Here is a 121,011-nt window from a genome sequence, read left to right as displayed (position 1 = left end):
CTGTTTGGTCATCAAGCACTTTGGGATAAAACTATATGCCGACAAAATGTCAATAGGACATTATTGTGTTCAGTTGGTGTCTCTGAACACTATTTAAGCTTTCACCCCAAATATATGAAAATGTTCAAGAAGCTATATTTGTTTTACTGAGGCTCATTTTTAATGTTCATGTGATTTTAATGGCAGCTTTACTGCGAAAAAGGGGTTGAAGAAAAAAACGTGTCTATCAGCACCAGAAGTGCTATTATCAAAAAAAATATAGACAACCTGCAAAGCCATCAAAATTACTATTTCAAACATTTTCGATATTTTCAAAAAGTTTTATAGTCATTAAACTGTTATGATGTTTCTCGGGTGTGGCAACAGGAAGAAACACAATGAAGAGAGGTCTGTGAAGGTTGGTGCACATTGTGGAAAAAAAAAACTAAAACGAAAGAAAGACATCTGATGGGCTTCAGACTGAACAGAAACAAGTTGGAGTTGTGGTTTCACCGTTTTAAACTTTCCACCAATGAGTCTTGACCTATATTTAACTGACAATCTGAAGTGAGATGAAATCAACCATTGCACGAAAAGGACTCCTGCTCACTTAAAAGAGCTTGAACACAGAGCTTGACATGTCGAAATGTTCGTGAATGATGCCAATAACAATTATACTTGGACAGAAGTGAGGGGAACACACGTGTTTGCCAAATTATCTGACGTATATCTTTAAATAATCTTCTTTAAACAAGAAGGAGTGTTAAAAAGTTTTCCTTAGTGGAGATATTGATTTGTCAGTAGTCTGAGAGTGAGTATGTCTTTCTGCCTATGACTAAGCAATGAGTGGATAAAGCCACATGATTCTGCACTTTCAATTTAAGCTACACTAAACCTGTCACACTGATGTTTCTCATGATTTTAGTAATAGATGAGATATTGTTCACTTCCCTCTCAGTTGGACAAAAATACATAAAAAATCTTGAAATGAAAGTCTGTAGCTTGAGCAATGAAACCTGGTTTTTGAGTCTCGATTGAGACCTTGAAACTGTTATGTTTCCAGGCACAAATGCTTCAGTTAGTTTGGGTAGTTTAGCATGAAACAACTAAACAACTGTTCCCTGCCATGAAGTCGTTTGCCACATTATCCAAACAAAAGTCAATTCTGTTGTGTTCCACTGATAGACTTCCCCCAATTTAACAACGATTAATAATCAGCACATTAACGGTGACTAAACTAAAGAGTGTCTTCAGTCAGATGTTTCTTCAAATCCTCTGTAATAAGGACCGGTTCAGGAGTTTATTCCTGCCTACAGTGACAACTTTAAATGACCTTTTTATAAAGACTATTTGTTCTCCTTACCATTATCTGTTTATCATTTATAAAACTATGAATGATAAACATGTGACCACACTATATTAAGTATAGTTGAATTGAATTGAATTGGGGCAATCGCTAAGTACATTTACATGATGTTCAAAAACATCTGATTAAAACCTTTTTAATTCCATGGACACCCAGTAGTCTGTCGGCAAACTAAATCAAATTTCTCAACGTTGGATTACCCCAACCTGATGCGGTTATGCTTAATCAGACTCAAGCTGGCACTTTGGACCAAACATAGGTTAATTTAGGCACTTATGGCCCAGCTGTGGGATTCACAATTGCTATGTGGGCGAGATGGGACCCAAGACTCATGATCTGGGCATGGTTTATGTCCTGTTTTGAATTGGTCAGATGTGAACCAAGTGTAGTGAGATATGAGAAAAGAAAAGAAGTACACATAAGCAGAAGCAGAAGAAGAAGAAGAAGAAAAAGAGTGAGCAATAACAAAATTACCACAAAGGATATATTGTCCATATTGTACACACAGCTACAAAAAAGACTCCTATCAGCTCATTTAAGTACAGCATACGTTTTGGCCTGTCACAGTAGAAAAGACATAATTCATAATAATTATGGCTCAGTTCTCCTTATTACAGTACCACCCATTAAACAGTGACAGTAAATCGGCATTCTCAACAACGTGACCTTTCTTAAGATGAATGCAGACGGCATTGGTTCATCTATGTATTTCCTATTTTGACATGTCGAAATGTTGAAATGTCTGCAGCCAAAAAAGTCATGTCTGATCTTGGCGGTATCGTTTGTGGTATCGTTTTGCATAACAGAATACAGCAGAGGGAATACACATATAATACTGTGTCTGAGGATCATATCCTACAATGCTAACTTCTTTTCAGTCCTCTAAAATGTCAAGTTTCTCCACATGATTTGATCAAATTGAGAAGTCACTCATTGCATAACAAAGGAAATGTGACTACAGTTGTTACTGTTGACTAATGTTCGTGAAGGATATGGTACTTCATCCAAACACATCAAAACAGTCTTTCTCTTTCTGTCTCTCTGTCTCTTGTTAACTTTCGGTTTACTACCATGCATTATATGACTGATATATTGTACCTTTTTTTGTTTGTGATATTTTTCTTTTAATTATTCAAATACATCAGACCGTGCTCATGGTGGACAATAAAATCAAATGAAATCTGATCATGTCATGCTTTTGTCGAGACTTCAATAAACAAATGATAAAAAATCTACAATGGGAAAGTCACTGTGTCATCTCCTCAGGTTTGCGTAAAGCTTTTTGATGCTCTAGTATGACGTACTATTCTGACACATGTGAAACTGCATTGTACCTCAGTTATCTGAAATCTGAATAAATGCTTGGTAATATTTGATATATTGCTCGTCGCACTTCAACAGTGCAGATCCTCGTTGATTCAGGAGCGAAAATGCAAAGATCCACAGACTCAAGTGCATACTTTTCAGATTGCTTGGATTTTTAGGCACCCTGTGACCCTGAGTCGGACTCGGCGGGTGTAGTGAATGGATGGATGGAAGGATATCGTCAAGCAAAGCAATCAAGCTGTTATTCTTGCATGTTATTTAAAAAAAAAGACTCAATGAACTCAATGCTACAATGAGCTAATATGCTACTATTCTGTAAGTGTTTCATTCACTGCAGTCTTAGCTTAGCATGCTAATGTTTGCAAAACTAAGAATCTCACTAGATGTGCATTTAGACTGCAGATTTCTGTTTTCTCTCCATTGCTCTTCACCTCAAACTTAGGGCTAAAAGAAGGAATAAAAACCTTATATTTGAGCTGTTATGACATTGAAGTTGAAGATATAAGGCATACTGGGGTAACACCAAGTACCTTTTTTTTTTAATTCGAAGTACCTGAGGAGTTTTGTAAATTCATCTATGCTGCTCACATTTTCAGCTGAATAAAAGTAATGCAAATTTCCAGATTTTAGATCAACAATTTGATGGTTATCAAATTTCTTGAAAAATTCTGACAGCTAGTGCATCCTAAAGCGTCATTACCAAGGAACCCAGGATGTACTACGATGGAGATGTTTGTTTCTCATGTAATGGGAGACTGAGCAGAAATGCTGTATGTAGCTTCCTTCCTGTCTTGTTGTGAGGAACCACAATAAAAACCTGATTTGTCATCCTGTTGTCATCTTCTTCAAAGAGAGCAAAGAGGGACAAATGAAACTGTATAGATGCAGGCAGCAAAGCCAAAACAATAAGCTGTGATAGGCTAAAGCGGCCACTGTAATCATCATATTTACGTACTGCTCTCTGAGGGACTTGTTTCACATTGCACAAATCTACTTGTCATATGTCAGATTATTGTAGCATTAATGTTTTTTTGTTTTTTTTTTAGCATGGGTTGAATAAAATGTGTGAAAACACAAAAAGCAGTGAAATCACTATTATTTTCTTGCCATTTTTCGAGTTTAATCCGTTCAGGAAATGCTGGTAATGCCTTTGTCACAACATCGACCCTTTGACCAAACACTGATATCAAGACATCTAAAACCAGTGTGTGTAACTTTTTTTATTGATATTTGAAGAGATTAAATTAGATTTGACCCTGTGTTTAGTTGAGTCTGGGGAAAAAAACAACCTATTTGAATGAACTTATTGATCCAAAGTTGATACACAGACGAGAACACCTCTCACACTGAACTGTGTTCCTCTAGCAAAGTGTTTCAACATCATCTCCGGGTGAATGGTTGAGTACTAAGAGGACAAAATGTCCAGTCAGAAATATTTCATCAGGATATTTCACAAAGAGCAGCATTTGTCTGAAGTCTTTGCAGAAAGTTCTCGCAACACAAACAATGCTCGACTCTATAGGCGCATGTGCATATGGGGTTTGTGTTACGTCTGTGTGACTCAGTTAAAGGCGCTCCCTGCAGTGTATCTCATTTAATATTTCCTACCCATGTTCTGGAAAAGGCTAGCTCAACCTGTGTAGCCACCTATTTCCAGTAATGCCCCTCCTCTGCTGCTCTGTTTCCTCCCTCTTCTCTCACCCCCCCCCCCTCCTTTTGCAAACTGCACACGCTTGCTGACAACACCAGCATACTGTCACCCTCCACCTGAGCAAACGGCTATTATCTAAAGAAATCAATGAGATGTTACAACACGGCAGGACTGTTGTCAGTATGAGGTGCAGCTTATGACTGTAAATAGAGAAAGATTATTATATTCATCCTCTATTTCACCCTATTTGAGTGATTACATTATGTTTGAATAATGTTTTTACCGATGATTCATCAGAACGTCGCACATATTTGACTTTTATTCAGATATGAAATATTCAAGTCTATGATTTATGGTGCTGTACAATCAACAAATTTGCTGTATACCGTATATGATATTGAGGAAATATCAAAACCCAGTAATGTTCAAATCCATTTTTTGATTTACTGAAAAAAAATTGATCACACATCAGGTCTGAAGTTCATTCGCTCTGAAAATGATTTCTTTTGGAAGCAGCTGAATGACGCCAAAACACTGTAAAAACCACATACAGTACAGTTCTCTTTATCGTCAAGCCAAGACTCCTCTGTGAAAGACGAAGAATGCTTATTACTTTCATGCTCTGCTCCTACAATTTGCAAACTTCCTGCAGCACATTTTAATTATAGGTATTATTCCTTATGCATTGCTAAAAAGGTTCCTCATGCAAGACTTAACTCATGTTTGGGAGCAGGGAAAATCCCACCAAGCTCTTGCTGTGAATATTTGACCAGTCACAGCGTCTTTTTCCTGCGTGTTACGGGGTATTAATAGTTATCCGTGAGCTCATTGTTAGTAAATAACCCGTCTCCCGCTTCACGGGTACCGATTTAAGAAGAAGCAGAAGTAGAACAGCCCACAGTAGCAGTAACTACATATTTGGTCAAAACAATAATCCCCTTTTGACTTTTGGGTGACAGAATGCAAATAATGGTGACATCCAAAAGTGAGAAACTTTAACGTTCCAGTGTGCAATATAGAATTGCATGAAAATAAGCAAAATTTTCCTTTTATTGCCTCAGAACGAGCCATTTATGTTAAAAAACAAAGCTGGTTGCCAAAGTAGGATAGTTATAGATAGCTATCTGTAAGGACTGCTTTAAGGATTTCCCAACTTGTTTGCTGTGAATGAAATCGCTTTCATGCAGTACTGTTTAAAAAATGTGTAAAAGTGATTGTTTATCACTTTACAGAACTACTTAGTACTTTCAAACTTCAGATCTATGTTCTCACAATCCTTGTCTCTTCAAGTGACCTCCTGTGAAAGAAGTTGATGATACAGCCTGAACTACAAAAAGTTTCAAATGTGTAACGTTTCTGGTTGCATCAGGCATGGCTTTTTTTAAAAAGCTTTTTTTGATCATATCCTCTTTTTTTGAGTGACAGCCACGCAACGGTGTCAACGTACTGTGGCGCTAAATGCACCCAAGTTCTGTACGTTCCGCCAATATTTTGCTTTTGACACTTCCACTTTTGTAAAAGCTTCCATCTTCCCCCTTTGTACAATGCTCACATAAATATACCCAGAAAAGAAGAGGGAACCTGTGTGTGCAAAAAAAAAAAGTACCCACATCACTTTCAGGCCAATCCAGCGTGCTACCCAGCAAATATACAAGAGGAAGGCTGGAACTTCAAAGCTCTCTGTTGCTTTGGAGTGCCATGTTAGAGTGAAGCCATACGGCTGGTTGTATCAGGAGGCTAAATCTGTGTGGGCATTGGGGAAAGTCTATGGAAGCTTTGAATGATTTACAATCTTCTCTGATAATCACATATTCTATTCTTTTAACACAATATATATATATATATATACAGTGTAGGTTTGTGGCTGCCTCAGATTTTTTTTTTTTTTGCCATCCAAACGTGTTTAAATGTGGTCATCAGTATTTGCACAATGAAACATCAAACTGCCCTCAGAGAGAGTACAGAGCGATAAAGAGTTTCTTTTAGTTTTTTTCCTTTGTTTTCAGTCTTGACGAGAAGCTATCTCCATTTAAAGACAGAAGTGATTCATGTAACATCAGAAATAACTCCTCTGTTGATCCCTTTGTGACCCCTCGGATTTAAATTTTACTCCTCCAAGGTGCAATACGGCCATGAAACGAACCGCCTTTTTTTTTTTAAATCCAACCCGGTTGCACTGTCGTTTTCCAACATGGAAGTGACTCCATGCAGGTCCTAAATCTGATCCGTACATTAAAAACTTTTACCAATATGGTGTTGATGAATCACAAACACAAACCTCAAACCTGAACCCCATTACATGCTTCTGGGATTGATTGGCAGAGCAACTGTGACGTTAATAAATCCAGCAATTGCACATGGGTGTCCTGCTTGTGTGTCCACATATTTGATAAATATTTACCTAATCTCTGAACTTAGATATGATGAACTTTCACCATGTTTTCTTCATCCTATAGTCTAATGACATTGCTAAAGGTTACAGTTACATAGCACAAAACCTAAATACCAGAGCAATCATCATTTTGCGCCTCCTCTTTGGGGAACCACCGGGGACATTATTAAGAATTGGCTTACATAGAAATATATGAAATCAAACTTTCACATATACGGGAGGCGTGTCAGTTAAAGAGAAAGGCGTTTCAAGTTTCAATGCAATCTGTTGGTTTCCTTAGCTAGGAAATTGTTTTTGAATTGGCTCTATATGAATGAATTTGATTATTTTGTAAATAATTATGATTACAATGAATTGAATTCCAATTGGCTTGAATTGGACTTTATTATTTAAGTGCCTTGAGATGACATTTGTTGTATTTGGCACTATATAAATAAAACTGAATTGAATTGAATAGAATTTCAAGGGAAATCACCTGAAAATATTTCACTAGTATATGTCAAAGTAATTTCGCCAGTGTGTACGAACGTTTTTTTCCACACACAAGTATGTATTAATAGCTTTTCTCCAATTTATGAAAGCTTTTCATTGGTTTATATGAGAGCTTTTCAACTAGTTTATATGAGAGCTTTTCACTGGTTTATATGAGAGCTTTTCACTAGTTTATATGAGAGCTTTTCACTAGTTTATATAAGAGCTTTTCACTAGTTTATATAAGAGCTTTTCACTAGTTTATATGAGAGCTTTTCACTGGTTTATATGAGAGCTTTTCACTAATTTATATGAGATCTTTTCACTAGTTTATATGAGAGCTTTTCACTGGTTTATATGAGAGCTTTTCACTGGTTTATATCAGAGCTTTTCTCCAATTTATGAGAGCTTTTCACTAGTTTATATGCGAGCATTTCACTAGTTTATATGAGAGCTTTTCACTGGTTTATATGCGAGCATTTCACTAGTTTATATGAGAGCTTTTCACTAGTTTATATGAGAGCTTTTCGCTGGTTTATATGAGAGCTTTTCACTAGTTTATATGAGAGCTTTTCGCTGGTTTATATGAGAGCTTTTCACTGGTTTATATGAGAGCTTTTCACTAGTTTATATGAGAGCTTTTCACTGGTTTATATGAGAGCTTTTCACTGGTTTATATGAGAGCTTTTCACTAGTTTATATGAGAGCTTTTCACTAGTTTATATGAGAGCTTTTCACTAGTTTATATGAGAGCTTTTCACTGGTTTATATGAGAGCTTTTCACTGGTTTATATGAGAGCTTTTACCTAGTTTATATACGAGCATTTCACTAGTTTATATGAGATCTTTTCACTAGTTTATATGAGAGCTTTTCACTGGTTTATATGATAGCTTTTCACTAGTTTATATGAGAGCTTTTCACTAGTTTATATACGAGCTTTTCACTAGTTTATATGAGAGCTTTTCACTGGTTTATATGAGAGCTTTTCACTAGTTTATATGAGAGCTTTTCACTGGTTTATATGAGAGCTTTTCACTAGTTTATATGAGAGCTTTTCACTAGTTTATATACGAGCTTTTCACTAGTTTATATAAGAGCTTTTCACTAGTTTATATGAGATCTTTTCATTAGTTTATATGAGAGCTTTTCACTAGTTTATATCAGAGCTTTTCACTAGTTTATATGAGATCTTTTCACTAGTTTATATGAGAGCTTTTCACTAGTTTATATGAGAGCTTTTCACTGGTTTATATGAGAGCTTTTCACTAGTTTATATAAGAGCTTTTCACTAGTTTATATGAGATCTTTTCACTAGTTTATATGAGAGCTTTTCACTAGTTTATATGAGATCTTTTCACTAGTTTATATGAGAGCTTTTCACTGGTTTATATGAGAGCATTTCACTAGTTTATATGAGAGCTTTTCACTAGTTTATATGAGAGCTTTTCACTAGTTTATATGAGAGCTTTTCACTGGTTTATATGAGAGCTTTTCACTGGTTTATATGAGAGCTTTTCACTAGTTTATATGAGAGCTTTTAACTAGTTTATATAAGAGCTTTTCACTAGTTTATATGAGATCTTTTCACTAGTTTATATGAGAGCTTTTCACTGGTTTATATGAGAGCTTTTCACTAGTTTATATGAGAGCTTTTCACTAGTTTATATGAGAGCTTTTCACTAGTTTATATACGAGCTTTTCACTAGTTTATATGAGATCTTTTCACTAGTTTATATAAGAGCTTTTCACTAGTTTATATGAGATCTTTTCACTAGTTTATATGAGAGCTTTTCACTGGTTTATATGAGAGCTTTTCACTGGTTTATATGAGAGCTTTTCACTGGTTTATATGAGAGCTTTTCACTAGTTTATATAAGAGCTTTTCACTAGTTTATATGAGATCTTTTCACTAGTTTATATGAGGGCTTTTCACTGGTTTATATGAGAGCTTTTCACTAGTTTATATGAGGGCTTTTCACTGGTTTATATGAGAGCTTTTCACTAGTTTATATGAGAGCTTTTCACCGGTTTATATGAGAGCTTTTCACTAGTTTATATGAGGGCTTTTCACTGGTTTATATGAGAGCTTTTCACTAGTTTATATAAGAGCTTTTCACTAGTTTATATGAGAGCTTTTCACTGGTTTATATGAGAGCTTTTCACTGGTTTATATGAGAGCTTTTCACTGGTTTATATGAGAGCTTTTCACTAGTTTATATAAGAGCTTTTCACTAGTTTATATGAGATCTTTTCACTAGTTTATATGAGGGCTTTTCACTGGTTTATATGAGAGCTTTTCACTAGTTTATATGAGGGCTTTTCACTGGTTTATATGAGAGCTTTTCACTAGTTTATATGAGAGCTTTTCACCGGTTTATATGAGAGCTTTTCACTAGTTTATATGAGGGCTTTTCACTGGTTTATATGAGAGCTTTTCACTAGTTTATATAAGAGCTTTTCACTAGTTTATATGAGAGCTTTTCACTGGTTTATATGAGAGCTTTTCACTGGTTTATATGAGAGCTTTTCACTGGTTTATATGAGAGCTTTTCACTAGTTTATATAAGAGCTTTTCACTAGTTTATATGAGATCTTTTCACTAGTTTATATGAGATCTTTTCACTAGTTTATATGAGAGCTTTTCACTAGTTTATATGAGAGCTTTTCACTGGTTTATATGAGAGCTTTTCACTAGTTTATATAAGAGCTTTTCACTAGTTTATATGAGATCTTTTCACTAGTTTATATGAGAGCTTTTCACTAGTTTATATGAGAGCTTTTCACTAGTTTATATGAGATCTTTTCACTAGTTTATATGAGAGCTTTTCACTGGTTTATATGAGAGCATTTCACTAGTTTATATGAGAGCTTTTCACTAGTTTATATGAGAGCTTTTCACTAGTTTATATGAGAGCTTTTCACTAGTTTATATGAGAGCTTTTCACTGGTTTATATGAGAGCTTTTCACTGGTTTATATGAGAGCTTTTCACTAGTTTATATGAGAGCTTTTAACTAGTTTATATAAGAGCTTTTCACTAGTTTATATGAGATCTTTTCACTAGTTTATATGAGAGCTTTTCACTGGTTTATATGAGAGCTTTTCACTAGTTTATATGAGAGCTTTTCACTAGTTTATATGAGAGCTTTTCACTAGTTTATATACGAGCTTTTCACTAGTTTATATGAGATCTTTTCACTAGTTTATATGAGAGCTTTTCACTAGTTTATATAAGAGCTTTTTACTAGTTTATATGAGATCTTTTCACTAGTTTATATGAGAGCTTTTCACTGGTTTATATGAGAGCTTTTCACTGGTTTATATGAGAGCTTTTCACTGGTTTATATGAGAGCTTTTCACTGGTTTATATAAGAGCTTTTCACTAGTTTATATGAGATCTTTTCACTAGTTTATATGAGGGCTTTTCACTGGTTTATATGAGAGCTTTTCACTAGTTTATATGAGGGCTTTTCACTGGTTTATATGAGAGCTTTTCACTAGTTTATATGAGAGCTTTTCACCGGTTTATATGAGAGCTTTTCACTAGTTTATATGAGGGCTTTTTACTGGTTTATATGAGAGCTTTTCACTAGTTTATATAAGAGCTTTTCACTAGTTTATATGAGAGCTTTTCACTGGTTTATATGAGAGCTTTTCACTGGTTTATATGAGAGCTTTTCACTGGTTTATATGAGAGCTTTTCACTAGTTTATATAAGAGCTTTTCACTAGTTTATATGAGATCTTTTCACTAGTTTATATGAGGGCTTTTCACTGGTTTATATGAGAGCTTTTCACTAGTTTATATGAGGGCTTTTCACTGGTTTATATGAGAGCTTTTCACTAGTTTATATGAGAGCTTTTCACCGGTTTATATGAGAGCTTTTCACTAGTTTATATGAGGGCTTTTCACTGGTTTATATGAGAGCTTTTCACTAGTTTATATAAGAGCTTTTCACTAGTTTATATGAGAGCTTTTCACTGGTTTATATGAGAGCTTTTCACTGGTTTATATGAGAGCTTTTCACTAGTTTATATAAGAGCTTTTCACTAGTTTATATGAGATCTTTTCACTAGTTTATATGAGGGCTTTTCACTGGTTTATATGAGAGCTTTTCACTAGTTTATATGAGGGCTTTTCACCGGTTTATATGAGAGCTTTTCACTAGTTTATATGAGAGCTTTTCACCGGTTTATATGAGAGCTTTTCACTGGTTTATATAAGAGCTTTTCACTGGTTTATATGAAAGCTTTTCACTAGTTTATATGAGATCTTTTCACTAGTTTATATGAGAGCTTTTCACTGGTTTATATGAGAGCTTTTCACTAGTTTATATGAGAGCTTTTCACTAGTTTATATGAGAGCTTTTCACTAGTTTATATGAGAGCTTTTCACTAGTTCATATGAGAGCTTTTCACTAGTTTATATGAGAGCATTTCACTAGTTTATATGAGAGCTTTTCACTAGTTTATATGAGAGCTTTTCACTGGTTTATATGAGAGCTTTTCACTGGTTTATATGAGAGCTTTTCACTGGTTTATATGAGAGCTTTTCACTAGTTTATATGAGAGCTTTTCACTAGTTTATATGAGAGCTTTTCGCTGGTTTATATGAAAGCTTTTCACTAGTTTATATGAGAGCTTTTCACTAGTTTATATGAGAGCTTTTCACTAGTTTATATGAGAGCTTTTCACTGGTTTATATGAGAGCTTTTCACTAGTTTATATGAGAGCTTTTCACTAGTTTATATGAGAGCTTTTCACTAGTTTATATGAGAGCTTTTCACTAGTTTATATGAGAGCTTTTCACTAGTTTATATGAGAGCTTTTCACCAGTTTATATGAGAGCTTTTTACTGATTTATATGAGAGCTTTTCACTAGTTTATATGAGCTTTTCACTGGTTTATATGAGAGCTTTTCACTAGTTTATATGAGAGCTTTTCACCGTTTTATATGAAAGCTTTTCACTGTTTTATATGAGAGCTTTTCTCTTGCGTGTGTGAGTGCACGATTTTTCAGTTATGTGCATGAGAGCATTTCATTAGTATGATGCAGGAATTTCAATACAGTGTGAGAGTTTGACTTCAGAAGTGTGTATGAGAATATTTTATATGAGATTATTTCATTTGTATATGAATAAGGTTTTTAGCATATTATGTGAGAGAGTTTGATTTTATATGCTTTTATGTGAGCCAATTCTGAACACTGTCCCTGGTGGCTCCCCATACTCTGCCACCTACACTAGACCACTTGACATCATAGGACTCCCTCCTAAAACCACACTCCCCCTCTCTGCACTAACTGTTTGTAGTCAAGAACAGCTTCCTTCACGCTTGCGGTAGTGTAATCACATGCCACCCCCTCATTAACCTTACTACAGGGTTTACTGACGTTTGTGAGAGCTAGCAAGGTAGTTCAGAGGTATGTCCCCACAAATCAAAGTCACGTATGTCAATGTAAGTCAAATCCCAGAGCTGCTCTGTCAGCAGTCAGGAACCTGACACGAGAAAAAGTGACGCGGCTCATTGTCACTAATTTATATTCTCAGAAGCATTCTGCTCTTCAAGCAAGTTCTCTGTCTGTGTCAGTTATAGGATGTTAACTGTTAGGTGTGAATTCAAAGTATTTATTTCTAAGAACAGAGTTTCAGAAAATAATAGACAGCTGCTGGTGTTATCAGATCTTTGCGCCTTTACTGTAAAAAGTGAACAGAGGAACCCATGTCATGTTGCTATCTTTTCCCAAGAAGGCATTATATATGCATGGTTTCGCTTAATAGCTGAATTATCCACAGTGACATTTCACATTCCAACTTCATCGTTCAAGGCTTTAAAAAAGATGTTATGTGTTCAAATCCAAACCTCTTTTCTGTCTGGACACTTTTAGTGTTTCTCTAAAATTCAAAAAGCCGAGATGGAGAGAATGGATTTAAGTCAAGTCAAGTTAACAAAGAACCAGGGATTTCTATTTTCTGACAAGTTAGCACCCTCTCTTGGACAAAACTGAAATATCAATGTACTGCTCGCTGTTTTAGGAACTAGGCCGTAGTAATCAAATCGTTAGATAGATAGATAGATAGATAGATAGATAGATAGATAGATAGATAGATAGATAGATAGATAGATAGATAGATAGATAGATAGATACTTTATTCATCCCAATTTGGGAAATTGTTTTGTTGCAGCAGCATACAGTAAAAGATATGAAAACAATTAAAGTAAAAACAAGCAAATAGAATAGAATAAAATAAATATAAAAGAAAATAAAAGAAAATATAAGAAAATAAAATAAAAATAGTGAATAAACATTCGCTATATACAAATCTACAGTATTATTAAAAAAAAATTTTTTTTTTAATAGATAATAGATTTAATAGATTTAGAAAGCGTGTGCGTGCGCGTGTGTGTGCATGTTCAATAGCGCCTAGGTGTTTACTAAAATAACCATAGCTGTTAACAGATTTAGATGGATTTGGTTGCATAAAGACAGTTTCAGTTATTTTGGTCTGATCACAACTTGCTGAAGGTGGTGCCTTTCTGGGACGTTGGGATCTTTTTTTATTAAGAATATTAGGTTATGTCTGTGCAGAGAATTAGTATCTCAAAGGTAGAGCCTATGTGTGATATTTGTCACTTTAGAAATTTAATATAACCAAAGTAATTTATAGTTCCCAACAATAATGTTTAAACATGTATCTTGACTCAATCTCGAATTCAATAAACAAAAAGGCTATTAAACAATAAGTTTTTGGAAAGACTATAACTTATTTTACGCATTTACTTGTGTAATTTTTTCTTTTTTTTTCTTTTTCTTTTTTCCTTTTTTCTCTCTCTTCTGTTCTAACTGTTTTCTATCGTTGTATTTTTTAACTATGTTCTTCTTTCATTTTATGTCCTTTGTCCATTACTGTACACTATTTCTTTCATGACGGCTGTTACTGTGATATTGTGAAGATAAATAAAGTTTATCAAAAAAAAAAAAAAAAAAAAAAACAGTTAGGGGGCGGAGATAAGTCTCACATTAGTTTTACTTAAAGGACAAATATTTTACGATGGATTCGCACCCTCCGCCAAAACCATGGGAAAGGCGAATTCCGGGGGCTATGGGTGTACCTCTGAATTTCAGGCAAGCGAGGATTAACTTTGTTGCCGACAGCTTCGGGCCAGTTAGCCAACAACTGGCCCGAAGCTGTTAGCTAACTGGCTAATGCTAAAGCTGTTGCTAACTAGCTAATGCTAAAGTTGTTGTGCAAAACGAGAGGGGACAACCGAAACATTTGTAAATCCTGTTCTGAAAATGTTGTCATGTTGTTTTTACGTCTAATACCGAATCCATTAACTGTCTTTGCGTATTTCAGAATGAGCTGTCAATGACAGACATTTTACAAGAATTCATTCACTTGTTGTACGTTTGACAGACTAGCTAGCAAGCTAAGTTTAGCGAGGCCCTGATATGATATTTACCTTTTTCTACTTTTTCTAAACCAGATTGTTCCATTTTTTTTTAAATGAATGAGCAGACCACACCTAAAATAAAGAAAAGTCCTCATTTTATTATTGATAATTTACAAGTTTCAGTGCAATATGTTGGTTTCCTTAGCTTGGAAATTGTTTTTGAATTGGCTCTATATGAACGAATTGGATTATTTAATGAATAATTATGATTACAATTAATTGAATTCCAATTGGCTTGAATTGGACTTTATTATCTAAGTGCCTTGAGATGACATTTGTTGTATTTGGCGCTATATAAATAAAAATGAATTGAATTGAATAATTGGTTTACCTTTTAACACCACAACCTGCAAAACTTTTGATTCTCGAGTTTTAAATTGGAGCAGTTTTAAACTATTAATATTTCACCATATTTGACAACCAAATATCAAATCAAATCAAATTTATTTATATAGCACATTTCATGTACAAACAATTCAAAGTGCTTCAAATAAAATAAAAGCATTGCAGCAGGGAGTGTACGAAGCATTAAAATTACATAAAAGAATATAAAGAGAAACAAATCAAATAATTTAAATGAATTTAAAAACAAGCAAGTTAAAAGATATTTCATGCATAGACACATGAGAACAGAAATGTCTTTAACCTGGATTTAAAAATGTCTACATTTGGTGAAAGTTTAATCTCCTGTATTATGACGTATATATCTCGCCAAACAGATCGACAGATTTTGGACCATCTGCAGCCCCCTCAATTCCTATTGGGCCTCCTGTCATGACCAGGATGGTTCCTCCAGTGCCTCCTCGGCCCGTCCAACAGTCCTACCGTCCTTCCTACAGCTCTTTCAACTCGTCTTACAGCCCCTATGGGAGCTCCATGTATGGTGGCTACAGCCCTTACAGCTATGGTGGTGGTGGTCCAGGTTATGGCATGGGAGGGTACGGCCGTTTACCCCACACAGAAGACGTTGCTCCCAGCCGGTTTGTGCAGCAGGCAGAGGAGAGCAGCCGTGGTGCCTTTCAGTCCATTGAGAGCATCGTCCAAGCCTTTGCATCTGTTAGCATGATGCTGGACGCCACCTTTTCAGCCGTGTATAACAGTTTCCGTGCCGTGCTGGACGTAGCCAACCACCTGACAAGGCTCCGCACTCATCTCACCAGAGTTTTATCAGCGTTTGCCCTTGTGCGCACACTGCGCTACTTCTACCGACGGTTGCAGAGGCTCCTGGGGAGGGCGTCGGATGCTGATGTTGAAGACTTGTGGGCTGACAGCACGAGTGATGCTCTGGCTACAAGCTCATCCAGAGGGTATGGAGCAGGCATGGAGGATCAGAGTGTGAAGTCCTGGCCAATCTTCCTGTTTTTTGCTGTAGTCCTGGGCGGACCCTACCTCATATGGAAACTTCTAAGCTCCAGCCCTGACTCTGAAGAAAATGGTGAGACCAACATTTAGTATCTGGATCCATCTCTGACCTGCTTCTCTATAAATTAACGGCAAAAACATGTAACTTTTCTTTTTTTTTTAAGGCTCCCTTTGCACCTTAGTTCTCAACATTTAACATTAAGGTGTTGTTCAAGACAATTACAAAACTTCTGAGTTGACAGTTGGTTGCAATTGTAAGGTGTTGTTGTGATCTGTGCAGTCTGTATTTAACTACGAGCTACAGTCCGTAAAAAATGTTCTGTCTTTGTGTAGCCACGAACTGGGCCAGCGGGGAAGATGACCACGTTGTGGCCAGAGCAGAGTACGATTTTTCTGCTGCTTCTGAGCAGGAGATTCCTTTACGGGCTGGAGATATGCTTAACCTCGCTCCTAAAGGTGAGATCTTTTTAATGATTCCCTGACATCATTTCTGTCCACCCTTTTTCTCAAGAAAATCAGTATCTACTGTTCAAAAATACATGATATAAAAAAAACAATATGCGTGTGTGTTTGTATATATAATATCTTTTATATTATTTAATATTTTCTTTTATTTTTGGTTGAATTGGCTTCAATCCTGGCTGTTTTCATCCTCAAACTGTTTCAGAGTTAATTAACGACTTGATAAAAGCTATACAGTGGAAACCGCTTATAGTGATCACGTTGGTCCAGAGTTAATTTGAACACTATAAGCGGTTGATTACTAAAACCGAATTTGTATTACAGTACAGGTATTTCACTTATTTTTTTATGCAGAATATCATCTAAATGTCATTTGTATCGTTTTTCAATGAGAAAAATTAAATGAAACAGATAGCTTCAGCATTTACTGAATTTTATTATCATGCAAGTTTAATTACAGTACTGCGCAGTGCGCAGACATACTGCAGGCTAACTCAAATACAGTACGTAACTTATTCTCTGCTGTGCCGCCGGTGCATTTTTTTTTTTACAAGTCTGAAAATAAAGTTTGAAACAAACTGTTTCATAGAACAACAACATAGAAGATAACTGCATCAAGAAAATTACAGCTACCTCTGTTTTGTGTTGCGGCTCTCCTGCACCGCATTAAGAAATCTGTTCACATATTTATCCATATGCTTCGCCGCAGCATCTCGTTGGCTCGTTTTTGGTAATTTGTCACACGCCTCGAGGAGACTACGTTTTTCATTCAGAGAAAATGACTTCCTTTTTCCAGCCATGATTCGCGCGCTTGCTGCCCGGTGTCAACTCGTTACGTTGGCTAGCGAGGCAGAAGCAGACGTCCAGAAAGGAATCAAGGGAGTAAAAAATAAAATAGCTACACGTAGTTTTAAAATTATTTTTGCACATGTTTACATTCATAAAATGGCCAAAAATGAACATTAGAAGCGGATTTCTTGATTACTATAAATGAATTATTTAAACAGCATTTGTATAGAAATGATTCTGTCCCAAGCCTTTTAATTATATAAGCGGTTGATTACTATATCCGTGACCACTATAAGCGGTTTCCACTGTACAACTTTTTGAAATCTTCAGTATCGATCGCTCAGATTGTCACATATTATTCTCCCCCTTGTTTAGAGCAACAGCCCCGCATGCGCGGCTGGCTGCTGGCCAGCGTGGACGGTCAAACTACGGGACTCGTCCCGGCCAACTATGTCAAGGTCCTCGGCAAGCGAAAAGGTCGTAAGCAGGCGGAGATGGAAAGGCTTGCTCAGGCCGAACAAGAGACCACGGAGGCCTCCCAAACAACCTCGGCGGCACCACCACAGTCAATTTCAGTCCAAGGTTTTACCCCAGACCTCCCCACAGCCTCCACCTCGGGCTCTGCAGAGCAGCTGCTGGAGTCGGTGTACAGAGAAACACCAGCTTCCTACAGTCTGGGAACATCCATCTCCAGCATGCCCTCCAGTACAGTGCTAAACATCTGTGAGAAGACTGACCTGTGATGATTGTGCCTATATGCATTGCTGCTAATCTAAATCAATGGTTAGCTCATTCTGTACTTGTTTGCAGTCTTTAACTATGGAGCTTGACTAAAAATCACCTGATAGTAGGCGTTTGGGCTTTAACACAATGGACCTCATCAAGAATTGCTTAGAGTAGTTCCTGATTTTGATCATCCGTGCGGTCGGAACCTTCTGTTAAGGTGAAAAATGTATTTTTTCAACCACAGATTCCCTGTAACATTTCTTTAGTCAGAGCTTGTACGAGAAAGTGTTGTGTTCTTTAAATGTCATTTTAATGAGGTGCCCTTGCGCGTTGCCTGTTCAGTGACAGTGTAAGAACAGAGGTGTGCGATCGTGTAACCCTGTGCGGTTTAGGCCCTCACTTGAAAGATGCTCGACAGTGTGTGTCGCTTTCCATGTGAAGCAAATAGGATTTGGGTTCAGTCGGAATTACAGGGGGTTAAACTTTGCACTTTTTTCAGCAGTTTATTGGTCATATAAGGTCATTTTGTAAATATTAAATATAATTTTGAAAATAAATCTTTTCAAAATGGTACTTTGTCTATTGTGTTGTACAGAGTGCTGGTGAGAGAAAGCTGAAAGGAAATGTGGATCCTTTAAAAAGATCCACATTAGATCCAAGGACTCAGGTCAGCTGGTCCAGTCCAGAGTCCAGACTAAACATGGAGAAGCAGCATTTAGCTGTTATGCTGCAAATAAGTGGAACAAACTGCCAGTGGAGATTAAACTTTCACCAAATGGAGACATTTTTAAATCCAGGTTAAAAACATTTCTGTTCTCATGTGTATGAAATCTTCACGATATCTTTTAACTTATCCAGACTGTTGCTTGTTTTTAAATTCATTTAAATTATTTTATTTGTTTCTCTTTATATTCTTTTATGTATCTGTAATGCTTCTTCCACTCCCTGCTGCAGTGCTTTTATTTCATGTAAAGCACTTTGGATTGTTTTGTACATGAAATGTGCTATACAAATAAATTTGATTTGATAAAACTGCGCAATAACAGGGTTATAATAATAATAATAATAATAATACATTTTATTTATAACGCACTTTTTCAGACAACAGTATCGTTGGAATACCTAAAAATGAAACCGGAACGCTAAGAATCGTAGTGTATTTAAAAAAAATTCACGACCAAACTTCTGACTTCGTACAATTGTTTTAAAAAAAAAAAAATAAAGTAAAAGGTCGAAGAAGAATTTATGGCAGAAACGCTGGTTTTACGGCCACCGTTTCTTGGCAACAGGACGCCTAAACCTGCTGCAGTGCGGCAACCGGGACGAATCAGCGCTGCACATAGAGAAGGAACCAACGAGCTTTTATAGGTGTCAATCTTTTTTGGGAAAAAGTGGCATAGTTTGTGCTTTAACAGTTAGGCTTGTCAATATTATTTCCCTTTACTACCAGGCGGAAAAATACACAAGAGTCCATGCTAAATACCACTTATAGGCTAAGCTAAGAGTTTTGCTAGCTATTGAGGCTACTGCTGCCTTCCCGGATTTTCGGAAATATTTCACTCATGAAGGGAAGTCATCTTGAACCGTTATTCTCGACCTTGTAATTTAGTTTAACAGAAAAGTCTCATGTTCAAGTCCGCTTTTTTTTAAAAAAACGGCTGGTGAAATTCAGAACTTAGCCACTTAATTATGTGCCAAATTTATTACAATTATGTGCTCATACAGTGCTCGTAAATCGCTGTATGGAGCTTTTGATGTTGGAATTTACTAGAAGTACTTAAAAGCAGCAGCTACTGTCCCGTCCCGTAAAGTTAGCTTTAGCTTTAGCAATAGATGCAGTTAGCCGGCAGAAGAAGACCGCAGCATCAGCGTCATCCCCACACACAATGACATAAAATATTTGCACACTTCTTTGACTGTGCTAGACCACGATAGAGACTACCCCTTTGCTCCAGTTAAGTATGCAACCATCTCGCCGTTTAAATGTGTATTGTTATGAAGAAGCAGGTGATTGATTTAATGACTTAAAAGCGTCTTGATGTTGATGCAGAAGGACTCGGCCTTTGATAGCATCACAAATCACAGTGAGTTCCTCTGTTGTCAATAATATATTTATACCGCAGACCTTTGCCAGCTAATCTACGTAAATACATGCGGCATGCATGTATTTATGCATAAACCTTCAACCATACATCTGGATGCTTGTTGATATTATCTCACTGTAAAGCACTGCATAGCTTTCAGGATGTCATTACCTGCGTGGTATTGGGTGATTAAAAACGATTATGATAACTTAAATGACTCCAAATCAAATCAAATTTATTTATATAGCACATTTTATGTACAAACAATTCAAAGTGCTTTACATAAAATAAAAGCATTGCAGCGGGGAGTGGAAGAAGCATTAAAATACATAAAAGAGTATAAAGATTAAGATCAAGATTAAGATCCGATTTATTGGTCATGCATACATGCATACACACGAAATTTGTCCTCCGCTTTTAACCCATCCAGGTTGGCACCTGTTGACACACACATACACATGCACAGGGTCACACACTCAGAGACAGATGCCAACCTGGAGCGGTGGGCAGCCATGAAGCGCCCGGGGAGCATGGGGGGGTACGGTGCCTTGCTCAAGGGCACCTCAGCCGTGACAAGGAGGTGGACTGACACCCCTCCAGCTATCAGTACCACCAATCTTTTTTGAGTGGCAAATCGAACCGCCAACCTTCCGGTTATTGGACGACCGACTCAAATAAAATAATTTAAATTAATTTAAAAACAAGCAACAGTCTAGATAAGTTAGTGAGATCAGTCACTTCACAGCATCCTTCACAGTCCGTTTCATAGCGAATTTAGTTCAATTTGGATCGACGAAAGCGACACATGTCAAAATGATTCGAGTGTGCAATTTGACACCTAACGTATAACTTGGCTAAAGCAAGTACTCTTCTCTAGCTGCATGCTTAATAAGGACTGTGACTATTGCAAGAAATACAACTGTAAAAAATGGTTTCTCTGAATATCATAACTGTTTTTCGAAGATTTAGAAATATTCCATGTTCAGTTATAAGTGGAGACTAAATGCTTTTGGTTGTTTGTCCCTGACTTTGTAGAGATGAGTCGCTTCTGTTCAGACAACAACAACTTTCCATACGACAACAATGTCCTGGTTTTGGACATGGTGTTGGGCTCTCTGTGGGGAGTGCCCCAGCCCATAAATTGGGACAACGTAGCCAAGCTTGTACCTGGCTTTACTCCCAAGGAGGTAACTGCAATGCTGGGTAACTATGAATGCTTCCATCATCCGTCCACCTTTCCATGTGTTCCATTTTGTCCATCTTCCGCTTCACCCTTTGGAGACACTAATTGTTAAGAAGAAACGATTGACTGGCACTGATGTGATCTTCTAGTGTGCCCGTCGGTTTGAAGAGCTTAAGAGCACAGGTGGGTTTCCTCACGTGGACCATCAGTGTAACGCTCTGACAGAAGGAGGCACCTCACCTTCAGATGGCCCGTCCACGCTGCTGGACACCGGAGATGAGGTTATAAATGACGGGAGCAGCCTGAGATGCAGCAAAGTTGCAGGTGAGTTAATGCCGTCCGAGTATGCACTGATAAAACCTTCAACCTCAAAACAATAATTGTAAAACCTTGTATCATATCCGGCGTTAAGAGTTGATATGAAAGTTTTTGCCATGCCCGTTGCTTTGCTTGATAAAGTGAGCTCAAGCATGGCTAACTCGTCTGTTAGAAACTTTGTGAGCCTATAGAACACTGACGGGGCAGCACAACAGCTGGAGGTGTAGTTGTAGCATTGAGGATACTAAGCAAGGAAACATGTCGGTTGTTATTTTGTTCCATTCTTCCATGTCTTTAAGATGTTCAGTTCAGTTCAGTTGACTTTATTAGTACCCGTAGGTAGATTTGTTCTGCAGAGAATAGGAGAAGGCATCTCCCACACCTTATTAACAGACATTAATTTGACAGAGGACAGGTCAAGACAGTACAAAGACAGACATGGCAGGTACTCACAATGCTCACTGAACCGGATAAAAGTAGATATTGCCCAGAAGGCAAGGAACAATAAATAAAGGTTGAAACCAGGCTCAGTGTTTCTATAAATAGAGTTAAGTAATAAATAAATTGTAAAATAGATCTCCGCAGTAAAGTGCGTTAGGTTTTATTTAAAAGAGCGACAGCAGCAGGGGCACAGCTGTTCCTACAGCGTGTGGTCCTAGTTCTCGGGACTATAAATCTGCGTCCTGACGGCAGCAGCTGGAACTCACTGGCTAAGGGACGGGAGGCATCATTCAAGATGGAGCTGGCGAGCCGCTGCATCTGCTTCATGTACAGCGACTCCAAGCCCTGCTGTGTTTCCCCGATCAACCGACCTGACCATTTAATAATCTGCCTGAGTGAACTCCTTTCTTTTAGGGACAAGTTTCCGAACCACGATGCAAGTGAAAAGGTTAAAATAGATTCGATAAAAGCATGATAAAACAGTTTTATCGTGGTCCTATCAATGTGGAAATGGGACAACTTCCTCAGACAGAACAGCCGCTGGCGTCCCTTCCTGCTCACAGCTTTGCAGTTCTCTTTAAAGTTTAGGGTCGAGTCAATGATTGTCCCCAGATATTTATAGGACTGGACTTGTTCAATGACTTGTCCCTTGATCCTAACAGGTTCAGGTGTTTTGATATTCTTCCTAAAATCAAAAGCCATGTCTTTGGTCTTTGTTAAATTAAGATGTAGGTAAGATGTGCAACACCATGGAGTTGTTGTTGTCGTCGCATTTTTCCTTTCAAAATTCTCCACAACACACTCTATTGGGGACAGGCCAGTCCACGACATGTACCCTCTTCTTCCTCAGCCATGCCTTTGTAATGCTTTCAGAATGTTGTTTTTGAGGAAAAATACATGGATGTTTCTGGAAAAGAATCTTCTTGTTCTTCTGAAAAAAAGATCTAGAATTCTGATTGGTGTGACCACAATAAACATTTCCACCGCGTGATGCCAGGCGCAAACAGAAGTCTGGAGAGGACTTTCATTGGACTGCTTTTTTTCCGCTTTTCTCCTGTGCCCTTCCTTTATGCAGTGACATTTCTCCAGATTGCTTAAATGTTTAGGGATATTGTGCCCTGTAGAGGGAGAAAAATGGATATCCCTTCTAGACCTTATTCAAGGAAACATTTTAATGATTTTCCCAGATGTTTAATGACAAACTGCTTGCCAAAGGTTTTTTAGACTTCACCTGTTTGAACAGCAGTAATATCATATCATGATTTATTTCTACCTCTTTGCCTGTCCTAAATCGTCCCAAAATGCAGAAGTTGATGTAAATTAACAAGACAAAACCCGTCGGAATCACTGCTTTTTAAATTTTTAGTATTTGCAGAGTCTCATCTCATCTCATGTCTGCAGGCTCCTTGCCGTCGGGAAGGGGTGGTGCTGTGGAGAAGAAAGAGAAACGAGTCTCAGCAGAGGAGGATGACAAACCTCAGAAGCCGCTGGAGTAAGCTGAGAGATGTTTACTGTGCTGTTAACACTGAAACCACTTAAGAGAATGCACATTGAAACCTCACACAGGACACTCCACTTTATAAGAAATGTTTTTTGGTATTCTTTTGCTTGATAACGCGTATTAACCTTGCTCTGCAGTCCCAACATGGTGATCCATGTGTGTGATGAGACCAAGAACCTGAAGCAGGACTTCACATGTCCCAGAGATCTTCTGGTCAAAGAGATGCGTTACTTTGCTGAGTATCTGTCAGTGGACCCACAGAGGTGGGAAGAGGTGGACATCTCAGTCCACTGCGACGTGCAGATCTTCGACTGGCTCATGAACTACGTCAGGAGGAACTCCGCGGGGGAGGGGAACAAAGAAAAACCCCGACTGGGTAAATTTCTGGGGGGGGGGGGAGAAAGAAAGATGCAAAGCCACGTGATTACACATGGAAATGCCTGAGCTGTTGACCTTCTCCACCTGTTTGTGTCTGTGGGTGGCGCCTGATTTAGTGATCACTGAACGTGGTGTGTGTGTCTGGTGGGTCACTGGCTGCGTGTTCTGTGTTGTTTGTGGAGTTTGCTCGGTTGGTCATGTGGTGTTTGTCGGTTACAGAGCCCAGCAATGTGATCTCAATCCTGATCTCCTCCGAGTTCTTGAAGATGGATACGTTAGTAAGTGTTGTGACCTGTGATGCAAAGTGTGGGGGTGTGTTCAGGCCCTTTGTTTTTCAGATGTAGAGAAATAACCCTAACCCAAAAAGAACTTTTCTCGACACATTCATTCTGAGCCGATTGTTGAAAATCAGAAAATCAAGAGGTCTGCACAGAGAGCTTCTCCTAAGTTACTGCTGCATGAATGTGGAGAGTGTAGGTGTTCTTTAGCCTGGATGAGTTGCTTTTAAACAGTTTGCTGTAAAAGTTTCTTTCCACTAGTGTACTCTAGAAAAAGTTAAAATCGCACCACTGATAAAAGTAGTGTTTGGAAAGCATTTGTAGGATCGCTGACCTTTCTGTTCCGCTGAAATGTCTTAAGAACGAGTATGTGTTTGTCCGTGCTCAGGTGGAGGAGTGCATTCATTACTGTCACAAACACATGAGCGCCATTGTGGCTACTCCCTGCAACATGAACTGCATCAACAGCAACCTGGCCACGCGGATTGCTGAGCTCTTCAACCACAATGAAGCCGATGACATCCGGGACAAAAAAGACAAATTTAAGAGGTATGCGAATGTTGCAGTGTTTATACAACTTAACTTGGTCGCCAGAGTATCAGGCCAGCGATAGAATGTGTAAATCGACAAGAGCCTGATTGGATAGTTTCTGCCGGGATACATCAGCACAGTATTCCCTGTGTGCATGGAATGTGAATCGTTGCGGAGAAAAAAACGGACAACGCCAGAGAAAGGGAAAAGTGAGGCTTAAAGGAGAAAAAGTCTTGTTGATTACAGCTCAACGACACACTGATCAGCCAGAACATTTCAAACACAGCTGAAGTGTCTAAATCTCCCTTTCACAATTCAATTCAATTCAGTTTTATTTTATATAGCACCAAATACAACAAATGTCATCTCAAGGCACTAAAATAATAAAGTCCAATTCAAGCCAATTGGAATTCAATTCATTGTAATCATAATTATTTATAAAAATAATCCAATTCATTCATATGGAGCCAATTCAAAAACAATTTCCCAGCTAAGGAAACCAACAGATTGCACTGAAACTTGTCTTCAGTCCAATCTCCCGTCCTGAGCGTGCCTGAGGTGACTGTGGAGAGAAACGACTCCCTTTGAACAGGAAGAAACCTCTGGCAGAACCAGAACCAGGAAGGGTGGCCATCAGAACCAGAACCAGGAAGGGTGGCCATCAGAACCAGAACCAGGAAGGGTGGACATCAGAACCAGAACCAGGAAGGGTGGCCATCAGAACCAGACTCAGGAAGGGTGGCCATCCGCCTCCACCAGCTGGGGTTTGAGAAGACAGAAAAGAGGGAAAAACCCTGTAACTCCATTCAAAGGATACCTGTTGGAACAGGGAAACACGAGTTAATGACCACAATAATGTCAAATATACATAATATCATTTGAGAAATTAAACAGGGGAAAAAGAGAGTAAAGTGAGGAAAGGTGTGACAGATGAGGCCCCCCAGCAGTTTAGGCCTATAGCAGCTTAGCTATGGGATGTTTCAGGATCACCTGAGCCATCCCTAACTATAAGCTTTATCAAAAAGGAAAGTTTTAAGCCTGGTCTTAAAAGTGGAAAGGGTGTCTGCTTCCCGGACATTTCCTGGCAGCTTATTCCACAAGAGAGGGGCCTGATAACTGAAGGCTCTGCCTCCCATTCTACTTTTAGAAACTCTCAAGCAAACCTGCAGTTTGGGAGTGCTCTGTTAGGAAAATATCTTGTAATGAGATCTTTAAGATATGATGGAGCTCGGTCATTAAGAGCTTTAAATGCGAGGAGAAGTCTAAAAGCCTCATAGCAACTGCTAACACCTGACTTCTGAGAGCGGAGGGAAGGGTTTTTTTTTTCAGTCCCGCGTCGAATGACTCCGCATTAGTTGCAGGTATTAATTAGCTTCATATCTAATCGGCATTAATGGGATACAAGGCCTGCGTGCGAATGCTAATCTTTGTCGCTGCAGGAATGGGTCCGGCTCACTTTTTCATTACAGAAAAAAAACTTGCAGACAAAAGGAGACGAAAAAGATTGATCTGACCTGTCTGCATTGCAGCTGGCAGCTCACTCTCAGTCCTGCCATGTGGGACTGACTCTTACAATCCAGACAAAGATCATTTCCCAGTCTGGTCAACTACTCCCAATATATATTATTTACTACGTCGTAGCAGATGTACACATGGTTAACCTTGTAGCACCCAAGCATATGAATAATCATTGAAAAAAATCAGTTTTGCTCTTCTTGCATCTTTCTGGGTGGGAATAAACCAATATTTTTGGAATTTTTGGAATTGGGCTATTTTCGATCATTTTAGGCAATGTTGCATATTTGCATCTGTGGGCTTTCCTGATTAATTTTGTTCACTAAACCAAGTCATTCTCTGCAGATCGTTGGGCAAAAAAGGTATAGTGAAAGTTCACCAGTAACTGCTGCTACCACAATAAAATGTATATAATAAACCTTTATTGAACATTCTTAATACAAAGTGCGGAACGCAACCATCATAAACTTTCCATTCAACAACAAATCAAACAGATTTCACAGATCTTTGTTGTGAAAAAGTGAAGCACATATAAAATGTAATGTAAATAAAAAATGTGCACATGAAGCTAATAAAAAAATGCAAAAAAATAATCATAATAATACAATTTGGAGAGCTGACCTCCCATTAGCGCTGTGAAAGGTGGACAAAGCAGACCACACCAAACGAGAGCAGAACCAACTAGAACAGACCACCGCAGAGCAGAGTGTAATTCACTGAGCCAAGAAAATGATGCTGTGACAACTGTCGGCACATAAAATGTCATGTAAAAAAATATTACACATGAATGTAAATAATGTATGTAAATTTAAAAAATCAAATAATGTAATGTAAATAAAAATATAAATAAAAATATAATGTAAATAAATAATGTAAATAAATAAAAAGCTTGTTGCATATCTGCAACTGTGGGTGCTACAAGGTTAAAGGGGTATAACATTGGTTCTCATTACCAGGCAGTGTCCTGCAGTTACACCCTGCGTCCTCAAATAAGACATTGCGCAATCTATCTACTTTGTCGCTATAGCGTGAACAATCTGAAAAAGCTCAGTAATTCTACAATAATAAGGTCAGGGCTCATTCTGTTAAAGGGGTGCGACACAGTTTTGTTTCTCTAAAAACAGACATGGAGTTGGGTCAGAGCCTTAAAGGGATAGTTCGCCTCTTTTGACATGAAGCTTGTATGACATCCCATACTAGCAATATTATTTCTGAACATTTTCTTACCCCCCGCTGCGTACTGTGAGCCGAGTTACAGCCTCGTTTTGGCGTTGACGAAAGTCAGGTAGAGAGAAAATAGCGCCAAGCGATTGTGAGGTCTGACTTTTTCTTGGACAACGATTTTGTGATGCAAATGTATTACTCTTTTGTACGCATACTGTTTTGAAAAGCAAAACGCTTCATTTTTTTAAACAACAGCATACTAGCCAGACTACAGCTTCATGTCAAAAGAGGCGAACTATCCCTTTAAAGAACCACAGTCCAGTGCTCCTTGTGAATCCCGGCTGCTGAGCCAAGCTTCTTTTTCACAATTTACACTGGAAAAAATGCCCCTCCAAAAATAAGTTAAAAAAACAAACAAATACAAGACGTTTTTGTTTGAAATAAGCAAAAAAAATCTGCCAATGGAACTAGTGAAAATCAGCTTGTCAAGATTTCTTGAAATAAGATGTGATATTTAGGACTTTTGAGATAAAAGTGATCTTGAAATTAGCTTAAAAACCTCTTCAAATGAAAAAAAAAGCTTGTTTCATATGATATGTGACTCAAAACCATTTGTTTTCAAGACTTTTTCATTTAACAAGATATTCAAGATGTATTGTATTAAAACAAGTCCCTATATCTGGCTGAAATGGTACTTGTTAGGCAGTTGTGTCTGATATTAAGTGTAATGAGATATTTTGACGAGAAATGAGACAAATATACTTGGTAAGACTTTGATTTTTTCCAGTGTACAGTGTAAGTGGAGAATGTGTGTCGGACATTTGAACACAAAATGTACATCAGGTATTCTAATGGTTGTGGAGTTAAAGGTCCCATGTGACTGGTGTTACCAGTGTGGTTGTTACTTACTCCACTGTAAATGTACTTAGTTGCAGAGTGTGAGGTTTCGCCATGAGTCAGCCTTACATGTCGACGGCATATTGGATTTTTCTGTTTTTCTTTTTGTGACGGCATGATTTTCTTTTAAATCTTTTTTTAAACTCCCTCCTTTATTTGCTTTCGCCCTTAAAAGCAAACTGTTCCAAAAGAAAATCGAGCATTTGTTCGATCCGAACCACCAGAGCAGAGATTCACCAGGAAACGCCTCGACTCTCTACAGGTCGGTACAAACTACTTCGGGTTGTTTTTTTAAGCGTCCATTACTCTCTTTGTCTGCGTGCTTTCGTGTTGGAGAGTTCTGAGAAGAAAAACAAAAAAGTGCTGCTTTTCTTTTTTTCTTATTCTTCACTATACAGGTGTGGCCTGTGCTTTAAGCTGCTGACCAAAGACACAGAGAGGAAGATTTCCTGCGTTCCGGGGAAAATCAATATCGATGCTCGAGGAGAAATCGTCTACTCACACACTCGGTATTACGGCCGTGCTGCAGTGTGACAAACTGCTCATCCACTCACTCTTGATAAAGAATGTCATTTGCCATAAAAAGGGGAAAAGACTTTCAGTGTTTTTTATGTTTTTTTTGTGTGCATTTGCAGACAGAAGAGCTGGGATGTGCACGACTACATCCCAGGCCTTTATGAGGAGCTCAAGTCCTGGGTCCTTGCTTACTGGAGAATCTGGGGTACCATCAACTACCTCACCTGCTCCCGATGCCAGCAGGTTAGAGAAAGGAAACTGTGACAAGAAAGTTAATATAATCTGATAGGGCTGCACAATATATCGAATTTTAACCACGATAACGATATTGGCTTCCCGCGATCAAATTCGCGTGATCGAGCGATATTTAAAATGCGTCATTCCGTCCATAGAACGCTCCATATTAAAGGTGTTTTCAAAGATCCTCCGCTTTAACCCTCTCTGGTGCTTTTTTAAAGCCACTCTAGCGCTCCGTAAACCACTGTCTGATCACATGCCTCCATGAGCCAATCAGAGTTGCTCCCTGTACCGCGCAGTTTAGTTTCTAGATGTAGACACTAGTTACAGAGGACAACACTCTAGACAAACGCTACGTGATCCCCTCTCGCAATTATTTTTTCCAAGGTGGCACTACCTGCAATGTACAAAAAACGCAGAGGGGAAATGGAAAGAGATCTTGGCAATGTAAAGTACTTTGCAACTACAACCGATCTGTGGTCAAGTAGGACAATGGATCCGTACATGAGTTTGACAATTCATTACATCGACGAGGATTTTGCAATGCAGAGTCGATGCTTGCAAACTTTTTTTTTTCCGCAAGAACACACGGGAGAGTCAATTGCCCGGGGTATTTTGTTGCACATATTTGTACATTACCAGGAATGTAGCACAATATGGATGTGAAAGCAGTTATAATAAGCCTATGTGACGATAACATTTGTTTTGGTTAAAATCAACAAATAATCGTGATAATTAATCGTGATATCAATATTGCTCAAAATAATCGTGATAATCATTTTGGCCATTATCGTGCAGCCCTATAATCTGATAGAATAATCTCACTGGCTGAAATACAACGAGACGATGGGAGACTTGATTCTGTGAGCCTGGTGATGAACCCAACGTGCATTTGTGTGCACGTGTAGGTGTTTGTATGTGCAGAGCTGACCCATTGCAAATACCACCCAGACGGCGTGCTGTACCCCGGCGTGGGTACAGAGAGAGGCTGGCACGGTGCGGGAATGTATCCCTGCTGCAACCAGAGGGTTCTCCGCTTCGATCCCACCGGCATACCAAAGGTACGCTCTGAACAATAATTACTGCTTTTCTGAACAACAATTGTAATGGCTATTCGTCCTCTTGTGTCGATAATCAAAACAGAAAAAATGTCAAAACCATAATAAATTAAATCAAACGGCCACTGAGACACCTTGGGAGTGAATTTACACAGGTAATTGAGTCCATTGTCCAGGCAAAAAATTACGTTTCTTTCGGTTTATTTCTCCAACCACAAGCAAACAAACAAAGAACAATGGCCTTTGCCGCCTCTCTTGCCCTGGTTAAAACCTATTTGCCCTCCCAGGTGCCTGCTCATCTAAATAAACTCTCCCAGTGCCCCAGCTAACCCGTGCTTTCAAAATAAAAGCATAATTAAATACCAAAAATTAACTCAAACAATACTAAATATCATAAACAACCAAAAAAGGTGTATTCCCCAAACTAAACCCCCAAAAGATAACTAAATAATAAGTGAGCCAAATATACAAAATAACAAATAGCTCCAACAACAATCTCAACCTTAAAGGGATGGAGCTTAGCGAAGGTGCCACTTTCAAATCTTGCTAGCTCTCTTGCTAGCTCTCCAGGATTACCAACCATGCCTTTAAGGGAACCTTAAACCCAGTTTTCATATGAAAATTCTGTGAATTGGATTTGGGGGACTAGAAAGTCCACAAGATTTAGATTTTGTAAAGATTTCCACACAACGAGACTACAGACACATGTTTATCCCTTATGAGTGGTAATGTCATAGAGTATGATCAGTATGTCCCATCTTGCCTGACCCTTCCAGTCCATGTGAAAACTTTGAAAAACTCACTCTCGGAGCAAATTTAATCATTTTAGCTATTCTTTTTTTAAACATTTGAGCTCAACATTTGTTGCTGAATGTTTGACAATGATTTAGATTAATAAGAAATAGGACTCTTTTTGACTCTCCCATGTCTCATATGGTTCTGTTATGTCTCAGAGTTATTGGGTCCTGCTTAAAAAAACTGACAGCCACAAATGCTGCTAAATCATAGCTTTATAGCTGAAAAGCCTGCTGTTTGGGGTATTTTTTCCCCAAGAAGAATTCGTTTTTAAATTCTTTGAAACGTTTGTGTCACAAATCGTATCCAAATACAAACAAAATTGGATAATGCTGATCTAATTGTTTAATAATAGTTTGAAAGTAGCAAAGTCATTAATGCTTTTCACCGGCTGTGATGGTACATTCAGTGGTTTTGAACAAGCATCTATGCAATTAGTACAACGGCATTAGGGCACAATGTGCCCGAAGAACCACATGAAAACATCATCATTAAGTTTGTGGAAGATACAATAAAGTTGGTGAAGCTCTCAGAAAAACATGCTGTATAATAAGTAATACTGTATAAACGCACGAATGTGGATTCTTCTCAAACTGATGAAGTTCATTTACTTACTTTGGTTATTAAAATGTCATGTAAAGCTTGTGCATATACGATCATATTATTAATAAAAGGGGCATCTGTAACGTGAGTTTAACTTTTGTTTTGACCTTGGCACAGACTGCTATGGTGGTTGGTGGTGATTGGTCTATTGAATCGGCTACCAGCTTTTTCCTGAAGTAATAATATTCATATTCTCCGTTAAGATTTCCCTACTGGTCAACCTGCTGTTCTTTGAAATCCCATCGCACCCCTCATCCTCCAGTGTCAGGTTCACATCCATCTCCTGTGTCTTCTCCAGAGTTGACAAATCCCTATTAACCAAGCTCTGAATCATCATGGAATAATACAGAGACGCCTCATGACCTTTTTCAAAGCTCATTAGTGCTGTATCTAATGATCCTGCGGCTTCGGAAATGACCGCACTACATCCAGCAGATATCTGAACCTATAATAAAGTACAAAGTATTACGAAATGACTTCTTTTGGTTTACACTGCGGCCTCTGAAAGGTGTCAAGTAGCAGAATCCACTTCCAAGGGTCTGCCAAATCCAGACACTTCTAGTGCTGAATATATATATATATATATATATATATATATATATATATATCTCTCTGGTAGGTACACGGAGCTCGAGAAATCAAACGTTAAGTCGGATTATTATTATCGGCATCATCTCACTACAGCTCACTGTTTGCTGTGAAAGAGGGACAACTTGCACAGAAATGTCTTAACATCATCTGACAAAATCAGAGTAAGGATGTGGATGTGTGTGTGTGTGTGTGTGTGTGTGTGTGTGTGTGTGTGTGTGTGTGTGTGTGTGTGTGTGTGTGTGTGTGTGTGTGTGTGTGTGTGTGTGTGTGTGTGTGTGTGTGTGTGTGTGTTCAGGGCTGTAAGATGCGAGACCACATAGTGAACGTACTGGATGAGGACAACTGTGACGAGGCGATGGCAGCCCAGACCAGAGTGCTCAATGACCTGCTGCTGCACAGAGACGCCGTGTGTTTGCCCAACACGCCGCCGGCAGACGGGTGCGTATGGCGGGATCGTTTGATGATTTCTTTTGTTCACTTTGCGTTTATGCGTTGATTTGCCAACATTTTTATGGGATCACTTCTTCTAAGGCTACATTTACACTGCAAGTCTTGATGCCCAGATCTGATTTTTTTTGCCTAAATCCGATTGTTTTTAACATGTGGTTACACGTACTTTAATAATGTGACTCATATCGGATTCACGCGATAACACTTGCCTATCACCTGAAACATCACGCGTGCCTACTTAAGTGTTCACCAAACTCTACTGCTGAGGCAAATGGACGACATAGGTTGACATAGGTGTGATGCTAGTGTTGCGGTACATGAGAAGTTCGCCCAACATTGGCAGGATTTTGAGGCAGAGGAGGAGGAAAAGGGCCATTATTGCATCCTGTGCACTCGCTGCAATTATTGCCTCCTCAGCTGTTCAGAGGAGTGTCTGGGTGCGAGACCGATCCCAGGACATATATTTAATGGCGTGTGGAACGCAATGTGTAAGAATATCCGATCTGCCTGTTTACACGGCGGTCGCATTGTCACATATCCGATTCGTATCTGATAAATTTCCACATATGAAGGAGGCCTGTATCCGATCTCAAAATATCCGAATGCATGCGTCCTTGTCCTATTTACATGGTCAAAAAACATATCCGATCTGTGTCACATGAGAGCAAAAAAAAATCGGAATTGGGTAACATTTAACTGACAGTGTAAATGTAGCCTAAGTGTCCCACGGATGCACCGTGTGTGTGTTGGTATGTGTGTGTCAGCAGTGAGGAGAGTCCGTCCAGCGCCGAAAAGATCCAGGACTGCGACTTTCTCCTGGAGCCAACACTCCTCGGATCTCTGAGAGGGGACGGCACCACTGTGAGTCATTTACTGTGTCTGTGTTTCTGTGTCTCTCAATCTGCCTTTTTTTTTTTTTCTCCATTTGTGGGTCTTACTTCTTCTACTTTGTCTTTTCCATCAGTTTTCCCTTTTGAAAAACTGGAGTCTACAGCTGGTAGGATTTCCATCTCGTTTCCTTTAATACGTCTGTCGTATTCAGTGTTGCAAAGGAAGTTTGGATGTTCTTAAACTGTGGGACCTTTGCTGTTGCAGAGGCAGCAGGCTCTCCCGTCGGAGGATGAGGAGTACACCACAGGGTCAGAGGTCACTGAAGACGAGGTTGGGGACGAAGAGGAGCTGTCCAAGAAACAAGGTAGAAAATCTTTCTAGCTCGCGGTCACAAAGTGGTTGAATCGTGTTCCTGCCGTCTTTCATGCTCATGCACTTTGTTACTTGAAGCCAAACGCTGACATTGGTTTTTTTTAAGGGCTGGGCAAGTTAACTCGTTAATTATTTAACGCCGATAAATATTTTATCGCGTATTAACGCAGGTTTTATTATTTATTTTATCATTGTAAAAGTCTGCTGCTCACAGGCTTTTATTCTGTAAAAGTCTGTTGCTCACAGGCTTTTATTTTGTAAAAGTCTGCTGCTGTCTGCTGTGGAACAGGAAAAGAAAGTAATCGGCGGATCCACCAAACATGGAGAAGGGTAAGGAACTTTTACTCGGCCGTTTTCATTTTAAAGTTCTTCCAGACGGCGGAGTCGACAGAACCAAAGTCATCTGTAAACACTGCCAAGTTGAATTGTCTTCTCAGCGTAGTAGTTCCAGTCTAAAATATCACTTAAAGGCAAAACACACAACTGATAGCAGCAAGTCATTCAAGGAAACAGACAGTGGAGCGAGGCTTCTACATAAAAACTACAGAAAGATGCTGATGTTAAAAGTGTGTTTGCACAACAAATGTTATGGCACTTTCATTCATATGGCAGCACATTTAAAGGATAAGACCGGTTTTTTGACATTGGGCCCTTGATTTCACATTATAACATGATGTTCTACTCACCCCTGCTTGTTGTTGGTCATTTGGAGCTGTTCCGAAGATATTCGCGAGGCGTCTGGCTGCTCTCTTTAGATATTCGGCCATGAAACGGTTTCCTATGGGCAAGCTTATACAGGCACAAACTATGCTGTTTATAATTTATTAATTACTCTACACCAGCACTGATAACGTGGAGGTGCGTCGCTTACTTAAAAAAATCCGGGTTACTAATTTTGAATTTTAGCCGAATGAATAAATAGGCAGCAGGTCTGTGGGCTGTCTGTGGTAGTAGCACGACGACGTCAGTAACACCCACTTTACGACAAAAAAAATCAAAATTACAATAACCCGGATTTTTTTAAGTAAGCGACGCACCTCCACGTTATCAGTGCTAGTGTAGAGTAATTAATAAATTATAAACAGCATAGTTTGTACCTGTATAAGCTTGCCCATAGGAAATCGTTTCATGGCCGAATATCTAAAGAGAGCAGCCAGACGCCTCGCGAATATCTTCGGAACAGCTCCAAATGACCAACAACAAGCAGGGGTGAGTAGAACATCGTGTTATAATGTGAAATCAAGGGCCCAATGTCAAAAAACCGGTCTTATCCTTTAAAATAAAACTAAATGCTAAAAGCTATACACTACTTTTGGATTCATTTTTGGATTTTGCGTACAAATGCGATTAATCGTGATTAATCAGGGAAATCATGTGATTAATTAGATTAACATTTTTGATTAAATGAAACAATTTAATCGTTGCCCAGCCCTATTTTTTTTTTAGATGCTACTAAATTAATAAGCACATCATTTGATCCCATATCCCGTCGATGAAAAATGCCAAAGACACCACAGTCTGACAGACGTAGAGTAGTATCATTGCACCTTTAGGCACTTTGTTACTAACAGTCTGTTGTAACACATGTTCCCATCCCTGCTTGCATCTATGAAAAAAATCCCAAAGACAGCACAGTGTGACAGGCATCAAATAGTATTTTTTTTTAAAGAAAAATATGATTCCCAAAGAAAATTTCTTATACCTCGGTATGATTTGACAGAGAACGGAACAAAAGGCAGCCGACATCCAAAGAAGAGCTTTGAGATGTCCTTCGGGACGCCTGGAGAACTATTCCTGAAGACTGCTTACAAGAAAGCTTGTCTAAATCCTTAAACCTTCAACAGTGTAACACTATCTGCTCAATGAGGCTCAACATGAGAGAAAGTCACGTACTCAGCTTCCTCCATCCACCGATGCCGTCTCACACAACCACAGTGTGCTTGGCATCCTGTTATGAACTGTTATAAATCAAATCAAATTTATTTATATAGCACATTTCATGTACAAACAATTTAAAGTGCTTTACATAAAATAAAAGCATTGCAGCAGGGAGTGGAAGAAGCATTAAAATACATAAAAGAATATAAAGAGAAACAAATAAAATCATTTAAATGAATTTTAAAAACAAGCAACAGTCCAGATAAGTTAAAAGATATCGTGCAGATTTCATGCATAGACACATGAGAACATTTAAAAATGTCTACATTTGGTAAAAGTTATAGTGATATAACAGGTTGCAGTTCCAAAACTGACTCTACAAGGTTTTATTTTATTACTATTTTATCACTCGAGTATGGAGCGTGCTCGTGCCAAACGTAGACTTTCAAACTTGTTTGAACTTTACAAGCTCTGTGTTTGCCTTTTATTTATTGTTAAACATGTCTCAATACATGGCTGCACTTATTTTTTTAAATCTCCTGACAATACATAAAGAAGGTTTTAAGACATTGGCACCTCTCCCACGTCAGTGCGTGAAGTACAGAGTTAGTCAGGACATGGATCAGATGGTAGGAAAGCTGCGCCGTCCAAAGTCTAAAGGATTAGCCCATTTTTTACTGAACTAAACAAGTTAACAGACGGGCTTCTTTCCACTTTATCAGCTCCAGGCACATCCTGTAGGTGAAACGCTTAACAGTCTATTAAATAGTGTCATAATGTCTTCACATGTCTTCACATGCTAGATAAGATCAAATAAATAACCACAGCAGTGACTGATAACGCATTGCACTTTAATCACTGGGTCAGGGAGGCTCTTACTGCTTTCTGTGCCAGGAATGTTTGGTGAGAATGAGTGCGCCTCACTCGCTCTTCAGACCACAACCTTTGAAGCGGTGTGACCCTGATATGAGCTGGAAACGGAAAAAGAGGCCACGTCATTGACCATAAAACAAATCTGTATAACGGGGATTTCATTTTCTGATTCTGTTTTCTCGTGATCGTTTGATATATTCTTATTTACAGTTTAGTTGCGTTCCCATAAACGCCTGCAGCTGGAAGACGGATATTTAGAGGATTTTTCTGATTTTTCTGTTACAAACTGTCAGGGAGGCCTCCTGTTTGCATCCGTGTCGCTTGACGCCAGATCGTTTACTGTACAGGCTGCTCGTTCATCCCCCTGTAAGGTGAAACGGGAGCTGTGGGTCCTCCCTCGCTGCTCTGATGTGAGGCCCGACCCGCTGAGGCAGGAATTTGGTTCCCACGTAGACGTAGAACTTCTTTTCAAAGGTCGTTCAAATGCGCAAATACTTTAAAGAAGTGCACCCACAGTTGCAGATATGCAACAAGCTTTTTATTTATTTACATTGTATTTTTATTTACATTACATTATTTGATTTTTTTTAAATTTACACACATTATTTACATTCATGTGTAATATTTTTTTACATTACATTTTATGTTGTCACAGCATCATTTTCTTGGCTCAGTGAATTACACTCTGCTTTGCGGGGGTCTGTTCTAGTTGGTTCTGGTCTCGTTTGGTGTGGTCTGCTTTGTCCACCTTTCACAGCGGTAATGGGAGCTCAGCTCTCCAAATTGTATTATTACAAAATTAATCAGGAAAGCCCACAGTTGCAAATATGCAACATTGCCTAAAATAATCAAAAATAGCCCAATTCCAAAAATATTGGTTTATTCCCACCCAAAAAGATGCAAGAAGAGCCAAAATGATTTTTTTCAATAATTATTCATATGCTTGGGGGCTACAAGGTTAAAGAAGAGGGGCCAAACAAAATGTTCAAGTTGGTATCTGGAGATTCGAGTCACGTGACACGATGAAATACTTTTCCATCTCTTCCTTTTTGGTTCCCCGCGCCCGCTCGTTTGATCAAACCCGGCTGACACACTGCTATAGAAAATCATTTTCTTATGATTGACTTCAGGTTTGTGCTGTGACTAATCAACTGAGACTGGACATCACGCCTCATGTTTCAGTCTGTTTTTCCTTCCCTCGACCCTCGTTGGCCTCTGCGGCTTAGCTGCAGTTCAGATTAGAGGAAACAAAGCGAGCACTCATGCCAAGACATGTTTCTATTAAAAGCACATCGCCACTCTTCCACTCTCAGTCTTCCCCATCTATTTTTAACGCTTCGCTGCTACCCGCACTTCAAACTCGTTTTGGGAATGGAGGGTGAAAGCAGTTCTTCTTTCCAGTCGGGAGATGGCGCCCGGTGCCCCTCTGCGGTTTTCACCAGGCTCGTTGTTTTTGTGCTTCCAGCTGCTAAGAAGGCCAAGAAGGCCCACAGACCTCTGAAGAAACAGCTGTCCTCTCCCAACTTCCAACGCAAGGACAAATCTGAGAAAGTGAGTCTGATTTTGTAAATATTGCCCCACTGCACAGCAGGGTGCACTGTTTCCAGCTAAGGCCTCATATATTATATACAGGCGTGCATTATAGATCTAGAGGTTTACGATGACATTTTTGTATTTTGCTGCAAGAAATATTTGCACTCTAAATGGAATCAGTTGCCCCCCCAACTGCTGCTTTGTTGCAGCAGATGTTTTACACAGTGTAACAGTTGAGCTGTTCTATTAAAGAGAACATTGTTATTGCTTCTAAATGTGATTATTTATTCATTTTCCCCCCCTTCCAGTCACAAAGCAGGGACAACACACCTTTCACGTGAGTTCAACTAAACACAAAAGCATTTCGAACCTCCTCTTACTCATTTCTCTTCCTGACTGCATTCAGTATTAAAGGGATAGTTCGCCTCTTTTGACATGAAGCTATATGACATCCCATATTAGCAACATCATTTATGAACATTGAATGCGTCCAATGTAAACTGTGCAGACCGAGCAGTCCCCTGCTTCCGAGCAGCAAACACTGTAACAGGTGCGGCTGTCGGCAGGTGGCTGAACGCATTGATATCAAGGGAGGCAAAAATAGCGCCAAGCGACGTGAGGTCTGACTTTTTCATGCAAAACGATTTTGTGATGCAGATGTATCACTCTTTTGAACGCATATTGTTTTGAGAAGCAAGACGCTTTATTTGTTTAGCCCCAGCCAACAAGCCGGACTACCTTCATCAACACCAAAACGAGGCTGGAACTCTGCTCACAGGACGCAGCAGGGGGTAAGAACATGTTCATAAATGATGTTGCTAATATGGGATGTCATACAGCTTCATGTCAAAAGAGGCGAACTATCCCTTTAAAGGATGAGTTCACAGTTTTTAAAGTTGTCCACATGCACATGAAGCTTGCTGCCTGCTTGTTGCTCGCTGTTTTCCCTGCTGGGGGTATTCACACTGCTGTGTGTGTTGTAGAGTGAGCGTTCAGAAGAGTAAATGGGACAGCTCTCGCTCCATGCGCTACAACCAGGACGCTCAGAGAGAAGAAGGTAAAGGAGGACTCGGCAGAAAATGAGCATTAGCGACTCTTTTATATTCCTTAAGACACGTTGGACACGCAGCAGCCACTGACCCACTGAGCGTTCACCAAGTTCTGTTTTTTTTGTCTCTCACGCCAGACCAGCGCCGCATGGTGGAGGTCATCGGTCACCTGACCAAGATGAGGTTTGGGGACCAGGGACAGAGCAAATCCAAGGATACGAAGGAGGTGGAGGTCTTTTAATGTGCTGTACTTTTACAAAATATGAGCTGGGAACATAATGCTGGAAATGGGGGGGTTCGACTGGGATTTATTATCATAATTCACATCATGTTGGTTGGGATCCGTGTTTGGCTGTCAGACCTGCTGTCGTCATTTTTGCAGCTGCCTGATGTTGGATTCTTTATGTTTTGGTGTGTGTGTGTGTGTGTGTGTGTGTGTGTCTCCAGCCTGCAGGGGGAATCTACGCACGGCTGGAATCGCAGTTTAAGAGCACCTCTCAAGCCAAACCGAGTGCAGAGAAGACTCCCAGGTATTTGCTGCCGCGCGACAAAGAGACACGCCTCCACACGCGTGGATGTCCCCACTCTCAATAACCGCACATCGTCTTCTCTTCTCTTCTGCAGATCCAAAATACGTTACGCCCAGATCCGAACAACCTAAAGGGCCGCTGGGAAAGACCGCCATTAGAGCCGATGATCAAAGGAAAAGAGGACAAGATGAGATCCTTCTGTGAAGGCTAAATATTCTCCAAATGGCCAGCACCACCCAGCTGTGGACTCTCTCCTCATCCCGACTCCACTGTTAGACCTCCCCCCCCTCTCTCTTTGCTTAACTCAGATGACCATGTACGGGTCAGCCGCATCCTCTGCCCAGCTCGCTGTGTATTTGCGCAGCTGTGGCCGGTTCTTTAGAAACAAGGTGAACTCTGGGTCCAGCTCAGCTCGTAGGAGCGCAGTGTTCTGCAGCATGTCTGCCTGTAAAGGGGAAAGAATAGCTTTTTACTAATTGGTGTTTAATTTAAAAAAAAATCCATACTGAAGTGGACTGATATGAATAATTGGATTAATCTGGACTGTAATGAATTTAAGATGATTGGATTTTATTCTAATTGAATTGGACCTGGATTGAACTTGTTTACTTTCTCTGTCAACGTGACCGAAATGCATTTTACTCTTGATTTTAAAAATGTCCCAGCAAGTCAAAAGAAAATGACGATGATGGGGATAATTAGCTAAACAAAACAACTAATTATGAGCAAAATGTAGTCATGAGATGCATTATTTTAAAGAAGGAACTCTGTGTTTAAATCATGGAGGGAAAAACAGTTCACCACATCGGCTCAGTTTCAGATGGTCTGATCTCGCTGTCGGGACCGTGCACTGTTCTGGTTCTCAGTGTTCTGTGTTGAAGTCACCTTATGAGATGGATGCTTCTCTCACTTCCCTGTATTCCCTCAGTTCTGGTAGAAGTAGTCTTTGTCATTCCTGTCTGCTTTGGAATGTGACTGCACTGTATGACACCGGGACCAATAAAACAGAAATGTCTCTAAACTCCTGGCAGAGCATTTTATTTGCTGTTTTTTTTTTTTGTCCACTGGGTGGCAGCAGATCACCTTGAGGGGGGGGGGTTGCATGATTCTTAAGCAATCAACTTTGCCCTAGTTTGACCACAACCTGTGACCCCTGCTCCAGCACGTGGCCGGGTGGTAGCAAAGACCACAACCAAGGCTTTAATCCTCCGTGTGGATGGAATTGTGTGCGCTTTGGAAAAGTCCGGCAGGGGGCTGGTATGTGCCACTGGGTGGAGGGTCAACCGCCCTCTGCTTGAGAGTAACCCGGCTCTTCCTGTCAGGCTTGCCCACGGGGGTATTAATAACCCTGCCTGCCCACAGCGTACTCACAGGGCAAAAGGGGGCATAAAGGTGTAAGAGCAGGAGAAGTGGGCAGATCCTTTTTATTTCACTGTAGGTGGGGGCTATCCCAGCTGTTCCTCCTTCTCCTCAACAGTGGATGCCGAGAATGTCTGAGGATCTCTGGATGTGGGTCAGGAAGGGAGAGGAGGGGGGTCCGGTTACAGCCGGGCTGAATTCTGGTCCTGCAGAGTTTGACGGATATAATAACATCAAAGCAAACACGAGCTGTTAATACGCCAGAAGAAAGGGATGCCAAGTCCACCGAAGACTGCAAATCAGGCAGAAATAAAATGTATATGCGCGACTTTCTGCAGCCACAGGACGTCGCTGACGTCCTGCCAGAGCTCTGTCCAAAGGAACCGAAGCAGATCGAGAAGCTCGACGCTGGGTTAAACTTTAAAGTCCACCAACTCTGGCTTGTTGCGTCAGAGGAGTGCTTCGGCTTTCAGTGGCCGAGCGTCATTGCAACCTTTAATGTAATACCAGTATGTTAACGGGGATTAGTGGCGGGATCCGCTTACACTGCCCCAACCTTGGCCAAATTAGTCTGAGCGGAAATGGTCCAATGCCGCCTTGCGTGCGTGGCAGGCGACATCCATCATCGCTTTCATCATCAGATGACACCGGCGGGAGAGATGCACAGCCCGAGTCTCGATGTGTAGTAGATGAGACACGGGAAGAGTAGAAGTTTGGCACCGAACCGAGGAGGGACGATTTCAAATGTTCACGCCTCAGATACGCTCACAAATCTGACGTTGGGTTAGAATCCATTTTAAAAAAAAACACGAGTTGTATGGTGTCGTAAAATAACTCATAAACTTTGGTTATAATTAGCCTTTTGCCTTGTTCCTGTTGCACTGCAGCAGATAATAAAATGAAAGCAGCCTCGTGGTGCCAACTGTGGATCAATTAAATCTGAGCAAAGGCAGGGTTATAAAATTCTCAACTTTATTCAGTTCAAAAAGTTCACAACAAAGTAACACCTTGAGAAGGGAAATTTGCCATCAGAGATTGGGTACTTATTTGGATTTATACATTCTTTCTTAATTAAACTCGTTGGCAATTTATTAGCTCTCTGGACAAAAAAAAAAAAAAAAGCCTTTTGTTTTATTTGGACAGAACCTAAACAGGTACAAATGAAAAATGTAAAAATACAAAATTAAATGTAAACCCAAATTTATTTGTCAATTTGCTCTAGAAGGTAGCGTCTTGAAGCACTACTGCATGGTAAATAATCTAAATTAGTACAATTCAAAAATCCTGAAAGCCATCTGAGTTAAACAGGAATTGTTATAAAGATACAACCAACCAAGAACCCATAAATACCTCCGCCACTTCCGTAAAACATCCCATTAATGAAGGCTCACAAATGAGCAACAATCCTCTTAGAGGAAAACAAAACGCTGATGTCGACTAAGCGACAGCACACACGCGCACACACCCATAATAACAAAAAAGGAAAGAAAAAAAAATAGAATAAGAGGAAAAAAAATAAAAATGTTCCCATGGTATTAAAGATGCTATACAGTTGGGATGATATGCACATATTCGGTTTTGCTTTCCCTAAAAAAAACAAACAAAAAAAAAAAAAACTCTCCTGCTGGCAGCAGTCCAGTTTTTTAGGAGAAGCTCAACTCATGAGCAACAGATGCTGAAGCACGAAGCAGCATCTCTCAGCCTTCATTCATTTTCCGCTAGATTCACATTCTCCCACAATGCCGTGGGGCACCAAACAAGCAGTGCGCGCGCTGATACGAGACCACTTCCTGTCTGTCGCAACACCGACCTAGAAGCTTCTACGCCGACTTGACATGTTGGCCCGTTTTTTTTTTTTTCCACAAAAACACCCTGCTCGGACTGTATATAATATATTTATATATAAACAAATATGTGGAAGAAAGGGAAGAACTGGGAAACAGAATGAGGGAGGTGAAGGAAACCGAACAGAATCAAGATGGTTAACTTGTCCTAATTGTTACAACTTTATCATGCGGGTCCGGGATGGAGCAGAGACCAACAGAACATTACTGTAAGATTGACAGCTGTGGAAAGTTAATACACAAAAAGTCTCCATACAAAACGCAGATTATGTAAAAAGGGCCACAGGGTGACACGGTAATCATTTACATAGTATTGGCATTATTTTGGTCAACAAACATCCAAAAGGACAGCCCACTTTGCAGAGGCGGCGCTGCCTCCCACCATACACAAGTGCCTCTCTTGGGTTTTGTTGTGTTTGCTGTGATTAGGGTTTGTTTGTTTGTTTGTTTGTTTGTTTGTTATCTGGATACTGTACAAGTTTGGTTGAGCGGGAGCTCAGTCACACATCTCCTCTGGAATCTCGTGAGGGTTGAGGATGCCCGGCACCGACATCTGGATCTTGTGTTTCTCCTCCTGGGCCTGACGGAGCGACGCCTCCCTTTCCTCCAGGAACAGGTCCGAGGTGTCCTCGCCTGCAAACTCCTACCACAGGGAACAAGCCAGCGCCAGCGTTAGCTCGGGGATTCCTAGGACTACAACTTCTACTCCTGCAAGCCCCCCCGACTGGACCCCTTCGTTTTTAGGCCCCGTTTACACGATAGGAAGACGCAGATATTTTCCTGCGGTTTGGCCTCTCATTTACACCAAAACCCCGTTTTAAAATCACAGAAAACGATTATTTCTAAAACCTCCGGCCAAAGAGGAGATTTCTGATAACGCCGGTTATGTGTTGCCGTGTCAACTGGGAGAAACGGCGTTTTAGGTTCTTAAACGTCACATTATGCGCCAGAAAATGCTTAACGCCATGCGAGCGCCTTGTGTTTACAGTTTGTTTGGCTACTGATCAGGATTATCATGGATGATACCCTGTACTATTTGGCTGATGAGGGTAGACTTCGTAAAACGGCAAACGCATTCGGTCTGTCTAGATCGGCTGTTTCAATAATAATCAGAAAGGTTTATAGAGCGATTACCGTCCAATTCTGGGGATTTTGATTGGCTAGCATGGCTTTATTCCTTTCCCTACATTGCCGCCAACAGGTTTGGCATAGTTATTATGGCGCTTGACGGCGTATTTATGCGGGTTGTTGTAAATGACAAGTTTTTTGAAAACGATGTTGTGTGCACGATGTTATTATTGTAAACGGAGGGGGGGAAATATTCGTTTCTCTAAATACCCGGCTATGTGTAAATGTGGCCTTAGTTTGTTACATTTATCCCACGAGTCTCGTTCAATCCCAGTCAGACATTATCAAAACGGAGAAGGGATAGAAACGCTTGCCGTCATTTTAACTTCTTATCAACACGAGAGTTCAAACAGATAACAAAATGTGTCTTAATGACATTTAAAAGCATGGCGACTCTCTGCATCGTTTAAAAATGACGAGTATAAGATGTAATTTCAGAGATTCACACTATCGCTAAGTGGGTGTTTGTGAGTGTGAGTGTGTGTGTGTGTGTGTGTATATCACTCGCATACGCGGTTTTATTCCCACAATAAATTATCAGAAGCAGCCAAAAACCATCCATAAACGTCGAAGGACAACCTGGCCATGTAGGAGAAGGCTATTTGTGGAAACGGGAGCTGGGCAGTTAGCTATGTAGTCTCTGATAACCTCTGTGAGCAAAAACAAAGTCCCTGCAGCACACACAAACCTGAAAGCGGCAGCTCGGCTTCAGATCAACAAAATTCAAATAAATAATCACATATGAAGTCAAAGTGTTCCCCCCTCAGACCCTGGAGTTCGTCTCCAGCAGGCTCACCTTTATCTGTACCAGGAAGTCCCTCAGGTGCTCCTTGAAGGCAGGAATGTCCTGGTTTAAACTGAACAGCCCCGTCACAAACACCTTCACCTGAGCACTGATAGACAGAGGGACAGAAATCCGTTAGAGATGACCAACGGGTTCGTCTCGGATCGGAGCAGAGGCGTTGCATGTCCCGTTCACACTCACTCCTGTAGGTGGGGGAAAGCGGTCTTGAGCAGGTTGGCCACGTATTCCTGGATGAAGACCTGGTTGCTGGTGGGGGTGGCGGGGTTCAGTGCAGAAGTGATCTTCCCCTCTTCCACCAAGTTGAACATGTAGGCCAGGATGGACGCATGCATCGTCAGGCCTGCGGGACGCACACACCAACACACTTAAAGGCGGGGTAGGGGATCTTTTTCTGGAGCATTTTTTTACATATTGCTTGAAATACTCTTCACACCCCCATTGCAACCAATTAATTAAAAGTTTTGACACAAATATGAAAAGTTTTAGTGGCCTCTAGAACGTACAATCTAGGAAAAACACTATCCAATCATACTGAACGGACCGTTAACTATGATTGGATTCTGATGCGTCTATCAAACTGCAATCTGCTCCTCCCTCCCCCTCCTTCCCCCTGTGCGCGTACCCTGCTCCGTGAACGAATTACGCGCCCAGAAGCTTGGCAGGAAGCTAAACTAGAGCCAGCTTGGCTAGCACCTAGCATTATTAAACGTATAGTTAGCATATACTAAATACGGCAACGATCGATGCTTGCTGTCAGAACAGCGCTCATGCACCTTCGTGCTCGTGCGCGTTCATGTACTCTAGAGGCGTGCCTTCGAGGAAAAGTCTGAAGAAAAGGGTTGGGACTTTTTACCTGTGTATTTTCAAAATGCAGCTTCGCTGGACTGAAAATCCAGGATCTCCTACCCTACCTTTAAGACTTTTACAACAGAAAAAACAACATTTGAAGGGCGTTCATTTCTCTGAGGGGGAGCACAGAGAAAAGCCCAGTTTTGATTAAGGCTAAAATGAACTCTTTTTTTCCTTTCTGTCCACATCTCTCTAACGAATCAGACCTTGTATCATCTCCATGCGCCCGGTGTCTCGTGTGTGTGTGTGTGTGTGTGTGTGTGTGTGGAACCTCACCAGCAGTGTGTGATGTGTCGGTGACCACAGAGAAGATGTGCTGCAGGATGTCGCAGAAATACGTCTGGTAGAAGCTCTGAGCGGCCGCCTCCTCCTGGGCCACGTTTTGCAGCATGGTGTACAGAATCTGCAGACCTGTGTGAGCACAAACACGGAACACGCTTCCACTTCAGTTCACAACACGTGGAGCATTTGCAGTTGTACGTGTCTGCATGGCCACCAAGTGTTGCATGTGCGCCCTTTCTGCTCCCCTGGCGCATGATCTGACAAGTTCAACCAGAGCTTCAGGCGGAGGGGACATATCCCAGCGCTGCTGCACATTTCTGCTTGTCAATCAAAACCTAGTTTGGATCTGGATTTGCATTTAAGCTAGAGGCGGTGTTGCTCAATATATAACCAATGTAGTCAGCAAAAATTTGGTGTGTGAAAGTGCGGCTGCCATCGTACCGGTGTCGGCCACGTTCCTCATGGTGTGTTTGAAGGCCCAGATGATGGAGTCCAACACCAGCTTGAACTGGGCCGGGGGGATGGCGAGGAACGCGGGGAAGCAGTGAGAGTTTACGGCTTGGAGCAGGTAGAAGAAGTGGGTCCTGTGCTCTGGATACTCCTCAAAGTTCTGTTACAAAAAAAACAAAACATGAAATGGTGTTTTAATAGGTTTACCTCTTCTACATCATGTAAGAAACTGTCCTGTTTGGTTGCTGTTTGCAAGCTGAGGTCAAGAATAATGGGTCATCGGGCCGTGTGAGACGCAGACGTGCATGATTCACACACACACACACACACACACACACAGACTTTAGATAAATCCAGAGGGTGGGAACACTTCTCTGCAGGCTCTGACTAGTCAGCCCTGCTGGCTTCAAGAAAATAGCAACAAGCTGGTGATCAACATGATTTTCACCAGCAACCTGTTTTTTTTCCCCTTTGTAGTTTGTAACTCAGGCAGCAGGAACCCTCTGATCTCCACTGGTGTGTCCTGAACTCTGTCCTTGAAGGACAGGACTACAACCATCATCAAAATAAACCACACAGACAAGCTGTCCTTTACTTTGAGATGATGAAACCCACATATACAAACGGAACGTACTGGCAAAATAAATCTGTGCCCCACAACATCCAGCACTCGTTGGAGGAACCCTCGGAGTCCATTTAGGCTAAACAAAGAGTCAGCTCGTCCTTTTTTTTTTCTTTTCTTCCTTCAAGCATAAAAGCCAATTGTGTTGAACTCCAAGACTTTATCTAATAATCAATACTGTGGGCTTCACAGGACAAAGACACAGGAGAAAGAGCTGTTAGTAAAACCTGCTAATTCAAATGTTTATAGAGGATTTGGTGCTTGATTACTCATGTGCTTCCTCACTCATATGAACAGTCTATCGGACCTGAATCACCCATCACATGATGAACTAACACAGAGCTGAATGTTTGCTCCCGTCACACTCAGCTGATCTGCGGGCCTCACCTTGTTGATCATGTTCAGGGTGCACTCAAAGACGGCGTCAAAGATCTGGGGTATCTCACTGGTGATGTGACCTCCCAGCTTATTGACGATGGTCGCCATGGTGCTGAGGACCTCGGGCTCGCGGGCCGCGGGGACATTGCGTTGGTAGTCTATGAGGACGGCATCCAAAAGTGGTGGAACGAAGTTCTCGCCAACCTGGAAAAATGGCGGGATGCATCAGTGAGGATCAAAACTCCAACAATTATTCAAGAAGTCTTTGTCAAAATAAAGAAGTCAAAATTAAATGTTTCGTTACATTAGTCCGTTTCATTTAAAGCACATTATTTTGTACAGCACAAAAACAAGGTCACTGTGCCTCAACATGAGTTCACAGGTCTTTGTTCCCCCCCGGCAGCTATGCGCTTCCACATATCTGAGCTTCTTCTCACCATCTGTGGGTCGTTTGATCGGCTGACCCAGCCCGAGATCAGTTTCAGCGTCTCTCGTTTCACAGTTCTCATGCTGCGGATCAGCGGCTGTTTCGTCACCATCTCACCTGCAACACGCACGGAAAAAAAAGATTGTAAAGAGAATTGGATTTTCTTGTGAGGATGAAAAGAAGAGCTTTCACTCCACAGACTGATGAATGACTTGTTGAGCTGCAGCATTTACTCGTTTTTTTAAAAAGGAAAATGTCGAGTGACACAAATGCTGAAGATCATAAAAAATGTTACGCGACCACGAGTTATTATGATAACAAAAATAAGAAAGATTTAACACAAATGCAGACAGTACAGAGGACAGATTTAACATCTGTTCTGTTAGTTTGGACGTCACGATTAGAAAACAGGGCAGCGTGGAAGCTGGAGGCTGCACTGCAGGACTGTACAGTCCATCAGCACAACACTGCAGGACATTTACACCAGCAGGGGAATCAAAAGGGATCCACGCGGTTAAGAAACACACCCACAGCACCGTCTCTTCACGCTGCCGTTGGGATGGCAATGCAGGAGTGTGAAACAAAGCTCATAAACAGCTTCCACCAACAGGCCATCAGGCTTCTGAACAGCCAAAAAAACAACACTGTCCCCACCCCCGGTGCTCCATCACACCCACTGGCCCTTTTTCACAGTCTGATTCACGCTCCTGCGTTACGCATTGGTGTCCAGTGTGTAGGTACGGAGGAGGAACTTTACTTTTAATCTTGCAGCATGTCGCATTCGTTTTATTCTCATTTTAAAAATCGCCATTTTGAGTGAAGGTAATCGAGCTAAGAACGAATTTCAGTTCATGGTGTAAATCGCTGTGCATGTGAAGATAAAGTCTTGAACTTCCTAACATCCCCCCCCCCCCCCACCAATTGACACGTCTCAAAGGCCTGTTACGCGTGTAAACAGCCATTCATGCAGACACGCCGTCACCCGGCCGCAGCTCCACACACGCCTCCGTCTCTCACCGTTTGTCTGAATGGCAGCAGAGATATTCTCGCTGAGGCACTTGTAGACGTTCAGCATGTCCAGGTAAATCCGTCCCAACTGGATGACAAACGGGTGTCCCACAGCCTTGCAGGCTCGGACGTTGGTCTTCAGTATGCTGCCGAGCTGCTTTACGGTCTCTGGGTCCTTCAAGATGTCGACATTCTGAGCGAAGCGGGGAACACAGGAGCGTTTTAAAACCTCGCCGCTCGTCTGCGGCATCAGTAACTGCTTCGGCACTGCTCTCCTACCTTGGTGGCCTGCTGGATGATGCTGTCCCACACCTGATTGGGCAGCAGCATATATTTTTCTATCAGGTGCTCCTGAACAGCCTGGTCCGTCTGGGCCCCGATCATATAGCCCACCGCCTCGTAGAACGTGTGCACCTGCGCGCGGGAGCAAAGAAGAGGAGATGTGTGTGAGGAGCCGTGCTGCTGCGTGCTCTGCCAACGCGTTAGCAAAGTGCTAATCAGCATCCGCTGGCTGACCTGTTGAGGCTGGAGGTCGCAGATGATGGTGTTGATATTGTTTAGGATCTCGTCGATAAAGGGCATCACCTCTCCCACCTGCACCTGGATGAAATGACGCCTGCACTTTTGGGCGATCTTAATGAAGGTGTCGCACGCCATGTCCTGAACTCCGTCGTGGGTCTCTGATAAAGAAATGAGTGACATGAAGCATTTAACACCATCCAAACACAGTCACAGTGTGTCCCCCCCCCCAGTTTTAAATGGTTTGAATCCTCACCGTGCATGAATTCAAAGAGTTTGTTCACCACAGTCTTGAGGAACTTCCAGTGGGCTCTGAGAAAGCGCGGGTACTGTCCAACAATGTACATGATGTTGGAGGCGATGATTGCCTTGTTGTCCTTTCCTCGTTTTTGCTCACACAGACCCAGCAGATCCTGAAGATAAAACACATCACCTTACGGTTCTGCAGACGCTTTTATCCAAAGCGACTTACAATAAGTGTGTTCCACATCGGTAGGCAAAAGAACTTCAGCTCACAAGAAATCAGAAGTGCATTTCTGTTGGTTTCCTTAGCTAGGAAATTGTTTTTGAATTGGCTCTATATGAACGAATTGGATTATTTCATAAATAATTATGATTACAATTAATTGAATTCCAATTGGCTTGAATTGGACTTTATTATTTATAGGTAGGGTAGGAGATCCTGGATTTTGAGTCCAGCGAAGCTGCATTTTGAAAATACACAGGTAAAAAGTCCCAACCCTTTTCTTCATTTTCCCCCCGAAGGCACGGGGGGGTGAGGGAGGAGCAGATTGCAGTTTGACAGACGCATCAGAATGCAATCATCGTAAACGGTCCGTTCAGTATGATTGGATAGTGTTTTTCCTAGATTATACGTTCTAGAGGCCACTAAAACTTTTCATATTTGTGTCAAAACTTTTAATTAATTGGTTGCAATGGGGGTGTGAAGAGTATTTCAAGCAATATGTAAAAAAAATGCTCCAGAAAAAGATCCCCTACCCCACCTTTAAGTGCCTTGAGATGACATTTGTTGTATTTGGCGCTATATAAATAAAAATAAATTGAATTGAATTTCCTTCCTAAACCAAACAGCTAAGAGCATAACTAGTGCCAGAGTAAGTGCAGTAAGTTAGGTACTTGGACAAATGGGGGGGAAAAAAAAGACAATTTAGGAAACAAATAAGTGCGTAGGAAGCTGGGACATGAGATCACTAAGACTCCGCACATATCGGCTTTCATTACTCCAAAGATAGAGCTCAAGCGTTTTAACTTCTGACTGACAATGTGGGAGAATTGGGTGCGTTCACACTGGGAGTTTTCGAAAAGCAAAAGCATGCTGGCTCACGTACTTCTACCGATGCCTGCGATTAGCTTGTAATGGGAGAATTCTGCTTGGGCTCTTTTGTTTTAAATACCTTGATGACAGTAACCAGGAACCTCTTCTCGTCCTCCTCGTGCATGGCCCCGCTGATGGAGCCGATGGCCCAGCACAAGGTGTTGAGGTTTTTCCAGGACCATTCCGTGCCATTCACTTGGTTGTGAAGCTTCTCCGTCATTATGCGCTCCGTGTCCGCGTAGTCCAAGTGAGTCAGGTACACTGCAGAACAGCGTGACATTTACATCATCAGCACCATGTGTACAATATCTGCTCAACCGAGTTAGACCTGCAGAGAGATGCTAAAGATGTTGTGAGTGTTACTGATCAAGCCATCAAAGTGAAGCTGCACCGTGTGGCTCATTCACAGATAACATTTTAAGATCTTCCAGTGTCCTGTCATCAATCAATCTAACAACGGAGGCTCTACCTTTCCTTACACCCATCCATGATTCGAACACCTTTTGCTGATCTGATCAAAACAGCCTGAACTACTAGCCGATCTTTTTCAGTGTTTTTAGTCAGAAAAACAAGAAACACAAACAGGCCCCAGCCAGCAGAGCCAACACCTCCATCTCCTTCTACATCTAAATATTTGAAATGGTGCCAAGAAGAAGAAACCCAAACTTTAAAGGATGAGTGTGATCAGCGAGTATAGAAGTGTTAAACTGTAACCGTTTGTGGGTACGACCAAGAAGTTGAAAACTGAAGAGGATGTGAACTCGTTAATAAGTCATACCGAGGGTTTCTCTCATGTTTTTGTAGAGGTTGATGGAATCTGTGTCCTTCATGAACTCTCGGACCACCTCCCCCTGGTCATTCTCCACCACCAGGACCTCCTCTGGCTTGGCCATCCGACTGACCATCAGCAGACGCACCTGTCGCAAGACACGAAGCAACCCGTCAGCACCCACGCACAGAAAAACAAACACAAAAAAAGAGAATCTCACTTTGTTCCACTAACTTCTACAGAGTTCAGATGTGAATTATAATCTGTAACATTTACACACTGCTATTAAATCTAAAACATCAGCACCGGGGAGGGAAAAATAAACAAAAACAAAACAACAAACTTGATGATTTTCAGTAATAGTGTAACTGGCGACCATTTTGGCAGCACTGTAGCAGCCACCTGTCTTTGAACGGTGCCAAATGATTCCAGTGTGACTGCAAGCTAAGACGCCGCAGGCTCCGAGAAATTAAACTGCACCTTCTGTGCCGGTAGATTTTTTTTAGAAATTCCACAATAACCCCGACGCTCTTTTGCCTTGTAACGCAGGAATGAGTTGCACGGCTGACGGTACCTTGGAGAGCACGGGGAGGTAGAGCTGCCTGCGTGGGGGCACGTCAAAGTGTTGGTTGCCAGAGAGCAGGGGGGACGTCGATGTGGAAAATGGACTCTCTCTGTAGAGCTCGGCTGCTAAGTGGTTCCAATACTCCAGACAAATTTTGAAGATCTCAGTCTCTTCTACCTCCGACACCAGGAGCATGTAGTGGAGGGCCTGAAGAAGAAGCAAGGCAACAATAACACATTCAGTACAGACGCACACATTACATCGGTTTTTGTGACATATTGTTTTACTCCGAATTCCTCCGATGCAACTAGCAAACAAGCGGTTACTCCAAGCAGAAAATAAAACTTGTGGCTGCGTAACTTAACCAAAACGCACTAAAATTTCCTGATCTTGTTAAATTGAACACTGCCGTAGTGATGTACAAGGCGTATAATCACATGCTCCCATCAGCAGTCCAGGAGCTCTTTGAGCAGCGAGAGAGTCAGTATAAACTCAGAGGAACAGGTATATTCAAAAAGATTCAAACTAGAACGAATAAAAAAAGGTTTTGTATTTCTATTCAAGGTGTTAGTGTGTGGAATAAGCTAAATGAGAACTTAAAAAGTTCTAAAACAGTAGAAAATTAAAAAAAAAAAAAAAAGGTATAAATCATTATTAATTGAAAACTATAAAACTATAGTATGATTGATGCACATTGTTTAGCTTTAAATCTTCTGTCATGTTCAGATGTTTTCTGTAAAGTTGTAAAATATCGGCTGCAGTTGTGTTTGCTCGTCTTGTTTTCTTGGAATCATATAGAACGTGTGTAATAGGCACAATAAGTTTCTTTTTACTTCAGCCTAGATCCTTTTGGTCATTACATAATCAAAGAAATCGATTGATGTTTATATTTTGTTATGTATTATAATGACCAAATAAAATTACCTTACCTAAAAAAAAAAAAACTTGTGGCTTCTCTCACCTCCATTAGCGTCTCTCTGAGGTTGAGCCGCTTCTCGATGAGCTGGCCGTGCTCTTTAAGGAACGTGCACAGGAACAGACTGAGGTTCTGGATGAAGTTCTGCTCGTCGTCCTTCCCGTTGGCGTAGGCCAACCGGATGTTGGTGTTCAGGGGCAGCATCTGAGCGGAGAAGGCTCCAGTTAAAATTCCATTTCAGAGTTGTGAAAGCGTCAAATCTACTTCATCAGAATCCATATTTCAGACCCACCTGCTTGAGCTGGCACATGGTCAGCGTGAAGAGGGTAACAAACTGCTCCTCGTACTGGCTGACGCTCACACCAGCGATTTCTGTCAGGCACTTCAGCGTCACGTTGCGAAACATGGGCACGTTCAGGAACTGAAGAAGGTTCAAAGCAGGTTTTCTGTTATCTCCGGCACCATTTTAGAGTAAAACGACTGTGTGCGTGTGGGTGTATCCGCACCTTATAGACCAACGTGCTGATCAGTTTGGTTTCAAAGATGTATCCGAGTGGAATCCAGTTGAGAAAACGCAGGAGGGTCTCCAGGGTGGCGTGGACCAGGGGGGCGTTCTGGGAGTTTTCCTAAAGTGCACAGCCGAGGACATGAAGAGATGAAGAACGCACCGGCGTGCAAAAAAGGAGACTCCAGAAGATTTTACATTGATGCTGGAAGTAAGATGTGGGTGAACATACCATGACAAACTGACAAAGCTGGAATATCTGGGAGAATTCATTACACATGCTGAAAGAAAAACATTTCGGAGGTGAACATTCGCATCGGACACAGAGGTACTCAGATCATAATGATCCGAACCATTAATAAATCAAATAAAGAGCATTTTCAGACAATATGCTGTCCTACTCCTAAAATAAAGAATTGGCCCAAGTTTGGGAAGTGTTGAGATTTAAATGTTGTGCAAATGTTCTTTGATTTTGATGGAAAGTTTCACAATGACGTAATGATGAAGGTTTCTGAGGACCCCGACCTGTCTTTTAGATGCTTGGCTTTGACCTGGGTCATCTGGCCACTGGAGAAGTCAAAGACCTCCTCGCTGAGCAGCTTCAGAATGACCATGTTGTTCTGGCAGAGACTCTCGCTGGTGCGACTCGCCCCCACGATGTCGCTGATGAAGGTGGGCCAGTGCTTGGGCCACTCCTGCTTCAGGATCTGCACATTCAGAGGCACAAACATTTAAATCCAACACACGTGGACATCTCGAGTCCTTCAAGGACAAAACAACGTTAGCTCAGCTGACGCAAGCGGTGACTCACTCTCAATGATATCGATGCAAAGTCACTCATTTAGTCATAAATATACATCAGACACAGACACGGAGGTCTGTCAAAATGTTTTTACACATGCCACAAGTCTCAGTGAGCCTGTCTGTTATTTCCATCTGCAGTTCTTCGGCTCAGTTTGTTACTAAATGTATTCACACCGAGAGGAACATCAACAACAGGGACCATGCATTTTAAATAAGGAATCGTGTACTTAACCTACGATTGTTGGTTCCATGATTATGAGCGTTTTTGTGTTGATTTTTTTTTTTTAAACAACATGCAGTTGGACAAAAGACGAGAGGAGCGCTGAGGTTTTTGATTATTTTCCTAATTTTTCAGAGCAAGCTTTCCAGATTTCTTACAGATTTAAAAGTTGGAATTATGAACAGACAAATGTGTTTTTACCTCTTACAGGTCTGCAATCACCCCCCCCCCACTGTTACAAAGACGCTTCTCGATCAACAATCCACAACTACCTTTGTTCCTTTTCCTGAATACAGATCCGCCGTGATACTTCGGAAGCAAGAATCCGAGAACAACAAGTGTCTCCATCTCCAACATGGACGCGTATAGTACTCTCACACAGTGGCCTCCGTGTGATAAATCTTTTCTTTTCTTCCTTCATGCCTCTCAAAATCCCTTCCATCCAGCACGGTGGGGTTAGAAAAACGTCTTAGATCCAAACGGAGCACAATGGAGTGTTTCTAACGCCGGTGGGGCTAATTGCTTTGTGTGGACGGGGCTGACAGAAAAACTCTCGCTGGTTTTAGTCAGCCTCGGTGACAGAGGGAGTCCATATTCACAACATAACCAACAGCTCACAAGTACAGCGTGTGCTCAAGCTTAAGACACAGCAAAGAAAGTGTCTCACCGAATCGGTGCATATGTGCAAAAGATTTGTGTGATGATGGGAATTTTGGATGGTGGATTTGGAAGTCTGCAAAAACAAACAAAAAAACGCCTCCACTGCACCGTAGTGACGCGGCATTTTCTTTTCTCCTGAAACTTACCTGAACCAGGATCATGTTCAGCTTCCCGATGTACACTTTTTCTTTCTAAAAGACACACAGAAACAAGAAACAATTACTCTCCGTTACGCCATCTCACCTGCGGAACTTGCACAGTTTCATTTTGAACACGGCAAACTAAAGAGAAAAGGGACGTCGAGAGAGTAAACAAACGAGTGTTTGCAAACATGTTGGGACTGGTCTCGCATACAGGACGCGAATCATGAGGCCAATTCATCCTAAAATGACTGTTTTGGGTGAAGTGTGCGATGACATCGTACAGCGATGATGCTACGACAACTGCTTATGGTTTTCCGAGCTGTGCAGAATTGTCATTGCAGGGTTGCGCTTTTGCTTACCATGACAACTCATAGAAGAGCCGTGAAAAAGCAGCTCAAATCCAATCAATGCATCAAAACAGTCTGCTGAAATGGCTTTGAATAAAAAGTCTGTCCAGTTTGTTTTAATGTGTCATGAGTTGCAGAATAAAATTGAGGAAAATTAAAAGCAGAAACATATTCCGAGAGGCTTTTCCAGTTAAATAGTAACAGTTGGGTAGCAAACATAATTTCTGTGTTAACTTCACTGAGTCCCATCCACTGATAACCTCTTATTAAAAGCAAACACGGTGTTCTTGCAACATTTAAGTGGCAACAAAACAGCATCTCATTTCAATTCCAGAATCATTTCGCACTGAAAATCAATTTCAAGCTTCACTTCAGTTTTTTTCCCCCCTTTTCCCCTTGTTCAAACTACTTTACTACTACTACCTTATTCTAGTTTTTTAGCAGCACTGCCAACATCAGGCTCTACCAGGAAAAATAAAGCTTGGTAACATATGTAGCCGACAGGGGTTCTGCTTTCCCAACGATCTAAACACTCGTGCACCTTCAGCACTTGCAAGTCAGATGCAATGTTGCCTAAATGAAACATAGAAAATGATTTTTATCTGTGTTGACCTCAACATCCAAACCTTCTAACAGTTTTATAGCTCAGGTCCCAGGCATAAATCCTACACTGAAACATTCATGCGGGTTATCCAAAAACTAATCAGTCCGATTCAATTTCAAAGTTTACTCACCTCTACGTTTGAAGCATCTGATGAAGTCTTGATAATGAGTCCGACAACATACTTTTTTATTCCTGGCGAGAACACAAAGACATCAGAAGAAGAGTGTCAACGTGCACCAAAGATGAAAAACTAAAAAAACATCCATGTCAACATATCCTGACACGACGAGTTGCCTGGAGCACATTACTCTGCTGGCATTAAACAAGCTACAACTGCCAATCTTATCCCACATTCAGAAGGTGTGGTCTTCCATTCACATACTGTTGCAAAGCCAATTGATAAATACATGGATGCGGGCTGCAACCGCCACTGAACTTCTACTGGGCAAAAAGAAAAAGAAAAAAGGTCTAGGCCAGTTCAGTGGAAGTTACATTTCCCCGGGAGTTTGTCAAAGTGAGCAGAGCGTCTTAAACGCTGTGTTCTCAGCTCCCATCGCCTGGAGCTGTACTGAAAGTCATGTGCTGGGGTGCAGTGAGAGGAGCCCGAAAAACGAGGCAATACTCTGACACAAGGGGGGAAAAGACATACTTGCCGGTCGCCCTGCACTGGGTTTGCCACTTGAACAAAATTCAGGCATCTACGGTCAGAAGCAGGCAAGTCTTAGTGTCAATGGGAAAAATGACTTTTGAGCAAAAATTATAGAAGAATAGCGGGAGTCAGAATCAACTGATTTGACAATAATTAGCAATTTTCTGATCAAACAATGGGGGGGAAAAGATAAATAAATAATTGAGTGCAGTTTTGTTTTCTTTCAGTTTTTCAAACCTCTGCTTTGAAACTCTCCTAATCTGCTTCGAGTTGGAGGTGCTAACATGCAAACAATTAGGCAACAATTAAAGTCTGGACATTCCACATATATTTTGTCATTGTCAGAAGAAGAAGAAAGAAAAAAAACATATTACAACACACGGGAGCATCTGACAACAATTATTAGAAAATGAATGAATAAAAACATAAATTAAGAACGCTGAATCTACCTAATCAGCCACATAACATGTTGTATTTATGATTACCACATTCCAGTGCGTTACATACTGAAGCTTCTCATTTTGGAGAAGTTACTGGTGTCTTTAAATACTTAAATAACTAAATAATTCCCATAAGGAATGACAGAACAGATAGGCTCAAAGCAACAATCTGAATGTCTCACTGTTCTATCTTTAAAGGCAGAAACACACTCAAATTTCACAGCGCTTTTGGCATTTTAATGCAATTGAGACAATAGCAACTATAACTAACGTTATTCTCTTTCCTCGCAGAGCGTTTCGGAAGACGAAAACAGAGCCATAGTGTTTTGGGTCGCTCTCTCTCTGAAATAGATGCTGGAGTGCTGAATTAAACCACTTTGCAGCAGCCGGTGCTCGCCAGTCGAGCAGAAAACAAACCAGCATGCTTCATGGGGGAATACTCTTCAACATGGCAACCGCACGTCACAACATCTAAAAAACGTCCCGACATCGGGCTGAGCCAGCAACTCCCCTTGATTTGTGCCACAAAGCAAAGTTTTACCTTCACACTGAGTCCGGGGAAGAATCTTCCATCTTGTTTTGATAACCGTTTCCAGTATCTGAAGAGCATAGTACTGCAACAGGCAAGGAGGGAGCGGGGTTAGGACAGAGCCATCACAACAGCCAACAATAAGCAGTGTGCAACTTTAATACAAACCAAAAACAGTATGAAGTGGACCAGCCTGTAGTAACATTCATTTCTAAATTTGACTGGATTAAACCACGTCTTTCATGCAGATTTTTTTTTTTTTTTTTTGCAGTATGCACAATATTCACTCGTTTTGTTTTCTGTCTACCAGCAGAATTAAGCTGGAACACTGCAGAAGTCCTGCTGTTTCTCACAGCATCACACCAGACAGCAGAAAAATATATCAACCCACCAACCAGGAATGCTCCAAATGAGAGCCTGATGGTCTAAAAAGACACGGTTTGTGTTCAAAACATTTCTTTTTAGCAAGGCTGCACAAACCATGTAGAGTTGGGCATCGAGAACTTTATTTTTTTTGGCAATTTTTTTTCTTTGTATCATAACCCCTGGAAAAAGGTTGAAAATGATCCTTAATCGGATCGGATTTTGCTTTATGACCCCGGATGACAAAGTCTGAACCAGCTGCATTTCTGTTGACCTCAGTGGTTCAGCCTGTGTCGTGTGTGTGTATGAGGAGCTTGAAAAGATGTAGCCAAGGTCAAAAAGACAGTGATATAAAGGGAAATGTGACCATAGCTCAAATACCAGCGTATGGGTCGTGACAAAGCTTTTACAGGAGCATGGCAGTGTTCAGAACAACATCAGTAATGCATGAAAAACAGATGGGCCCCCCCTTCATTCGGATTTCTATCGCCAATGTTGTTGTTTTGGGTCTAAACCTCAACTTAAAGTATCAGAATCAACATCCAAATGTTGTCGATACCCAACCCCGGAATCAGTTAGTTCTCTAAAAGCTATTGCATATATTATATTTCATTTATGTGGTGAACGTAAACCAGATTCCTTCAACTGGTGTGTCATAAGGAACAGCAAGACCGACCACAGGTTGAGTTTTGTATTATTCATGATTGCTCAATTGTAAAGCATGAAGCAAGAAAAGTCAACACTTTGCTTTCAAGTTAATCTTTGATCTAGTGTAACTTCCACTGACCGTTTCAACTGTAGGGATCATCGGTTTTTAAGAGAACAGTGCTTTTGGGGGAGATAAATAAAACGGGGAGCCGTAGTGGAGGATGTTTATCAAAGCAGGATTAACAATGTGCTGCAAAACAGGAATGCTGTAAGATTAAAGGTGAAATCTCCTTACGGGCTCACTGACGACACCGTTTGCAGGTGTCACCTGGAGCGCCCCCGCGCACATTTTTCTGGTTTCACCTTTAACTGCCCGAGCCACAAAGAAGAGGTACAAGGACAAACAGCCAAATACTTTGCAACGTTTTAGCCGAGAGAGGGACATTCTTCAGAGTGGTGCTGACCGAAAAAAAATAAAAATATAAATAAATCAGAGTAGCAGAAAGGGCCGGGGGGGGGGGTGCACAGTAAAAGAGAGAAGGGAGTCAGGAATAGTGCCGTGATCCCTACAGGTGAAATTAAGTCATTACAAATGTCTCTCTACAATGGATCCTACTGACTGCAGCCTGCACCCTCTATCTGTCCAGTAAAACAGATGCAATAGAAACGGATGAACAGAATTCAGTCAAAGGTAATTTAAAAAGGGTAGACCTTGTGGAGGCCTGCCGTCAAAGCCTAGCTGTGTCAAGATGCACAGGATGACACACCACTTTTCTTCCTATTACAAGCCATAAACATAATGGAACATTGTGATTAATGTCAAATAGTCACAACTTGAATTTATTACATTTTCAAAAAAAAGCAGAACGTTTATAACTGCGAACAAAAAGCCAAATGTTCATGGTGCTACGCAATGATGCGCTTTTAAAACTAATGAATCCAGGCAAATGCAGCTTGATGCATTCGCCCTTTTTGTTTAATCTTTTCATTCAATGCCCGATTTAATTTGCAAATTTGTCAAATTACAAATTTAAAACCTAGAAACGGTGCCGTCGACACATCATCTCAGACTTTAGCAAATGGGATGTAAGTGTTAAGAGCAATCTCACAGGAAAATCAAAAAGAAAAGAAAAAAGATTGCTGAAATCACTTGGAGGAAGTTGTGAATTTGATGTAACTCACACACTGATCTCCTCGCCGTGGATATTTGGAATTAGGGATCATTGTTTTAAGAATACGCCGTTTTGTGAGTTGTTTTTATGCATCTCACCAGTCTGAAAGTCAGTGAGCTAACTGCACCACTGACTTGTGCAGAAGTTTGCTTGAACCTCTGCTGCTTTTTTTTTTATAAAAAAAAAAGTTTTTATTGCCATTTGTTGAATGATGACAGCCAAGATCAATATGGCTGATATCCCCAGAATAATTAGGAAAGTCGGTAAATAGCAGCAGCTCGTTCCCCGCTGGAACCAGCGGGCCAGGCTTTCTCATACCTTATTTGGTCTTTAGGCTATAGTGCGAGAACAAGATAACAGTCCTATGTTTGAATAGGGGGGCTCGGATCCAAAATTACTTATTTTAAATCAGAAGAACAAAAAAAAAAAATGTGTATAGTGCAACATTTAGGGCATGAGACAAACTGACTTGATGAATATTTTATTAAATCTGCTGAAGTCGAGCAGACACACGATATGTACCCGTCGGTACATAAAAACGCTTTGATGTGAACTGAAAGTGTAAAGTAGAAAGAAATAACCATTGTAAGGCATCTTTCAAATATATATATATAAAAGTCTGGTAAGAGCAAACCACTGTGCAAAAGTATAATCCCCTATTTTATCAAATTTTTTTTCCAAAAAGAGCTCTTCCACAAAGCAATATTGGAGTGTTTTCCAAATATTGTTTTTTTTTTTTTCTTTTTTTTGAGGGGGGGTGGTCTGAACAAGCTTACTTTGGTGTTCATGTTCTGGGAGAACTCGAGGATGGTGTCCACTCTTGTCCAGGCATCCGGGTGCTCCTTTAAGTGTGTCAACACCTCTTGTGCCATTCTTTGCTGTAATACAAATATGGAGGATCACTTAAGACACGGAGAGACCTGAAAACATGTCTGAGAAAAGTAAAAGTAGAACATGAAGGGGGAGGAGGAGGACGAGAGAGGGGGGTGGGGGGTGTTCTAGATCAGGTCTGTGTTAGAGAGTGGCACAGAGAGCCAAAAAAAAACATACCTGAGGTCCTACCCCATGATATAGGCAGTTCACCACATTATCCAGCAGGTTGATATCCAATTTCTGGTTGAAGTCCAGCAGCTGCTGCGCTGCATGGTCTGCTAACATTGTCATAATTGCTGGCATAGAGTTCTGCAACAAGGACAGTAGAGGGAGAGGGAGGGGGTCGTGAGTGCATAGAACACATTCAATGGCAAAGTCATGTGAACCGTGTGTTTGGAGACGAGTCCAAACAGCTGACCGTGTCACAAACATCCCCCGAACCCACCGGTGAACTGTCATTTGAAAAAGTTAAGCTCACGGTGTGGCAGGCTTGTCACAGTTCAAAAAAGTAAACAAAAGGTAAGGAAATAAAGGCACAACCCCGGTCCTCTCCAGGACTCAGGTTTTTGTTAGAGGAAACTGAAACATCTCACTCAGTTAGTGACTGCACTGCAATAAAAACCTTTCAGTTCAATGGAAGAGCTTTTAACAGCTGCATCATCTTAAAAATAAATAAATAAATAGGGCGATATTGATCAGTAAACGGTTGAGTAAACCATTCCAAAACCAAAGTCAGTGACATTACTCTGTTTGTTATAGTTGCATCAAATAGAGCCGAGCACAGGTTAACCCCGCTCAGTTGTACTAGTTTGTCAGTCACCAAATCAGCCTTTTATCAACTTAAGAACATATCCAGAATGAAGGGTTTCATGTCCCAATCAGATCAGGAGAAGCTGATTCATGCTTTCATCTCCAGCAGACTGGACTACTGTAACGGTCTTCTTACTGGACTCCCCCAAAAGAGTCTCAAACAGCTGCAGCTCATTCAGAACGCTGCAGCCCGAGTTTTAACCACAACAAAGAGATCACATCACATCACCCCAGTTCTCAAGTCTTTACATCGGCTCCCGGTCAGATACAGAATAGATTTTAAAGTTCTGCTACTCGTCTACAAATCACAGAATGGTTTAGGTCCAGAATACATGAATGACATGCTGGCAGAGTATAAACCCAGCAGAGCTCTGAGATCTGCTGACTCAGGTCAGATAGTGGAGCCCAGAGTTCAAACTAGACACGGTGAAGCAGCTTTTAGCTGTTATGCTGCACACAACTGGAACAAACTACCAGCAGAACTGAAATCAGCCCCAACTGTAAGCACTTTTAAATCCAGGTTAAAAACATTTCTCTTTCCGTGTGCTTATGGTTGAGTTTATATCTTTCTTTTCCCCCTCTTCTTTGATTGCTTTTAACTGTGTTTTTAATTTTTATTCTATTTTTTTCCTCTTTAAATTGCTGCTTTATGCTGTTCTTTTAAACGCCTTGTCTTTATGTAAAGCACATTGAGTTGCCTGTGGTATGAAATGCGCTGTATAAATAAAGATGCCTTGCCTAGTTAACCTTTTTTTTTTCCTCGTTGACCACATATTAAAAGGTTTTATCGAGCCACGTGCCGGATATACTAAGCGACGTCACATTGTTTACTTCTTTCAAAGTAAAGAGTTCTCCTGCAGACACCGACCTAACTAACGCAAACGACACACTCGGGACAATTAATTAAAAGGAAGCGACGCGCATTAATCTTCAGATTTTACATTAACCGTTACCATAACTACGCTTTACCTACAAAGTATGTCAACATTCTAGAATTCACATGCTAAAATTAGCCCGGCAAATTACACTATATTTCCAGCTAGTCCGTTAGCATGTTAGCATGAACGGGGTCACATGTGGTCCTATCGCTGCTCACTACAACCACTCCCACCAACGATGCCAGGGACGGAGGACGCCCACAGATTAGCGTTTACTCACTGTATCATCACCACTTATCCCGGGAAGTTGATGCTTTTGTGGAGCGGCTGCACTCCAGAGAGACTGGAGACATTTTTCAGACGCTTTTCACAGTGTGCTCGGGTAAAGTTAACGCTACTTGCTGAGTTAGCCTAGCCTTAGCAACATCAACTTGACATCCGCTCGGATCTCAGTGATGCTGCTGTGGTGGGAGAGGCGAGGATTAAACCATACAAGCCGTTTCGTTCCTAATTCATCTGCATTGTCGCACTTTAAGTCACGATTGTGCACCCTCGGTTAGTTATGCCCATAGTTGGCTGGAGTTGCAGCACTTTTTCTCTGACGTTAGCTTATCCTTTGCACGGCGGTAAATGCTAAAGCTAGCTTGAAAGCTAGTTGGTTATCCCACTGATGCCATTGCAATTCTGAATTAGCAGTTTTTCCCTTAAAAAGCACTGTTTAAAGGCTAGTCAATTTTCAAATAACACATATTTATATGTACATTTTATTCGGTGCACAGGTTAAAGCCAAGAAATGTTAATCACAGCATGGCAAGGTTTGTAATTCACCACCCAGTTTACCTACCTAAAGTCCGAGGCTCTGACTCAAAAAGAGTGGCGTTTTTTGCCCAAGGAGCTACAAGATATCAGTGATTACTTCAGTATCACTGATGATTAGAAACGATTTCCTATTTCTGCAGCGTTGACTATCTCAGCTCCAACAGTGAAGGGATGTCTGGGCTGGTGAGAATCACTGATGTGGATTTCCAAAAACTACTATTACGGCAAACCCAGTAATCTATCGCTCCGATACATTTTACGCAACAAAGTAAACCTTGATTCACAAATTAATTCGTTTACTCTTGTGATTTTTCCAGCCGGGGCGGTAATAGAGGTTTCTTGTGCTCTGCGCCTTCTCTCCTCTCTCAAGCAACTAACTCACAACCGGTTGAAACCGGTTCAGACTGGGAGATTCCATCTCGGTTTAGTTTTCAGCCGATGGCGCCGCGTAAAGTTTGGACTAAGGGCTACGCCCACCTCGGGCGCTGATTGGCTACGCCTTCGGCGGAGACTTCCTACTCGGCCTGCCATTGGCGCGATGCGGCTGTCAGTTTATTTCAATTCGCTCAAGCGCCCACGCTACTACTCCGCCCGGAGAGAAAAAAGAGGGCAGACTCCCATTGCAGAATGGACTTCTAACATCCCTTCGTGTAACATGATAGCGATTAACTGAGCGACCGCTTTATTTTAAAACGCAACTCCCCAAACTTAAAAGTTTTATACATATCCCGGCTTTTAATGTGCGAGATGGACTTACTGCCCCCTTTTACGCACAGTATTTGGCTGCGAACGAGTCCAGCTTCATGATTTCTTCCACTTAGGTCATCACTTGGGGGGGTTCTGCTACTTTAAAATGTAAGGTTTCCCCCCCCAAATGAAGAGAGGTTGTCACAACGCAGGTTGAACGATATGATGAGCCGCAAATACCATTCATTTTGCCTGTTGCTTGTAAGCTGGTAATTTTCCACCAGCCACGAGTGGGAGTGGTTACATGATCATGAACGCACGGGGTTAGTGAAACGACCTGGAGCAGAATTTAGTTTCCCCCCGCGAGTGGCTGACGGCGCTAAAAAAGAAAAGGGAAGTGCAAAATATGTTGTGTTCCGCAGCAGCGGGAACGAGTTTTGTGCGTGTTAAACGCCATGTCCACAGTGCACCGCTGACAACTAACGATGCAAACATGACAACGAGGTTTTTTTTTTTTTTTTTTTGCTCTCCTCCGCGGTCACGTGGTGTAGCGCGCTACTTGATGGAAAAATACTGGATTTGGTGTGTAGCGGAGATGGCACACAACCCAGAGTAAAGTCAAGAGGATTTTTTTTTTTCTCTACCCAGCAACACTGTCCCATCATTCATTTAATGCACGTCTAAGCAGCCCGTATAAAACATATAGACAAACATTTATGCGGTATTTATCAAATTGCGCCGGTTCAGAAAGCTGCACGCCGTGCAAAGTCATTTCATTCTGTTGCTGAGGGTGAATGTCAGATTGTCCTCTCAAGTTTTGCCACCCCTCGTTATTGCCTCAGATCGGTTGTTTGGGGAGTTGCAAAGCAGTGCGGGAGAATCATTGGGCTCATCCCGTGTGTCACAGTGCAGGACACACACACAAACACATTGCGCAATACCCGTAAAAGAAAGTGCAACTCATAATGATTTAAGGTTCACCCGAGAGAAAGTTGAACGTGTTCTGCTTCCCACATTTGAGCGTGGCCACTTCTCCCGTCATGTACCCGGTTGCTGTGTCAGTGTCCTTGGATCAGACTCGCACCCCAGACAGTTGGCCTATATCCGAGCCTTTGTTATTAACAAACAAGATTTCAAAGCCTATTATCTATGTGTGGATTCACAAGCGCCATTTGCTTTGCCCTCCGTGCCGTCACATTCTAGATAAATTCCCTCCCTCCTTCCTTCCTTACACACGAGGTCTCGCACACTTCTAGAAAACGAAACAGGTCGATCCGCTTTTTAGGAATTAAGGCTGTCCAGGGAAGGGAAGAAAAGAAAAAAAAGTTGTCTCAAGTTCAACTCCAGTCATCCCAGGTGGAAGATAACAGGTCTTTAAATAGGTCTATAAAACACTCCTGGTTCATTCACGGTTTTATCTTTTACACGCGCTGCATGCTCAGTTGTGCACACTTGAGATTTCTGACTGTGATATTTGCTGTGCATAAAATAAAATAAAAAAGGGTAAAGAAAGCATGAAAAGCAGCCTGCTTTATCCTGGTTTATTATTATTATTATTATCATTGACTGGTTTTAAATAAATGAAAAAGAACACTCCTTTCCTTCAGACCTAAATAAGTCTGGGTGTGCAAGTGGATAAAACCCGCACGCTCGTGTGTGTGTGTGTGTGTGTGTGTGTGTGTTTTCAACCACAGCCGGTCGCTGTAAATGTTTCTGCCAGACTTTAATGTTGTAGGAGATTAACAACGTGGTGCGGCTCGAAAAAGTGGTTTCCAAGAGCTGAAACATGGATGTTCATTGATGCCTTAACGCTCTAAGGGAAGGCCGAACTTCGTGCAGTTTACGTCAGTCTGACATCATTACCAAAAAAAAAGAAAAAAGAAGAAGAAGATAAGCCGCGGTGCTATGAAAATCTATACACATTTCATTCAGAGTGAGTTTGTTCTTATAAAGAAGTCAGCTGCGCTCACGGCCCGCACTAATGAGCTTTTTTTTTTTTTTTCCTCGTAGCGCACTGCTGGAATTTATTGTCAAACACGTGTGAAGTTTGGAGGTAAGTGACCTCAGTCAGGCGCAAACTGGTTAAATCTCGTTCTATCTGGTTGGGCCGCGGTAGGCCATTTACATATATTCTCATTGCACCACACTAGGGGGCTGACCTCCATGAGGTAATCACTTAACAAAAAAAAACAAAAAAAAGAGAGAGAAAGAAAACTTGTAATTTGTCGTGCTGGCTCATTCTGCTCTTGTCTCATTCCTTGAATGGGCTTTTTTTTTTTCTTTTGCAAGAAAAATATAAATGAAAACTGCCTCGATTTCTTGGGTATTATTGCACAATGATGCACAATGTGACAGAAAGAGTTCGAAGTCTCTCCAGTTCGGACATTTTAAAAGCAGCGCAATCACAACATTTGGGGCGTTTTGTCGAGAGTTGGTGCAGAGGGAGATGTAAACAAACACTAATTGTCTTTTTATGAGCCGTTCTGTGTTGAACCCAGAACATTATATAAACAAATAACAGCGCCATCTTCTGCAATGTGCACTGCACGTGTTTAAACGGCCGGTTTGTGGTGCTGGAGCGCCCCCTGCTGGGTGGAATATTAGACATGGCGTTTGTCCCACTCTGGAACAGCTTCTCACATCAGGCTGTACTGAAACAACCTCAAAAGATGTAGGAATTACAAACTTATTTCATATGTTCAGTAGCGTTTCAGTCCAGTAGAAGAAATAACCATGACCCTTCTGACTTAAACTGCCTTTGTAGAAATTACAGTTACAGGCACCGAATCAAACAATTCGAGCCTTGTTCAGCAAGTCAGGGCAGATCATATGAGCATTTGGTATTGTTTTCTTATTTTTTATCTATTTTTTCCCCTCTTTTCAGGCTTTAATGTCTTTGTTTTGGACAGGAGGTGAGAGAAACGGAGAAAAGGGAGGTGGCCAAATCGTATCGGGAGGGGCAGTTTACCATAGATAAAAACAACCATCACTGGGGGCTTATATAACAATAAATACATGATTAAAAGTTGGATTCACGCCACCTTAAAGGTGCCCTAAGCAAAAATAAGGCAACGGAACACTTCACAACGATGATGACACTTTTATCTTATTTTATCTTTTTTGATTTTGTTGTATTTTACTGCTTTCACTGTTCTTTTATTGTTTTTATTTGTTTTTACTTATTCTTCTCTTTATTTATTACCTACTGTAAAGCACTTTGGCACATCGTAACGATTGTTTGTAAAGGGCTGTATAAATAAAGTACATTTACATTTACATTTACAACGTGATTTCTGCATCTTTGTTGTGACGTCACTACATTTGGCGTATGTGGCCAAACCAACCCCATACATCTTTTTCCTTATTAGGCTGGATTGGTTTGTTGAACTGTAAGAAATTCTTCTGCAGGTCATCTTTCCAGTAGATGATGAGACACCTCAGTCACTTGTTGCAAGTTTGGATTTGAATCACATTATGATCAGTTGAAGAATTTTGAACTTATTAGAGTGTTTATTTTCAAAATTGCCATCTGGATAGTCACAAATATACCTGCACGTCACCTGCTTTTAGTCTACATTTTACTTTGTTTTCTGGTGAAACCTCTAGTATAGACTGACTTTTGGATGTAATTTAAGAGATTCTTATGAATAACTCTACAAACGAGGGCATCGTGGACATTTCCAGCTACACAAACCACTCTACAACCCGTGAGCTCTGCAGATAGGGGCACCCTAAAGCCCTCTTTATACCTCAGAGGATTCCTACAGTCGTCTGATTTTAAGGTAGGAATGAACTCATGCCAACATGTACCATGTGCTGCTTTCTGAAAAATTGGAACCGCTTAAAGAAGGTTTGGTTCAACAGCAACTACAAATATGTGCAACTCAGGACACTGATTTCACAGCGATGGATCTGCTAAATAATAATAATACCTTTTATTTATAATGCACTTTACATTTACAATAAAATCTCAAAGTGCTATATAAATATATATATACATATGTATATACATATGTATATACATATATATATATATATATATGTCTTTACCCATTGGATGTGTCATTAATGTGCAGGTAAGTTCATTTGAACTTATTCTGTGAATGCAGATTTCTTCTCTGGTTCTTTGTTCGTTAGACGTTTTCTTCTGACACCTTCAGAAATATGTGAAACACGGAAGCACTTACGGCGTGGTGACTTATTCCAACGCTGTGGATGCAACAACAGCCTTTATGAAACTCAGCGGCAACAAAGGCTTCCATGTGGCCTTGTTGGACACCAGGGAGGAAATCAAATCAAATGAAATTTATTTAAATAGCACATTTCATGTACAAACCATTCAAAGGGCTTTACATAGAATAAAAGCATTGCAGCAGGGAGTGGAAGAAGCATTAAAATACATAAAAGAATATAAAGAGAAACAAATAAAATCATTTAAATGAATTTAAAAACAAGCAACAGTCCAGATAAGTTAAAAGATATCGTGCAGATTTCATGCATAGACACATGAGAACAGAAATGTTTTTAACCTGGATTTAAAAATGTCTCCATTTGGTGAAAGTTTAATCTCCACTGGCAGTTTGTTCCACTTGTTTGCAGCATAACAGCTAAATGCTGCTTCTCCATGTTTAGTGGAGAGGGCGCCATGACAACAAATGCAGTCCACGTGACCGAGCTCCCTCTAACTTTAGTAATCCACTGACAAAGAGACGGCCCACTCTGTGGGACAACCGGTTTCCAAAGTTACAGCCAGGTAACGGGAGCATTTAAACTTTCACAAAAATAGTGTCTCTTTTCTGTTTTGTTGATGATTTTAGCTGCTCGGAGTTATTCAATCAAATCTTTTGGTTTCCATTTTTTTTTTAGAATGGGACTTCTTATATTCCAAACTTAAAGGACCCCTTTTGCTCAACCTTCTCCCACCGAGAACCACTGATCAATTCACTGGCTCCAGATCCCTACATCTTTCCTTTTAAGTCCAATCTACGGACACGTACTGTGCAGCAAGGCTGGTGCAATCAATCAATCAAACAATCAATCAATCAATCAATCAATCAATCTTTATTTATATGACGCATTTCATACCACAGGCAACTCAATGTGCACTGCGAACTGTAGCAACAGCCGGATTCTGCCCTTTGTCCCTGATGTACAAAAGGAACTGAGACCACTACATGCCGCTGCATCTTCTTCTCATCATAAAAAAATGCCTTAACAGTAATAAATATCTGTGGAGTTTCCACATTTTCTACTTAATAGAAACACTATTTCATAGCACACATTGATTTCAGCTCTGATTTATTCGAATGCAAAAGCCGTAACCACAGTTGTTTGGTGGTAATCATCTGTGTGATACAGCTGTGATACAGATGTTTTAAAATGACTGACTATGTTTGACTCCAGGCCTGGATTAATAACAGCCCTTTGGTTACGGCCATATATGTGGTAAAATCACAGTTTCATTTGTAAATGTTTCAAATTTGCTTCTCAAATGACATCAGGGGCTCGAGCCGTTGAGCGAGAGTCTCCTGCGGCAAGAATTGATCAAACGACAAAAATAATCAATTCACATTTATTACCTGCAGGGTCGTGTGCTCTCCTCCTGTGATCTCTTCTTCCATTGATTTGAAATTGTAATGATGCACAAGGAAAGATCATCAAAACAGCAGCAGCCAAGGAAAAAAAAAGAAAAAGAAAGACAACTGACAACAAGAAAAAACGCTTCACCTTAAGCGGGTGCAATTTGGCAATTTGTATCAGTATGGCAACTACTTTCAAACATTTGGAATTAAGTCTAGGATCATGCAACTTTTTTCCTTGTGGACTGAAAAAAAAGGGGGATGGGGGATGTGACTGGGCTGGTAAACCCAAGAAAATACTATTTCAATGTGATGTATTATCACAGTGTTTGTTTTTAATGTGAGTCATGATATTTTCCATGTAGTTTGTAATATAAAAAGCAGCAACCGAGCGAGTGGAAATGCACAGAAACGACAACTGAATTGAAAAACGACACCTGACCTGAAGAGGATTTGGTATTGGCTCTCCTATTTGTCAGTCAGGTGTGTGGCGTCATCCTTCAACCTCATAAATGTGGACTTTTTCTGCCATTAAATGAGATGCAGCAGTCTGTGTGTGACCCTGTGCTGCTCACCTGAGTTATTTCATTTTTTTCTTTTTCAGTTTTATTCATATAGCGCCAAATACAACAAATGTCATCTCAAGGCACTTAAATAATAAAGTCCAATTCAAGCCAATTTGAATTAAATTAATTGTAATTATAATTATTTATGAAATAATCCAATTCATTCATATAGAGCCAATTCAAAAACAATTTCCTAGCTAAGGAAACCAACAGATTGCACAGAAACTTGTCTTCAGTCCAATCTCCTCACAGAAAAGAGGGGAAAATCCACTGTAACACCATTCAAAGGATACCTGTTGGAACAGGGAAACACGAGTTAACGACCACAATAATGTCACATGTACATAATATTTCTGTGTTACAGCGTGAGAAAAAATGACAAAGATTGTGTCAGTGGCCACAAATCGATACACTGAATTCATGTAGCTATTTAAAGTTTTGTCACGAGACTGGGTTGTATTTTTAAACTGAGAATGAGATTTTTTTTTATTAAGTAGTAGATTATTAGGTAAGAGCCAAACATATAGGAAGGTAAAATCTGACTGAGAGGCCTTTTTGAGTTTGTGTAGATAAGCTTTATTTATGGACTGGAGAGCTTTTTTACAGGGAACTCTCTTATAATAGTGACATATTAAATGAGTGAGTACCTGAGAATATGTAGAGCTAACTTGATATATTTGGGTTCAGCCCTATCAAGTCAAGCTCAAATGCTCAGGCTTACTGTTTTTCTGACTTTCAGAACTCCACTAGGTGTTATTTTAGGATCTGTGAAAAAAGGAAAAGTAAGTGATATTAAAACAATCGGTGTAGGTTAGTGAAATTTCTTATCTGATTAATAGAAAAAAAATTATGGCCTGGCCTTTATACTGCTTCAGGTTTTATTTTTTTCAAGTCCCTTTTAGAAATACTCAAAGTAAAAAGTGCTGGAAATGTTTCTTAGATGTCTGTACGTTTCCTAAGCAGCATTTTCCTGCGTCTGATTCCGAATCGTTCACATTCAGTGTTTTGTCGTCTGAAAAACATTTCTGTAGGTCACAGATGTTTGCAGTGGACTGTTTACACGATGCACCAGAGAGATCTTTGCAATCCATTAAGATTTGCATATTATTTGTAAAGCAACATGGTGCAGTTATGTTTGCTTTTTTTTTTTTTTTTTTTCTTAACAAAAGCTCATGAGCTTATGTTTCAGAAATGCAGCTGGAACATTTGTTAACTGTGCCAGGCAGGTAGAGAAAGTGAGCTTTGCTTTAGATGATATCACACAGTGCAGTAACATAGACTAACATACTGTAGATTTGTATTTAGCTAATGTTTATTCACTATTTTTATTTTATTTTATTTTATTTTATTTTATTTTATTTTATTTTATTTTATTTTATTTTATTTTATTTTATTTTATTTGCTTGTTTTTACTTTAATTGTTTACATATCTTTTACTGTATGCTGCTGCAACATAACAATTTCCCAAATTGGGATGAATAAAGTACTTATTTATCTATCTAAAGCTGGGGTTTGTGTTCATAGAAGTCTTTGGAAAAATGAGATAAAATCTCTCTTTTTGTCCAAACTTTGAATTTAGTCAGGAAAGTTTCTGTATTTTCTGGTTCGTTATGAATGGACCACCTCTTTGTCATGTGCTGCGCTTCTGGTCATCGGCCTCTAGATGGACCTTGGGTCACTCTGAAATAAGCTTTGTATCATGACATTTTCACACGTTGTAGTATTTTGTTTTGCAAACTGTGACGATAAGCCGAGTTTATTTCCAGCTGAATGGAAACTATTCTCTGATGAGAAAGAAATGTACAAACATGTTACTATTGCCTGAAGTTCTTTTGCCTACCGATGTGGTGCACACTTATTGTAAGTTGCTTTGGATAAAAGCGTCTGCAAAATGACCGTAATGTGATGTACTATTAGGTAAAGGTAAGGATGAAGAAAACGTTCATTTTACAGTTTGATGACAGAAAATGTGGCAACTTCAGGTGGAAAGAATGTGTGAGCAACATAAATCATTTAGTAGGTCATAGTTTTAGTCTGAGGAATATGTCAAAAGATAATCTGCCATTTTTTAAGCACATAACCTCGGAGGTGTTATTACATCAAGTGTGTGTGTGTGTGTGTGTGTATACAGTGATTTATTTGAACTATGGAGAGTTTGCTCCCTTGACCCAGTTCATGTTGTCAGGTGAGGTTGCATCCATCCACTTATCCATCAGTGATAGCACCAAGTTTAACCTCCTGCTGCTATCTCTAACTGTCTGCCTGTCTTATTATCTTTATAGTAGCTATAAGCATGTTGGTCTTTATCCCACTATAGAACGGTTTAGGCCCAAAATACATCTGTGATCTGTTCAGAGAATATAAAGCCAGCAGAGCTCTTAGATCCAAGGACTCAGGTCAGCTGGTCCAGTCCAGAGTCCAGACTAAACATGGAGAAGCAGCATTTAGCTGTTATGCTGCAAACAAGTGGAACAAACTGCCAGTGGAGATTAAACTTTCACCAAATGGAGACATTTTTAAATCCAGGTTAAAGACATTTCTGTTCTCATGTGTCTATGCATGAAATCTGCACGATATCTTTGAACTTATCTGGACTGTTGCTGGTTTTTAAATTAACTTAAATGATTTTAGTTGTTTCTCTTTATATTCTTTTATGTATTTTAATGCTTCTTCCACTCCCTGCTGCAATGCTTTTATTCTATGTAAAGCCCTTTGAATTGTTAGTACATGAAATGTGCTATATAAATAAATTTGATTTGATTTGATATCGTTGAACTGATAATGGCTTTGAGAAGTTTGATGCTAGCTTTCTTTATTTGATCTGGGGCCCAGAAGAAGTGGCTGTCTTGCCAATGTGAAGATGGCTCCAATTCCCCCCGTGTTCAAGTTGTGATCTTTCCATATATGTGAGGATACAGTCGTTCTGAAATAGCTGCTATTGATCCATTTGGCAAACAGCTATCAAAGCAGCTACCTTTTGACTATCATCTTGCTGCTTTTCCCCAAGCCTGGCTCCACATCTGCCTGTCTTCCATCTGCTCTGCAGCTACTTCAATAATAGCTCGCAGCTGCAAAGGAAGGATAGGATGAGGAGGAGGCGGCTGCGTGTTGAAGAAAAAACCTAGGGGGTAAAAGGAGGGCAGGCAGGCAGGCAGGCGAGCCAGGAGGGAGGGAGGAAGAAGGAAGGAGGGGGCGGTGAAAGCAGAACTGTGATGCAGGCAGCAAATCACATGAGCAGGGATCTGTTTACAAACTGAGAGCCGCAGATGAGAAGCAGAGAAGAGGAAGAGGAGTGGATGTGAGGAGGAAATACAGAAGAAAAGAAGAGAGTCTGGATCAGAATTAACATTAGCCGCATTGTCTTCCAGGGTCACATACCTCTGCGTGTTTTTCGCGTTCACAACAAGAAGGCAGAGGAGGATATGAGGAACTGCTTTCCACAGGAGCACTAAGGCTGCCTGCCTCTCTCTGTGTGCCTGGTTGGCTGGTCAGGCTGCCGGGGAATCCATCCATGTCCTTCCCTTTGTCTCTGCGTAATTGGCTACAACAGGTTTTCACAGCCAGAGAGAAAGAAGGCGACGTGGAGACCTACAAGGAGAGGACACAAGGAGAGGAAAAGAGGAAAGGGTGAAGAGGAAAAAGGACACAGGAGCCTTGTCACAATGTTTTGACGGGGAGACAAAGCAACAACAACAACAACAGCAAAAAGGAGCAGGGACTGCACTTGGCTCGTGGTTTTCACAGTCAGATGAGATTTGGAGTATAAATCCTCATCTTGTCAATGACATTAGTGTCCTCTCACCCACACGGCTCCACACTGGTGTCTTTGTCATGCACTGGGAAGACAAAAAGCAACACTCAGATCTCTGCCTCTGGTGTATTTACAGTTGATGGGATTGTATCACACTTGAGAGGGTAAAACATCACAAAGAGCTGGGAATCTCCAATCGGATGTCCGGATTTTAGACCGCTTTAACCCACTGCACACCTTCTCTGTTTGCTATCAGAGTAAACCAAGCTGAATCTGCAAAGTAGTGGACATAAAGGAAGCATTTCTTCGTTATTCGTCCAGGCAACAATCCCAGAAAAGTTGTGGAAGTCGCAGCTGTCGGCAGAAGAGGTCACAGCCCCCAACATTTCCTGGCTGTGCCCTCCAAACATCTTCATGTTTGATGCATCCTGTTCAGTGGTGTCACGGTAAGTGTTTTAAAGCCAGCTGCACCTCCTTTTTCTATACTCATACTCCAGAGTTTTCAACTTGCACTGCTTCTTGTACAACAATGAACTTTACTGTGACTGGATATTTGCACCCAGTGACAGCCAGATGTAATTGGCTAATGTTAGCCTTTGATTAACTGCAAAGACTTTAAATTAAAGAAGAAGAAAAAAAGAAAAGAAAAGAAAAGAAATAGTCCAATAAATATCAAATCAGGGAATATTTTGATTTGAATTACCCAAAAAGAACCAAATATCTCTAAGATTCCAAAATGTTAAGCTACACAATGATAAATGAGACTTAGCGAATTGGTTGAGGTTGGTTCATTTATCTTCGTTGGATATCCACGTATAACTATAAATACGTAAGATACAAATACAATACAGCAGTTTCTGAAACACATTTATGCTATATTTTTAACTGGCAATTAAATTACATTGTCTCTTTTAACAATAAATAAACATTTGTACATTGTTTTCCATTCTAAAACTTACAGGTTCAATAATGCACCTTCTATAGAGACTTCCTTTAGCCTATTTAATTGCTTTTTTTATAAACAAACAGAGATCAATACAAAACAGCACAATGGCACAGTAAGGTACATAAAAAATATAATAAAACAAAAAAAACTGAGAAAGGGGACTTGTTATAAAGCATGAATAAAGCAAGCATATGGTTTGTACTCACACAAATCCACGCTACAATCATAAATAAAGATTACATTATAATATAAAAAATAAAACAAAAACAAAGACAAGACAAAAACTAAACTAAAAAGACCAGAGATTAAATAAATAAATCAAATAAAGACAACTAAGTCCTATTTGTCATCCATCCAACCATCTACATCCATATTGTTATTCTCAAGAAAATTATAGAAAATATTCCGTATTTTCCAAAACTTGTCAAGTTTGTTCTTTGTTGAGTAGCTTATCTTTTCTAAAGCAACATAAAAGGTCAATCCCCTCAACCATTGTGCTGTAGTCCAAGGCGTGTCTGACTTCCAAGAGCAGGCAAAACATCGTTTGGCTTCCAAGAAACAAATGTTCAGCAAAGATTTTACTGTTTGGGTGGTAGTGAAGCCCTCTGGGTAGAGATTTAATATGCATCAATTTGGCTTAAGAGGAACCTCCTTACCAACAATTTGGCTAGCCAGGTCTAAGACTTTTCCAAAATGATAGTACCTGTGGACATTCCCAGATACAATGGAATAAAGTACCTTTTTGGTCTTTACATTTGAGGCAAGTGTCATTTTATTGCTTTTGATTGGACAGCAGACTTCTAATGCAGTCTTTACGAGCTGAGGCAATTTCAACATTAACTTGTAGTTACTAAGAACTTAGGAGAGACTTTCCCTACAAACGTCCCACTGGACTGAGTAATAACGTGCCAAACAGCATCCTTGTGGGAATATTTATACCAGATGTTATGGCAAACAAACAAAAACTACAATGTAATTTTAATGGATTTTGTGACTGGCTTGACAAAAACATGGCCGCACAGACATTTTAGTATAAAATCCGTTCCAATAAATGAGTCAGGCTTTTATGTTTTTCCGGCCAAAACTACTACCTCCGTTGAACAATGTCAGGTTCAGACCTGTCCACGCTGAGTGCATCTGCACGGTGGCCTGCCTTTTAGTGCTCCGCCATCAATGATTTACTAACATCGTGCTAAGATTACACCTCCTCCTTGAGCCAAGTCTCCTACCAAACAGTCCCCTTCAACCTTTTCGTGTGCAGCCCACTGCAGCGACCTTAGAGATCAACTTCTGAACGAGAGCTCTGCCACCGCTACATAAGTTGTGCCGCTTTACCTCCAGAAAGTTCACTGCTGTGGGTTAGGGCTGACGTATGCTGTTTGGAATGAAAAGTGCTGTGTTCAATCCCCCCTCAAGCTGAAGAACACTTCTTTCTCCCCCAAGCCCAAACTCCAGAGAGTTAGGCCAAAAAGCAAGTGGAACACATTCCTGTGTGACGCACGGATGCTTGTAAAAGTTCACATGAAAGTGCTTTGCAGTCTGGTGTGGGGCTTTTCAGAGACTCGTGTATTTGATAGTTATTTTAGAAAGATTCTCTCAGAACAAAGCAGCACGCATCACGTGGATAACGAGCACCAAACACTAAACCGTGCACTTGTGTGTCTGCTTTCGCCCCGAGTTCGGAACACCCCAGCTAACGAATCCCGACAGCGTGAGCAGTATTACATTTCAATTTGAAACGAGAGGCTTCACAGATGCAGCGTCGAGCATGTGTGCCCGACCTTACAAGTTACACACAAGTGTGCCTCCCAAAATCTGACCCCACATGCTCACCATTAGGGTTTGGAAACAGTAAATCACGCAGGTGAGAGGCCTAAATGTACGTGCAAAGTCATCGTGCCTACCCTCCCAGGGCACAAGTTGTATGTTATTCCGAATCTTAAATATCCGAGCTGCAAGCCCTATTTGAGCCCTTAATTATTCTTTTTTTTTTTTTTCCTTTTTTCTTTGCCACAGTTATGAAATACAATAAGCCACTCACAACACTGGCATATTATCCTCTTATGCCATTTTCATGGCTTTCATATTTGCCAACATATTCATATATTCAGCAGACACAGCATACCACAGACAACTGCTGCGTCACCTTTAGTTTCCAGGAACACTCAGAAAAATGTAAACATTAAGACTGAAATAAGATACCTCGCAAGCTCCGAGGAGAAGTTAACACAAACTGCGCTTCAGAAGTTATTTGGTGTGCTTTGCTCTTATTTCAAAATGGCAGCCCTGTAAGGCTTCTGTTTATGGCTGTGTGTGACATGTAATCAGATTACTCTAAGTCTTCTTGTCTTCACCAAAGACGTTACACTACGACAAAAGTGATTTCAGTTTATCCGAAGTCATTGCGGTGTTCCATCTAAATACCACAGGGCATATGCAGTCTTCATTTTGAGGATCAGCTAAGTGAATTTGACCAAAAAAACATAGCGAGGTTTTGCCTTTAACTAATAATGAAGACTGACACTGCTCCAACCATTTATTCAGAAGACGTAAGAAAGTCAACAGCTCTGCCAGCATCTCACTGAAAATGAAGTGAGTTCAAGCGGTCGCTGTCATGAAAAGCCTCATTCTCAGTGAGTGACTTTAACAAGCCTGATCGTTATTTCATTGCTGTTTGGTCTTTACAGAATGAACGTAACAAAGCTGCTTTTGCACAGTTGAACAAGGCTTTTGCAGAACTGTGGTACTGGCAGGCAGATATTCAAAGATCATTCAGACCTTTCAGTGAAAGAAAAAGATTTGGCAGATTAATTCCACAAGCCATACTAAGCAATACCTGCCTTCAAAATGTAAATTTTTTTATTTTTTATTTTTATAGATGTTTTTTTCAGACAGATGCAAAAAACTAACTGTTACATTATTACAGTTATATGTTAAGAATATCAAACAATGTATTCTTTTTCAGTATCTGCCCAGTCTTTTTTTTTTTCCTTTACAAACATAAATAAAACAAAAAAAACAAAACTACAGTCCAGCAACAGCATACACATCAAGCCAGACTTACAACACAAAACCTAGATAAACAAAACAAAAACACAACACCCTAGGAAATCTACATAGCATACATATCCTGTACCTGAAAAAAAACATATATATATATATATATATATATATATGCAGAGGTAGGTAGTGTCATCCTTACATATCCAGCAGTTGGACAGGAATGGGCCCCAAAGTTAATTAAATAGATCTTCCCTCCCAGCCACTCTATAGGTGTTAGCTCATAGCTTGCCATTGAGCTTAGAACCTCTATCCACTCCTTAAAAGTGGACAAGATGGGAGATTTCCAGTGGCGTAAAGTTATCCTGCACCCTGCTATCATAGCTAAACGACATCAGGATTTTCGGCGTTTTGACATTTGAATATTATTTGGAAGCAGTCCCAAAAGACACAATGAACAAAATGTAAAATTTGACAGCAACACAGATGAGTTTCTATCGGTTTGATAACTGCTGGAGTGGGATGTTAAGGAATAAAGTCAAATAAATCAAACGTCAAAGGTCTGGGATGCAAGTTGGACTCTGAGTGGGCTATCAGGGTGCAGGGAAAGAAGCAGTTCAATAATGAAACATTTCAGAAGGATCCCATTGCCATAAAATTTGCAAACTATTCGTGTTGCCATTTTGTGGCGTGTGTGAGAAACAACGAACGCAAAGGAAGCTTTCTCTCTTGATGATTTCAACTTGGATTCTGAATGTCACACACTGTAGGCTGCAATCCTTACAATTGAATTCATGCTTTGTTTACTGTCTTGTTCATGTTTAAGTTATGACATTTTCTTACATGCTTCAACATGCATTTGGAAACATCAGTGTGTGTTTGTGTCATGAGCATCATTTTATTCATGAGTGCCTTGTTCTTTGTGCGAGAACAGAGTTGTCTCAGAGGACAGCCGGATCAGACTCGCACACAGAGCAGTAAGAATGTCTGCGCTTCATGTTGTAATCATTCACGTGTCATCATCTGTACAGACGTGTAACTGAGTTCTGTACCACTCTAGATATTCAGTAATAGTTTAGGGTCCTTTTTTCTTTGATACCTGCTTTTCTTTCATGCTTTTCTTCGCTGGAGGAATAGTTTCTTTTGCTGCCGTTTGATTCTAATCTTTTTTCCTTTGTCTCGTCTTCAGGGTGTTTGTGTGACTTTGGACAGCAGGTCTCTGGTCCTTACTGCAAGATGACATCTGAACCGCTCTTCCACCTGCCACTCAATGTCTACATCATCATCCTGGGCATCGGCCTCTTCATCCTCATGCTCAGCCTCATCTTCTGCTGTTACCTCTTCAGGTACAGGAACACAGACCAGAATGACTCACAGTTGTGGTGTCAGAGAGCTCCGGTACACCGGGGGCAGAATTAGCCTTAGTTCCTGTGAGTCAGAGCTTATTCGATCAAACTCCTTCACTCCTGTCTGGAGACGAGGCATCATCCGCTGGCATCGTTTGGTGTCATATGGGATAGCTGGAATCAATCACATGAAACCTCTAGATCAGCCAAAAGCAGTCCAGCAATGGCAGACAGTGTTTTCCTCACTGTGAAAAATATTGCCGTCTAACTCTGCACACAGTGGCTTTTAATATTTTCATGAGCTGACCTATTTGAGTCATGCCATCTAAATCAAATACAGAATTCAGCGCAGTAGCTCCTCATTGTATTACATGGAAATGCTATACATGATGCAAGCTTCTCCAAGTGAATACTGCTTTAGGGAAATGCCAACAGGCTGTAATTAGGTCAACGAGCTGCTGTCAGCTTCAAGATTTCTGGAGAAACTTATTTAACCTTGTATAAGAGGTTATATTTTGTTAATTTTATCAAAAAAATATTATGTAGTGGAGTGTGGGAGCATATATTTGAAGGTAAGGTTGTGTTAGTGACGTTAATCTGGAGTTTGATCTCATGGATTCAAATGTAAAATGTGAAAAATATGTTGTGTTTGTAGGCTGAAATGGACTGAGTTATGTTGGTGTTTGGCTGCAGCAGGTACAGTTAAAAATCATTCAGTGGAAAAAGGTGCCAGGAAAACTTGCAAGTCAATCATTTTCACAGATTTTTCTGTGACAGCAGAAGTGTTGCAGCTCTGCCTGATGAGGTATAGATGCACAGGCTGCTACTTGAATTCGACATTGTGTGAATTCCAGGCCTGCTTGAAGTTTGCATCATCCCAGCTGATTCACAAGGCACGATAAGACATGTCCTGATGAAGACAGATACGGAGCCAAGACATACAATTATTATGACTAAATGGGTACATGATAAGTTTGTTTTTGATTTCACAGACTGAGGAGAGAAAGCGCAAGAGAACACTATGGCTACAATGAGGTAATATGTCATCATTCTTGCCAGTTTAACTATAACCCCAGGCAAAGAATATGTAAATCAACACTCTTGGGAGTTTCATTGAGCGGTTTTATTTTGCAGGTGGGAAAAAAGACGTATCACACCAAATGTTCTTTTAGTGTTGAACATTCAGGCTTTAAATCATAGCTATAAATAATGTATACAATTATAGCAATGAATGGCATTTTTTTCAGGTCAAGTAGAAGAAAAAACTGTGGAATGACATGTGGAATTTGCATCTCCAAAACAAATACCTGCACAAACCTAATTATGAAAATTAGTCTGCAGTTATAAGGGAGAGTTTGCAGACCTTATCGAGCTCTAGCACCTGCCGGATGTGGAATCAATGGAAAGGAAAAGAAAACAGGAAAAAAAAACTCCTTCAAAAAGGGTCATTTAAATTCGAATGTGGCAAATTATGTTGGTTGTTCCCATTCCGCTGTGTTTAAAGTTTGGAGCTAGTAAAAACAAAAAGGGGAAGGTTTTGAAGAGGAAACATACAGGCTGACAAGGGTTGAAAGTAGAAAAATGTAAAACAAAATAAATTATAAAGAAAACAAAAAAATAAAACAACAACAAATGGGCAGAAACAGAAGGCGTTATTTGTGACCTAACTGTAAGAAAGTGGCTAAAGACAAGATGATTTACATCCAGAAAAGCCAAACAAAAACCACCACTAACACCTAAACAGAGGAAAATAAATTACAGTGGGCTAAAGTGAAGCATTCATGGACTGTTGATGACTGAGGGAAAGTCATACTTAGAGATAGAAGATCTTTGTGAGTAAAAGATCAGAGGGGAAATACCTCAGGAAGATGAAATGATACAACATGAAGTGATCCACAATGACCAACTAAAAATCAGGAGTATACATATATATATACAGAGGGAGTAATGAGGGAATTAGAAATGGAAACCAGATGTAACACAGGATGTAAATACAGGTTAATACACAAGTGGGCTAACTTAAGAAAATAAAACAACTAAGGAGCAAGAAGTAGACAGAAGAAAAAAGGAAATCCAGAAGATAGGAAAACACAAAACCCCCATAGAGCGTGACAGCACATGTGCACATTGAGAATTTGCTTTCTTCTTTTATCCAAAGAAAGAAGCTTTGAGCTCATTTATGAGTAATAAAGCATCTTGCCAACGGGCCAGAACTCAATCTGATTGAAAATGTATGGTGGGAATTTAAAAACTGTTCCATGACAAGGCTCAATCCTGCAAAGGTGATCTATCAGCTGCTATATGAACCTGTATGAGGAAGACTGTTGTTTCTCAAAGTGAAGTGCATGCTCCAAGGAATTCAAGCTGCCATAAAAGCCAGTACTAACAGTGATTTTAAATTCTTTTTTATTTTTTTCTCTTCTACTTGATCTAAAAATATTCCATTTATTACAAAAATTTAATTTAATTTTTTTAAAGTTATATCCATCAAAGCCAGCTGTTAAATTAAACAGTTTTATATCACCTCTGTGATTTTTATCTGCAAATCAAAACAGGTGAATTAACATTCTCCAAGAGTGATGATTCCATATTTGTCAGGAGTTGTAATGTCAAGATATCAAATGTCAATACTAGACTATCTTTATTTGCATTTTAGTCTGGTAAACTACATGAAAATATTTCACCAAATAATTCTCACCAACAGGTTGTTTTAAAAGGAGCGGGGAAGAAACTGAGTCTTCTTGGTGTAAGTTGAACGCTGGGCAAAAGGGATGGGATGAATTCTCTTTCAAAACGGGTAAAATGAAAGATTAACAGAGAGAGAAAACAGTAACAGAAATGTTAAATGTGACTGCAATGTTCAGCAACTAATTCGCTGCTACACTGAGATGCAGTAGATTCACACAAACAGAACAATTTTTCATTGTGACCGGAGGCAAACTTGTCCATTTATAACACAAATGTGGATCCAAGCCAGTGAAATTAGGAGGATAACCACAAAAATGGCAGTGATCCAGGTAATGTAATTATCATTTTAAGAAAGATTTAAACGCTGCGGCTGCTGAAAGAATGCTTTATTGGTCTGACTTTGTAAATGCTTTACACTTGCAAATCTCTGCTTATCTTTTTTCTTCTCTTCCAGCAAACATGCGCGGTGTGTTTAGAGGAGTTTCGCAGCAGGGACGAGCTCGGAGTGTGCCCATGCTCCCACGCTTTTCACAAAAAGTACGTGGTGGCTGACATCATGTTTGTGAAAATGCACAACAGTATTTCAAAGTTACAGTTGAGTTAAACATCCCCAGACGCGATGCATTTGGTTGTCTGTTCCACAAGCTGATGATCCCACAGCTCACTTTGTTGTCCCAGATTGAGGCTTCAGATGTCAAACGTCTTAGGCTGGAACTATGTGAAGCGGCGTGCAGTCGTAATGCAAATCCTTAGTCAGCGCTCTCACTTTTAAAACAGCAAAAACCGGTCAGCGACTTTCGCAGAGTTGGCTGCTGAGAATGGCACCAGATTCCTGAGAATGTCCTTGCATGCTTGAACATGAGTTCACCTTTTGCAACTGAGACCTGTTTTTAACCCGCAGCATAGGTGTGACAGTTACAGAGGTGTTTTCAGGACATTTTCTGACGTTTCCATTCGAGTCAAGAGTGGGTTTTGAGCTGTGTAAATATCATTTTTAACATTTTTTGCTGTGCTTTGAACTTGAGCCTCGAGAACTTTTGTTTCCTCAGTTCGTTCCTGCCAGGGGCGATTTTAGGATCTGGTCTTTAGGGGGGCCCAGCCCCCAGTGCTCACAGAGGCACATTATTTCTCACTAATTGAGGCGAACTAGTACGTTTATAAATGTTGGAGCCGTATTAGTTTTGCTTTGAGTAGTGTTTCCCCTACAACATTCAATTTTGACCTCTTCATTTCAAAAGACTGTGGCTTGGACAGGGATAACAGAGAGCCTGAGACAAATATTGAAGATAACTCAACATTTATTTTGGGAGTAAAGAGTTAAAACAAAAACAAATGCTAGAAAATAAATAAAATGGTCACTAAAATAATGCATCCTTGAGCAAAAAAAAAATGTGTTTTTGCATAATATAATATTTTAAAAATGTGCTGAGCTATCTCACGGTGGCACCACTAAAAATACCCTAGCCTCACCCCTGGTTCCTGCCATTTTGTTTTGCCTGTGTAACTTTTGCATGTGCCGTCTCTCATCGCTTTAATTTTTTTTCCAGGTGTCTACTAAAATGGTTAGAGATCCGCAGTGTGTGCCCAATGTGCAACAAGCCTATTTGCCGCATCCAGCCTGACCAGCCCCAAGCCCCCGAGCGACCGCAGAGCCTCCTGGAGGTCTGAGGCAGGAACTGTGTCCAGCAGTACTGAAAACTCTCCAGACACTTGAACTGCCATTGCACAAAGATCCTGTGTCACTGTCTGACGAGCAGTGGTTTTAGTGATGCAATATTTTTTAAGCAGAGCTGCCCTGGATGTGGAATTTGACGTAAATGTAAGACCATACATGGAAAACTGTGTGAGGATGCAGTGCTGCAATAAGAGATAGTAGGTTAACATAATCACATTTCACTCTTACACAACATAGCATAGTCATGATGTACGGTAGGACTGATGCTGCAATCCAGCAGCCTCAGAAGTCAAGCTAACGTTAGCAAAACCAGTTAATAATAATGGAATATGCCTCGTTTTTTGCATACAAATGCTGTAGCAGTCTTCTCACCGATAGAGACGGTATAGCCCTGTGTGCAACTGATTTAATGAGACACATACCGACAGAAGTGCTAATAAACAGTTTATCTCTGCTGCCATTACCACTTTCTAATTGTAGAGGAGCCACGTTGGAGTTTGAAGCTGGAGCTGGTGAGGTTCTTCTGACATTCCAAGTTGGGATTCTGACTGAGTGTTTCAGTTTAACTTTCCCCCGAATTATTTTGTCATTTTCAGTGAATAGCTTGATGCTTAAAGCTAATGCACAAGTGCCTTAAAAGTTGAATACCGTTAAAGCCCAGAATAAGCGTCTTATTGTGTTAACAGGACAGGCTGTCAACTAGCTGATTCCACCCCGTGTGTGTAGTTCTGACAATCTCTAAATGTAATCTCTAAAGAGGATAAACGGTTAAAATTGTTATATTTGCATGACTGTCATTTCATTCAACTGACTAAAAGAGGAAAAAACAGAAGAGCATTTACAGTCATTTCATTGGTCGGTGCAGGAAAAAACCCTGTCCATTCCAACAGAAATACAGTGAGAAAGTACAGCCTCTTTCAGTTCTAAGGTTTCACAAGTCAACATAATAAAAAACTCATCTGGTCATTTGCAGGTCATAAAATGTGGTTAATAAAGCCTCCGATAAATAACAACACATGACATATTACATCGTATTCCCAGATTACTGAACAAAGCCAAAATGCTACCATCTCCACCATGAGAGCTTTGTGCCGATGCGCTGTTTGGTTTTTCTGAACGTGGCACTGTGCATTTCAACATTTGGTTGCCATCTGTCCTAAGGACAGCGGTGTTCTGATTTGCTTGGATGCAACTTTGCAAACTCAAGCTGTACTGCCATGTTCTCTTTTTAGAGAAAAGAGCTTTTCCCTGGCAACCCTTTCAAACAAGCAATACTTGTTAAGTCTTTTTCTAATGCTACTTTAATTAACTTTGACATCTAACATGTTAACTGAGGCCTGTATAATCATTTCTTTTTTTTTTTGTATTTCTCTGATCATTGCATGCTCTGACCTGATAAAATTATGGACTCCAACTAGTATGTAAAGGGCCTTATAACCCTTCCCAGATTAATGGACAACAACAATTACTTCTCTAAGATCATTGCTGATGTCTTTCCTCTTTGGCACAACTTAATGCCCCAGAAAAGTAAAGTGCCAAAAACGTATGCTTTTATAGAGGTGCTCTCACTTGCTGATGCTCAGCTCATAAATTACCTTTGATTAGCAGTGCCTGGCTTCTACTTACCCTCTTAAGTCTCATGGAGGCAGTGAGAGTGTTCTGAATACACTGGGGCTGCATTGATTACATTTTTGTTACACAGTGTAAAATGTCACGCTGCTGTTGTTCATCTGAGGCTATGGACCTGCTAAAGACCAGATGATCTTTTGTGATGTCCTGATGAGTAAAGCCTCAGAAATGAAAGAGGGTACATGGTCTATACTTGGTTTCTGTTTCAGTGGGTTTAACATTAACGTTGCTCTATTCTGATTTCAATAACTAAACTTCGGTCAAATAAAAAAAAGTATTTGTATCAAGACACCAACAGCACATACCATTTCTGTTGAAATATCAGATGACAAGAGGCTGATCCTCACCAGAGTGATGCGATTCCAGCACGCTGTCAGCAGAGAGTAAATACTCATGGGGCAAGTGGAGTCAGATGCTGTAATATAGCTTTAAGCATTAAGCCTTCACTGTGTCGGTTGCGCTCGGTATGCTGGGAGTGTTGATGGGCAGCGTTACTCCTGTAACTGACCTAATGAGATTCACTGCTGCCTCCAGAGCAGCTCAGCCTCTGAGAAATGTTTGCATGGCAAATTCCACTCTGCTCTGCTTTTTCATTTTTTCCCCCAGAAATGACATACAACTCCTCCTGAAAACTGAAGTGTTTTGATCCTTTTTCCACAACTTAAGACGGAAGAAGAAAGGTGATTCAGTCTCCAGACAACAATAACTTAAGAAGAAAGAGTACAGAGAGTGTAATCAAGAGTGTGTATGCTTTTCTTAATATATAAAAAATGAGCAGGGAGGCCTGTTTAATCCAACGTAGCATGATCGTTGTGAGCTAACAGGGCAGATGTGTGTATTCTGGCTGCGTCCGTTGTCTCAAACTCAATCGGCTCCATCCTGCTGTTAGGCTGAGTGACATTTGTGATGGCCTAAATGGCAAGGCAGTTCAGCCATGTGGATAACTACATGCCGTCACATGCTTCTTCAGCTACAACTAAGGGTCCTAAATGACTCAACCATGAAAATAACATATATGCGTAACTTTTTAAAGTTGTTTCTAAAGGAAGTATTTTGTATCATAGCTGCCTTTCAATAAAATGTATAGTGTGTCAGTGATGCTTAAACACTCAAAGAATGGTCCTGCTCTGTTGTGACATGAAGAAGCTGTTTCTTGTTTCCATGACACACACCACAAACTCAATATATTCTGTTATACGTTGCAGTTACTGTGTAAAATCACTTAGATTAAGTATACACAACAAGTATTTTGATAAGGTCGTTTTGAACCAAGTTAATTTTTTTTATCTAATTTTCATACATTTGGACAGTTGTGTGTTTTTATATAGTCATTATGATATCTGGAAAGGTTACACAATTGTGCTGTCGGTGACCAGTTTTACCTTTAGGTGGTTTTGATCGGTGTAATCACAGCATCATCACTGATAAGGTGCCACTGCTGCTGTTTGAATGAGCCTGAAACAACAATAACAACAACAAAAAAAAGCCAAAAGTCATATAGTTTGGAGATAGTCTAACACTGTGGCTCTTGGGATACCAATGTAGGCCTGTTGTTAGCTGTTTGTTCGGTCAGTGCACCCATTTTTCTTTGTATTGACATATTTTGAGTTATTTGATAGCAATGAAATATTGTAAATACATTAATGATCTCCAAAGGATTAATTCATACAGTATTGGTCAACATATTTACTGAAAACAACAACGGGAGATGGAATGGCTTAAAATGTCTGGCTGTTCAGACATTCATTGTTCCGAACAAATGTGTCCAGAGTTGGGGACTGACTAACTGTGTGTAAGAGAGTGATGTAAATGCATTACAAAATAAACGTAGTCCTAATCAGGTAATGAAAGCAAAAATGTTATTCATTTCTAGCTACTCGTCAAAATGCTGTCATTACAAACAGATTTTAAGTGGACATACTCTTATTGGTTAAAAGCTGTTATGGTAATGTGTAGGGCTGGGCGAGTTAACTCGTTATTATCGCGTTAACTTGTTACTTATTTAACGCCAATGCTCATTTTCATTCTCCGCCTGAGGTGGGAGAGTCGAACATGAAAAGCTCAATAGGCAATGTTTCTGATTCAACTGGAGCCGGAAAAAACTTAATGCCAACCACTAACATTTCTGTCCTGCAGCAGGGAACAGCACAGGAGCAGAAACTGCAGCAGAGATGTTCGGCAATTAATTACTTCTCAAGTTTTCCCAACAAAATTATGTGTGTGTTTTTGTCTTCTTTTGTCTTTGTTTTGTGTTGTTTTGTGTTGTGTCTCTGTGGTGATGTGTTCTCTAAATGATTTGAAGTTTTTTTGCACAGCAAAAGGAAATTGATGGTACTGAATTCTGCAGTAATGCTGCACAACATTGAGTTATATGAGCACACAGGGTTATGTCAACTGGCCAGTTGTTTTGTTTTGGGTTATTTTTTTTTTATTTGCATCTTATTTGTATTTTTTTTTTTTGTTTTATTTTATTTGGTTGTTTTGGTTTTGGTTTGGGGGACATAAGGAAATGATGAATTGGGCACTAGGATTGAACCTGTGTCCACTAGTGAGGACAAGAAAGACATGTCCTGAGTATAAGATACAGGGCAAATGAAAATTGCTCTGGTGTGCTGCATGATTTGTTCTCCGACTAATTATTAATCCACAGATTCAGAACCACTACAGGACTCACAGCCAAGCAACGGACAAGGAGTCCATCTGAAATTCAGGAAGGCCGTGCCCATCATGCCAAGATGATGGTTGAACAAGCACACAATCTTCAAGCACTGTCAACATAACACAGCGGACATTCTCTCTTGAAATTGTCCTAAAAACAAGATTAGTTAGGGAAAAGGGATGCTGAAGATCCCTCAGGAAGTGAAGTACTGGTGACCTCTCCTTCCAAGCTTAGGTCCGGATCAGAATGCTGAACTGATGTTCAGCCATGAGGAGAACCAAGCACCAAGCAGTGACAGGATTGGACCAGAAGAGACCACACGACTCGTCACGTGGACATCATAAAAAATTGTATTTGTTCATCTGTTGTATTTCATGTAATCATTAAGCTGATTAATCATTTTGTGGGTATAAATCAACCAATCATTAGTATAACCATTGCCAGTGGGGTGACTCGGCTGTTTGGAGCGGGACCTTAGACTTTGAACGGTAATGAGGTGGTCGGTCGCCAAGTGGAAACGGGGCCATAGGAGAATTTTTCCCGGTTCAGCCATCGGGTTTTCGCTCCTATTCGCTGCAAAGGGTTGACAAGCCTGCTGGTAATGTTAATGGTACTTATGGGTGAGCAGGGCCTTGACACTGTTCAAACCACATGTAGTTTTCCACACAGAAGATGGGGTCGGGGCCACATGCACACAGAATAATATAAATATTTATACATGTAGTCCGTGCATACACGTAGAGGCGTGACACTTATAGTTTTTAAGAAATGTGCTCATTTGCAGAGTTATAATCAGTGAGTTATGAAGGTCTTAACCCTCTCGGAAAGAGGTTCTGTTCCGAGCAAAATGATGGAATACTCCTGATAGAAAAGTTTTTTGCTAACGCATTAGAATTGTTTATTATATTTTCCACATGCCTGTGCAATGAAGACTTGCTTGCTGCTGATAACGCAATGAAGAACAGCTTACACATTGATGCTTACATAATGATGACAAAAAATCTCCTCTGGTTGTGCTGCACCTTAAAGTGGCCGCGGACTTGCAGTTTGGGGCCCTGCTAGGTTGGCTGCCGCTAACAGGGGTGACACAATACAGAATATGACACTCCGACCTCATTTTAAGGTTGACATGATGAAATCATGCCAAGAGGGGGAATGTTATAAATTGGCTTTATTCTTAGACTTTATGTATACATATTCTGTAATTCTCCAGATGATCTATTCCTAGTTTGTACGATACACTCTGCTCATACAACGCAAATGTATGTCCAAGACTTTAAGATGACGTAGCGGGATAAAATAACTGGGTCAGATAAAGCGTCTCTTAGGACAGATAGGTCTGGTGCAGTTGATGCACGCCTGAAACAACACGCACACACACACATCGCTTATCACATCCAAAGAACATGACGAAGACGGTGGATGGCCTGCTCACAGCATGAGTAAGTATTCAATGATGCGTCGTCAAATGTAGGTACAACCTCTGTGAGATAAAGGTGGACATAAATATGAAATGTGTCCAGATATCGGGGCTCTCTCTGATGGAGGCCCTGCGAGGGCTCTGTCTCTCCGAGTTCAGCACGGCTAAACTTCACATGTGACCACGAATAAATACTTTGTTTAACTTAAGATTCCTCCAGCTTGTTCTTGGGCTTCCAATATAAGGAATCAGGTCTAACAGGCTTTTATTTTGTAAAAGTCTGTTGCTCACAGGCTTTTATTTTGTAAAAGTCTGTTGCTGTCTGCTGTGGAACAGGAAAAGAAAGTAATCGGCGGATCCACCAAACATGGAGAAGGGTACGGAACTTTTACTCGGCCATTTTCATTTTAAAGTTCTTCCAGACGGCGGAGTCGACAGAACCAAAGTCATCTGTAAACTGTGCCAAGTTGAATTGTCTTCTCAGCGTAGTAGTTCCAGTCTAAAATATCACTTAAAGGCAAAACACACAACTGATAGCAGCAAGTCATTCAAGGAAACAGACAGTGGAGCGAGGCTTCTACATAAAAACTACAGAAAGATGCTGATGTTAAAAGTGTGTTTGCACAACAAATGTTATGGCATTTTCATTCATATGGCAGCACATTTAAAATAAAGCTAAATGCTAAAAGCTATACACTACTTTTGGATTCATTTTTGGATTTTGCATACAAATGCGATTAATCGTGATTAATCAGGGAAATCATGTCATTAATTAGATAAAAAATTTTAATCGTTGCCCAGCCCTAGTTTGAAAGCATTATCTTGAGTCCTTACCAGTGTAAGCACAGCATCACTCAGCTGCTAGCTGCTTGGTTTAGTTGCAGTCCGTTGTCTTGAACAGGGCCTTTCATGATGTCAATAAGTTAACGTAAAAAAAAACACTTCAAATGTCCTTGACAGATGGAAAGTTCTCATAATAAAGCTTTGCAAAGTAAATATTTAACCAAAACATTGCAGGAATCCATTAGCATTCCATGCTCTGTGTAGAAAATGTCGGATTACATCAGGTAGAGGGAATGTTTGGAACATGAATGTAGTTAAGTGAACGTAGATGGCTCGTCATTCTCTGCATTCAAGTTCACGTGCTCTCTCAACATAAACAAACTGGGCACAGTGTGCTGCCTGATTTGGACTTTTGGTTCAGAGTATCTATAAAAAATATCTCTTCTCAGATAAATTGGATAATGTAGCTTGATGTAGCTATCTGGTTTGTTCTCTGACTTTTATCCCCCAGATGCACGATTACCTGCCTCATCCTGCATGATGCAATTCCCCTTTACTCAGCTAAACAGAATACAAACACAAATGTTTACCCGCTGGAAAGTTTAATATAATATGGTAGATATAATTTTGTATAACTTTTATTTTCTTGCCATAAAAGGAACGTTTAATCTTAACTGTTTGCCTATAGGTCACAAAGTACATTATAAGCTAATCAAGTGATATTCCTGGTATAAATGGTCTCAAACACCATAGGAGGACACATCACCCCATTGCGACGTAATAAAATGAACCCGGACCTATCAAAGTTTTGTAACGAGTGCAAAATTGAGGAAGGCTCATACATTCACTGCCTATGGGATTGTGCTCACATTAATACGTTTTGGGGAGATGTACTTAAGGAAATCAATGTCATTGTGGGTAAAACAATTTGCATCTGTCCTTTATTTTGTATCCTGGGTATGGACCCCCCCAGATATCTCTGCCACCAAGTTGACACTTGTAAAAATTTAGCTTTTCTGTGCCAGAAGATGTATTCTGTTAAAGTGGGTGTCAGAAGAGTCACCCAATGTAACACAGTGGATAAATGGGGTGTTGGAATTCATGTCACACCGTGGTGAGGTTAAGTTGGGTTTTTGTCTCGTTTCATGTATTGTTTCGTCATTTCCTGTTTTATTTTGAAAGACTAACTTCCCTCTCGCTCCAGGTCACTTGCCCTTCCTCTCGTGTTCCAGTCTGATTGTGGTATGAATGATTCCACCTGTTCCCCATTACCCCGGTGTGCTTAAGAGTCTGCGTCTCCCTGTCTTGTGCCAGTGTGTTGTTTCTGTCTCCGTATAGTGCATCATCCTAGCGTTTTTCCCAAGCGAGTTCCCGAGTTCCCAGTGGTATTTTTCCTCGTAAGAGTGATTTTGTTTTTCCCAGAGTAAGTTTGATAATATAGAACCTGTAAGAGCTACAGAGTTATTTTTTCTTATAGCCTTTTTGTTTTCCCTCCTGGGTGGAGTGGCCTTTTTTATTTGTTAATCTTTCACAGAATATTTCCTCCGATTTTTAGGAGAGGCTCTTTTGTTTTCCTCCTCAGTAGGAGTGACATTTAGTTTAAAAGTAAAGTTTCATGGTCTTTTGTTTTGTCCTCCGCTAGTGGAGTGATTTTGAGTTTGGACAATTTTTATATAGATATACTTGTCCACTTTTGGAAAGTGTATTCTTAGATTTATATTTCATAGCCCATTTAGCTTCTCTCACGAGGAACTGGTTGATCTGCTGCTCCTCTAATAAAAGTCTTGGAATTAAACCTCCTGCATCTGCGTCCTCAATTCTCTGGGTGTGACAATTCATGCCTCTTGAGGCCCTCAGCTTTTACTTAAAAGAGGAAACTTACAACTTCGACAAAATCTGGGGGCCATTTATGACTTACCTGGGCCCGGACTGTTTGGAAACACTAACAAAAGGGGTATGTGGGTTGTTTTTTTTTTTTTTTTTTTTTGTACTAAAGTATTATTGTGCCTATGTCTGATGCCAATTGTGATAACATGTAATTATGTCTATGTTCAATAAAATAAATAAATTAATTTAAAAAAATTATAAAAAGACCATAGGAGGGCAAGAAGTTCAACTAACTAAGTTTTGACAGTTAGCTGTTAATGGAAATGCATTCTGGGTGAGTATCTCACCTAGAAGCTTTACAGTTTTCTGTTTGCCACACATGTCAGTTATTTTTACTTAACAATAAACAATAAATGTGTCCTTTAAAGCAATACTATGTAACATTTCTACCTTAAAATAACAGCTTGAAAAAAATTGTGCGGCTAGAATGAGTTGGCCTGTCTCCTATGCCCTTCGTGGGTCTGAGTTGGAAAAACTGCGCTATGTAACTTTGCTGGACCGGCCCGGGAGCTGAGCGGAAGTACTTCGACTTGCTTTCTGGCACACCTACCGCAAAAACAAATAGACCCCTCTCACGCTCCCAGGTACATTTGATCACTCTTACCTTCTCGGTCGACATAGCTTGCACCTTCTGACTCCTCGCCGGTTCGTCAACAAATGTGAACCATGAAAGTGAAAGGGTGTTGTATTTACGACAGTGTAACCGTACATTACCTCCAAGCCTGTAGGGGGAGCTCCATAGTGGGCTTTTTGAGAAGTTACATTGTATTGCTTTAAGTTGAGGGATGCTCTGGTAGCCCACACCCATTATCTGCAATGTTTCTTTCATCTTTATCTAACAACAGCACAAAATCCTTCCACAGTAATTACGCTGACTATTATTTCCTGGTGAGCTGCACCTTCCTGCCAATGCTCCCCAGGGGGAAAAGGTGGCCCGGCAAAATAAGACAAGCTTCCCAAACACTGGCTGATTGACTGGTACTGAAAGTGTGTTGAAGTTGGAAAGCTGCGAGTGGGTTACTGTTAAAAAGGGGAAGTGGGAAATTTGTATTATACCTGGAGCTTAAGCACAATATAAATAACTTAATTCTGTTAAGCTTAAAGAATGTAATCAAAATTCTTTAAGTTACCTGCAAATGTTTTAAAAAACTCTTCTATTTATAGTACAAAACATTGAACAATTACACATTCAAGGTCTGGGGGTGGTCAGTATTTTGGAAAGTCAGAATATCACATACAACACGTTAAAACAGTCTCACTCATTGGCCAAATAAGCTGTTTCTGCCATCGTTTTTCACTTAGATCTTTTTGGAGTCGGATTCAGTAAGTCATTTGCTCTAGGACATGCAGTTGTTTTACAATATCAACAAAAGTATCTGTAGTGGGGGCATTTTTCTGGAGCCAACATTTTGTGATGGCCTTTTTACTTGCTGCCAGCAAGACCCTAAGAAGCTAATTATCAGCTTTACTCCATCCATCTGGAATATTTCAAAAGATAGAGGCCCTCATTTATCAAACTTGCGTAAGACGAAAAACGTGCGTAGGTCGTGTGTACGTTCTTTTCTGCGCAAAGGTTGGCATTTATCAAATCCATCGTGAGCGCAGGAAAGATGAAATCGCCACGACAGGTCTGAGGCCGTGTACGCACTTTTCCATTTTGACTTGCGGTGACTGCAATAGCATACATAAACAGCAGCGTCACTAGTGCGTGCCTCATGAGTCGCAACAAATCCCTCGGTTAAAATTACAGACTTATCACTTCAAAGAAGGACCATGTTTTATTTGACTTCAACATAAATATAAACATAAACGCAAATTAAATAAATTAAACAAGTACAACTCCGTAATTGGAAGAGTGATGGCTCATTATTCAACCGCGCACCCTCACACCGAACAGGAGAGGCGCTTTAACACTGCGCACTGTGGAGAGGTTAGGGCACCTAAAGGGCAGGTGGATCTGTCTCTCGGCTGCGGGGGAACCCTTCTATATACGCCCGAAAAGGTATGCAATATTATTATTGCATGCGGGGTTCTCCATACATTGCCCAAAAAAATGGAGTGCCATTTCCAGATGTACATCCAGAGGACCCCGTACCCAGAGATCCCACCAGCCTGCACATTCTGTTATTCAAGGAAAAAAGACGTAGCTCCGATCAGGCCAGCCACCCTCTCCTCCAAGGCACTCAAATCCAAACCTGGATCAGAGCCCCCCCCCCCTGTTTGTGACATGCTGCGTCCGAGAGCTGCGACCTTTTTTGTGGCCAATTTCATATCGGACCACTTCTTCCTGATCTTATTGGAGAAAAAGTAAAACATCGTTCAATTATAGATTTCATTTAATCTGGAGTTTATCACATTTTATTGACCATCACAGTAGGGGAAAATACATAACTCGTCCGGTCTGCGATTTACATCGCCAACGCTGTTGACAGCCGTCCCAGCTGTCAACAGCGTTGACAGCGTTTCTTTGCCGTCTTTTGTCTATCCATGTCGCAAATCTAGAGGTGCGGCCCTTTTATAGAAGGCGTGGTTAGGATCATTACGATGGATTTCACCCGCCAGATTTATCAACAGCCGCTCTGTTTTACGATGGGATTGGTGTGGTACGCATGTTTTGTAAATCTCACTTGAGCTTCTGCGTACGACGAGTTCTCCGCTCATATCTACGATGCTTTCTACGACGGCTTGATAAATGAGGGCCAGAGAGTCAGGAATGATACATTGATATTGAAACATAGAACCTTTGAAATGATATTTGCCACTTCACCTCCAGAAAATCTGGATGGAGGAGCAAGAACAAAAAACATGGGCCTGATCAGCAATGACTTATAAAGAAACGAATTAAGCTTTTACAACAGAAGTCTCTCCAAGTCCAGGAGTTGGTGGAGGATGACTGTGTTTCCCAGGCTTTCAGCCACATGTACTCTGTTATCACTACGTTCAACTCTTTTTCCCCAACGCTGTTTCACATAGTCTGTATTGTCCTTATTCAGTGAGGTGATGCCGTAGTATAACTTGCTTATAAGTCCTTTAATATTCCCAGAGTTGTATGCGTCCATAAATATATGAATAACCGCTGGTGGCTCTGCTGGGTTGAGAGAAAACCATCTTGATTTTGTTCCAAGTTGAGTACGATGAAAAACCCTTTGGTCACAAAATCTTTCTCAAAGTTGCGCAGAGCTAAATTCAAGGCCATATAGTCAAAAAATTTAACTTCAAATCATTCCATGCCTGTACACACGCAGGCCAGGTTAGCCATGTGGTCATCAATAAATATGCATCATGGTGTGGGCCAGCATCATTTCTGACCTTCACGCCGACTTTCATTTTATTAGGTAAAATCTAAATGAATTTGTGAAGAACTACTGCATCCAGTTGTTCCACCCTTTCATCGCAATACCTGACCACAAGGCAGAAATCCGATTGATATAGATTGTGGTGAACAAATATCAAGCCTCTTCCTTGGCCTGCTGTAAATTCAGACCCAGACCATGTCAAGGTGCTCTGGGAATCACTCAGCAGGGGGCGTATAACAGCACCCACACGGTCTGGAAACGCAGTGCCAACTCTGGATGGCACTGCGTGGAAAAGGTTCCTCAGAGCCATGTGAGACAGTATAGCTGCTGCAAAATGAGGCCTTTTTATTCTTCTTCTTCTAAATAATAGGACTCCTCTTGTAGCATATTGATACAACTTAAGGACAGTTTTATTATTGAATAAACCTCGTTAGAAAAAAAGCCTGACAAATGAAAAGGTTTAATGAAATGGTTACATTTTTGGAATATGGTTAGGAAAGTAGCAGGTTTGATATATAACATTAGACCACCTGTGCCTGTTTAATGGCCATTCAAAAGCTTTTTTTTTTCAACACTACATCAATTGAAAATTTAAGTTCAATAAGCAAAAATATAAAGAAATAGCCAAAATCACATTTCTTTAGGTATTTACAGATACGTCATTACATAAGACAAAATATTTCACCATCTGACTCCTTGCCAGAAGAAAGTGCTGCTATTTTTAAGCTCTTACTTGGCCCACCAGAAACGAAAGGTTTGATTTCGAAATTGGTTTGTACTTTCTCTCACAAACTTGCACAACCTGCTGTTAAATTTAAGCAAATGTGGGAGGCTGATCTTAACATAACAATTCAAGATGAAATATGGCAACAAGCCTTAAATGACATTCACTATTGCTCTTTTAATGCAAGGTTACAGTTGATTCAGTTCAAGGTCATACACAGGTTACACTATTCAAAATGTAAGCTGCATAAAATCTTCCCCCAAACTTCTCCCATGTGTGAGAGGTGCAAGATATCAGAAAGCACACTTGCACACCAATTTTGGTTATGTCCTGAGATCCTGAAATTGCTCTATTTGGCATATCTAACACTTTAGACAACATGTGGATAGTGGATTATGGTATGGTCATAGCCAAGAGATGCATTCTGAAAATGTGGAAATCTGACTCGCCACCTAAGTTTGAAACCTGGTTGAGGGAGATGGTAGGAATCCCTCACATTGAAAAACTGAGATACGAGATATCTGGCAATGTACAGAAATTTAATGGTGTATGGAGACCTATACTGGAGTATTTGAAACTGTAAGTTAACCCCCCCTGAAAAGTGACTACCCTGACATATGTGATGCGTTTGAGTGGACTTCCAACTCTGACAATATATTAAGCCTGCTTGTATGTTATTTATTCTTCTTATTATTATTTTTGGTATGTTATGGTTTGTGTCAAGGCTTATTATTGTTATTTTTATTGTATGTGTGTGTATGTATATTTTTTTCTACTTTGTAAAATGACAATAAAAATATATATGAAATAAAAATAAATAAATATATATATATATATATATACATATAAAAAAAGAAATGTAGAGTCGTTTCAACTCCACCACAGGAAGTTGAAATAAATATTAAACCCCGTAAAAATGCACTAAACGATGATTGACTTCAAGTGCTAGGCAGCCTTTATAAGACGTGAGTGAAAGAACTGCCCCAGACACGCAGCTGGAAATAATTGTAGTCATTCATTCTGCTGGGCTGCACAGAGCCGCTGGGCTTCAGTGACGTCTGACTTCCTCTGTTGATCATTGTCGTGCGAATGAGTGACAGGAATTTATCTAAAAGAGTAGAGGCATAAAAATGTTTGAAAGAAAGCAAAAAAAAAAAAAAAAAAAAACACAAACAGATACAACAATGACACAAATGGCTTCTCATCTAAAAAAAAAATAAGATATAGTTTTAAAAAACCTGCACCGTCCGGTTTGGACCGCCCTGTTACTTTCGCGCTAACCGGTTCGGACGTCATCACGCTTTCAGAATAAATCCATTAAAAGGAACCCCGGCTACCAATATGATCAATGTTTCTACCAGCTACATTAAAACGATATCAAAATCTCTCGAAATATCTTAGTTTGTATAAAATTGGAGAAAAAATAAATCACTCGTAGGCCGCCATTGTTGTTTACATCGCAATCCTGTCTGGGTAGTGACGTCACAGCGTTGCACTGGGCTTGGTCTGTGGACGTTTATGGATTCCCTGCGAGCAGTCTAATCCACACATTTACAGTAATCTATTTCTTAATGGTGTAAACATTAGAGATAGAAAATGTAATAATAAATGGTTAAGACAGATGATACAAATACCTGTAACTCCAAGGTGTAAAAGTTATTGGAATGGCTTGTTTGCCTATGTTGATTGGGATAAAATTTGGCCTGGCCTTAATAAATATGTACTAAATAATAAAGTCAAGGAAGTTTCATTTAAAATATTACATTTAATTTACCCCACAAACACACTTTTACAAAGATTCAAAATTGATCTGCCAGATTTATGTGTTTTCTGTGGTATTACGTCTGAATCTATTTGTCATTTATTTTACGAATGTTTTTACTCAAGATTTTTTTGGATTGAGGTTGAGCGTCTGTGTTGTGAGGTATGGTCTTGTCATGTTTCTTTAAGTATTAAAGATATTTTACTTTTCTTTGAAAGAGATGATTTTTGTGTACCGTATATCTTTATTTTAAATCTTTTTATAATCTTGGGAAAATACCATATTCATAAATGTAAATGGGTAGGAAGGAAACCATCTTTTGTTGCTTTCAAAAACGAACTCAAATTTTATTTGAACTCTTTAGAAGGACTGAACAGCCAAAATGCCGAAAGGACTATTGGTTTAATGGCAACTTATAATTTTTTTTCCTGTTTTGATTAGTTATTGCACTGTACCCCGCCTTTACAATGTTTGTTTTTGATGTGTTGTTGCAATAAAAAAAAAAAAAAAAAAAAAGTGGAAGTTTATGGATAGAATATGGATCGATTGCTTCTCCCTGAGGTCCAGCCCCCCCGCGACCCGACCGACGGATTCAGCGGTATAGATAATGGATGGATGGATGCTTCTCCCTGTTTACCCGGATGTTGAGTCTGGTTCTTTTTCCACTGAATTTTTTGAAGTTGAATTTTTTTCCACAGATTTTTTTTTTTTCCACTGTTGGTTTTTCAAATTCAAAGTCTGATTTTGATGCTGTAAAAATTCAATATTAGAAATTTGTTTTCAAACTCTGATGGCACAGAAAAACTTCCATACAACTAATAATGTTTAAACCATGTTTATTGGAAAGTATTGTTATATGTTGTTGTTATTTCCAAATTCTAGCTTTTATAGGCCTTTATTTAATTTATTTATTTTTTATTATTCAGAGTAAGTAATAACGCAAATCGTAGACCTGGGAGTTTGTAAAAAAACAACAACGCAGGACTAATTTTTTTACTTTGTTGTAGCAACATTTATTCTGAAGAATCTATCCCGGAAGTGTTGTCTCAGCTCGTCGTCAACGAGGGAAATTAAATTACAGAGGAAAGATTAAAGCAACAAAGTAGCCTCTCTATCATGAGAACTTGGTAGTATATTGAGGTCAGGGGTTATTTCGCGGCGTTAGCACTAGAAGGCAGCTACCAATGTGCCAAAGTCGGGGACATTAACACCCAGACCGCAGTTATATACTCATGTTTTATTGTTTTATTCTGCTATAGAATAGGAAAGCTAACGCTAGCCGGCCAGCCACGCGTAGCTAACTTGCCGAAAGTTTGTTGACACATAAGGAAAAGAAAAAAAAAAACCTCAGCGCAGTCAGCAAAATTTGAAACTTACTATGCGAACATATTAACGCGGTGTTTTGTTTTCAATTTTTGAAAGATACCAGGCAAGTTGTTGTAGTGTTGTAGGAAGCTGTTGGGCATGTCATCGCCTCCCCTTGGTCGCAGGAGTCATGACACGTCAACGAACATATCAGACTGCGACTCGGACGACGAGGTATTTTCTTAGATGTTTTCTCTTAACAGAGGTCTTCTACACCAAACTTCATTCATATTGGAGCTGTCTTTTAATAAATATATATATATATATATATATATATATATGTATATGTGTGTATATATATATATATAAATATATATATATGTATGTATGCATGAATATATATATATGTATATACACATATACATACATATATATGTATGTATATATATATATATATATATATATGTATATGTGTATATATATATATATATATATATGACTATAATAACTGATAACTGACTGAATAATATATAACTGACAACTTTACTGTGATTTGTCACATTTCAACAGCCCAAGCTCCCTCTCAATCAGTTCTATCCATACATCCGTTGTGCCCTTTGCTGCGGTTTCCTTATAGATGCCACCACCATCACAGAGTGCCTGCACACATGTAAGTCTAAACAAAGGCATCCATTAGATCCTGAGTTTATAAAGATCTAAGCCGCCATTCTGTTTGTCACAGATGGGCAATGATTGCCAAATAGTTCAGCCAATATTAACTAATCCAAAAAAAGAATGCTGCTTGAAAATGTACCATTACTATAATTTTTTTTTAATAAATTGTGGTCTGTCTTTTTCTAAGTTTGCAAAAGCTGCATCGTGAAGCATTTCTTCTACAGCAACAGATGTCCCACATGCAGCATCGTGGTCCACCAGACACAGCCCATTTACAACATCAGGTGGGTCACTTACTACTGTCAGACTGGACGAATTCCTTATTTTCTGCAACTGTTTAATGAATAGTTAGACGTCTACCACATTTTCAAATAGCTGAGTTTAGGCAAAGCAGAACTGCATAGAATTAAGATGAAGAGGCATATGGAAGTATTTCGTGTACGTTTTGAAATCCAGTTGCGATCGATGTAATAACAGACCTTTCGAATATGCTGAGAAACTGCTGCCGCTCCTGTATGGACTAAAGCAGACTGTTTTGCTTAATAGGTTTTGTGTTTAATTTGTCATCAGGCCTGACAGACAGCTGCAGGATATTGTTTACAAAATGATTCCCTATCTGGAAGAACGTAAGTATGTCCGTGTGTCAGTGTTTGTTTTTATGCCGATTAGCCACACCGTTAAAACCACTGGGCCCACACCACAAGCATGCCAAATAGACGGTGTGTCTCTACATTATATAACAGCGTATAAGCTTGCACATAAGATAAGATGCACCTGCAAGATCGTCATATTTGCCCCATTTTGGTCATACAGTTTATCAACACTTTTAGCAGACTTATACAACATTGATAGGAAATAATCCCACTGAAATTAGCAAGCTTGTTCGGCTACTTTGTAACATCACAGGTGGATGGGTAACAAACACGGCACATGTCCAAGCAAGGCTGTCTTATTGGTGAGAAGCTATGCCTTCAGCCTTGCAAACCCTCCAAGAAACCCCACAAAACTGATGTTTTGCAGAAACCTTTTGCGGTGTCGCTTTTAAAAAATGTTTTTTTCCTGTTTTGTTTTGCCTAACAATAGGGATGGGAATTGATAAGATTTTTACGATTCCAATTCCATTTTCGATTCTGCTTAACGATTCGGTTCTTTGTCGGTTCCCTTATCGATTCTCATTTGGAGAAAAAGGACGACAAACCGGTCGATTAGCATCAACTTTGTTTAGTTTAGAAGTAACACGAGTCATGACCTCACAAACCCAACAGCGGTGAGGTCCACATTGGTCTATCCTGGCCTGGGTAATGTAACTCTTCCCTGCTCTGGTGAAAGGAGAAGCTGGAGGTAGAGGTGAACTGGGGGTAGTACCACCAGCCTCTGGCTCTGAGCCAGTCAGGCTCTGTCTCTCATGATTTCATCTAAATGTAATGCCTGAGAAGGCATTCATTTAACCTTAACCGTTACTAACAGCAGGTTTTACAATGAGGCAAATGGCGCTAACATGATAGGCAGTGTTAGTTAGTTAGTTAGTTAGTTACCTGCAGTGTTAGCCGAGGACATGCTAACGTTGCTAACGTTGCTGGGTTCAGATTCACCGACGTTAGTCCGGAGCAGATCGAAAACGTGACATTCATTCATAGTTATTGCATGTTGGTAGTATTTCCTCCCTTTGGTGAAATATTCACTTTGCAAGTTGCCCTGTTGTCGTCTTTTTTAGGGATGTGTAACCAAACTTTCGAGCGTTTGTACCGCTTGGGCGCCATGTTTACTGTTGACTGCTGGCTGCGCTGGACTCGCCACGCAACGTTGCGTGGTGACGTCATTCGCGCCCACTGGAATCGATAAGGGAATCGTTTGCAAAATCGCCAAACGATTCCAAGGAATTGAAACACTGGGAACCGGTTCTCAACAAGAACCGGTTTTCGATTTGCATCCCTACCTAACAAGGTTCATATGTCTTAGCAACTTGCTTTGGTGGGTTCTACATACAAACGTTCGGGTTCACTCCCTGGGTAGCCCACCTCATAATAGTCCATGTAGCAACATCTGACGGCGTGTGATACAGCTCATCTTTCATTTACGTACGTTTACATTCATTTGCTATAACCTGTGGACTAAATGTGTGTTTCACGTGAAAATCCTGATTGGAATCACAAACCTTTTCAGTTGTGGTAAACTTAAAGAAAGCTAGCTTTACCTGAAAGAGTCGTAGTACCTGACGTCAGTCTCATTTGTGTTCCACACAGAAGTGTTTGACAGCTGCGATCTTTTGCTTTGCAGGTTTCTCTTATTGGCGCACCATTAGCATCTAAGCTTACAGTGTTAGATTATTCTTACTTATTTAAAAAAATAAATCCTAGGCCCATCCCTAATGTATACGTGTGGACAGAGATCTATGGTCAGCCCTTTTTAAGGTTGTGGCAGACTGGTGGATATGAATTTGCTGTCAGGTGTTATTGACATTGTGTCGTGTTCTATTAACCTTCCATTTTCAAATTAAATTTGAACTCTTTTTCATTTTGTGCAACAGTGGAAAGAGAACAAATGTGTAACTTCTACAAAGAGAGAGGGCTGCCAGTGCCTAAACCAGGTAAAGTAATTCAGCATGAAAGCTTAAGGAAACATTTGTGGCAACATTACTTGAACACCTGTGATTACACACTTTAAGGTACTGCATGTCACTTACGGAGAGGATAATAACTGATCATTCTACAACATGCAGTTCTTGACTGAAGAGTGTGGAACGTTCTAATTTTCTGTTTAAAATATGAATATTTCAGGAATAAAACTGTAAATATGCAGCAGTAAAAGCATGGAAGTCCATGACTTAAACTCGGTGTTGTCTCCCTTCGCAGTGGTTCTTTCCCCTCAATGTCCCGTTGTATCGAGGAGGCAGAAGAAGGATAGCTTTCCCCAGTCCGTGTTTACCATTCCTCCTGAGCTGGACGTGTCTCTGCTTCTGGAGTTTGTTGGGTAAGAACTTACACGGTGCTTTCATGTTCCCAAATATAGCAGCTATTAAAGGTATCCAGCATCTTTGAGTGGAAACACTTAAATGGAACCGAAGGCCCTTACAAGACTTGTGCAGCTGTCGGACAAAAGAAAACCTCGTTTTGTTAATACATTGCAGACCACAACGTAAGTCTCTGCGTATGAGGCTTATTCTGTAACACAGTTGTTCCCAGCCTGGGGTCTTCACACCCTTATAGGGAGTGCCAAAGATTACAGTCTGAGGTCTGAGAGTGGTTGCCAAAATTTGGTCTTGCGTCTGTACTAAATCGTAAACAATTTACTGGATTTTGATTCGTCTCTATTCGGACGAAGCACATGAAACACGCAGAGGTACGTGGATGGTCACATGCACACATGCTTGTGTGGTTTATGGAATTACAGGAACTAAAAAGAATGATTGGGAAAAAGTGCACGTACCACTCCGTTCAAACAGCTGAGTGATACAGCAAAAAGCTGTACAGGGGTCTAGTGAAGCTGGATAGCAGTGTGGGCAGGATAAACTGTTGTCTGTTAAGTTGCCTCTGCACTCAACGCCACGCAATAGGATGGCGCAACAACCAATCAGAGCGATGAAGAAGGATTACGTAGTCAGCGCGACGGAAAGTACATGGTGGAGTGTAGTCTAATGTCAGAGAGGAAAGAATATTATTTTCCTTTTCGACTTTGCCCGTGTGCAGAGTTATCTGTTCGTCTCGCAAAGAAAAATATATATTTAAATCTTCTAGAGTCGCTGCCAAAGCCAAATGGCGCAGCCATTGTTTACCTCTCTCTGGAACTACACACTGAAACGTCGCACCTCTGTCGTCACTAGGTAGCCCGGCCTCCGACCCCGCTCCTCACGATTTGATTGGCCCTAGGGTTGGGCGATGTCTTCTTAATTGGCAGAAGAAGATGTTTACAGTGAAACATCGTGATGGACGATGATATCGTCGTCGTCGGGGGGGGGGTTACGACTTATGGTCAAATAATAATAATAATAAAATTATGATCAAATAATAATAATAAAACGCTAGTATATAAGCTACAGGGTGATGATTCTACACAGACTTCCCAGGCTTTAGCTGTAAGGGGGAAAAAACATCCTTCCATTGCGTTTGAATGGCCCGTGCCAGAATGTCACTATCCGGCTGTTCAGTTGCTCGTTAACACAAACAGCTGATCGCATGGCCGCCCGCAACTCAGTGCATTTAGGCATTTGGAAACTTTCCCAAACTATGGAAAGTAACCAGAAAAAGTAACCAGAGCAGGTTTCCTTTGATGGGAAAAATCGCTAGAAAGTATCTCTGCTATATGCGCTACCAGCACGCCTTCGGAAAGAGTTTTCAGCACCGCGGGCAGTGTGGTCACGCCAGTCCGCAGCTTATTAAAGCCAGACGAGGTCAATACGTTGTTTTTTTTGGCCAGAAACATTGACATGTAAATATGTTGGAATAGGCTGCACCCGTGTCCGCCCTCTTAACATTTTAAGTTATTACAGTTTAGCGCGTTTCGGTACAGGCAAGTCATGCTTTATGTTTGTTTGTTTTATTATTTTTCTTGCGCTTATATTTTTATTATTCTTTCCTTTTGGTGTTCTGCTGTGATATCATAGGCCTATAGTGAAGTGCATGACAAATTATTTTAAAGCTTTTGCAGTAAAAAAAAAAAAGGTAAATGCCATAGCCATTGTGTTTCGGTTTAAAAAAAGTGGCCGTGGCATCACGATGGTTACCATCCATCGTGATGGTGGGTCATAAATGACGATGGACGATATCATCGTCCATCGTCACAACCCTAATTGGCCCGATTAAGTTTCGATTTTCAGCCTCGCAAAACAACCACAACTGACTGGACTGCGCCCGGGAGCAAATTCAATTTGCGGTCGCTAGGGGTGTCTATCAGAATCAGAATCAGAAAAAACTTTATTTATCCCCGAAGGGCAATTAGAAGGGCGAAGAGTGGTCCATTAAAAGAAGAACAAGAAAATGGAATCATAAAGAAAATAAAACACAGAAGGGGGTGACAAAAAATAAATAATGAAAAATAAACAAAGTCTAGATTTCTAGGCTAACCGTGCAGGCTTATTTACGGCCATTTACTCTGCAAATCAGCGTTCTTCAGGAGGAAATGTAAGTTTTTACAAAGTTTGATGCATAGGCCACTTGTTAAAGGACTCATAAGTGCCGTGGCTTCGTTTGCGGCCTCGAAAATGTAAAGCTTGTTCGCCATCAACCTGATGCAGTGTGAAAAAGGGAGAGCACATACACAAAGGTTTGGATTTTCAAAGAACACGCTGTTGCGTTCATACGGGCAAAAACTTCAGCTCCTTATGATAAAAAATGAAGCCTGTAACAGCCAAACATCACACCTGACAGCTCATCTTACTTGTTTGGGTTTTTTTTGGGGAAAGAAAATTCAGAACCAGAAACTGGTTTCAGTAAAGTTTTGGAGATCATTTTCTTAATCAACACGTGCGCACCAGTGTGTGTGTACGGTGGGAGTTGGCACAATTGTTTTGTCATTAGAGAAGATCTTCCAGGGAAAAAAAAAGGTTGGGTACCACTACTCTAACAAGTGAGCAACGGTGGGGCAGAGTAGGTAGAAGCAGAATAGGTGTTCATTATTTATTTTTGCTGTGTATTTGTGTTACAGATGGAAATGTTCTAATGTCATTTTTAAATGAAAACATCTTGCAGTTACATACGTATGCCAGCAGGCTGTCCCATTGTCTCACATGGATTCCATACAGTAACTTGGCATCAAAAAATGTGTGCTCCTCTTGACTGTTTGCTTTGTTTTCAGGGCTGAAGAAGGCATCTCAAACTTTAAGGTAAAGGCTTAAAATCAACAAGTGTTTGGCGCACATTGAACAGTTGCTGTAGGTTGCAGTTATACTGCAGTACGTACAAGGACAAAATGGATGACAAATGAAGAGAGGTCGCACAGCTGCGTCTGCTCTGAGTTGCATATAATTGAATGTAATTTAAAAAGGAGACATCTTTTTTTTTATTTGAGTAAAAATTTGGCACACAGGAATCCTTATTTTAAAGTCATATCAAGTATGCCTGGGATTCAATACTGATGTTTGACAGTTAAAAACAATATGCAGTACTGTGGAAGGATCTTGAGCATATTAACATATGGTATTGTGGGGATCATTTTAGAAGGGAAGAAAAATGGCCCTTTTCAGTAATTAAGGATTTATTTATTTTTTTTTAAATCAGGCATAACAAAAAAATTAAAAATCCCTAAAAATCAATGTTGTTGCTAATCATTGACATATCCCAGACCATAATTATTCCTACTCAATAATTCCACTTTGCATTCCATATTTTGAAAATACTGGCACCTAAAGGCATAAAATTTGGGCTAAAAAGTTCAAATTGGCATCTAAAGGGTTAATTTTTTTTAAATAATTGAAATTTTGGTAGTTATGATCAGAACTGAAGTGGAATAGAAGATTTATGGAAAAATAGTGGAAAAAAATATTAATATATGATGTCCCCTATCAGGGTTAAAGCATTTTCAGACTGTCGCTCCGCTCTAATAGAATCCTGACTTTATAACTGGAGCGTCATGTGACAAAATCGCCATTCAAGTAACTTTAAGAGAACGTCCGTGCAGGGAATTTAGCTGTACTTACATGTACGGTGGTCACCCACAGAGAACGTTAGAAGCAGCGGAATATCTTTAACATTTTCTCACACAGTCCATATCGTTGCGCTGTCAGACACACTTCAGAGAACTACTGGATTCCCCTCTCATGCATGTATTCTGGGACAAGGACGATGGACCACTTAAATAGCCAAGTAGACTGTAACCGTAGCTTGAGTTAAAGGGGAACTCCGGGGCATTTGAAGCGCATTTCCATTGCTAGAGGTTGTCAAATACTGATAGTAGGACACAGACGGGTGCAAATCTGCGCTCCCTGTGTGGAGATCGCGCTGTTCGGACACCCTGTCATGCGAGGCTAATACGTGGTGGCTAAGGGGCAACTGATAACCCTTCCACGTAAAACAACAACTCGCACATTGCAGAAACGTCACACCACTTTATAACCCATCCGACAATAAAGTCACAAGCCTTACCATCAAAACCATATGCATGGTTCTCACATTACTGGCATGGGGACGTTACAAAACAACTTTATAAACAGCATGTAACTCACCGGTTAGTTGTAGGCTCGCGCATGTGAAAGCCCAAAAGAGTCGATGGACGATAATCCCATATACAAAACAATTATCTTCTCTAGAAAAACTGCGTTCAAGTATTTAAAACATTACAACAATACATGCCCAGTAATATTGTTGTAATGTTTTAAATACTTGAACGCAGTTTTTCTAGAGAAGATTAATTGCTTTGTATATGGGATTATCGTCCATCGACTCTTTTGGGCTTTCACATGCGCGAGCCTACAACCAGCCGGTGAGTTACATGCTGTTTATAAAGTTGTTTTGTAACGTCCCCATGCCAGTAATGTGAGAACCATGCATATGGTTTTGATGGTAAGGCTTGTGACTTTATTGTCGGATGGGTTATAAAGTGGTGTGACGTTTCTGCAGTGTGCAAGTTGTTGTTTTACGTGGAAGGGTTAGCGCTTGCCCCGTAGCCACCACGTATTAGCCTCGCATGACAGGCTGAGCGAACAGCGCTATCTCCGCACAGGGAGCGCCGATTTGCACCTGTCTGTGTCCTACTATCAGTATTTGACAACCTCTAGCAATGGGAATGCGCTTCAAATGCCCCGGAGTTCCCCTTTAAAGGGATCAATTTACGGGATGTTGGGAGTACATACGTTGAGTTGACATCAAAATCATGTCATTCGGATGTGTTTTGAGAATTTCGATTTGACCGTTTTTAGCCAAAAGTCGTTAGCCTGGAAGTGAGAGAGGCATATCATTTCGCCGCTACAAAACGCTATTTTTATACCTCTTCTACAGCTCCAAACAACATAACACTTACGTGGTAGTGAGTAGAGGGTCCCTAAAGTCAAACCGAAGTGTCCCGAGGTCTTCATGTGGTCGGATAGAGAGTCCAGAATGAATTTAATCAAGCCAGTACCTTTCCAGAAATGTTGCTGGTGCAGCTGCCGCTTAAGACCGTGGTGAAGTTGGTTTGATATTGAATATTTGGATATTCGACACCTCCCAAGCCTTGTGAACTAGTGACTTGGGAGGTATGGGAAAAAAAAGACACCTTATTTCCTTATTGTGAATATCCAATATCAAACCAACTTCACCACGGTCTTTAGCGGCAGCTGCAGCAGCAACATGCATTCATCTCCAGCAGACTCCATCACTGTAACGCTCTTTTAACTGGACTTCCCAAAAAGAGCATTAAACATCTGCAGCTCATCCAGAACGCTGCTGCTGGAGTTTTAACCCGGACTAAGAGATCTGAACACATCACAGCAGCTAACCATTTTATCTCTGTTTAGCCACTAGAGAGGCGGTACGTCCGTGTGTCCGGTGAGGCCACAATCCGCCACGTAGAGCTGTTCATCAGGAGGAAGATGGAGCTGAGTCCAACATGCCAGGTGAGTTGTATGACTGCCCCAAAAACATGGGCACAATCCGGTGCTTTGGTTTCTAAAAGGAGAAACTGGCACCCGGAGAGAGGACGAGGTCCCCATTCCTCTCACTGAGTCGAGGGAGACGCCGGTCGACCTGGATTTACTGTTTAAAAGGACTTTGGTGCCTGCAGCAAAGCAGCTGCTTCTTTTCTCTCGGTCTGGGAGAGTCGGATATTCTCACACCTGTACAACATACTCCTGAAACATCCCAAAGTGTTGTTTTACTTACGTTCAAGTCATTTATTATTATAAAGTAGGGCTGGGCGAGTTAACTCGTTATTATCGCGTTAACTCTTTAATTATTTAACGCCGATAAATATGTTATTGCGCATTAACGCATGTTTTATTATTTATTTTATTATTGTAAAAGTCTGTTGCTCACAGGCTTTTATTTTGTAAAAGTCTGTTGCTCACAGGCTTTTATTTTGTAAAAGTCTGTTGCTGTCTGCTGCGGAACAGGAAAAGAAAGTAATCGGCGGATCCACCAAACATGGAGAAGGGTACGGAACTTTTACTCGGCCATTTTCATGTTAAAGTTCTTCCAGACGGCGGAGTCGACAGAACCAAAGTCATCTGTAAACACTGCCAAGTTGAATTGTCTTCTCAGCGTAGTAGTTCCAGTCTAAAATATCACTTAAAGGCAAAACACACAACTGATAGCAGCAAGTCATTCAAGGAAACAGACAGTGGAGCGAGGCTTCTACATAAAAACTACAGAAAGATGCTGATGTTAAAAGTGTGTTTGCACAACAAATGTTATGGCACTTTCATTCATATGGCAGCACATTTAAAATAAAACTAAATGCTAAAAGCTATACACTACTTTTGGATTCATTTTTGGATTTTGCGTACAAATGCGATTAATCATGATTAATCAGGGAAATCATGTGATTAATTAGATTAAAAACTTTAATCGTTGCCCAGCTCTGTTATAAAGTCATACATTTTCATTACAGCGAGACCACATCTGCCTCAGAGAGATGGACAAGCTTTAATAGAAAGCTTGTGTTCGGAAGTGTCCTACTTTCCCCAACAGAAATGTCCAGGTGTGATCAGGTGACGCAGTGCGGGGGCGTGTTTAGTAACGCGGGGATGGAGATTAGCAGCTTAGACTGATTTCCTGCTCTCAGTGCTGCACTGCTGGGATCAGTCTGGGCAAACCTGGAGGTCACTGTTCACTCGAGCACAGTGAACTTTGCCGTGACAGCACTTTTTCCATTGTGGAACTGACTAAAAACAGTTGAAAGTTTGAGTCTACCCGATGTCCTTCCAGTTTTTCACTAATCGAGACATTTAGAGTAATTTGAGTGCTTTGATGAGTTGAGATTGAAATGCGGTCGCTTCAGGTGAATTAAAACAGTGAGATTTTCTACATTTTAAGACTTTTTAAAAAGAATTCTATGTATTTCTTTTCAAACCCAACAGCGAGTGTTGCTTCTGTAATGGTGGGAAATGCTTGTGCTCCCCGCAGGTGGATGTGGTGTGCGGAGATCACCTCCTAGATCATTATCAGTCACTGAAAGACATACAGCGCTCTGTGGGTGAAGACGCACTACAGGTAAAAGAAAAAAAAAAAAACTGCACAGCAGAAACAGCCCTGACGATTTCAGCTTGAGAAGGTTTGAAATAATGAGTGTTTGTCCGGTTCTGCTTTGCCTCAGGACGGCCTGTTGGTGCTCCACTTCGGCTTGGTCCTGCCCACGCAGCCGTGAACACAAGAAGCAGATTTAGGGTTTTTGGGGGCTTTTTTTTGGATTTTTTGGACCGATTCTTTCGATAACAAGGAGTAAAAATGTGTTCTTTGTTATTCTAACCATCAGCTTTACTACTTAACCATTGTCAGGATCTGCTGACCAAACATTTGATCAACCCTTTAAACTGAATGTAGCGGGGTTTAGCGGGCTGCTGACAAAGCTTTTAAGTGTTGGAGGAAAGCATCTAAAACTCAGATTGTTTTTGATTGTTTAGATTTATTTTTCTTTCTGTATGAACATTCTGGCTTGAAAAAGGAAGCTTATCTTTTCATAGCGAAGCATCTCATTTTCAGCCAACATCATTCTGATTCTTCTTCAGGACAACCCTTGTGTCTTGTGGCCTGATTTTGCAGGACGCATATTTACTGTACCAGCATGTACGAAATGTATTTTGCTGAATTTCTTGGAAGGTTTTGTTGAGTTACAGGAATGTGACTGCTGCTGGAGCTGAAACTGGACTAAACTGCTATTTATGGCTCAGAAACTCTTGACTATTTTAAGGCAACACAAGTTGACATCCTTCTTGTTTCACCTATTTATTTGGGTACCACAACCTGTATTTATCAATCACCTCGTGAGTTAACTGTGACTTTTCAAAGGGCTTCATGCAAAAGGGCTACAACTACCAAAGGTCTGTATATGTGAATAGAGCTCAGATGTACAGTACTAAGTTGCAGCCTGCCTCCTATTGATTTAGGCCTTTTTAAGGCCGTCTGATGTAAACTGATGAAACTGACTCGATGAGAAATGCTTTCATTGCAACAAAGAGGTTATTTAAAAGGACTTTGTAGAAAAATCTATTTGATATAGCTTTGGAGCAAATAGATTTTCTACTTGCTTTTGTTAGTTTGAAATAATAAACGCTGAATAATTCCTAATTTGCTCATGTCTGCTGTTTTTATGTGGGGTGTTGGATATGGATATGATGGGCAAAAATAAAAGTAAAACACCTGGAATAAACTGAGCAATTGATCAGAGGGTCAATTGGTCAGGTCTAGGTTTAGCATCGTTGCGTGTATATAATTCATTTTATTTTTTTTTCCAAGATAACAATGCATCACACCATTCGTACAAGGTCTCGACAAAGAAATTTGTGCTGCTATGGACAGAAATGGATGTTCAGGCATTGCATACGTTTAAGGAATTCATACCACTGTTTGGACAACAGAGAACCTGCAAAATTCGGATAAAAGCCATCGTGTGTCCTTTGATGTGCATAGGAGCTTAGATGGGCTTGTGGTTGGATCTTACAGAGGAGCCTACTGGAATGTAAAAGGCATGATAAAGGTATATCGTTTGATATCTTTGTTTAAAACAATAGGGCTATGGGTATTAAATTGAGAAAATATGATTGGAAGAAGCTCCACTGGTTGAGGAAGCGGCCCATGTGCACGAAATGTTCAAGCTGCCAGTCTTTAATGCATTGTGTAATCCTTGAGAGCAAAATTGCGATCGGTCAAATAAATCTCAATCATCCACACCTGGATCAGGGCATCAGATCCCGAACCGATACATATTTCACCAAAGGTCGTCCTTGAAACCTTGTCAGTTGTATCAATTCCTTCATCATACAGTAGTTGCCTTCACAGGCTGGGCATTTGTCGTGCACCAAACTTAAGAATTTTCAGCTCTTTTCATTGTAACTCGTTTTATGGAGCAACTTGACTCCACTCTCTCTTCAACATGGTGTGTTTCATTGAAATCTGCCCTACAACTTAGAGCTACCATGCCAACATATAATGGATACAAATGGCACACAATAACTCATGACCCTTGGTTATTACTGTACTCGGGGCACAGTGCACCAACACAAGGTCGGACAATAGGCCCGACCTTGTGCTGGCAGTGGGACACTATCAGATACGCTTTATGAACACCACTCAACAGTAGGCATAACTAGTGCAGTCCTCACATCTGTCTGGAAGAACTTATGAGCGCACATAAAAGCACAGGAATCAATTTGCCAGTCATATATGATTGTTAATATTTTCCATTTTCTAGCATAGACTTCTGACTGTGCGTGTGTTACAACATTCAAACAGTTTTTTTGCTTTTTAGATCCGTAAAACAAACACAAAAGAATAACCAGCAGTGACGGCCACATGTCTAGAATGCTTCAAAGTCCACTGACAACACAGCGAAGAGGTGAATCTATAGCTTCTGAGGTTTATCCGAGCAATCTCCCGCTCTTTTTTTTTTTTTTTTTCCCTCCTATTATAACGCAGCTCTATGTGCAACCTCGGAACAGCTAAATGAAAACGAACATTAACATTTGTCTGGTCACACAGTTTATGGTGGTGCGTTATCTGCACCCCACCCGAGATGTGCTCACGTGCCGGTTTCGATTTTCCAAGTTAGTTTCCTTTCCTTAATGTTGCAGATGTGACGAGATCTATTGACGAGTCTTTCGATTCTAAGAGAACGCGATGTGTTCACGTTCCAAAACTATGTTTAAAGTCCAAAAGATAATCTCAGTATTGATGTCTAATTTAAAACATTTGGATTACTGTTGCCCTAAAAAGTATCATGTTACTATGAACTCGCTATGCATGGATCTCTTCTCACAAGTTGCCTGTCTGTGCTCAGTTGTTGGAGTTGATGTCTGCCTCATCTTTATCCTCGCTGATATCTTTGAAGCTTTCCTTCTTGGCTCCTTCTTTCTCCCTTTGGGTGCTCCTGGAGGAGCTGGCTGCAGCTCGAGGCTGGTAGCTGTAGCTGGCAGAGCTGAACGACACCCCTGAGTTAAAGTGAGTTTCCTCCCCCTCCAGCAATTTCCTGACGGAATCAAACCAAATAAACAACATTTAGTAGTCAAGACTGTTTCAAGGAAACTGATTAAAAAAAGAGTCAACACATTGCTCTGTATATTGCTGCATTTTCTTGAATCCAGTACCTATAAGCAGCTATCTCTATGTCCAGGGCCATCTTGACATTGAGCAGGTCTTGATAGTCCCTCAGGTGCTGAGCCATCTCGCCCTTCAGGTTCCTAAGCTCAGTATCTAGGTGGCTAATGGTGTCCTGGTACAATTGAAATGAGAAAAAAAAAGAAGAAAAAAAGTTAGATATTTTCAGTGCACAGTTTTAAGTTTCTCTGTGACACAACGAGAATAACCACATCTTAAAAGATATTCGCTAGATAAAGTTTCCAGTGATACATGTAAAATGGCCATCTGACGTTTAATAGGGGATTTCCTTTTTTGCCTCAACAACCTTTAAGGGCTTAGGTTTCTCTCCTGTAAAAAGACAGATGACCGTCCCGCATTTAGCAGATCAGACATTAATCCAATAGACGCAAGGAGTTAGTTTGTCTCTTAAGCCCCAGGCACCTGCTGGACTTCCAACCACACGCTAAACGCCATTGGCTTGACCTCACAGCGAACTTGAATGAGATTAACTGTTACCTGAAAGAAAGCCAGAACTTTGTCTTTTAAAAGTGATTGTCAATACAGGCAGGATTTATTTATTTTTCATTTCCCCACATTTGAGCCTCATCATGCCCAGTGGAGCCTCCTCTCGCAGTCCAAAGACGTGCATCTAAGTCTTAGTGGGGATTCTAATCTGACTATGCATTACTGCCTGTTTCCCTTTGCTAGCTTTTTGGTGGACTGGTCCAACTTGTACCCCGCGTCTCGCCCCTATTGCAGGCTCCAGGATGAATCGAGTATACAAAATTAAAGGGTGACCATTCACATTTCTTACCAAACTGTAGATGAGTAGATTGGTACCATACCCACGTCTGTCCGCTAAGTATAAAGCTACAGACAGCAACTGATTAGCTTAGCTTAGTACAAATATATAAAATTTTGGTTGACAGTATTTGTGCATTATATCTGTTTTGTCTTGTCTTCATTCAAAATGCTAGCCTCATTCTGACAGTTATAAATCCTCTAAAAACTCATCGCCGTTCCTCCAAATTGTAAATTTTGAAGTTTTTGTCAGAAAGAAAACAGGGATGGAGATGCTAATCTGACCTTGCCGACATCTCTGCCCTCCAGCAGCTGACACAAACTTCCCTTTTCCCTGCTAAGCAAAGACCGATTTCAGTATTGATGTAATTCAGCCATACATTTATGTGTCCAATGTGTTCTAATAGTAAAGCTCCGAAAGAAAAATCTTCTGCTATATGTATTTGAACCAGAGAGCAGTTCTCAACAAAAGTAGAGGGAATTCTAAAAAGTCTTATGCACACAGAAGTATCATAGTGCATTCACTTGCTATGCTTTCAACAATCCAGGTGCTGCTAGCTCAATAAGCCAGACTAACTCAGAGCTGCTGGTTAGTCTGGCGATCCAAGAAGAAGTCCAGTTCACGGAATTAGTAGGACCGGAAGCCTGCTTGCCAGGGAAGCCGCTAGCGTCGGGCTAGGCCTGGCACTCCCAAAACTAGTGGCCCCCACAATTAGCTCCCGTTTGTCTGGGGGCAAGCTTCATGTAGCCTCCCACAACTTGCAAAGCAACAAGGGTCTTTGCTTGGCTGGAGTTCTGCTTTGTTCTTCACTTAGCATGTGCTACCTTCGCCTCACCTTACTACCTTCTCATTTAATCATCTGCTCACTGCTCATGCAAATTAGCTGTCCTGCCCCAACCTGCAAAAAGTCAGGATTGGCTAGCTTAGGTTCCTCCAAATAGTCTACGTAGAACATACAGCCTCTCTGACTCATTTTACTTATATGTATCGTAACACAGTAAAAAACACCTTGTGGACATGGTAAAAAGGCTAAAAACTAGAATTTTAGTGGGGGGGGTTTAAAGAATGCCTTGTGCTCACTTTCAGGCATAGATTTATATTTTGGGGGTTAATTAAATAAGGTTAAAGTAACCAAAGAGAAGCCCGTACTGCAGACTAAACGTTTCAGGCGGTTCAGGAGACGTGTCTTCTGTGATGTAGATGTCACCAATGAATTTAACACTGAAATGGTGAGTTGAGAGTAAACTCACTGTACTTTTTAATAATTACGATTGCTTGCCTGCATGGCTGTGACCTCGGCATTATGTGTATCCTCCATCTCCGTGATCTGTCTCTCCAGAGACTCGTTGGCGCCCCTCAGGGTCTCTATCTCGACGGTCTTGGACTGCAGCTGCCTCCTGAACTCATTGATCTCCTCTCTGCTGGCCTTCATGGCCTCGTTGCTCCTTGTGGCTTGCTCACTGAGGTTTGTGAACTTGGTGTTGTACCATTCCTCGGCTGACTGTAGATTTTTGGAGGAGATGGACTCATATTGGTTGCGGATCTCCTTCAGAGCTGAGGTCAGGTCGGGCTTGGCGAGCTCCAGCTCCACGGAGACCTGCTGCGCCTCCATCATGCCGCTCAGCTCCTCGATTTCCTCTTCGTGCACCTTCTTCATGAAAGAGATTTCGTCCAACAGCGACTCCACCCGGCGCTCCAGGTCCAGGCGGACAGATGTGGCATCATCTACATCCTTCCTGAAGGACCTCAAGGCCTGTTCGGCTTCCTCCCGCGCCCTCACCTCTTCATCATACTTCCCGATGAGCTTCTGAAATGAGAAGATGACAAAGTGAGAGAAGGATAGGTTTGAGAAAAATGATAAGATAATGAAAGGTAAAAATACTGAGATGAAGATGAAAAGTAATTTACGGAGCCCCTAAAGGGACATGGAGGGATTTTTTTTTTTTGCGGGATCTCGCAAAAGTATCGCGAGATCTCGCAAAAGTATCGCGAGATCTCGCAAAAGTATCGCGGGATCTCGCAAAAGTATCGCGGGATCTCGCAAAAAGTATTGCGGGATCTCGCAAAAAGTATTGCGGGATCTCGCGAAAAGTATTGCGGGATCTTGCGAAAAGTATTGCGGGATCTTGCGAAAAGTATTGCGGGATCTCGCAAAAGTATTGCGGGATCTCGCAAAAAGTATTGCGAGATCTCGCAAAAAGTATTGCGGGATCTCGCAAAAAGTATTGCGGGATCTCGCAAAAAGTATTGCGAGATCTCGCAAAAAGTATTGCGAGATCTCGCAAAAGTATTGCGGGATCTCGCAAAAGTATGCGGGATCTCGCAAAAAGTATTGCGGGATCTCGCAAAAGTATGCGGGATCTCGCAAAAAGTATTGCGAGATCTCGCAAAAGTATGCGGGATCTCGCAAAAGTATGCGGGATCTCGCAAAAGTATTGCGAGATCTCGCAAAAGTATGCGGGATCTCGCAAAAGTATGCGGGATCTCGCAAAAGTATTGCGGGATCTCGCAAAAAGTATTGCGAGATCTCTCAAAAGTATTGCGGGATCTCGCAAAAGTATTGCGGGATCTCGCAAAAGTATTGCGGGATCTTGCAAAAAGTATTGCGGGATCTCGCAAAAAGTATTGCGAGATCTCGCAAAAAGTATTGCGGGATCTCGCAAAAGTATGCGGGATCTCGCAAAAGTATGCGGGATCTCGCAAAAGTATTGCGAGATCTCGCAAAAGTATGCGGGATCTCGCAAAAGTATGCGGGATCTCGCAAAAGTATTGCGGGATCTCGCAAAAAGTATTGCGAGATCTCTCAAAAGTATTGCGGGATCTCGCAAAAGTATTGCGGGATCTCGCAAAAGTATTGCGGGATCTTGCAAAAAGTATTGCGAGATCTCGCAAAAAGTATTGCGGGATCTCGCAAAAAGTATTGCGGGATCTCGCAAAAAGTATTGCGGGATCTCGCAAAAAGTTTTTTTTCCCACGTCAGTGAACCGGAAGTAAAACAGACACAGCGATGGAGAAGCCTATCCATCATCCGTAGACTTATGTCAAAGCCATGTCTACGTGCAAGAACGGATTTGATGTCTTTATATGTTAGGCCAATACTAAAATAGAAATCAATAAACTTCTCCCACAGATGATGGGTAGGCTCCTCCATCGCTGTGTCTGTTTTACTTCCGGTTCACTGACGTGGGAAAAAAACTTTTGCGAGATCTCGCAAAAAAAAAATCCCTCCATGTCCCTTTAGGGGCTCCGTACTAATTACACTAAAGTTGATCAGAGCTTGAGAAACTATATTTCAAAAGAGAGGATTGTGGATGAGAGGAGTGGAGGAGTGAAAGGTCGGGATTTCTGTGGGGGGGGGGCGCTGGGTTCGTGTCACATAAATACGAGTATGATCAAACAACAAAAACAGTGGCTGTGTTCGAAACCGCCTACTACATACTACATACTTGAAAACGGCATACTCATCGATCAGACAGTGTGCAGAGCGTTTACACACAGTGCACTTCACTCCTGCCCGAGGCGAAATCAGCCGGCCTGAAAAGCTGATTTCGCTTAAGCTATAAACTCTGTAAATATATAACTTTAGCAACATTTGAAACATTTTTAGGCGAGAAAGTAGTCATTTAGACCCCTAAGGTGTTGAAAATCTGACAAAATACCGGCTATTTACAATTTTGTTCCCACAAATTCGGCGCTGCTAAAGCTAGCCGCAGTGAGCAACGCACTTCCGGTTATGCCGTTTTGACTGCTCTCGTCCAGTTAACGGAATTTGACCGTTCAAATGGCGATGGTCAACGTCACGTTACGTTGCATCTTGGGTAGTTTGAGTGTGACAAGTAACCTCATGATGAATACTCAACATTTCAGCGAATCTAGTATGCATCTAGTGTACATCCGGGAACTTAAAAAAGTATGACTAGTAGGACTAGTAGGAGAAGTAGGCGGTTTCGAACACAGCCAGTGTCCTCATCAGAAGCGTTCATCCTCACCTGCAGCTCGTCCTCCATGTTGTTCCTCTCTATGAGGATGTGGTTCTTGTCCCTGCTCAGATCCTCCAGCTGGGAGCGCAGGTCGCTCATCTCCTGCTGGTAGCGATGAGCGACGCGGGACGGCTCGCTGTGCTTCTGACGCAGAGTCACCAGCTCCGTCTCCAGCACTTTGTTCTGCTGCTCCAAATGTCGGACTTTATCGATGAACATGGCAAAGCGGTCATTCAGACCCTGGGGCAACAAGGTGAACATTTGTCTTTAGTACAGTCCTGTAGAGTGGAGTCGATCATTTCCATTACAAACCAAATTCCTGCATTTTTTATTTACTGAAGCTAGGGCACTTGGGTGTTAACAGGGAAATGTGGATGGCAGGCAGATCAGTGCAGCACCCATAGCCCTCTTTTCTGAAATAATGACTTGAAATAGATTCAGTTTGTGGTTTAGCATCTTGGTGCAATATGCAAGGCCTTCAATGAAAAGGACACTTGCAGGATGGGAAAGTATATTTTCTCTTTATATAAATCACGGTGCCTTTCCAGAGTTGCAAATCGCCACTTCCTGAGGCACCGATACACCCTCACACCATCAGAGATGGATGTTTTTGAGTTGAGTCCCGTTCAAATTCTTGGAAAATTTATAATGAAAACTCTGCCTCTAAGGTGCTCTTTTAATACCCAGCCGTGTAACTGACCTGCTGCCATTTCACCTAATTGGTGGCAACATGTCCACTTACTTTTCCAGTCTTTGCTGCCCCAATCCCAGCTTTTTTGTGACGTGTCCCTGCCATCAAATTCGAGATGAGCCAATACTTTTAATAAAAATAAGTCAAATGTTTCACTCTGAACTCTTGACCTATTTACTGTGTTCGAGTTGAATATTGGTTTATGAGATTTGCAAATCATCACATTCTATTTTTTATTTTTTTTAACCATAATTGGAGTTGGGACTGAGGATACAGAGTGATTCTTTGAGACTGGATGTTGCTTTTGTGCGAGTTTATATCTCTTGGTGGTATTTCTAATTTAATCATGTTTTCTGGTCAGTTTGAATTTATTTCTGGGTCTATTTCATCATAAATAAATAAATAAATCCAGCAATAATATAATACAAAAAAAAAAAAAAGGCAAAATAGGGCCTATGCTCAGGGACCCAAGTGGGCAGTGACATTTCTATTATCACCCAGGGGCAAGGCTCACCACCGTGAGATAGCTCGGCACCCCCTGGCTCAGCACATTTTTAAAATATTATATTGTGCAAAAACACTTTTTTTTTGCTCAAGGATGCATTATTTTAGTGACCATTTTATTTATTTTCTAGCATTTGTTTTTGTTTTAACTCTTTACTCCCAAAATAAATGTTGAGTTATCTTCAATATTTGTCTCAGGCTCTCTGTTATCCCTGTCCAAGCCACAGTCTTTTGAAATGAAGAGGTCAAAATGGAATGCTGTAGGGGAAAACACTACTCAAAGCAAAACTAATACGGCTCCAAAATTTATAAATGTACCAGTTTGCCTCAATTCGTGAAAAATAATGTGCCTCTGTGAGCATTGGTGGCTGGGCCCCCCTAAAGACCAGATCCTAAAATCGCCCCTGTTATCATCATTATTATTATCGAAATAATTCAGGTCAAAATTAGGCTACCTCAAGTAAAACGGAAATTTTAGTCACTAATCACACGATCACATTTGTGGATCACTTCATCTGAAACTGATATTAGGACCTGGAGCGGATTTGTGAGGCTGCTGAAACATGGAGCCAGTCTTTATCACACCTACCTGCAGCTGCTCCTTCTCGTTGGTTCTGATAACTTTGAATTCATTGTTGACCACAGAGGTTTGGCTCAAGTCGAGCGAGCCGGTGGGCACCAGCTGGAACGGAGCGGAGGAGCCTCCGACGCGTCTGTACAGGCTGACGGAGGACGCGGCGCTGCGGGACGCGGTGGACCTGAGCCCCGCGGAGCCCCGGGGAGACGCGCCGTTCATCCGGGAGGACGAGATGGAGTACCTGGGGGAATCCCCGAAAATCTTCCGATAGGACGACGAGGTGTAGCGGTCTCCGTAGTTCATCTTTGTTGTGAGTCAAAGACTAAACTGGCCGACTTAAAGAGCTTTACGGGAGCTTATAAACCGAGGGCTGCGGGAGGAGCGAACTATTTAACGCATTTCGTCCTGTGAAGGTGTTGAAGGAATCGACCATTTGCAGATGCAGCCAGGGGCGGAGCAGTGATTTTAAATGTGGGGGTGTTCCGGGGGGGGCACATGAGCGCCACATCAAGCCCAGAGACACGACGCTGAAGTTGGCATCCGATTCGCGAATAAAATGAATAGGCATAAAGGGCCATTTCACTGCATTTTATGCATTTTGATCGCCCTAAACTAAGTCCTGTATGGAAACTACAATAGTTTCACTGCTCAAATCTGGATAGAATTACTCTAAAGAGGCTATAGACTCATTAAAACCTTGTTTGGGATTTGTGAAACCTTTTTCTGATTTGTGAAAATGCAGAACAAGGCCATTTTACTGCTTTTTTTTTTGTATTCTCTTCACCCTAAACTAGGTCCTGTATGGAAACTACGATAGTTAGACTGCTCAAATCTGGATGGAATTATTCTAGAGAGGGCACACTGTCTTTAAAACACATTGTACGTTGGTGCATTACCAGGGTGGGCAAACCGTTAATAAATCCATCCATGGAGCAAACGGGTTTACCTTTGGAAAATGTGGGGGGGTGAAATCATCTTGCTGTAAAAGTGGGGGTGTCGAAACGCCCCCATCCCCCAGGGGTACAACACCCATGGATGCAGCTAAAGACGTGGGAACAAATGTACTAAAGAAAGTGCCTAACGATAGAGTTTAAAATAGGTTATTCTCTAAGTTTGTCTGTTATCTGTATTAACAATAAAAAGGCAAGGCAAGGCATCTTTATTTATACAGCGCATTTCATACCACAGGCAACTCAATGTGCTTTGCATAAAGACAAGGCGTTTAAAAGAACAGCATAAAGCAGCATAAAAACAGGCAGTTTAAAGAGAATTTAAAAAAATAGAATAAAAATTAAAAGCAATCAAAGAAGAGGGGGAAAAGAAAGATATAACTCAACCATAAGCACACGGAAAGAGAAATGTTTTTAACCTGGATTTCAAAGTGCTTACAGTTGGGGCTGATTTCAGTTCTGCTGGTAGTTTGTTCCAGTTGTGTGCAGCATGACAGCTAAAAGCTGCTTCACCGGGTTCAGTTTGAACTCTGGGCTCCACTATCTGACCTGAGATATTGACATTCAAGCTTTTTTAAATGTATAACTCTGTGTTTGTCCTATTCTATATGTTTGCACATGTTTC

At 40.6% G+C, this 121,011-nt stretch overlaps 6 protein-coding genes across 11 annotated transcripts; 4 read left to right on the top strand and 2 right to left on the bottom strand.

Moving 5' to 3' along the window:
* The first annotated feature begins 14,187 nt into the window (after positions 1-14,187).
* On the top strand, positions 14,188-18,535 carry pex13 (peroxisomal biogenesis factor 13). The gene is made up of 4 exons (XM_075474633.1): positions 14,188-14,310; positions 15,359-16,074; positions 16,335-16,457; positions 17,628-18,535. Exons 1-4 carry the CDS (start codon positions 14,237-14,239, stop codon positions 17,993-17,995), a joined length of 1,281 nt encoding a protein of 426 aa, XP_075330748.1. The 5' UTR covers positions 14,188-14,236; the 3' UTR covers positions 17,996-18,535.
* A 748-nt stretch (positions 18,536-19,283) lies between these two features.
* Positions 19,284-40,605, top strand: sanbr (SANT and BTB domain regulator of CSR). 6 transcript variants are annotated; one of them, XM_075474632.1, is made up of 22 exons: positions 19,284-19,932; positions 20,029-20,062; positions 21,098-21,249; positions 21,395-21,569; positions 23,406-23,496; positions 23,643-23,881; positions 24,103-24,161; positions 24,550-24,710; positions 28,444-28,530; positions 28,667-28,777; positions 28,904-29,027; positions 29,930-30,082; positions 32,364-32,506; positions 33,283-33,379; positions 33,483-33,515; positions 33,614-33,713; positions 37,938-38,023; positions 38,314-38,342; positions 38,989-39,062; positions 39,192-39,286; positions 39,502-39,584; positions 39,679-40,605. In XM_075474632.1, the coding sequence occupies exons 3-22, from the start codon at positions 21,100-21,102 to the stop codon at positions 39,713-39,715; spliced, it is 2,127 nt and encodes a 708-aa protein (XP_075330747.1). In that variant the 5' UTR covers positions 19,284-19,932; positions 20,029-20,062; positions 21,098-21,099; the 3' UTR covers positions 39,716-40,605. The 6 variants fall into 6 exon arrangements, with proteins under 6 accessions (XP_075330747.1, XP_075330746.1, XP_075330745.1 ...); XM_075474631.1 differs by having other exon boundaries at positions 19,284-19,937; XM_075474630.1 differs by lacking the exon at positions 20,029-20,062.
* A 1,293-nt stretch (positions 40,606-41,898) lies between these two features.
* Positions 41,899-63,728, bottom strand: xpo1b (exportin 1 (CRM1 homolog, yeast) b). Its single transcript, XM_075474625.1, has 25 exons — positions 63,331-63,728; positions 60,976-61,107; positions 60,702-60,803; positions 57,755-57,827; positions 56,255-56,316; positions 55,177-55,221; positions 53,872-54,053; positions 53,579-53,627; positions 53,348-53,467; positions 53,134-53,262; positions 52,887-53,045; positions 51,935-52,132; positions 51,370-51,508; positions 50,671-50,852; positions 49,512-49,668; positions 49,253-49,416; positions 49,016-49,150; positions 48,746-48,929; positions 47,739-47,845; positions 47,311-47,505; positions 46,293-46,461; positions 45,846-45,980; positions 44,901-45,060; positions 44,712-44,808; positions 41,899-43,430 (listed from the first exon to the last, which is right to left on the bottom strand). Exons 2-25 carry the CDS (start codon positions 61,099-61,101, stop codon positions 43,284-43,286), a joined length of 3,216 nt encoding a protein of 1,071 aa, XP_075330740.1. The 5' UTR covers positions 61,102-61,107; positions 63,331-63,728; the 3' UTR covers positions 41,899-43,283.
* A 9,603-nt stretch (positions 63,729-73,331) lies between these two features.
* Positions 73,332-88,995, top strand: LOC142389225 (RING finger protein 122-like). Its single transcript, XM_075474624.1, has 6 exons — positions 73,332-74,334; positions 79,024-79,180; positions 80,173-80,215; positions 81,885-81,926; positions 82,323-82,405; positions 83,416-88,995. The coding sequence occupies exons 1-6, from the start codon at positions 74,310-74,312 to the stop codon at positions 83,534-83,536; spliced, it is 471 nt and encodes a 156-aa protein (XP_075330739.1). The 5' UTR covers positions 73,332-74,309; the 3' UTR covers positions 83,537-88,995.
* A 9,771-nt stretch (positions 88,996-98,766) lies between these two features.
* pcgf6 (polycomb group ring finger 6) lies at positions 98,767-110,878 on the top strand. The gene is made up of 10 exons (XM_075474623.1): positions 98,767-99,242; positions 99,579-99,678; positions 99,871-99,967; positions 100,254-100,309; positions 102,211-102,270; positions 102,536-102,653; positions 105,474-105,501; positions 108,109-108,207; positions 109,715-109,801; positions 109,905-110,878. The coding sequence occupies exons 1-10, from the start codon at positions 99,168-99,170 to the stop codon at positions 109,953-109,955; spliced, it is 771 nt and encodes a 256-aa protein (XP_075330738.1). The 5' UTR covers positions 98,767-99,167; the 3' UTR covers positions 109,956-110,878.
* A 145-nt stretch (positions 110,879-111,023) lies between these two features.
* Positions 111,024-119,870, bottom strand: LOC142399070 (alpha-internexin-like). The gene is made up of 5 exons (XM_075483456.1): positions 119,449-119,870; positions 117,674-117,904; positions 114,964-115,491; positions 112,891-113,015; positions 111,024-112,772 (listed from the first exon to the last, which is right to left on the bottom strand). The coding sequence occupies exons 1-5, from the start codon at positions 119,737-119,739 to the stop codon at positions 112,580-112,582; spliced, it is 1,368 nt and encodes a 455-aa protein (XP_075339571.1). The 5' UTR covers positions 119,740-119,870; the 3' UTR covers positions 111,024-112,579.
* Positions 119,871-121,011: the final 1,141 nt, after the last annotated feature.

Source organism: Odontesthes bonariensis, chromosome 2 (genome assembly GCF_027942865.1).
Source record: "Odontesthes bonariensis isolate fOdoBon6 chromosome 2, fOdoBon6.hap1, whole genome shotgun sequence".
In the NCBI taxonomy this organism is placed as follows: Eukaryota; Metazoa; Chordata; class Actinopteri; order Atheriniformes; family Atherinopsidae; genus Odontesthes; species Odontesthes bonariensis.
The sequence above is the reverse complement of the archived record's forward strand: the minus strand, read 5'-3'. Positions and strand labels throughout refer to the sequence as shown.

Coding starts and splice junctions, on each gene's coding strand:
- sanbr (XM_075474626.1), top strand. CDS start 20,017: ATGTTGATGCAGAAGGACTCGGCCTTTGATAGCATCACAAATCACA. Junction 38,024..38,313: donor GCAAGGACAAATCTGAGAAA/GTGAGTCTGATT, acceptor CCCCCCTTCCAG/TCACAAAGCAGGGACAACAC. Junction 39,287..39,501: donor AGGATACGAAGGAGGTGGAG/GTCTTTTAATGT, acceptor GTGTGTCTCCAG/CCTGCAGGGGGAATCTACGC.
- LOC142399070 (XM_075483456.1), bottom strand. CDS start 119,739: ATGAACTACGGAGACCGCTACACCTCGTCGTCCTATCGGAAGATTTTC. Junction 117,905..119,448: donor ACGAGAAGGAGCAGCTGCAG/GTAGGTGTGATA, acceptor TTGTTGCCCCAG/GGTCTGAATGACCGCTTTGC. Junction 113,016..114,963: donor CCGAGGTCACAGCCATGCAG/GCAAGCAATCGT, acceptor CAATTGTACCAG/GACACCATTAGCCACCTAGA.
- pcgf6 (XM_075474623.1), top strand. CDS start 99,168: ATGTCATCGCCTCCCCTTGGTCGCAGGAGTCATGACACGTCAACGAAC. Junction 105,502..108,108: donor AAGGCATCTCAAACTTTAAG/GTAAAGGCTTAA, acceptor ATCTCTGTTTAG/CCACTAGAGAGGCGGTACGT. Junction 108,208..109,714: donor AGCTGAGTCCAACATGCCAG/GTGAGTTGTATG, acceptor TGCTCCCCGCAG/GTGGATGTGGTGTGCGGAGA.
- LOC142389225 (XM_075474624.1), top strand. CDS start 74,310: ATGCATCCTGTTCAGTGGTGTCACG. Junction 79,181..80,172: donor TTCTGCTGTTACCTCTTCAG/GTACAGGAACAC, acceptor TTGATTTCACAG/ACTGAGGAGAGAAAGCGCAA. Junction 81,927..82,322: donor AGAAACTGAGTCTTCTTGGT/GTAAGTTGAACG, acceptor CTTCTCTTCCAG/CAAACATGCGCGGTGTGTTT.
- xpo1b (XM_075474625.1), bottom strand. CDS start 61,101: ATGCCAGCAATTATGACAATGTTAGCAGACCATGCAGCGCAGCAGCTG. Junction 50,853..51,369: donor AAACATGAGAGAAACCCTCG/GTATGACTTATT, acceptor GCTGTTCTGCAG/TGTACCTGACTCACTTGGAC. Junction 46,462..47,310: donor CCCTGAACATGATCAACAAG/GTGAGGCCCGCA, acceptor TTTTTGTAACAG/AACTTTGAGGAGTATCCAGA.
- pex13 (XM_075474633.1), top strand. CDS start 14,237: ATGGATTCGCACCCTCCGCCAAAACCATGGGAAAGGCGAATTCCGGGG. Junction 14,311..15,358: donor GGTGTACCTCTGAATTTCAG/GCAAGCGAGGAT, acceptor CTCGCCAAACAG/ATCGACAGATTTTGGACCAT. Junction 16,458..17,627: donor GCTTAACCTCGCTCCTAAAG/GTGAGATCTTTT, acceptor CCCCTTGTTTAG/AGCAACAGCCCCGCATGCGC.